Genomic DNA, 130,704 nt, shown 5'->3' on the forward strand with positions numbered 1-130,704 from the left:
ACACGGGCTGTCTGACCAAGAAAGATCAAACCTAGATAAAACAGATCGTGAAGAACACTCCGTCATAACTGACGAATAGGAGGGATCCAGGGAAGGATAAAACGGGTCAACATCAGTCACTCATTCAGTTAGAAATCAAGAGCTTCAACGCACAGTCAACATCCCTCGTCAAATGTGACAACTCGCGATTTATTGAAAGCGATGTTCGCCGAGATATGCGGGAAAGTCTTGGAAGGAAATTCGATATGAGTGCATCGAGAGCATCTTTGCAGATGACGACGATTCGCTACTGTTGAGTTATGGCGAAGACGATGAGGGAACGGCAGAGATTGACGCATTCGAGGATGTCGACAGTTGTGCGTGGCCTCCGTTGCGCTTCTTGACCGAGTGGTGAACGTAGTGGCATCATCTAAATCCGTCGTCGATAGTATAGGGACATCCCGCGGTCCTAGGGCTTCAATAGTCTTGTCACATCGACGGTCTAGAGATAGAGGCGGTCGTTGGACAGAGGCTGTCGTGAGACATCGGTCGTTTTGGATAATTAGGACGCCGAAGGGATCAGAGAACAACAGCGCAGAGTAGTTGGGGTAAAAAAAAAAAAATTAAAAATTAAAAAAAAAAAAAAAATACCAAGAAAGGGCTTTTCAGCAATGGAAACTAAGGAACCCAAAGGATCTGTCTTCTCACTATCGACCCACACCGGTCGATTGCCCAAGCGCCTCGGCTTCCACATCGATAGCGACAAATGGAGAGAACCAGTCAGTCATGAACATTCGTGCGTTTTGACCCTCTGAAACCCGGCGGCTAATTGTCGGGGTCGCCGCGGAGGGAGAACCGGTACGCCGTCAACCCGCTAGCAGACTGGATCTCCTCCCTTCCTGCTGGAACCCCACCACATCCAGGGACCACAGAGGCTTCATTGTCTAAAGCCACCCGGAGAGTTCGAGCCTCGCCATGGCATCATCGTCTTAGAGGAACCAGCAGGCTTCTCTGCCTTGCCCCGCGTGGGTTTAGTCCAACAATTCCAACGTTCAGTACGTATTCTCCACTCCCCCAAGGCCATCCAACTTCATGGCCGATGGGTCAAGTTCATCCTTCTGGTTGAGCTAGCGCCGCTAAATATCGCTCTTGGTTCGGTGATGATTACACCCCCTCGAGTCTTTTATTAATAGCACGGCTGGGAACCCAGTCAAGGTCGTTGGGATTGGAACAGTCGGTCTCCCCATAAAGATTTCGCCGACCCAGACCGGTCCGCGTTCACACGGCATCCTCCACCTGAAGAAGGTGCTGCATGCCCTTAGCATTGTCTGCAACATCATCGGATGGCCCATTAGGCCCCACGGGCGCCTCAGGCTCCATCACCATGTTGAGATCCGTGGTTTAACGGATCAATGACTATTCCGATCCATTGGTGGCCGGGATGTGGATGTCATCTTAAGAGCTTCCGCTGGTTAGCGCTAGTCTTTTTCTCTTCTAATCAACTCAACATGCTCATTTCAACACACCAACCCTCTCCGACGGCCCGCTCCGTAGCCTATTTCAAGCCTCAGTCTCGAGACGTCAGGTTCTTCGAAGTCCGGCTCAGCTGGCCCCCAGTCGGGCCCAAGATTGGCCCTTCGCCTTTTGACTCGTCCCAGAAATACTGGCTTCACGTCTTCTGGCCTGATAGCGAGAGGGAGCGACTTGCCGCTCTGGAAGCCTCGCGTCAGATTATAGGCGCAGGCGCTGGGCCCATGACATCTGCCGAGCAGGCTGGCTGAAGAAGCAATACGGAAACGAGTTCAAGTTCCTCCCGGACCACGGGTTGAGCCTCCACAAAGAGCAAGATCGAGAAGAGGGTCGTACCATGGTGCGAGCAATGATGTCCAAGATGGCAATGAAACTCGTGTAACCTAATCCCGGAAGGACCTAGTCTGGCTCTGCATGCTGCCGATGTTTCATCAGAGGGGGGAATGAGACGACGGGAACGCAGGGGTCGGGATGAAGCCATGGGAATTGCGCTTCTTTTTAGGCTAGCACAAAACCTACCCCAGTGTGAGGATCGTAGAAAATCAAAGGCCAATTGATACTTGCGATTATCAAGGGCAAGCTAGATGAAACCGCCGCAATTTATGGCCGCGAAATTGACGTCGCCGTCATCAAGGCAGGATATATCCTCAGTGGCGCCGTTGAAGACTACCCTAATATTTTATTCGAAAAAACCACGGCATAGAGATTTACGGACAAAAAGGTCAGCTTTGTCGGTAATGACTGAAGCGGGGCTCTGAATCCTTTAACTTTGGTATATAGTATTAATAGCTTAGAGCTAAGATAAAATAGTATTCAAGAAGTAAAATGTTAGGCAAGGTAATCTAATAACCCATCAAGTTGTCCAGGTTCCAAGCTTTAATTACCAACCCAGTTATGGCCCAAGTCGAGCACACCTATATATATCCTCCAACCAGTTTTCACTTGACGAGACTCGGGCAACAGCACTTCTTCTGGCAAATGTCGGCCTCGCACTCAAAAGTCAAGTGGGAATACATGAACCAGTTGCCCTGTTCATGAATATTCTCGCCCTGAGCCGTACACGAGCCAGTACCCGCGGTGCTGACGTGCGGCGCGATGTAGATCTTCTTGCCGCAGAGCGAAGCCGGCTTCGGGCTGTCGAACTGGTCGATGATCTCGCTGACGGGCACCCAGCATCCAGCCTTGGTGCACCAGTCGTTCATGTTCCACTGGCCGGGTCCGCTGACCTCCGTGATGGGTTCGTCGTCAAGGTAGAGGTGGACGCCTTCGGTGATGCCCGTCTTGGGCGTGACAACGACGTGGAGACACTGTTCGTCGCTGTTCGGGCAGTCTTCGACGGTGTAGGTAATACCATTGACGACACCTGAATCGTCCCAGTTGGAGCCGCACTGGAGATTGTCCGTGCTGGTCGCGTCAGTGACCTTCAGGGGGCCGTCGCCGCGCTTGACGCAGCAGGCCGGCGACGTGTCGGTGCAAGTGTCGCCGTCTCGGGGGAAGTGGTCCTCTGGGTAGTCGTACTGCCGAGGAGCGCACTTCTTGATGGGCGGGCATGTGCAAGTGGTGGCCTCCAGAGGAGAGCATGTGTCAAAGGAGACAGAGGCGACTGCAAGGTTGCCGTGCGCCAGCATGAGCCATGCCACGCCAGAGAAATTACTGAGCTTCATCTCAGGGTAAAGAGTGAATGAAAAGAACACAAAGACAACGATCGTCAACCAAATGAAGGTTCGGCAGGCTTGAAGGCACTGTAGAAGAGCGAGAGTGCAACAGCCAATGGACGCATGGATGATTTAACTACTCACGCATCCAGGGGCCGAAGAATCCAACGATCCATCCCAGCTGAACTGCCATCGCCCGGTTCCCCGGCATTCTTTGTTCGTTATTCGTCGACAGTGCGGGTGGAAATAGGTGGCTAGACCTCTTTTCCCGCTTTCCAGCCACAACTCAATTAGTTCGATATGTACCTGCATTGGTGAGGAGCAAGCTTTGTCAGTCGGCATCTTCCGTGAGGGTCATTGGATCGTTTATGCGCCACTTTCGGGCCAACCATCTCCGACACTCCAGCCTTAACTGGACGGGGACAGTGCCATTGTCTCCTGACTACAGTTGTGGGGCTAATCAAGGCCAGTCAAGGAAAGGGAGTGACGTGCACAGGCTCTCTGGACCAGCTGGTCGACCCCATCGTCAACTCAACTCCTTGAAATTCATGGTAGGGTGCTCCATACTCCGTCCCAAGACGGGAGTCCCTTAATTAACCATCTCCGCCACTCGTACGATTAGGAAGTTTGTGCGTTGGGATGGCCGATTTGAACCACTCACTTACCACTTCATGAGTTAGAAAGAAAAACTCGTATAAAGAGCGGACTTGTCAAGCACCAAAGCATAAGAATAGCAGAGAACTGAAGGATACGGAGGGACCTCGTTCCGCGGCTGGGGTACTACAGTGCGTATTGAGGATCCATGGTCAGAAAGAAGGCGAGAACGCCAGCATCTGTAATACCAGTTGTCAGGAGATGACCAAGAATCTAGAACCTTGCCAAAGCCCCGAATGCTCCAGGGAGGCGGCTGGATGCGGATGTGGGCCGTGCCGTCGTGCACCGTGGCCAATGAAACTAGAGCCCGGATCCTCGGCATGCCCCCTTTTGCACCCCACACACTGTAGAGAGGTACGATGCCTGGCCATGGGCTCGTGACTGATCCGTAGTAAGTTGCTGTGGGATTGGTGTGCCCCTGTTCGCTTGGGCCTGTCCCATGGCGACTAACCTTATGAATCGCGCCGGTGCGATAAGAAAAGAACCAGTCGGACCCCTTTCTCTACCTGCCGCAGCGCGCTTCCTCGTTAATCTGAATGTGAGTATGCATTGGCTTCTAGGGTTACCCCTGTCACTGCTGTTCTTGTTGGGCATGGAACCCGCTACTGGACAAAGCCACGGATATAACCAACCCAGGGCGAGTTCCCGCCAGCCAAGAAGATGACAGCATGCGAGCGGTGCCAGCTCTGGGGGCGAGTTGTGGCAAGGGCGTCGAGATGTAACTTCCCTCTTCCCGCTATGCAAGATGGCCTCACCAGGCCCGCACTTTCTCCAAACCCACATGCCGTTGTGACCCTGTAGCTTTTTGCGAATCCCTGATTCGTTAGCCGGAGATGCTCGTTTTCGCCACCGGGGTCCCTGCGATGACGACGCTAAAGGTCCCCGCGGCAGCCGGCTAAGATCGAGTGACGTAGTCGTCTCGAGGTTAATCTTGCAATGCCCAGATGGACGGCGCAGTTGTATGCTTGGGAAATACCTCGTGGTTCAGACAAGGCTGTTGACGTTTGACAGCAGGTCAACAGTCAACGGCTAGATAGAGCTGTCCGAGGTTTCGCCAACCTGACCGTCCCCTTGGTTAGCCCTGCAGCTCGCTACCCTCCAGTCTTTTCAATGAGCGCAGGAGCCGTTCTACTTGTTGGGGACCATAACCGAGGGGAGTTGTGTGCAACCACAATCCGCCCACATGTCAATACTCACCTTGATATGGTGCCACTACTAGATGGAGGGGAAGGAGCAAACGCTTTCCGAACGGCTTTGTCAAAAGATAAGCCATCGTCAAGAGCTATAAGCCCCGCGCTCACAGGGTCCTCACGGGGGAAGAGGCCTAGGACCTCGATGCGTAAGTCTGCAACCGAACGCCTGCATTTTGCCACACGTCAATCTCGAAATAATGTCCCCAAGCCCAAGATGCCCTTTTCCTTCTTGGGCATCTTTTTCATCCAGATAAAATAGTACCATGACAGTGATCGGGTCATCGTTGTGTGGTCGATTCGTTAAGTCGTTCGTCGTCTCTTGGGGTATCGTACAGAAGCATGTTTCTTCTACGCTGCGTCTAGTGGTGCAAAGGTGGTTGCTGATCCTGTCCCAAGTCTGAGATACGGTGCGCCTCGTTTGCGATGTAGTTCTGGATCAGAGAGCAGTCGCAGTCGGTGTGTTGTAGGAGCCGCATCTTGAGCTTGTAGACCTCGAGCTTCAGGTCTGCCACGCAGCTCGACAGGTCGCGGTTGATGCGCTCCATGTCCTCCTCGTCGGATATGAGCTTCTTGGCGTCCTCTCTCTTCTTGACGCGGAACTTGTTTGACGCGATGCGGTTTCTCTCTTTGACACCGTGGATGTAGTCATCAGTTTCCTCCTCGGGCGGGGGGGTTATCAGGGCAGACTCGGTTTTCTGGGACTTGCGGCTGGTTTTTGACGTCTCGCCTATCTCCTCTGGTGCTGCCTTTGTTTCCTGCTTCTTGGAAGAGCGTCGTCCAGATGACTGGGCGGCCGGTCGTTCGGTGGTGTTGCGCTTTCGTTTCCGCCGTTCGGGGTGCGATGACGTAGAGCTACGCCGGTCCTCGGAGGAGCCGAGGGACACTGGCGAGTCGCCAGGGACGGGCTGGGAGATCGGTGACGGGTCCGGGTAGTGTTGGGCCGGGATAAAACCGTACTTAACGGCCGCGTAGTTCATGGCGTAGTTGGGCACGAAGTCTTGCAATTGCGGCTCGTCCTGGTTGTAGGGAATCTCAGCGCCGGGGACCTGGGGCGGGTTGGGGAAAGCAGTTTTGTCCGCGGCCCACCACTGGTCCCAAGATGGAAGATCGGATACGCCGCCGTAGGTATCCATTATCTCCTTGTTCATCAGGCTGGGGTTCGGAACGGGAACGGGACCCTCGGCCATCGTGTAGGCGGGGTAGGTGTCTGGAGAAAGGAGACGAGGTCAGCGCGTGGTGGTCAAAGGGGAAGAGTAGAATGGAAGGGGAGCCATACCCACTAGAACCGAAGAGACGGTCAGGTATTAAGAGGCGGGATTCCCGTAGTGTGGTCGTGGTTTGATGGCGGTTTGGTGGATGGGTTGGAAGAGTGACAAAGTCGGGTGGTTTGGTAGAGATGAGTTCAAGGGGACAAGTTGTCAGAAGTGCCACCAGTTACTTGAGCCGCAGCCATGGGAAGAATATTGACAATATATGTATCGATGGGGAATTTGGAATGGGCTTTTTGCGGCCATGGGCAAGTTATAGTCGAAGACTGGCAATCAAGATTCAAAAGAAAAGCTGGGGGAGCTTAGGCCCGGTGATCAAGGGGGAGGGGTGGGCTTATGTGGGCTTTCAGAGAGTGTGCGTGATTGGCCATTTGGTGAGGAGAGCAGATCATCAGTCAGAACCAAGCCAAGGCCAGACAAGGAGCTCGAAGACCGCGAGCGATGCCCGACGTTATTGGTCAAGCCTGCTGTGACGGGTGCTGTCTACTACGTACGTAGTTGACGTGGTTGATGCTCTGGGCGGCCAACATGCAGTGAAAGGCGGCGATTGAGACAAACAGAAAGCCAAACCAGGGACCAAACCATCAAGCTCCGCAACGATCACACAAGAACATTACGTCACACAGAGACAAGGCCGAAAGTACCCCCGACTTTCCCACCAAGAAGGATCGACAACAGCGGTGGGGGGTGGAGCTTGGAATGGATGTGATTGGTCGGGGCAGCAGCGGGCAACATTGTTGTCCAGGGGGTGTGAGTGAGAGTTGATAGGCTATTACGACGGAATCAAGTCCGAGGGCGCTGATTCATGGAGTTTTTCCGGACTCTGTGATTGGACGCCCTGTGGGCAAGCATTTCAGGCTGGCAGGCCGACGATCACGTCACAGAACCAGTGTCGCAGGGTAGGCATGATCTTCACGGCCTCGTATGCTTTAAGTAACTCTGCGGGATGGAATACCCCGCACAAGGGACAACCTCAAACAACAATCAATCAACACACTGCTGCTGCTCATTATCGATTACCTGACCCTTGATCCTTTTAGCACGCTCAATGCGACACTAATTCTTACTGCAGATTGCTTGCCGGCCGAAATCGAATCAAGTTGGTCAGCAAATAACTCTCATTTGCGAAACTACCCAGCGAGTTGTTCTTTGCATCATTATTTCTGACATACATATCTAGTACAAGAATCATGGATAACAGGAGGAGTTGCCCGGCAACTCTAGAGTCTCTAGCTTGTTATCCATCTTCAACTAGTGCAGAACTTCCCGAACAAATCGCCTCGAGGGAGAACTTTGACGAAGGCAGACGAACCCCCGAGAATGAACAATTTCAAATTTCATGGGACTTTTTGGCACCGCTAAACACGGATTCGAGTCTTGACCTCAGTCTTCCCTTCCTCCCTGGCCCACCTACTTTTTCTCACGGCACTGATCATGACAACCACACATTTTTCGACTCTCGGGAGTCGAGCATCGATTCCATTTTCACCATATATAGCGGGCTAGAGTCCGGAGCAGATACGAACCTACGCCAGGGTAGGATGGCTGACCCAAACGCAGAGTATACGTGACTAACAGCTTCCATAGCACGACGGGTTATTGGTGGCAAGAGAATTGGTAGCAGAGGTCAAAAATGCTCTCAGGCACCATCCAAGTACGTTTTGGGTATGTTAATGTCTCTCAGCGAATCACGTTGCTTCTGACAACCAAGTTGAGAGGGGTCAGGAAGTAGCAGCCGAGGCGAATATCACGAACAAGAACGACAAAGCATACACCGGATGTCATTTCATCCAAAGTTTAAGGTGATTATAAACCCCTTTTACTTTCGTATTGCTACGTAGTGCCTCGGGCTTTATGGTGCTGGTTGAAGGCATACCACATTGCCCGGGCCCGAGGTATCCATTATCCGCATATCCGTTCAGTACTTATTGACTGATACGCATCATAAACAATACAGGACCATCTGACATATGAAGTGCTTTGCTCTACGCCACAGCAGTCATCTTCAGACTCGAATGCCGCACTGAAACCTCGTCCTTGCCTGTCGTTCAACCCCGGTCAACAATCGCCAAGCCTTTCCCAACCTGTGACGGACAGGCTCGGTACCTACTCTACCACTAAGACCTTGTCCACAACGGCAATCCACGGCAGGCTACTACAAGAGTTGTTACGACGGTCCCCGACTGAACAAGAGCAAGATGCGCTTGCTAGGCTACTGGGGACAAAAGGCTGTGAAACCCATACAAAGGACGACCCCTCCCTTCAACGGAACCGTACAACATTTGGGGAAATGATCGTGTGTGAGCGTTCGTCTCGCCTTTCCGGGGACGGCTACTTCGCATACCGAGATGTGTCCAGCACTGGGCCCCCTAGCCCTGTTGGGGGGGGGGACCAACAACAATATCGATGAGATGTTACATTCAACCAACGATCTTGACGAGTATCACGTTTTGTGTCGAGAAATAACCGGGCTCCCAGTGACATCATACAGTCTTTCATTTCGTCGCCACCTGTCCCCGGAGAGTCTTGATCGCTAGCCTTTGGTTCATTTAGCAAGTCCAATGTTATCTGGTCTCCTACTCCTCAACAACTCAGTATTAAAATTCTGTATAAAACTCCAATGAGCAAGTATTGAACCTAAACTAGAACCTTGCATGTGAAGGGAGCTAAGCTGCAGTTGTATCCCTACCGTGACAGACAGACAGATTTTCTTATGCAACTGTCGGGGGCAACTTTGGGACGAACTGCGTTGCCGAGGCGAAGAGCGAGAACCGCATGCAGAGATTCCCACGGAACGGTAAAACTCTTCCTAGTATAAGCCGGTCAAGGCTTGGTCGTATACAGCGCAGGGGTCGCCACCATTTCTCACCCTCCCAAACGCTACTGAAGCCACCTTCTTTGTGTCATGTTCTAGGCTTCTTCAAAACTCCCTGACTAGACCAAAGCAGCCCAACAGAGAGACACACAGCAATTCTACACGATTGAGGCATCGTACCAAAAGCCACGTTTCATGATGCTCACTTCGGATATAAGCCTCACAGCCGCATCGCGACTGGCACCAACAGTTTGCTCATGCCTCAACCAACCTTGTTCAATATGAGTGCGAAGCCCCTGCTTGTTTCATCTTCAAAGTCTAAGTCTTGACGATATTGCTCGGTAGTCGAAGTAGATCGAGTACAATCTCTTACAGCAGGGGGAGCATCAGGATACGAGAAGCACGCGGCACTTTGAGGGCCAACAAGACTTACCAGCATGGCGAAGTTTTTTTCTGGCCAACACCAACGTATCGCTCCATGATGATGACTCTCAGGCACCGACCCGACGAGGTGATACCGTCATCATGGGGCAACACGGAGATCCCCCGCGAATGAAGGGTCGACCATTATTTACATCATCAGACGAGGCCCATTTATGAGGCAGCGCTCAAGGTTGAAGCGAGGATTCCGATCCTCCGTATGCATGTTGGGTGCAAAAACTGCGGTTGATCGCCTCCTCGACAAGACAAAATGTCGCACTGAGAGTGCTAAAAGGATCAAAGGTCAGGCAAACGATAGTGAGCAGCAGCGGTGTGTTGATTGATTGATGTCTAAAGTGTGGGGTTACAAGGGCCAGGCTTGATGGTATCAACAGTAATATCGGCAAGAATCTAGCGTGGCCATTGCTAGCCCGCTCTATCTAGTCTCTCAAGTGTTGGAGCTAAAGAATATATACATGGTGGAAACAACTTCTTGCCTCCGGCTTAAGCCTCTACCGAAGTCTTCTTGTTCCTTCGGAAACCCACCATCTGGGCCATCTCGGTCCAGAAGCCAACTGGGGGCTCGGTGAAGGAGTTCTCGTAGGCCTCGATCTGGGGTCGCTCCCAGACCAGGTCGACCTCGTGGGGCCGGATGTAGCGGGTGCGCTTGAAGATCTTCCATCCGCCAAAGAGAAGGACGGCCAGGATTTGCATCGAGTAGTTCTGGAAGAAGACCTCGACGTCAAACTTGGGTCGGAAGGCGTAGTATCCGTAGGTGAGGAGGATGACAAACTGGATAGCCAGGGCGATATAAGCTCCATAAGGCTGGAAGTAGCCGTAGTAGGGTCGCTCGGTCTTTCGGTCGACGCCCTGGGCAACGCAAGCCTTGTGGTAGTTGATATAGGTGATGGACATGACCATGAAGGTGATCAGACCACCACCGGTGACGATGCTGATGAGCCAGCCCAGAACCTTGGCAGAGCCGTTGGCGACCTGGAGGAACGAGAGGAAGGGGAAACACATGACGACACAGAAACAGTAGACGGGGACACCGGACTTGTTGCAGTATCGGAGGAATCGAGGAGCACGGCCTTCGAGAGCCAGCGAGTAGAGGGCTCGAATGGCACAGTAGGTGTAGGTGTTGCCGGCGGAGAAGATGGAGGTGAGGATCAGAAAGTTGACGAGGTGAGGCAGGCCCTTGATGCCAAGGTTGGTCATAGCAATGACATAGGGAGAGGCAGCCGCACTGCCAGAGCCACCGCTTCCAAAGTAGATCTCGACAAGGGCAGGGTCGTTGTAGGCGCAAACGATGCCCACGGCCAGGGCACCGATAATAAAGAAGATGCAGAAGCGGTAGTAGACGGTCTTGAAGGCCGACTTGATGTAGTAGGTAGGGCGCTGCGCCTCGGCAGAGACCATGGAGATGTACTCGGGTCCGACGATGGTGAAGGAGGCGCTCCAGAGGGCGGCGAGGAAGCCTTCGAACCGGCCCTTGTCGCCTCCGCTGAGGTATGTAGCAAACGACCCGGGATTAGAGAAATGCCTGAAGCCATCTACGTGGTGGTTAGCAATGGTCAACGGATAGGGCCAGAAGTGTGGACAGACAAGAGTCATGCTTTGGATTGCCACCCAGCATTGTGACAAAGGTAAATGCAAAGAGGAGAAAGATGAGGACGAGTTTGCCTCCCGAGAGCCAGAATTCAGCTTCGCCGTAGAAGCGAACCGTGAGGATGTTGAGAAGTCTGTCGTTGATTGTCAGTAACGAGGTGTAACCAGTGAGGTCGCAAACTTACCCGTAGCAGATAATGACAGCAGCGCAAACCCCAGCCGTAGGTCCGGGGTTTGTCACGTTTTCGTTCCAGAAGGAGATGACAAAGGTCAGGGCGGTGATCTCAAAGGGGATAATCAGTGCCTCGTAGAGGAAGAAGTTCCAGCCGGCGAGGAAGCCCAAGGCATCATCGACCCAGTATCCCGCTAGGCGGACGAATCCACCGGCGACGGGCATGTATGTGTTCATCTCGGCGACCGAGTTGTTGACGAGGGCGAGGACGAGCGAGTAGAGGGTGTAGGCGAGCAGGAGACTCCCCGGGCCGCCCTTGGCGAGGCCGCCTCCGATGGAGATGAACAGGGCCGTGCCAATGGAGCCGCCGGCGGCGATGAGCTGGATCTGACGGTTGTTGAGGCGGCGGTGGAGGTGGCCCATGTCGCTGGAGCCTTGCACGTCTCCATGCTGGATGCTGCCGGCGTCGGCAAAATCCGTCTTGGAGTGCTTCTCCTTGTCTGAATGCATGGCTGCGAGGAATGGCCGAGGCAAGAAGAGAGGGAGAGAAAGGCAATGGGAGAAGAGAGGAGGAGGTGGTGGTGTTGTGAGGATAGGAAAAAGCAATGCGAGTCAAAAGGAAAAGAAACACAAAGCCATTAAATAGACCAGGCTCAGAGATAGCAAACTCCAAACTTCTGTACCACGTCGTACCCATTGGCGTTGACCTGAACCCTTGCTTATCTCGAGCCATGATTACACTTTGCCCCCCTCCCCCCAAGAGATAGCATCCCCCGCGCTGCTAGTGATGGATGGGGAAACGCCTGCCGGGGGGCCGATGGGTCTAGATCTTGGACGGATCCCAACTGCGTGCTCTGGCGCGTTGGTATCCGTGACTTTGCTTGGTCTTGGCCGTGGAGTCTGAGAGGCTCTTCCCCATGGAGAACCCCAGTCTCGAAGGAACCGACGCAATCAAGAGTCTGGGGAAGACAGTCTGGGGAAGCCGATTAGCTGCCTCCTCCCTCGAGATGGAGGGTCGTGTCATTTCGCTCGACTCCAAAACCACGAGCCCATCCATCGCCACATTGGTCAGGCAATCATGCCTTGTTCCGGCCTAGCCTCAGCCCTGGCCTGGCGCTATGAGAATCCGGGGAAGTTGGGGAGCCGAGCTGAGGTGTTCCCCCCGAAGCAGCTCTTGGCGAGTTACATGTGTTTAGATCCATGCAAGGGAAAAAGCCTCTCTACCTACCTTGCAGGCCAACGACGCCGTTGGACTTGACTGCAGCTCGCCACAGAAAAGCCCGGCGGGGAAGTCACCAACTGCTCTAGATTCCACGCGTTTTAGAGTCTCTCCGAGCAAGCCCCGACGTCGAGGAACCATATCTGATATCAAAGTCCTTATCTACGGCCCACCTTCTCCTTGGTTCCTCTGATTCAAGACCGTGCTGATCCCACTCAATAGCACCATGTCCTCGGGTTCATATACCGATCCCTGCCCCCCTAGTGAGACGTAGCCTGTTGGTCCTTGCCTCCGCACCATCTCTCCTCCTCCTCACGGAATCTCCGCAGCCCAGCCGCATCCCTCCGCCTTCTCCAATCAGCCCCCCATGGTTCTAGCTCAGCTGCATGGGCCTCCCTGTTAGGCCGTTCTACGGGCGAACGCCACCCAGGAGCGTCAGCCGCCCGTTGACTGGCTGCTCGGGTTCCGAAGCCGAAGTATAAATAAGCTTCCCCGACCCCGTGGCGAGGCTACAGTACTCTCCCGTACAACCGACAATTCAGGAAGAGGCGAGAAGACGCAGGCCTTTTACCGCGTTACCCGAGCTGGATAAAAGATCCCCGCGGAGCCTTTCACTGGCTGCGGCAACGTATCATGTTAGCCTAGCCCCGAAGCTAATCGGCCAAGGCTGCCAACAGTCATGCATCTTTACAGTAGCCTACGAGAAGCTCCCTATTGGCCAACCTCTACTAGCTTTCCAGAGTATCAGTTTCCAGTCCGCCTACACAGTTGCAGGGAGCTGAACTAAACTATCCTCTGCCCCCGAAGCTATCAAAAGGGGCTGAGCAGGGGTCAAGGTGATAGATGATGCGGTGACGATAATGACCCTGGGAGGGCGATCAACAATAGCCGAGATGTACAATATCCTGGCTGTTATTGGCAGCGTCCCCGGTGGTTCGTGGGGTTCTGCTCACCTTTGCCGTTGCCGCAGTCGGCTGATCAGGGTCAACGACGCTCTGGGTCGACTGTCGAAAGATGCCAAGAATCTAGCATGAGCGGAGACTCAAAGATACGAAAGTCAGTACACAAGATCCAACCAGTTCCTGGGGATATCCTCTGATAATCTGCGAGGTGTTGGGGGCCGAATCGCGTGGCAAGCAACACCAAACGCCGTCAGATGGGAGCCGGCACCGTTCAGGGGTCCGTAGGTGCTAACGGTCTCGGATGAGCTCTTGGAAGGCCTTCCAAATCCATTTCAGGAATCTGGAAGGGCGCGAGGTTCTTGAATCTAGTTTCCTTCGGATATCAGCTTCTCTGTCTCGTCGTCCAGACTCTGTCTTTGACTCTCCTCCTAATTTCAACTTGTGTGGCATTCGTGACTCACGCTCTAGCTTGCCGAACTCAACTTGGACAATTTCCCGGAAATCAGCCTGCATCTGGCTTCTGTTTCTCTATCCCCGGACTTGTATCTGTTGCCCCCGCCGACTTGTTTCATCCTCCGGACTCGAGTCGCTTTGGAATCCGTGTGGGGCCTATACTAGGCTTCTCCCTGCGCTGTGAAGGGAGATTGAGATCCGTTCAAGAATACTAGATCACGTACTAGTGAGATCTGAAGCCAGAGTCCAAAAACGGGACAAAGGGGTTGATCGCCACCACTGGAGTGGGTTGAGCCAGAGTTATATCGGCTATCGCCTGTGTGGACGACGGTCAGCTCAAGTGCTCACAACGATAAAGAGAGAACTCGCCAATGCTGGGGGCAACTCAATACCCTAACGCAACTTCCCAGCTTGAAAGATGGTCATGTCATTCTTATCGCAGGCCATTCGGCAGAATGTCGAAAGATCATGATTGAGCAACGGCTTCTGGGCCAGTCAGCAAAGGTAACCCGAAAATCATTAACAGGAAACAATCGACACAGACTCATCAAGACCAAAGCACTATCCATGCCAGAGGTATGTTGTTGTTGTTGGTTTCGCTGATAAGAACCTAGGCCACGTGATCGGTATTGACGCCGGTTCTCCGCATTGCATCCCATGTCGTGGCGCAAGCTTCACTACCCAAATCAGCAGGTGTTGACATCCCCTGCTTAGATCGTGACCCTTGGACGGTGAATAACATTCTGGTATCGGCAAAGATGACATGTACAGCGCTGACCTCACCTCGCGTCCAGCGAGGCGGCAATCGTGTACTGCACCCTGGCCGACTACACACAAGACGACGCGACTGAAGCCCATGCAGCTAACTTGAAACAGGAAAGGGGCGCCTTTTAGACTGCCAGGAGAATCACCTCGCTAGCATTGACTGGCATGACACTCCCGGGCTGGACACCAACATCGGCTTTGGTCACCGCCAAAGCGTCATTGGTTCCTTCTCCCACAATGAGCTTGCTGTCCCTTTCCTCTAGAGAGATCAGTCATGTTTCTGAGTCGGGGTTGTGCTGGGCGGTAATGTTGGTGTGATGGCGTTGGACACCATCTCGGCGGTCCTTAAGCCTGGTCATCCGTGGTCTCTCAAGACATGTCAAGTCGGGCAACGCTCCGGTTCAGCATAACAAGAACGGCTTCTAGGGACACGCGTAGACGGTGATGGATTCCGGATCCCGACTCACAGCCAAAGTCCTCGTCCAAGCTGTCGGACACTCTGAAAAGGCTCGGTGTTGGCCCAGGACGGCTCCCAGACGACCAGAACCGAAGGGATATCCAGATTGGGTTCCCCGGGGGGGCAAGATACCTCGAGGACAGAGACATTGTACGTAATGATGTTAGATATGTCTCAAACAGTTTACTGGGCGCAACTTAATAGCTGATAGCGATCCAGACGAAATTCACAGTGACGACTACTTGGGCCAGGTGGATGCGAACCAACTGGCGCACAGTCGACACTCTCTTAGATCTCAGACTATACGTCAGAGGCCGCCTTGACAAGCCTGTCATTACCCATCATAGGGTTCCTATTAGCGAGACGGGGAAGTTGGACCGCATCCCGGTGCGGCTCACGGCGCCAGCAACAACTGGGTCTCGATTGGCAAGCATCGACTGATCCACCTTGCCAGGGCTTTCAAATACCGAGTCACCGGCAGGCAAACAAGTCTCGGAGCTTGTCATAATATTGGAGCAGGCCGCCATCAATCTCCACATTGTTGTACTGTTACGCTCAGTGCTGGCTTCAGGAATCCTACCTGACTAGGTATACAGACTCTTCCAAGGTTGATCTAGGGAGCGGCGTCTTATCTCTTCAGTGCGCAAGGAGCTCCGCTCCGTACCTCGCCCCACATGACCCCAGTCATCCTAGGGGTACGAGCGGGGTACGAAAAGTTTGTTCAATATAACTAGCAATTACAGCCAGAACGCCAGAACACCATACAAATTATTTTAAAGTCATCAGAATTCCCCGTTAATTCTAGACGAGATACATGTTATCACCGCCTATGATGACAGTAGCTTTACCAAAGAAGATCACAGCCGCCGTATACACCCAAATGACCCCACCCTGGTTGATGAGACAATATTGCAGGAGTGGAAGTCTAAGTTACATGTATCTGAGAGGAGCACAGCTCCTCACTTAGTATCCACATCCCAGCCATCAGCAGATCGGACCATCTTAGTCATACGGTCTCAACACGGGTAGCTATCGTTCCGGCCGAAACAGACCGCGGCACCAAATTCGGACCTTTCCACGTTGAAACTCGCAATCTTTGCATCAACACACTGCCCCCAACACCACTACAGCTATTCCAGATTTTTCTTCCTATTTCACTCGTTGAGAAATGGGTTTATTTCACTAAGATCTGGGTCGCGTGGCTCAAGGAGAATAAGGTCATTGATAGCTGGAAACACCCGATGAGTCCATCTTCAAAGCTACGAAATTGGGAGGGACCCTCGGTCGCAGAAGTATATGTATGGCTTGGAATACTGATTTATATGTGTATACACAAGGAAAGAACGATTAGAAGCCACTGGAGTACCCCAAAGCCCGGTGTTCAACGCCCTCAGCACTCAATCATCAAGTTCATGTCACAGTGGAAGTTTCAGCTTATCCACCGGCACCTTCGTCCCTTTAACCACACCAAGATCGATGAGGCTGCCCCTTTGCCGAAGGTATTCCAAGCTGCTGAAGAGTGGTCTGATCATATACAGGCTGTGTCTGCAGAGATCTTCCTTCCGGGCTCTCATTTGGCTGTGGATGAGTGTATGATCCGCTATACCGGCAGATCGAAGGAGACAACGGTTGTCAACGGCAAGCCGGCCCCCCTAGGGTTCAAGATCTGGGTTATCGCTCAACAAGGCTTCTTTATCCGCTGGCTATGGCACATCAAGGATGCAAAATACGGTACCGTTGGCGTTGAACTTCCTCCATCGAAGTCATCCACACGAGGTCGGGGAGGGCGAAGAGACGGCCGAGGCAGGGGCGCAGCCAAGGCCGCAGGGAAGAAGCTTGCCAACGAGGCTACCACAGAAGACAAGCCTATCGCCTTGAACTCGACCCAGAGCGTCGTTGTTGCCTTAGCAAATCTACTGCCAAAAGCGACATATCACGTCTTTGTGGATAACCTCTTCTCGTCGTCCGATCTCTTCCGCAGCCTCCGCAAGCATGGCCACGGAGCTACAGGCACCGCTCGCCCTGACTGCGGCATCCACAAGGAGCTGCAGCAGGATAAGAAGGCTGATGGGGGGTCAAGACCAGCTACGAATTCAACCAGGTCAAGATAATCCCGACCCCTGATAATCAGGTACCAGCTTAAGACACTTCTTATATATGAAATCCTTACTAATTTATCTATGTGCCGTACTTCTAGGTTAACCAAATAACTTGGAAAGACAACCGGCTTGTATTATTCTTGACTACTGTATTCACCGGCGCCGACGATGAGCGAGTCGAGCGGAAGAGGAAGAGGACGTCCTCACGGAAGCTAGAGGCCAAGCCAATACGCCGGTTTTTTGGTGACGAAGCCGTCAAGGTCATAAAAATCCCGGCAGTTGCTGCTGCTTATAACGACGAGATGAATCATGTTGATCGGGGTGACCAGTTAAGGTCATATTATGCGTATGATCATCCCCTCCGCCGCGGCCCTTGGCTGGCACTCTGTTGGACCTTCCTTCTTGATGTGGCCCTTATCAATAGCTATATTGCTCAACTACACGGGCCGCAGCCAAATTGGAAGAGATATACGACTCAAAGGGAGTGGCGAGAGTGCATTTACAGCGCCTTATTCAACACATATCATGAAGAAAGTCAGTCAAGGAAGAGGTATCGCGCAGGGAACGAATCCGACCCTGAAATACAGCAAAAAGAGCACCTTCTTGTCCGCCGGAAGATGAGGTCGGATTGCTTTGCTTGTCAGGGCTTTCGGCAAGGCCAAGTGAGGTCAAAAGGCCAAAAAGGGAGGCCATTTGGGGAGGGTGACGGCAATGCGAGAAGGGGGCAGACTGATTACTGGTGTAGCGTGTGCAAGATTCCTCTTTGTAACAACGGGAATTGCTGGTACTTCTATCATAATAGAAATTAGGTAGGCAATAAAGTGCCTCTTATTTGAGGCATTTTAATTGGACCGACCCCGCTGTCAGTACGAGAATTGAGGCTTGTGGGCACTGAGGAGATATTGTGAGAAAGCAGTTTGCCACGGCTGCCGGCGGGATTTAGTACCATCTTTTCAACTGTATCCAGGTCCATGACTGTACCAAGGGCAGATCGTAGTTTAATAAACTACTTTAAAATGGGCCCGTGCACACACTGTTGTCGTTTGGACGATGCACGTAATTTATCAAACTATACAACATCCGTCCGGGCCTACCCCTTATGCCACCGTCTGTCTTCAGTGAAAACAGACTCTTCCCACCCCGGACGTCGCGTCCCTATTGGTGGCTGGATCGCGACTTAGTGAAAGCAGAGTTCAGTGAAAACAAAAGCATTCATTGGACCGCGAGGTTGATGGCATTTAATAGAAATATTGAAAGTTTTTTTTGCCATTGAACTTATTACTAGTCTGTAGAAATCTCTATACTATACCGCCTACTTTCACACTTCCCCTTTTGCCTCCTTGGCCCTGCGCTCCTCGCGCTCACTGAATCGATCCCCAAACAAGTCAAAATGGGGTCTCACGACGATGGTATATTTCACAAGCTCTTCCATGCAATCAACGAGGCGGTCCCGGTTTGAGCTGGCAAGCATACGGCTGCCCTCAGGCTCAGATGTAAACTGCGTGTATGCCTTTGGTACCGAGCTTTGGTTGGGAATGGCAAACATGCGCATCCACCGTCCGAGTATCCGAAGCGAGTTGACAGCGTTGAAAGACTGTGATCCTCCGCTGACTTGGGCAATGGCCAGGGTTCTTCCTTGAGTAGGACGCACCGAGCCGGAGGATAATGGGATCCAGTCAATCTGCTGCTTGAAGATGCCCGACTGTGATGTCGATTAGGTTCATATTTCTGTCACATTTCATCACAGTTGAGGGGGGTTTACCAAGTTACCATGCTGCTCAGGGCTGACCCATACATGCCCGTCGCTCCACTTGCTCAATTCCCGCAGTTCTTGTACTTTAGGATGGCAGTGCTGGACGTCGTCCTTCTGGGGCAGACCAGCAGGGTCGAAGACTCGGACATCACAGCCGAGGCGGAAAAGAATGCGCGCTGCTTCGTAGGCAAGCAGACGGGAGTATGATCTGGGGATGGTGAGTAAGACTGGTAATATCCAAGCTAAAATGGATGGCAAAAGATCAAATGATGACATCCGTCTTTGTCCATAGTACTCACCGACTTCTGAGACTACCGTAGAGAACCAGAATGCGGAGGCGATCGAGCCCTCTGTCCAAGATCTCCGACTGCACCATCTTGATCGCTGTGCTCAGCTCCAGTTCCGAGATCCAGTCATCGGTGGAAGGACTGCCGTTGAAAAGAAAAGGGCGATATTGCTCTCGGATTCCGACGTCATCTTCGTCGGAGTCAATGGCGAGGGACTGATAGCTGTAGGCGGGATCGGCAGCAAGCTTAATTGCTGCCCTCCCAGCGTGGGAGTTGTTCAAATCTCCGTGTCCGTTCATCGCGAGGCCGAGGTTCTGGGTCTGCTTTGCTGAGATGCTACCAGAGAAATATCGATGAAGAAGAAGCCCGTGGAAAGGCGTGCTTGCGTGGAGGTTGCTTGTGAAAGTGCGAACTCGGAGGCTCATTTTTGATGCCGGCTTTCCAGGCCAGACGCACAGTGGGAGCCCACACAACGAATAGCGCTCTTTATGTACTGTCACCTCCACTACGGGGAGTACTCTGGGCAGTGCAGACAGAGATTTTTAGGCCTTATAAACCAAGCCAAGCGTGGCTAGGAGCCGTGCATGGACCCACCCACCGCCGGCTATGGCGAGTGAATCCTTGCAGGGTCTGATATTCCCACGCGAGAGAGCCGCCAGGATGGGCCTCATTTCAATGAAGATTGCGTCTCCATGGCTTCTTGCGGCATCTCTCTGTGAAGTCCATCCCGGAATTGTTGATCCTTCACCAACGCACTATCTCCCTTCATTTCTCCAGCGTGAGATCTTATGGGATCCAAGTGCGATGGCTGTGTTCTGGAGCAGCTATTCATATTAGATTTAGTGGACTACAAAGTCTTTGGCATGGATGTTCATGCTGCCTATCTAGCAAGTCACAATGTCGCCAAGAGTTCAAGCTACCGCGATTCATTGCTCCTTGGCCACCAAGACTTGTTCATCCCAGATAATAACTACTTGCTATCCCAAACAGTCGCGTCGTACTCATCCATCCACTCCACGAACTCGCCACCGGCTTTGGCCCAGCCGGCAATGCCTTCGAATAGAATCACGCTCTCCATATCGCTGTCGCCTCGCTCGTCGAGATGGTCCTTGAACCATCCAGCTGCTCGCGAGCCCCGGCCGCGAGAGGATGCTGGAGAGGTTAGTATATCCCTTTATTACATGCTGCGAATTTTGGAGGCAGTGAATCAAGACCTACAGCAGTACCGGATGATTTTTTGGACTCCCGCCGATTTAAACAGGCTGTACTGCGTCGGTATCATCGGGTAGAGGCTCTGTGCCGGCAGATTGATGGATCCGCGAATGGCACCGCCCTGGATGACAGAATGGGTGAGTTGATGCTCGATTAATTGTTGTCTCGGAAAACATGGAAGGTAGGTAATACCTCGTGGTCTGTCCGACGGAGATCGATGAGGACGTAATTCTTGCCAGTGATATTCTTGCTGTCCTTCATCATCTCCAATGCTGCCTGGCGTGTCATGGCCGCGAGGGTCTTGTTGAGTGGAGGAGGGTAGGCAGCATGCCAGGGCGTGGCGGCATTAGTAGAGGCCATCTTGGATGAGTAGATGCAGTTGACCGGTTGGAATGCGAGATTTAGGCGAGGACGAGCGCCCAACTTTAGGAGAGATTTTGTGATGTTCATCACATCTTGGAGGGGGGAGGGAGGGTATTTCTGAATATGAAGCCCTCTGAGGGCCGAAGGCAATGGGCAACCTCACTCAGACATGGTCGGGACTGTCATACCCAGACTATGATTGGCCATGGCCAAAATTAGATAGCGTTCTTGGGACCCTGTCATGCCCGAGAGGTTATTGGTTGATCAGCTTTGCAGGGACTCAGTCATGCGCCAGCTGTGACTGTGCAACCCACCAAGCAAATTCCATCACCGGGGGCTGTGTCAGGCCGAGGCTGCGATTGGCTCGACGGGATTTTCGACCAGCAGCGTCCATTGCGATTCCTAGATTGCTGCAAGTTTTGGGGCGCAAGAGGGACTGCGGTGATTCACGTATAAGATCGTGTTCGTCTCGACGGTAGCGATTCATTCAGGCACAGCATTCATCTGCGTTGCTGGACTCCGAGCCACCCACAACCACCGCGCACCACGCACCACGCACCACGCACAACGCACCGCATCGCTTCAAACCTACCACGCAAGACGACCGCCCGCCTTCAACATGACACTGGAGAAGAAAGGGTTGAGCAGCCACGAGCCGAAGCCTACCCCGCCTCGCGCAGGCCCAGACAATGGAAGCACTGGACAGTCTGACCAAGATCCCGAGGCCGCGCCTGCGAACACGAGCCTCGATGAGCAGCCGAAGCAACAGCTGTCTGCCTTCAAAGGACTCGGTCTTCTGGATCGCTACCTAGCTCTGTGGATTTTCCTGGCAATGGCTATTGGCATCATCTTGGGCAACTTTGTTCCCGAGACGGGGCCAGCCTTGCAGAAGGGCAAATTTGTGGGTGTTTCAGTGCCGATTGGTATGTTTTCCTCAGAGACTTGAACTTCTGGTACCTGAAGCTGACAGATGCACAAGCTGTTGGCTTGCTTGTCATGATGTATCCCATCCTTTGCAAAGTACGGTACGAATCGCTGCACGAGCTCTTTTCGCACAGGGAGATGTGGAAGCAGATCTGCTTCAGCCTTTTCGTCAACTGGATCCTTGCTCCTTTCCTCATGGTGAATCCCGTCACCCGGTACGCCTCCTTTCGCGGACGGCATACTGACGTTTCTCTTAGCTTGCCCTGGCCTGGGCTTTTCTCCCTGACGAGCCAGAGCTTCGCACCGGTCTCATTCTCGTGGGCCTTGGGAGATGTATTGCGATGGTTCGTCCATCTGTCGCCTTCAGACATTTACAAACAATACTAACACCTTGCCTTTAGGTCCTCATTTGGAACAGTCTCGCCGGCGGCAGCGACGAATACTGCGCCATCCTCGTCGCTATCAACTCGATACTCCAGATGGTCCTCTTCGCCCCCTTGGCCATCTTCTTCATCCGCGTCATCAGTCACGAATCGGGTACGATCGATATATCCTACAGTATCGTTGCAACGAGTGTGGCTGTTTTCCTTGGCATCCCGCTTGGGGCAGCTATTATTACGCGATTTGTTCTTCGTAAAGTTGCTGGACCCGACTGGTATCAACATACATTTCTCAAATTCCTTGCGCCTTGGTCCCTTATCGGCCTACTCTACACCATCCTCGTTCTATTCGCATCCCAGGGCAGACAAGTTGTTCATCAGATTGTGTCAGTCATCCGGGTAGCTGCGCCACTGATTGTGTATTTCGTGCTCATCTTCTTCGCTACTTTATGGATCAGCAGACTGCTCGGCTTCCGGTTCTCAATGGTCGTGACCCAGAGCTTCACGGCTGCGAGCAACAACTTCGAGTTAGCTATAGCAGTGGCAGTAGCGACTTTTGGCCCCAACAGCGATCAAGCCCTGGCATCTACCGTTGGTCCGCTTATCGAGGTGCCTGTCTTGGTAGGCTTGGTGTATGCTGTCCGCTGGATGGCCAACAGATGGGGTTGGAAGTAAAGTAGTGAGCCGAACGGACTGGTCTGCGATGGTAACAATAGATAGGTGTATTTATACACGCACAGTCTTCACGACGCGTATTCTACGAGAAACGACTAGTAAAATTATTCTTTCAGTTTTTTTTCAAGGTGTCCAAATCTCCATACTCTCGTTGTCGTATGCTCAGGCGAGTTGATCCATGAGCTGAAAGACCTTGGTGTTCTAGACAGAGTAGCTTCTGTCGGGACAGTGGAACTGTCGGCAGCTGTGCTCTTGAGCCTATCTGCGATATGTCCTTGACCTATCTCATGAGTGCGTAAGGACCTCTGCTAGGTATCGCGCCCCAGTTTTATCCCATTAACAGTTAGCGCCTATTATAGTGGGCCACAGGGAGCGTGGCTGTTAAGGTCATATCAGAACAATACTTACTCTTTGGGTGAAAGCCAGGCTTTGAAAAGGTATCGCCTTTATCAAGGCCTCTGATTGGTTCAACATCCTTGGTGTGACCCTAGCGGAGGTCCTTACGCACTCATGAGATAGACCAGGGAGAGTTCAGACGAGAAATCAGGAGTGCCGAGTTAGAGCCAAGTTGCAGGTGACCATGCGTCGGGCTATTCTTTGTAACAGCTGGGGCGAGAGGCGAGTCCTTGTACTCGGCAAAGCTCTCGCAGCTACGGTTCATGATCGCCACACACCACGAGGAGAATTGTCGACGCTTGACAGAGACTGACAATGATGCCGGGCCCATCATTCTCCCCCTGGCTTGTCAGCAATAATATGGAAGATGGAGCGAATGGTGACAATCTTGAAACCAACATCCACGTGGGCGACGAATGGACATGTATACAGCTTGCAGACTCCTATACAAAACCCACAAACCGCTCCCTGCCCCTTGGCACAAGCTTCATGGGCACAAACCTCGGCTGATCATGCAACTTGAACGTAAGCCTCATGCTTGCCGTCTTCAACGTCTCCTCCGCCCTTCTCACCGCCTTCCCATACAGCACCTTCTTCTCTTTGGATCCCATCCTCCTGACCTCGCCATCGCTTGCCCAAGAACTGACATCCAGCTCAACTGTGTATCGCTGAGAGGAGAATAAGGCGATTCCACGGCTGTCGAAGAAAATCTCTTGAAATACTTTTCTTTATCTTCTTTATAACTTTTGAAAGGTCTGGTAACCGCTTGGCGGTGATTCAGGCCGTTGGCGGATGTCTGGTGTTGCGAACCCCGCATCAGACGTCATTGTCGTCATGGAAGGCGAACCTGATGTTACAGGCGGGGGATATCATCGCCCCCAGCGCAAAAGGACCAGAACGGCGAGGGCGTTGGAATCCGAGCAGAAAAAAGGCGATATGGAGTGGCAGGAAGAGGAGAGCAGTGAGGGAGCTCCGAGCCAGACCCGAGCCAAGAAACGGGCCACGCCTAAGGCAGCTGGCAGCATGATCGAGCTTACCCAGAGCCTGAAACGACTTCTGGAACAAGATTTTAATAAGCGAATGGAATCGATGAAGGCGGAGCTCCAGCTCGAGTTCACCAAGCTCAGTGACCGCATGGCCGAGGAGGTGACTAAGGCCACGGCCCAGATGGCGCAAGAACTATCGCAAGTCCGAGAGCAGCTTACCCAGGTTTGCGGCGAGCTGGAGCAGACCCGACTACAGCTGGAGACACTAAACAAGGCTGAGGTACCGCGATCACCGGGTCGGACATACGCAGACGCTGCCAGAATGACACCCGTCAGCACATCCAACCAATCTTCATCTACGGCCCGATCGGTAACTCCAGAGCCAGTGTTCTGCACAGTGGACACGTCCAGAGTGCCCGAGGATCACATTGGCGACGCTACACCGGCAATGATTCGCAAGACTGTTGAGCAGGAAATGCGAACGTCGAGCGACCAACCTCACTGGCGATGTGTCGCAGTGACCAGAGATGGACGGAACGCCAGCCGCCTCAGGGTCATCAGTAGGAACGAAGAAGAAATGCAAAAGATCAAGACCATCCTCGAAGCCAGGAAGGCCCCAGGTGCAAGAGTGCTTCGAGACCAACTGTACCCAGTCAAAGTTGACAACATGAACCGTACGGCCGTTTTCGACCAGGACTTTAAGGTCCTTCCCGGAGTGCTGGAAACGTTAAGCCAGGAGAACGAAATCCAGGTAGCCAAGGTGGCCTGGCTGAGTCGAAAGGTCAACCCCAAGGCATATGGGTCCATGGTGGTGTATCTCACCAAAAACAACGATGCTAGGAGGCTACTACAGGAAGGCTACTTTCTCGTAGCAGGTGAATCGGCATGTACGAGTGTATTCAAGCTGATAACCGGACCGGAACAATGCTATAACTGCCAACAACTCGGTCACAAGGCATTCTCGTGCAGCAAGAATCGAGTATGTGCCAGGTGCGCCGGCGAAGGCCACCATCACAGTGAGTGCCAGACGCAGATACCCAAGTGTGCTCTCTGCAGCGGGCCGCATGAATCGTTCAGCAGGAACTGCCTGAAACTTCACCCTAGGCTGCATGAGTAAGACGTTTCGCACGATTCAACTGAATGTGAGAAAACAGGGTGCGGTACACGAGAGCCTTATGAACGATAAGCAACTTCAGGACTATGCAGTAATAGCGATTCAAGAGCCACAGGCACACCAAAGGAACGGCAAGCTACTAACAGTCCCCATGGGGCATCCGAGGTGGGTTAGGATGGTCCCTACTGTGTGGAAGGAGGGCAGATGGCCGATTCGGAGCATGTTGTGGGTAAACAAGGATGTAGAGGCAGAGCAGGTACCGACAGGGTCAGCGGACATGACGGCAGCTGTCTTGCAACTCCCTGAGCGGCTGATCCTGGTCGTATCAGTTTACGTACCGGGAGGAGACGCCCAGGCCTTACAAGACGTCTGCAACGCCTTGCGCCGGGTTATCTCTGACACAAGAGGACATTCTGACAGGCTGGTGGATGTGATTGCTGTTGGGGACTTCAACCGGCACGACCAGCTATGGGGAGGAGACGATGTATCTCTAGTGAGACAAGGCGAAGCGGATCAGATCATTGACCTCATGAGCGAGCTTGATCTCACGAGCCTGCTCCCGAGGGGAACGAAGACGTGGAGCGGCGGCGACTTTGAAACAACTGTCGACTTGGTTCTTGCCTCCGAGGATCTGGCAACCTCAACGGTCAAGTGTGCGATACACGGCACAGAGCATGGGTCCGACCATCGTGCTATTGAAGCAGAGTTTGACATTTCAGTACCAGCATCGCCAACTGAGAAGCGGCTCCTACTCAAAAATGCACCATGGAAGGAAATCAACGATCGAATCGCCGCGGCGCTGGAGACCACCCCGACGGAGGGCACCGTACAGCAGAAGACAGATAGGCTCATGTCAGCGGTGCTAGAGGCAGTTCGCGCCCTGACACCCAAAGCTAAACCATCACCATATGCAAAGCGCTGGTGGACCTCAGACCTCACGCAACTCCGGCGGATATACACGTACTGGAGGAACCGTGCCAGAGCATCAAGGCGAGCAGGATGGACATGTGAGGAGCTCGAGAATACAGCCAGGGGAGCAGCAAAGCAGTACCACGATGCTATCAGACAGCAGAAAAAGACGCATTGGAACGAGTTTCTAGCTGACAACGACAACATTTGGAAGGCAGCAAAGTATCTTAAGTCTGGAGACGATACAGCATTTGGCAAAGTGCCCCAGCTTACAAGAGCTGACGGCACGCGCACGGCCAACAACACCGAACAGGCTGATGAAATGCTAGCCACTTTCTTCCCTCCTTTGCCGGAGCACATCGACGAGGAAGGGGAGAGACCTCAGCGCGGAGCTCCCGTCACCATGCCAGACGTTACCATAGGGGAGGTGGAGCGGCAGCTCTCCGCGGCAAAGTCGTGGAAAGCACCTGGCGAAGACGGACTACCGGCCATGGTCTGGAAACAGGTCTGGCCAGTTGTTAAGCACCGAGTCTTAGCACTGTTTCGTGCATCACTAGAAGAAGGAGTCCTGCCGGATCAATGGAGACACGCAAAAATTATTCCTCTCAAGAAACCAAATAAAGAGGACTATGCGATCGCGAAGGCATGGAGGCCCATCTCGCTCCTATCTACGCTAGGCAAAATACTAGAGGCGGTCGTCGCGGAACGGATCTCGCACGCTGTCGAGACACACGGACTGCTGCCGACAAATCACTTTGGAGCCCGCAAACAGCGGTCTGCCGAGCAGGCCCTGATGTTGCTGCAGGAGCAAATCTACGCTGCCTGGCGAGGCCGACGGGTCCTTAGCCTGGTGAGTTTCGACGTCAAAGGAGCGTACAACGGAGTTTGCAAAGAGAGACTCGTCCAACGACTGAGAGCAAGGGGCATCCCAGAGGATCTGCTTCGCTGGATCGAAGCCTTTTGCTCGAATCGCACGGCGACTATTCAGGTCAACGGACAGGCATCCGAGATGCGAAGTTTGCCACAAGCTGGGCTGCCGCAAGGCTCCCCTCTGTCTCCGATTCTGTTTCTTTTCTTCAACGCAGACCTCGTACAGCAGCGCATTGACTGCTATGGGGGAGCGGTAGCCTTCGTGGATGATTTCACGGCGTGGGTGACGGGCCCAACGGCGGAAAGCAACCGTGGTGGGATCAAAGAGATTATCAAGAAAGCGCTGGACTGGGAAAGGAGAAGCGGTGCGACCTTCGAGGCAGAAAAGACGGCAATTATCCACTTCACCCGGAAAGCGTACAAGTCCGACTCAGAACCTTTCACGATCAGGGGACAGCTTGTTCGTCCCAAGACCCAGGTCAAGGTCCTCGGAATGATCATGGACTCTGGCCTCAAATACAAAGAACACATCGCACTGGCAGCGGCCAAGGGCTTAAAAGCAGCCATGGAACTACAGAGGCTCAGAGGCCTTACTCCAGCAACAGCAAGACAACTGTTTACAACTATGGTGGCCCCAGTGGTGGATTACGCCTCAAACGTTTGGATGCACGCATGCAAGTACAGAAGGGCGAGCCCTATCAACAGAGTCCAGAGGATTGGAGCGCAAGCGATCGTGGGGACGTTCCTCACGGTGGCAACGAGCGTGGCAGAAGCAGAGGCACACATCGCTAGTACACACGAGCGTTTCTGGAGACGGGCAGTCAAGATGTGGACTGACCTCCACACCCTGCCAGCAACCAATCCACTTCGGAACGCTACATCTCGCATCCGAAAGTTCAGAAGATACAACCGCTCGCCATTTTACGAGGTAGCAGTGGCACTTAATGAGATTCCGGTGGAGGAACTGGAAACGATCAATCCGTTCACACTAGCACCCTGGGCAGAACGGGTGCAAACCATAGTGGTTGACGGGGACAATTCGGAGACGACACAAGCAGATCTAGGCTGGGCAGTACGCGTCGCAGTGAGCAGCTCAGCACGGAACGGGATAGTTGGAGTCGGCGGGGTCATCGAGATCCCTGCATCGGTGCGAGGAGGACCGAAGCTTGAGCGTTTCTCCTTCACACTTGGTATGAGAACGGAACAGAACCCGTTTTCCGGAGAACTGGCGGCGACGGCATACGCATTGAGACACTTACCCGACCTCAAATACCGAAGTGTGGCAGTATTAGCGAGCAACAGAGCCGCCGTGCTCACGATCCGAAATCCTCGCCAGCAATCCGGTCAAGAGTATGTTAGGTGCATATATGACTCCATCGATACGTTGAAGGTCAAGGGCAATGTGGTGGCTGTCATATGGATGCCCACCAGTGCTGAACACAAGCTCCTGAAGATTGCCAAAGAAGAGGCGCGGGGCGCAACCCGAGACGGTGCTATCCCAGCCCTGAAGTTTCCCAGAATGCGATCAACGACCCTTAACATGGCTCGATTGAGTCAGCGTACTAGCAGACACCTACCAGACAATGTCGGGAAGTTTTCGAAGAAGGTCGATGCTGCACTCCCAGGCAAGCACACTCGACTACTATACGATAGCCTATCACGGAGAGAAGCCAGCGTGCTAGCGCAGCTCAGGACCGGTATGACCAGATTGAATGGATATCTCTTCCGGATCAAAGTAGCAGCGTCGCAGCTATGCGCATGTGGACAAGCGACAGAGACTGTCGAGCACTTTCTCTTCCGATGCAAAACATGGACAGCGCACCGAACCGAAATGCTGCAGTGCACCGAGACACAAAGAGGAAATCTCTCGTTCTACCTGGGAGGGAAGTCACCGACAGATAACGCGAAATGGGCGCCAAATATGCAAGCAGTCCACGCAACTATACGATTTGCAATAGCCACAGGTCGACTCGACACACAATATTGATGCCAAATTGCAAATTTTCACCTACTTATTCTCACTAACCCACTCACACCCTACATCAAACACCCCGTGTCATGAAAGCGGACATCGCTTCAGCCGCCGTAGATAGGACACTGAACACTTGAAGAATAGCCTTCAAGCTAGTTCGCTGGCAACGCTACTAAACCACGGGGAAAACGCAGAGCGTAACGGAGCAGAAAGGAAAGCACAATCAAGGAACTGACGCAATATGGGCTTCGGGAGACGGGTTACAATCCGGACGATGCAAGATATGGTATAGTATGGGCTTAAGGAACTGCGGTCACAATTTGGGCAGTGTGTGGCACAGCATGGGCTGGGGGAGACAAGGACAAAAATTAGGCAATGTACGTATGCATTAGTGATGAGTGCCCTTTCGGCCAAAACAAGCCGCCGGGCGTAATAAATTGTATTGTATTGTATTGTATTGTGTATCGCTGAAAGATGGTCGCGAGGACAGCCGCCACCTCAGTCCGAGCGATATGGCGACCGAGACACGAGCGCGTGCCTTCCGAGAATGGAATAAAAGACCCCCTAACAGGACGAAACAGATTCGTAGCGTTAGATGTACCCGTATAAGCGCCAAGATCATTGTCGCCCTCGTCTCCCGAGTCATCGGGATTTCTCGTATCTGCTTTCGCGTCGCACCTGAGCCACCGCTCGGGTATAAAGTCGTCGAGGTCGTTGCACTTGTTCGTGCGCTTGCTGGGCTTTGTCGGCCAGTGATTGGGGTTACGTTGGACGCCGATAACGTTCAGGCTGATGTAGGTGCCCTTGGGGAGGGTGTATTCCTGGCTGCCTGAGGTGATCACTTGATCTTGGGTCTGGGTTACGGATTTCGGAATGTTGATTACCGGGGGCATGATGCGGAGGAGCTCGTTAAAGGTCGCGCCGACCATGCCGCTGAAGAGCTTGTTGATAGCTTCTTCGTAGTTCCATTCGTCGGGATCTCCGGTGCCGAAATTCTCATCGATGTCTTTGTGTAAGCTGACTTGGGAGGCGGGGTTCATGGCTAGGTGGAGGGCGGAGAAGTGGATTGAGTTAGTGGTTGTTTCGTGTCCGGCGAGAATGAAGATGAAGGTATTTCCCATAACTTCGGCGTTGCTTAGGAGTGATCGAGGCTGTGCTTTCTCGGTAGACGATGGACTGGGGTCTAGGGCCTGGCCTTGGACGGAGGCCATGGCTAGTGCCCTCAGGATATCCATTCCGTCGCCATGTTCCCCGCGCCGTATTTCTTCTAGCTTGTCAACGAAGAGCTCTGACATATACTTCTTCCAGTTAGTATAGCTTTCGTGTGCTAGATTGGCGGGTTTCCATGGCAACCGCTCTTATCTCCTGAGTGCGCGTAGCCCTCCCAAGATGTCACGAGACCCACCCGACCGCGGTAACCCCAGAAGTACTTGAGGGGAACGAAAAGTTTAATCTCGGAAGGAATTCCTGCCAATTCCCCGCCAAAACACCATCAATTCATTTCAATACCATCAATGAACTCCCCTCCAATTCTAGAAGAGATACAGGTCATCAACCCCTATGATGACAACAGCTTTATCAAGGAAGAGCACAGTCACTGCTTGTGGCAGGGGGACCCCACCCGGGCCGTTGATCTTCCAGCCGAAAATGACCGAGGCACCAACCTCAAGCCTTTCCATGTAGAAACACGCAACTTTCGCATCAGCCCACTGCCTCCAACGCCTCTGCAACTATTCCAGCTTTTCCTACCCATATCACTCGTTGAAAAATGGGTATCTTACACCAATTCATGGATCATGTGGCTCCCAAAAAAAACGGCGTCGTTGACAGCTGGAAGAACCCGATGGGGACGACCTCAAAACTGCACAAATGGGAAGGAACAACGGTCTCAGAGGTATTGACGACGATAGGTGTGCTAATCTATATGGGTGTACATAAGGAAAAGACGATACGAAGCTATTGGAACCCCCTAAGCCCGGTGATCAACGCCCTGCGCACTCATTTATCAAGTTCATGCCATACAACAAGTTTCAGCTCCTCCACAGACACCTTCGTCCCTTTGACCACACCAAATATGACGAAACCGCACCTATTCCGAAGGTATTCCAATGCGTTGAAGAGTGGTCTGACCACATACAGGCCGTATCTATGCAGATATTCCGGCCCGGGTCTCACCTTGCCGTCGATGAGTGCATAATCCGCTATACGGGCAAAAGCGATGACATAACGGTCATCAAAGGCAAGCCTAGCCCCGTAGGCTTCAAGGTATGGGTCATCGCCCAATGCGGCTTCTTTATTCGGTGGATTTGGCACGTTAAGAAGAAACCACACGGTGCCGCTGGCGTTGAAATTTCAACGCAGGAGTCATCATCGCAAGGCCGGTCAAGCAAGCGAAGAAAAGTCACAGTCGAAGCCCCTGATACAGAAGACGAGACTTTCTTACCAAATTCGACTCAGGCTATCGTTGTTGCCTTTGCAAATATGCTGCCAAAAGCGACATATCACGTCTTTGTGGATAACCTCTTCTCGTCATCTCCTCTCTTCCGCAACCTCCGCAACCACGGCCTCGGCGCCACAGGCACGGCTCGCACGAATAGCGGCATCCATAAGGAAATCATACAAGATAAGAACAATGACGGCAAAGTCAGGAAAATGTACGAATTTAATACGGTCAAGGCGATACCAACCCCTGACAACCAGGTGCTGACTTCAGACACTTTTCACTGAGAAATCCTTACTAATTCGTCTTCGTGCTGTGACCCTAGGTCAACCAAATCGCTTGGAAAGACAATAAGCTTGTATTATTTTTGACCACCGTGTTCACTGGTGCCGACGATGAGCGTGTCATACGGCAGAGGAAGAAGCTGTCATCACGGAAGTCAGAAGCCAAGCCAATCCGCCGCTTTTTCGGTGACGAAGCTGTCAAGATGATCAACATCCCGACAGTGGCTGCTGAGTATAACGACCAAATGAATCACGTTGACCGTGGTGACCAATTGAGGTCATATTATAAGTACGATCATCCCTTACGCCGTGGACCGTGGCAGGCACTTGCATGGACTTTCCTCCTTGACGTGGCCCTCGTTAATAGCTATATTGCTCAACTTCACGGACCACAGCCAAATTGGAAGAGATATACCAATCAGAGAGAATGGCGAGAGTGCATTTATAACGAATTATTCAACGCCTATGGTCATGACAGTCAGGCGAGGCAGCGATACCGACCAGGAGACGAGCGTTATCTACAAAACCCCGAATTACAGAGGGAACACATCAACCGTGAGATCAACCATGTCGACCGTCATGTCAAATCAGACTGCCTAGCCTGTCAGGGGTGTCGGCAGGGGCAGCTGAGGGCAAAAAGTGAGGCTTGGAGCCCTCTTACGGAGACTACTGGTAATAAGAAGAGGCCCAATGGACGGAGTCAGACCTCTTATGGCTGTTGTATTTGCAAGGTTGCGATTTGTAATGACCAATATTGTTGGGACTTCTATCACCACCTAATTTAGCAGAGGAATTAAGTATCCTGTATTTGGCGCCTTCTGATTGGACCAGACCCCTCATCGTGACATCTTGGGAGGGCTACGCGCACTCAGGAGATAACCTGTCAGTATGAAATAGCTAGAACGGGGAACAAAACGAACTTAATATCTATCCAGGAACAAGGAGAACCCAAGAAACGTTCTCCAAGAGAGTGCTTAGAGCCCTCTCAAAAGACATAGTATGCCCCTCGGAAGGCTCCAAGCTGGTGTACACTGTCTGTTGATGTCATTGTTTTCAGTAGCCTCATCTCCAGGCCAAAGTAATCGTAATCCGAAACCGACACGACTGATGACATGCAGTGCAAGGCGCATCGCATCCAGCTGCATATCACCAAGTTCAACGACACCCTCTACATCAGCTTTTGCCATCCATTTTCGCAACATACCCTTCGCCTGATACACCGCCTCCTTGAACACCATTGAGCTATTTTTCTTGTTGAAACTTGGGGACAGGACCTTGCGATGGATGCGCCATTCTGGACCCTCAGTAGTGATCACGTTTGGGCCACAGATGTTGAGGATGGCATATTGGGCGAGCGGCTTGGGAAATTGCTCAGGCCTCGTGCATATATAGCTGATCACTCTTGGGTCGGAAGTGTAGAGGATGATCGCACCGGGTGATACAACCAAGAAATTGTCGCCGAGCTTCATACCATCGTAACGAAGTTCACAAGCCGAATCGGGAGGCAAGTAGCTGTTCCAGTTAGCATGTGTCGAAGCCCCGGATGATTTTAAACCAACTTAAACCAGTCATCTGTCCAGTATTTTGGCAGTCTTCGAAGTAGGGGGACCAATAATCGGTGGCTTAAAAGCCATGCTCGATTGTAAAGAGCCCAAGTTGCTGACAGTCAATGGCGAGCTGAAGTAACCTGGGGTCTCAACTGACGGGCGACTATATACGGAAGACCGGATTGTTTAGCGGCCGCGATGTTCGCACGGAGATCGACGATATTCTTATATATGAAGTAGGCTAGAAAGATAATCAGCGGGAAAATAAAAAGCAGAGATCATGATGTCAGAGTAAGTTGTCACATCCAAGAGGCCATACTCCGAAGAAAAATCAACGACACGAAGCCGCAATGCTAGCCTTCAAATAAGAAAATACAAAATACGTATTTTGAGACAATATGGACACCATGGATATTTTGGACCCAGAGGACGGGGAAGCCAAGGACACGTAATATTGACGTCCTTCTCGCCACACTACCCAATGAGCTTCCACTAGCGAGAAAGCTTTCTTTGAACTTTAATGGCCTCACATAGAATCACATGTAAGGCAGGTGACACCTGCTATCAACGTCGTCCTCCAGCTAAACCAGACCCCGCCCGATGGCGACCAACTCAACTCAACATTGTAGTCACAGCCTGTTTGAGCCCAACTCTTGCCATGAAAGCAAGCCGGACGGCTGCCTGTCCCCAAAGACACCCAAGATTCACCCAATCTTCGAGCCTCCAGGCACGAGGATCCCAGAGCACAGTCCCGCCCAGAGCTGCCCAACTCGCATATAAGTGTATAGCATCGCACACCAAGATACCGATCAGGATGGCTCTCCACATCCGCATGTCATTCGTAGTGCGCAAGATAATGGCTTCATTGAACGCAAACAGGATATATGTTGCAGCAAGCTGGTCGTAGATAATCTGGTTATTCGGTGCGTATTTGGCGACCGGAGCCATGCCGTTGAGGAAGATCGCGGGGCGAAAGTGAAGCAACAGGGCGCCAACGGCGGCTCCTGCAGGTTCGAAGTAGAGGAGCACCGCGCGGTAGACGAAGGGCAAGTTGATAACTGGCTCGCTCATCATTGCCAAGTGTCAAAGAGCAGTTTGTAGAACACTGAAAAACAGATCCTGTGTGAAACGGTCCCAAGAGAACCACCTCAAGCGCCGTGAGGGTCGTGTTGGTGATGGCTGCTTTGATATCAACCGGCATTGACGGATCTGCGAGAAGGAAAAGGTATTAATAGTAGCCGAGCGCTCGTGGTCTAGAATCGACCCAGGTTCCCCGCTGGCAGATCCGTAATCCACCTCAGCCAACAGACATGAACAGGTGCTTGTGGCGGTTTGTGGCTTTTTCAGACCCTTGAACGCTCTTGCACTGGGAGTTGTGCGTGCGATCTCCTGACGTTGCATCATTTAACGCACACAATCTCATAGAAGCATGCGATCCGGTGCACCTCTGTCGCATGCACCTCTGTCACATGCACCTCATTTCTTACTCCATGACATCATCCCTTCAACTGTGATAAGCCTCCCGCCAGGTCACTACAGGGGTGTCTGACCAATTAAAGTGTGAGCATAAAAGATACATCTATTCTAACGTAAATTAGCCCTTGGTCTTTGTTCCAGCAATTCTTCTTGTTACAAAGTGCGACTTCGCGTTGATAATGATTGATGACGCGTCGCGAGGTTTCTCTGATGTACTAGTGATGGGACAGAGTTATGTGGGGCGAGTTACATCCGGGAGGCTTATCACAATTGAAGGGATAGTCAAACTATTTTAGTTTGACTGCACCCGGCCCTGACGAACAATTCTCGACACCTTTAATTGTTGACCCTTAGTCCTCATCATGTCGAAGCCGTGCATTCCGGCATCCTCTTATCCTATTCTCGATGAAGAGATCATCTCTGACGTTTATAAACTTCCCGTCCTCTCCTTCGACGGCAAGTCTAGTCCATTTGGCGAACTAGTCGCTGCAAGAGATGGCATTCTCAATGTTGTCGTGATATTCAGTAAGTCCTTTCCGAGAGACCGAAAATGTTTAAGACGGGCGATTTAAAGTCAATAATTCAGTTCGCCACTTCTTCTGCTCCTGCGATCAAGATTATATCCGTTCCATAGCGTTACATCTTACACCGACCGTCCTCTCCACTCTCCCTATTGGTCCGTCTAGACTCATTATCGTCGGGTGCGGCGACCCGTCCCGCATCCCCCCTTATGCAGCGGAAACATCCTGCGAACTGCCAATCTTCACGGACCCCACTGGCCGCCTGTACGAAATGCTCCGGATGAAAAGAACCTTAATTGCCTCTCGGAGACCGTCATACACGAAACAGTCCTTATTCGGTCTTATCATCAGAAGCGCGAAACAAATGGTTTGGAGTGGGTACGAGGCTTTCAAAGGTGGAGACTTTTGGCAGAATGGTGGTGAGCTGATTTTTAGAGAGGGACGGGGTGTATGGGTGCACAGGATGGAAACAACGGCAGACCATTTGACGGCGGAGGAATTGGTGAAAGTTCTGTCGGGGACCGAAGATTGTCCCGTCGCGAAGTTCTTCAAGGGCCTCTAGAAACTTTACGGAAGAAATGACTGCCGCCCAAGCCAGACTAGGAGAGCTGAGCGACAGGACTGTTAAGGATGTCGCGCTGATTGAATGACGAAACGCATTCTGAAGAGTCGAGGTGGCTTCGTTAGGGGACAAAACGCGAGGAAGGGCCAGTCGCAGGCGGCAGGGACAACAGAGACACAGAATCATATGCGTAAGGGACTAATTTAAGATATCTAGGCACCTCATTTACCTATATATATAACCTATTTAGGTCTATATTATTCACCCATCAATCATTCATCAATCGTTCATCAACCATTCATCAACCTGTCACATCGTATCACCAAGGCCGCTCTGACACACGGGCTGTATGACCAACAAGGGTCAAAACTTGGATGAAACAGATAGTCAGGAACACTTCGTCATAGCTGACGAATACGACCCGATCCAAGGAAGGATAAAACAGACCAACTTCAGTCACTCATTCAGTTAGAAAATCAAGAGCTTCGGCGCAGTCAAAATCCGTCGTCAAATGTGACATATACACTACTTTTGACGGTACTCTCACACCGGCCACACGGGCACAGGACATCTACATGGCATCGCCCCTCACTCTCACTCTCCATTGCACTTATTTCTCGAAGCGCTTGGAGACGGTGCCCCAGTTGATGACGTCCCAGATGGCGCTAAAGTACTCGGCCTTGCGGTTCTGGTACTGGAGGTAGTAGGCGTGCTCCCAGGCGTCGATGCCGAGGAGGGGCTCGAGGTTGCCGGTGACGGGGTCCTGGTTGGCGCGGGTGACAACGCTAAGGGTGCCGGAAGTCTTGTCCTTGACGAGCCAGGCCCAGCCGGAGCCCTGGATGCCGGCGAGGGCGGCGTTGGTCTGCTTCTGGAGAGCGTCCAAGGAGCCGAAGTCCTCGTTGATGGCGGTCAGGAGCTTGCCCTCGGGCTCGCCGCCGCCACCGTTGCCGTTGGGGGCGAGGTTCTCCCAAAAGAGCGAGTGGTTGACGTGGCCGCCGCCGTGGAAGTTGATCAAGGGTGCCTGGGTGACGACTGCCTTTGCGTCGCCCTTGGCGCTGGCCTCAGCGAAGGCCTCGAGGGCGGCGTTGAAGCCGTTGACGTACGTCTGGTGGTGCTTAGAGTGGTGGAGCTCCATGATCTGGCCGGAGATGTAGGGCTCGAGGGCGCTGTAGTCATCTGGACGACTCCGGTCAGTGACCCTGGGTTTAAGATGAACCAAGGAGAGGGGGAGAGCTTACAGGGGAGGTCGGGGAGAGCGGCCTTGCCGCGGACGAAGCTGATCGAGGCCATGTCGGCGAGGGGCTTCACAGCGCGGGCGCGGAGGCTGCCGCGCAGGACATGTGTGGTGCACAGGAGGGTGGGCGACATAGTAATGGTGATGAAGGTGTATTTGGTCGACTTCCAAACTATTGACGTGGGGTTTATTTTCCAGTCCGGCTCTACCTATATCAACGAATGAAATCAAAGAAAAGGGATTAACTGCCAGTTGGATTGTACTTCAATCGATATCCAAAGCGAGATAGAAGGGAAACCATACCGATGGAGGCGGGAGGGCTACGAAGTGCTTTTTAGAAAGGTGGCGGTGCTTCATCGGCGGTGATGTCAAAATAGATGGAAGATTCGGAATTGGGGAGGGGTCAGAAGATAGTGGATTTGCCGAGCTTGATGAACTCAGTGTTTCGTCATACGCCTCGGGAACTTGGGGCAAGTTGGGTGTCTCATCGGGTTTTGTGTTAATGCGAGAGGGATCCATGTAGCCCGTGATCACGCTTAGTGCGCGTTGAGGAAGAGATCTTTGTTAACGTTATACCGTTAAGCATAGGCAATGCCTCCCCTACGTAGGGGATGCAAACGACGGGTTTTGACCCCGGCGCTACCCGCTTGGCTGGTCAGATTCCGATTGAAATGCTCCGAGAACACTATTGGGGATTGAGCACTGGATTTCATGGAGCGTACTACCATGGCCTAGTCGAGCGCACTCCAGGATACACATTGTGTTGAGACCGTATGACTAAGATGGTCCGATCTGCTGATGGCTGGGATGTGGATACTATGTAAGGAGCTGTGCTTCTCTCAGACACATATAACTTAGACCTTTCAAGAACAACACATCATCTTCCACTCCCGCAATATTGCTTTATCACATTGGAGTCAAAAGGTTCCTCGGCAGACGATATTATCACGTCGTATGACTAAGGCTGCTCCTACCCTCGGGCTGCGTGTCTCTCAGAATTAATGAAAGTCAGGCAACCTAGTCTGGAGAGCCTAGTCAGGAGAACCTCGTTACAGCTGACGAATACGAAACTACCCACAGAAGGATATAACAGACCAACTTCAGCCATTCATTTAGGAGGAATCAAGGGCTTCAATTCTCAGTCAAAATCCCCCGTTAAATTTGACAGGTATCAACGTCGTGTTATTGGACTGTGCAGGGGTGCTGGGTATACTTGATAAAAGATTGTTCTTAACGCCAATGATAAAACATCAGATAGAGAGCATTCTGTAGACACCGTTGGAATGTGCCAGGGCCCAAGCTAACCGAGAAACCCCCTTGAATGACAAAGCAAAAAGCAAAGGCCTATCACGAGATTATTGTGGTCGTGATATCAGTGACGTCAGAGGCTGTCATTTTTGTCTGGCGTTTGGGGGGGCAGCTATGGATAAGGATGGCGACGGGGGGAGACAAGGTGACGGCACGGAATTATAATGGCAAACGTTAATTACACGCCTGTGCTCACGCATATGCTCAATTTTCTGCCCAAACATTGATTTCGGCAAAATGATGCAATAGGGATACAAAGTTTATCCTCCAACAATAGCTTTTATCAAATTCCATTGTTCGAGACCCGAGCGGCGACGGCTCTAAAAGACATCCCCCCTTGGCTGCAATGATCACAGGCGAACACACCAAGCAGCTCCCATTGAATCAATCAAACAACTGTAATTTCAAACATCATGGCTCGATATAAGTCTGGTCAGTCAGTTCGATACAAGCCGGTTGGCGGTAAGTGACGGTTCTTGCACTGTTTGGTTCAGAACTCAGATGAATCTTCCAAGGCCCTGACTCGCAAAACTCCGAAACTGTTGGTGTTATCACTGACGTCTTGACGGAGCCTGGCATTCAGGCCGATCGAAATGTCCGGGCCAGCCCTGATTCTCCCCGATACGAGGTAATGGAAGTCGCCCACAACCAATGGTGTGGACGAGCGACACTGACGTGTAAGTTTAGATTCAGAATTCGAACACGGGCAAGGTCACTATGGTCTACGAGGCAAACATTCTCGGTCCATCCTAGTGAAGACATTAAGAAGTGGATATGAACTGGGTAGATACCGGCATGCCTTGATGATAGGAACGTAAGAATGTAGTTCTAGCCTTCAATGAGCCCTAGGTAGGGGTGCCCTGGATATTCCCAACGGCAGTGTCACACCAAGAATGATTGTGAATCAACCATGACTCCGTAACTACTTTCCAGTATGGTTTTAGGGTGACTGAAGTAGCTATATTGATGGAAGTATTTCCTTAAAACTAGCAATTCGGTTTTCGCTGTGATGCAGCTATACGCATTCATTCGAGTGTTGATCTTAAATCTCATTGTCTTCTCTAAGCCTGCCTTCTCCCTCTCCGCAACCGTGCTCTTCACGTCGGCAAATGAACGGTAGGAGCCTATATATAAACTGTCCAGTGGGGTAAAAATAAAAATCCAAACGGGGGAAACCAGATTTGCAAGCTAAATAAGGTAATGCATTCCATAAGCGAGTCGGCTAGTTTCTAACCCGACGCGTTTCTTCCACGACGAGCCATGGATTCGCTTCTTGCCGAAGCTAGGGTTATTTTCGCCCTCCAAGCTACTAAGAACAACAAAAAGCTAAGCATTCGAGCTACAGCAAAGACCTACAACGTTCCTCGTACAACCCTGGCCGACCCATGCGCTAGCCGACCTGCACGACGCGATATCTTACCCAACTCGCTTAAGCTCGTAGAATTGGAAAAGGACGCTATTATACAGTACATACTTAAGGTGTGTGCGATCTTATCCGCCTAGATTGCGTGGTGCAGAAGATATGGGCAACCAACTATTGTGCGCACACATCGCGTCGGGCATTGGCAGGAACTGGGCCTCCCGACTTCGTCAGGTCCCAGTCAGAGCTCCGTACGCATTTTCCTCGCAAATAAAATTACTAGCGAGCTAAATTCGAGAATCCAAAGGTTATTGGCGAGTCGTTTGTACTTGTACGGGATATCAAGACCGAGTACGGTATCCTCGATGAGGATACCGTACGACTTCGACAAGACTGGGTTCATGTTGGGCATTATCTTCGCATGAACGGTGCTTACTACCTCTGACAGCCGTGGAAAGGCCAAATTGGCCAAGGCTGGCAACCGAGAGTGGGCAACTGCTTCCCAAGGAGTCAATGCTTAAGGCTGGACTGTTCCACCGTTCATCATACTAGCAGTGCAGTACCATTTGGCCAACTGTACAAAGAGTGATCTTCTAGCAGATTGGGACATTACAGCAACCGAAATGACCGGAATGCCAACGAAATAGGCCTAGATTGGATCAAGTACTTCGACAAGCATATAGCGTGTCGTACGAAGGGCATATATCGGCTATTTATCCTCGACGGCCACAAGACCCACCACTCTACCATATTCGAACTCTACTATAAGAACATATCATTCGTATACTTTGCATGCCTCCGAATTCCTCCTATTTCCTCCAGCCACTAGAGATTGGGTGCTTTGGGCCGATGAAAAAGGCGTATGGTCGCCAGATCGAGGACCTGATGCGGGCGCATATCACGCGCGTGAGCAGGATCGGGTTTCTATGCGCATTCTCCAAGGCCTTTTTTGCTTCTATGCCAAAGAAACATATACAGAGAGGCTTTGTAAGTGCTGGCATCGTTCCGTACAATCCAGAAAGGGTTCTTCCCAAGCTAGATGTACAGTTACGGACTCAAACACCCACCGGAAGTGTGAGGCCAACGGTGGAAAGCGCCGTAGCCATCTAGGTCAGACACAGAATCTCCTTTTCCTTTACATGGACGCTTGCAACGAGGCTTTCCCACCAAGCGTACCTCTTGCCGATAGACCTGAACAGGGCCGTGGGCGCAGATGGGATCCTCACATCAGTGCCGATCCAGGCCCAGATGCGCTTCAGAGCTTGATACAGTGGAGGAACGCTCTGATAAGAGTTTATTAGCACCGTAATTCTATAACGTAATTGCAGTAGACCAGAGTAGCGCCAGAACCAGCCTGCCCGACTGGTAGGACTCAAAGAAGCAAATGGCAATTCTCCACTTACACTCCGCACTGGTATTCGAACCACCTGCTCAAACCAGTCCCGTGATACGTTCTTGTGGTCGGGGAGCGTTGCGAGCATGCCCAAGAAAAAGACTGGGAGTAGAGGTGCTTGTGCCGTGAAGTGTGAGCCCGATGTCGGCATGATGCGGATGCACTTCGCGAGGTCCGTTAAATTAGCAAGAACGCTGGGGTGGTTTCGAGGCAGCCTAAACATTCAATGAGCACTCTGAGTCCTCATGACGATTACCGCAGCGAGGAAGGAAGGTCTCCAGCCAAATCAAATCCTTCCTCTACCCGCCCCGACTCTGCTTCTTCATCCATACCTTAATAGTCGGCATTGCAAGTAAATGATCGCAGCAATTCTCCACGCCTCGGCCGTTACATCCGTCATTTCCCGGTTCGAGTCGATGATTGTGTCGTCCGACTTCGATCTGACCCATTCTATCGTTGGAGGGCGTGTTTGGGCGTCCTCCCACGATATGCCTTCGCGACTCCATTGCCGCATCTCTTGGAGTTGACGGTGAAGATACCGTGCCGTGATGGGAACAATGGTGCTGTTAGGTTCTTGCTGCAGGCGGGCCGCGCAGTACGTCACTTGGCTCATGGTATGCAGCAGCCTCTTGGAAAAGCCACATCCGCCGTGGATCTCAAACATGTCCTTCTCGGTGCCATAGAGAAGCCAGCCAAATCTACTGGCCTCTTCCTCGGGTTTCAGCGTGGCTGGCGAAGGGAGCGCCATCATTGGCTGGGCGAGAATGACCGCTCGGCCGACGATGATGGACTGGGAGATGCGGAGATCGCTATATTGGACGTTGTGGTCTTTCCAGAATCGGCATCCGGGATCTGTTTTGTGGAGGAAGTACTCGCCTTGTTTGAACCCTTCCAACCAGCGAGGAGAGGAGGGTTTCTTGAGCCGCCGCTCGGTCAGGACAATCTAAATGAGAGTCAGATCTTGTTACGACAAGGTGTCGACGGAGCGCGCTCATTCGACAACGGTTTGCGGTTACACGTACATCTTGCATGGAGAGGATAACAGCCATGGTAATGACTTCATCCCCTCCCCCGATTCGTCTGCTCTCTGGAGCAACAAGAAGCTTGCTGAAATACTCGTCTGCCGTCACATACCGTTCATTGATTCGTTGCCGAATAAGCTCATCCGGCAGGTAATCATAGATATATACCCCAGCCAAGCTCTGGATGGCGTATAGGATGCCTTCGTTCTTATGCATCGGTGCCAAGTCCCTTAACCACAGGTTCGTGTGGTTGAGAATGCTCCTTCCTGGACACCAATTCTTCGTATCTGTGATCAATTCATGAGAACTCGCTCGGCAAACCCAACAAGTTATTGTATGTCCCTTTACAGGGACATAGATTACGGACGTACAGAATTCAAATAACCGCCTATCGATGCGATCCATCTTGGCTTGGAAGCCAAATTGTGGTGGCAGCATTCTCGGCTGATCGGTCGTCATGGCTTGCAATGCAGACTCTTGAGGTGGTGTTGGAGGGTTTGTCGCCATCGTTTGCGGGAGCATTTTTGTCCAGGCCATATCGGTCTTCAGTGATAAAACAGACATGCTAGTCGTCGCGTATGGCGCAGGCATGGGCCCGATGAGGGTCACAACACTGGAACGCCGACTGACAGTAGAAAGCTGCGTCGAGTCCGTAGTGACATCCTCCATACCATCGTTGGATGATGGTGGCACAGCAAGGGTGGATGGCCGTCTCGACGGCTGTCGAGATGGCCAGTTGAACTTCACATAGCCATTGATCTGGCCATTTTTAGGTCGGAGAAAGCGCGGAATGGTTGACACCGACACTCTATGCTCACGGTCCGTGAAGGGGCTGATGAGAACCGTTCTGTCTACCGGTTCATGGCTCTCGGGACCTTGAGGATCGGTGGCGAGCTTTGTAGAAGCAGCTGGCGCCGCGGGCAGCAGATGAGGTAGGCGAGTTGGTTGAGGAGCTTGATGAGAACGTGGCTGAAGGTGAGACTGAGTCGGCGACGGGACTGGGGAAGGATACTTTGCCGCAGGCTGGGGTACTGCATGAAATGTCAGCTCAACGACTTCAATAGTCTACTACTATAGCGCGACCGGTTTACTAGGCGGCTTTGGTTTCTTTCGACCGGAAATGGAACAATGACGAGGCAGGGACCATGAACGAAGATCAGTTCAGAGCTGGATTCGCCCAGGGGTGAGATTGAGCGCGGTGAGGGGGTGCATCATGTTGTCTTTCATCTCAATTAGGGAAGGGAATCAATCAATCCACGGACGCCCGTCGTGGACGCTAAGTACGTTTTCAGGTAGCTGAGCGATGATGTAAGGTTGGCACGGCTCGTTTGAAGGGACGTGCCATCCTAGTCGTCAATCCACGAAAGTCGTCCGTGGATTGATTCCCTTCCCTGATCTCAATGGCCAAGGATTCACGTTCATGAGCCGAGCTCCATATCGACATCCATCACAAGGATATTATAGGAACGACAAGGAGTCCGGACGAGAGGGGAGAGCCCGTCAATAAAGGCGCGAATGTGGAACGAGGGGAGGAAAGGCTGGAAAGAGGCGGTGAATGCGCGGGAGCAGGCTCGTTTCCTTACTTGAGAAAGTCGGTCCCCAACAACACTCGAATTCCGTAGCAAGATTGAAGGGCACCTGCGATGGAGATGTCAAGCCCACAGACAATTCTATTGGATTATCAAACAACGGGACACCAGTGGTCAAGTGCCTATTTATGTTGTTGGAATCCCTTAGATGGGCAGCGGCTATATTCACTGGGATTGTGGCGTTATCATGCTGCTGGTACTTGACGCGCTTCAGCGGACGATCAGACTCTGACCGGTACTCCATCTGAGCGGCTCGCTACGATGAAGTCAACAGACCGCAGGGTGCGCCGGAAGACGACTCTAGCTCGCCTGCAGCGCTTAGCAGAAACCTGCGTATTGCAGTGAATGGAAGGGGAAATGGGGGACCAGGGAGTGGCACCTTGGGGTTGGCCGTATCAGAGCACAAGGGGAAGCCGGCGGCAGCGGGCGGTCGCAACAACGAGACGAGTGCGACGGAGAGGGGCCGGGACGCTAGGGCCAGCGTGCTATCGTTGCGGCGCGTTACTCGAGAGCCTATTGCGATGCTAACAGAGTGGTTCGCTTTAAGACTAAAACCACGCTTATGGAAAGTGCATTTGGAAGCGACAACCACGAGAATTGAGGAGACAATAAAAGAGAAGGGGAAAGTGCGCAAGAGGAAGCAGAAAGGCAATCAAGGGGAAGCGTGGAGTAGTACCTATTTTATTGTAAAAAGCATGCCGACCAGGCCGTTCCATCACCCTTGGTCCGTTCCCAAAACGTACTCCGTACGAAAGGAGGTCCCTGTTCGAAAAAGCAACTACGCCGCCACCATCTAGGATAAATACGTTAAGCACGAACGCACTCCATACTCTTATTAATATTGGTAATACCAGACATTAGCGAGGCATAGAGGTCTAGCAAGAGATTTTCTGCCCTGTTTTCGACGGCTCTACGCAAACTATAGGATAAGGGGCTCTGTAGCAGGATGAAGCAAGATACCGACAGGTGAACATGGCGTTTGTACTTGGGGCAAAATTTTTGAAACGTTTCTCAGCTCTAGGAGAAGGGTTGCGTCTCCCACGGGAGGGGAGGGTGTTTCTCCAATGGCTACCCGTTGGAATAGAGCGGGTCAACTTGAGCAAGCTAAAGGTCGCTTCCAGATGCAGTGTGGCCTAAGTGCCGCGCCTCACGCGCCTTGAAGCGCGCCCTTAGCTTAGCGCCGTGATGAACCAAGATTACGGTTACACGGAGCGGGGTAGCATCAGACGACGCCACGTGTTGCGCATCCCCTACGCGGTACCTATTCTCCTTGCAAGTGCGAGTGCGTGTACCAATCATATGCCACCTTGCAAGCCTAGCTGGCTTCCACTGTAAAGTCCCCTGCAGCCACGGTGTGGATCATTCCGAGAGTTAATGTCGATCTCAAAATAATGTGGGCACGGGCCGCACGGTCCGCGCGAGCGAAAGCACGGTGGATCAAGCGAGCGGCACCGAGGTTGCAGAGCCTTCTTTTCTCCTCTCCCCTTCCTCATTCTTCGTCCACGAGTGCATAGCACAACACTCATTGAATTTCACGCAATGTGGCGGTGGATATGAGGCGAAAGTGAGGGAAAGGAGCGAGACACGTAGTCATGGAAGACTTAATCTTACATCTCTATGAGGTGCAATAATGACAAAGGTTATTGAGAAAAGGAGGCGGCCAGAGACCATAGATGACTTGTGGACATTCGTGGTCATTAAACATCCCGCCATTTGAGACTGGCCCTCCTCGCCATGGACCGTTGCAGAGCCTAACCCTTGAGCTGGTCCGTGCTGCGGCAAGTGCCGCTCGATCCGGGGCTGCATATCTGCACCCCACTTCTTCCGTGGGGCCAGATGAGGTCCCTGAGCCAATAGTGGTGCCTCTGCAGGCCCATTCTTCATTTGGTGGATAAGTGTCGCATATCACCACTAGGTCCGTGCGACTGGATATGAAACGCGGCCCGTACGGGTCGTGTATCCGGTTTCACATCTAGCTTGTCGCATCAAGAATTCCAATCCTAACGATATGAGCTTAAATAGCTGTGCCTAAACACATGGCTGTTCAATTTCCTTTGTTCTTCAGATAATTCTCATAAATTGACTGGTACCATCAATGATCCCTGTAGAGCCAATTGTCTGACAATAGGTGTAGATTGATGGATTGGTGTAGATTGGTGGATTGGTTGGATTGATGCATAGACCTGGGGAGAGTACATGCCCGACCGAGCAAGAGAATCCCGACCCCTTTCTCTTTTCCCTTTCTTTCCCCTAACTGACAAAAAAAAGCAGGCAAGCTCATTATCGCGTTTCCCGGGTCGCCGAAAAGAAGAAAGACCCTTGGACGTAGACGTATGTCGCTTTGCACTCTCGAACTCGAATCCGCGGTGCCGTCGAACCCTTGACGCCAGCGCACTGCGAAAAATGCCCGCCAGCGCCTCCTCCATCTCGACCGCGCCCACCGCGCCGCCGTCTCACTCGCTCAGCACCCGTCCGCACGCCCCGCGCCGCGAGTCGCTGCCACAGAGACCCCAGCTGTGTCTGGTTGCGAAGGATCAGATGCCCCCTCATAAGGAGATCGCCCAGCACGGTGCGGAACAGCGGCGTCGAGTCATAGGGTGGGATCCGGCGCCTGCCGAAGAGACACTCGTCCAGCGAGGGGAAGGCATCCTAGGGCTCTCAGTCGAGGAGGAACCGTAGATCCGGGAGGCCGTCGGAGTACATCCAAAGCTCCTCGGGCAAAGCTCACATCGCGCGTCGGTGGGCTTCGCAGCGCCGAACGAGGGATAAAAGCAGAGCGGAGAGGAGGAGCGACGTAATCTTCCGGTTGGGAGGAGCCGGTAACTGTGATTCGAGCAAAGCGAGAGACGGTGGATCAAACCGCGAAGAGAGAGCAATAGCCAGCGGCGAGAGATTTTGGGATCGACCCATGGTTAGTCCATATCTACTGCAGCTTGTAGTGTACTGTATGGATGTCATCAGGAGCCCTCATGAGATGAACTCGCTGCAAGCTGCAAGGTCCATGCACTTCCAGCTGGCTCTGGTTGGTCCGTGACCCCAGCTTCGACGTTAGAGATGTCCAATGTGAAACGGGGCTAAAAAATTGATGGCGAGAAAAGACAGATGGCTGGCCGACTATCCATAAGCTACGAGACACTCTTTACACTCTTTTGTGAGGGATCATAGTCAATTGAAGATCAATTGGTAGTATGGGTCCGGTCTAGATCCAAGACGTAGCGCAGAGAGAAACAAAAAGAGAGACAAGATCAATCTGCCCTTGGCTCAGGGGAAATATCCAGTACCACGTGCTAGCGCACGTGGTACCCTTAACGCGTGTCAAGGTCAGATCACCTGAGTTCGTGACAAGAGTGTACAGGAGACGCAAGCCGCAAACGGTTTGCCCAAATGAGCCTTGAGGAACGAAGTTTGATATGAGTGGTCGTAGAGAAGAATTTGCTAATTTTTTTTGAAACTTATCAAGCAGTTTCGCGATTGCCGCCAATGTTGTAGTGCATCTGTCATGTGACTGGTGATGCTGGGGGTCTGAAACCTGCTCGTGACAACGCGCCTGAAAAAAGTAACAAGGTTATAAAGACCCGGTGGGAGGGAAATCGTGAACGTTTCACAATGTCGCGTCAACGAAGGAAATTGATCCCACTCATCTACACAACTCCAAATCATCAACATAGACTAAACTGCACGCGGTAAATTGCTCGTCTTTATCGACTATTATCCTTCGAAACATGGCCACCTGTTCAGTTCGCATCGAGTTCCACTGCGAAGGGCCTCCGGAAGAGCTTAAGTACATCCATCATATTCCTCGTTATCTTGTCAATGCCGATGCCCATCCAGTACAACAAGACGTGAAGTACATGAAACTTCTCATGAATGCTGTACATCCCATCATGAGAGAATATGAAGTGGATTGTCGTGCTGCTTCTGATCCTTCTTGCGGACATTGTGGCTGCCCTGCGGAGGCTTCGCTTCTCAGTTCGAGGCCACAAACGAGTCAGGATACGAGCAACTTTACGGACCTCTCATCAGGTTCCTGGTCTGCATGGGAAAGCAAGAGCCACATCATGGGTTCGAGATCAGAGCTTCACCTTGATAATCCCAAGAATCCAACCAACTGGCGTCGAGATCGACGAATGGGGATCTCCACAACCTGGCTGTTGGAGATGCATCTGGCGCACGAGGCGAGAGCCACAGCCTCAAGGAATTTCTGCGGAGCTTGACGGATAGCGATGGTATGGGTGTCCTTGCAAAGGAGTCAGCCGTCAACTTCCTGGCTGTGGAGATTGGAAGGAAGATCAACGATTTCCTGCTCAAGCCAGACACTGCGATCGATACAGGCCTCAGGCTTTCCGAAATGGGCCTGGGTTCTCTCACGGCAATCGATTTACGAAGATGGTTCCGCCAGGCGTCCGGGCTTCAGGTCAGTGTGTTGGAAATGATGGGTGCTGCATCATTGAGGCAGCTCGGAGAAACGGTAGCTGCGAGGCTGGCGAGAAGGTGGCAGTAGGATTGTCATGAGTCATGGATCCAAAATGTCATTATCGGAATGGAATATGCCGATTTCAAAAGTATATTTGTCGTTTTTGGAATGCTTTCATATTTCCATTGTTGGTCAAGATTCTGGCGTGTGCGGAGTGTGCCGACATGAAATGAGTGTCCAGACCTAAACGGATTGCAGCTCCTGGGCCTAGAACCCGCCACAAACCGACTAGCTTGCCACTGTATGCCTCATCATGAATGACACGGACGTGAGTGTGAGGAGGAGTAGCAACAGTTTCGACACAAAAGGTAACAAGAGGAACATGGTCTCGAGTATGGCAAGGTTATTTTGTCACTTATGTTGCACCCAACGGATAAAGTGGCCGGTGGGTTGTAACTTGGCTGGTGAAGGGGAAAAGAATTACCGCACAGTAACTGATAATCAAGATGGTGTCTGGTACTGTGAAGGGGCACTGTACCCTGCCCCAACGCCGGATCTAGCTCGCTCCAGCTCACGGACGGCTTGCCCTAAATTATCACGAGAAATTGCCCAATAAAAACTAGCTCCGCTGTCTTGGATCACGCACACTCTCCATCCCCGTCCCGATCCTCCGGGTCACCTTTTCCCCGGCAACCAGCCCGTCGGGTCGACTCTGTCTTATTCAGCCAGGACCGACCCAGTCTGTCGGTGTCTCGCTGAAACCCCTCTTCCCCTCTTCACAGAAACACACACCCGCAGCACCACCACCACTCGACCCTACAATTCCCTCTCCTCTCCCCAGCACAAATTCCTGCCTATGGGCCCCCTCTCCACTCTTGAAACCCCTTTTAGGCCTCCACGTGTCGGTCCGCCCGACTCCTCAAGTTTTCACGGCATCGACCCACAACTCGGCTCTGACTCTGACGATCCCAATGTCGAGCAATACTGGGCCAAGAGATAGTCTTTCCGACTATGAATTCAGCTTTGAGGCGTACCTCGATTATACGACTGGAATTGAAGTCGACGTGAGTCTCATAAGGAAGCCTAGCCTTTCCACTGTATGCTCACATTCGTTAGTCAAATCCTTGGAGTCGTCCCACGCTGTCAGCTTACAGCCCTTGACCGCCGACATAGTCTCATTTTCAGCGTTAATTTATCGCAGAGATACCGCATCCGTGGCAGAGAGCATCTACGAGTTCCACAAGGAGAACGGGCGGACATACCACGCTTATCGCGCCGGCTGTACGTTCTGCTCTGATATCTCAAGCGAGTCAAGCCCAAGGGAAGCTAACCTTGCAGCCTACTACTATCCCAATGACATTATCGAGGTTGAACGGCTGAATACTCAACATGAGACTCTCAAAATCCTCTTAGATGGCAGGAGTTGCCTTGCTCCCTTTTCTGAGGAAAACCCTCCACACAAGGTCCTTGATATCGCCACAGGCTCTGGCTGCTGGGCTATCGACATGGGGGATGAGTTCCCTGAAGCTCGAATCATTGGTACGGACTTGTCTCCTATCCAGAGCGAGTTAGTTCCTCCTAATGTTGAGTTCATAATTGACGACGCGTGCGTAACTGCCAACTGCCACCCAGCCCTTGCCCCCTTCGCCTTTGACACATAAACTAACAACTCTAGAACCGATGAGTGGCCTCAAGGTAGGGACTGGTGTAACTTTGACCTGATACACACCAGGGTAACTATGGGCTGCTGGTCTGACATGACTAAACAAATCATTCAGCCGGCCTTTGAACGGCTGAGGCCTGGTGGATGGATAGAATGTCAAGAACTGGAGGGCCTTATGGAGTGCGACGACGGCTCGGTCAGAGAAGACAACGCTTTCAAAAAGTGGTGCGATGATATTGTCGACGCTAGCATAGCCGTTGATCGACCCTTGCCCGGTGCCGCAAATATAAAGCAAGCGCTCACGGAGACCGGATTCGTCGACATCCATGAAAAGATATATAAGATCCCTATCAACGGCTGGCCCAAGAACCGCAAGCTTAAGAGGTTTGGAGAGCTATGGCATGCGAACGTGGTGGAAGGACTACAGGCGCTTAGCTATGGCTTATTGCATCGCGTTAAAGGCATGACCAAGGAAGAGATCGAGGTGAGTTTCGACTATTTAGTCCAGCGCTCAACTAAAAGGTACTAGGTCAACCTTGTCGACGTGAGGAAAGCTTTGGCAGATCAGAGAATGCATGGTTATCAGAAGTTCTATGTTGTATGGGGCCGCAAGCCAGAGGATGTTGACATGTCCTAGAGTGCATTTTGCCTCGATTATTTCCTATTAACCTTCACGCACTGGAGTATGTATGTTGGTATTCAGGCTTTAGACAACTGCTGTTCTTCCTACATTGTCCCGCAAATAGCATCGGGTTGCACCCTTTAATATCACATAGTCCTTCTTATGCGCCTTAGATCTAGAATAGATCGAAGCAGTTCGTTGCCCGTGTTAACGCTGTCGTAAGCCTAGATGTCCTGGCCACCAGCGGTACACGGCCTCCATCCAACGTCTAACAGATCGACTAGTCTAGGGGGGCATGTTGCCTTTGCGCTGCCTGTACTGTTGCAGCAGTTCCTTGCCATAATCATTGCCGTTGGGAGTCCTGACCAGGGTGTGTATCTGGAATGGTAGGGGCTCTTTGTTATTTAGGAAGACGCCTGAATGATAGTCGAACTCGACCATAACGACAGGAGAGTGCACCTTATAGTAAAAAGCGTCTCTATCTCTAAACCCGCCGATCCAGCAAAACCATGTCTCATCCCAGTGCGCAGAAATATCTTGCATCCGGACCGCCAATCCCTTCTCCGGCAGATAGTTGAGGTTCAGGGCGATTATCTTGTGAATTACGCTCTGTTGAGATCCGAAGAGAGTTGTCACCTTCACGCCTTCATACGTAACCACTCGGTTATCCTGAAAAGCGCCGCCTAAGTGTCTCTGGTCGGCTCGGTGATGCCGCCAGGTTGGAAATTCCGGGCCGTTGAGTTTCGAGTAGATTTGCACGGCCTTTTCAATAGTCGGGTCCAGTGACTGCGTTAGACGGAGTGCCGTCTGTTCCTGATCAATGAAGAGCTCGACGCCTTTGTTAGGTCCCGCGTCGATGAAATTTGGCTCTGCTCCCATGAACACGGGTGATATCACCATCTGCTTTCCAACAACGAAGCAGTTCATGCAGAGATGATGACCGAAGAGTTGCCAGCCCCATGGCTCGTTAGCCAAAGGTGTGCCAAAGATGACAAAGTTATACGAGTTCCCATTAAGAACCTTTGTGCCATCTACAACCCCGCCCAAACACTAGTTGACCTTCATGCATCCATGGGCCCTTTCGTATCCAGCCGGAGACAAACTTGCTCGCATGAGATCGTACAGCGCAGCAACCAAGTCTTTAGATGCCTCCTCGAGCCGAACTCCGTGCCGAAAGGCGTAAATCTCGGGATTAATCCTACATCCCTATTGTCTCTCCCATTTTCGCTGAAAGTAGACTTTTACCCGTCTTGATTGGTCTAGTACCCCTGTATTCCCTTTTGACTTGACAGAGGACGTTCGATATTACAGTAGATTACCCTGCCTCGCGAGGCCGACATAACTGGTACAGTAGGGCTTATAACCCTGATTGGGAAAGTTCACAAACCTATATCAAGTGACAATGTCCAAACTACTTTAGCACCTTTGTCTCGGAGCTAGCTTCGCTAACTTCATGATCCTCAACGTTCGTGAAGATAGCCTCCGTCTCGACCTGCTTATGTACACCACCCCACTGAGAGCCGTTTGGACAGGCTCCTTCGCCTGAATCGTCATTGAGGCGGACGTGCCCTGTACGGTTAGCCGTGATCAGAGTGGCCATCCTGACGTTTGTTTGTCCGTCGTGAGTCTTGTGTCCGTATCGGGCCCCACTCGTGCCCTGGTGGTCCCTTGAACCCTTAACGATGTGTCCCAGGAGCTAGGCCACGTTCATCTCGATATACAGCTTGAGGAGGCAGGTAAGTTGATGGAATTGGACGTAGCTGCGTGCAAGTCAGCTCTGTCACGGCAGGACTCGAGCAAGGCTGCTTACACAACACGACTCGGGAGGAACGTGGCTCACATCAAGACGCAGTCTAGTGTCACAGAGACGATAACCATAATAACGTTAAAGTAGAAGAGTCGATAGTACTTTATCAAGCCGCAGGCGATCAATCTCGAGCGAACAAGGTAGATGAAGTAGAGGTTAAGCCCAAGATCAACGATCAAGAAAACGGCCTTTTCGATTCGGTCCCAGATGATGTTGATGTCTTTATAGGGGCAATCTGTAGCCGGGCCGGCACCCAGATGCAGAAGCCGTTCAGGTTAATGAGGCTCACGATCAAGGCGAATCCCCATTTGATTTTGTTAATTCTCGACTTGTTAACTAATAAAAGCGATATCTGGTTGATGACAATCTGCAAGATGAACTGAATCTGCATGCTCCAGAAGACAACTGCGAGAGAGAGTGTCATGTTAGATGGCCTTCCATCGCATGTGAAGCCCGCTGTCGATCGACTTACTGATGAAGAAAAAGACCCAGAAGCTGAATGAGGCAAACTCGTGTCAGCGTAAAATCCAGGAAGCGAGTCCCGGTCACTTTGGGCTGCGTCAGGAAAGGAAAACTAACCTTTGTTCGACGATGCCTTTGAGCCAGATATAGGTGACGATACCCATGCGGTTACATCCAATCCATTCAAACCAGCACATGATAATATACGCGCTGAATTGTCTTCCCCTCTTGTATGCAATATGGGTCTGTCCCGCGGCTTTGAAGGCAGTGAAAACAGCTGAACCCAAGCTGAAGCCAAAGATGATACTAGCGATGTTCATCTCGGTCGTCCCGGGGACCTCGTCCTTATACCACGGAGGAATAAGCAAGCCAGTCATATTATCGGTGCAGTGTTGAGCGAGGATTGAAAGAAGATGCGATCGTTCGCTTGCCTGGGCTGTCGAGACTGAGATGCTGCCTGAGACAAAGATGAAGCGAAATTCCAAGGAACAAGCTTGTGTATACGTGACGGCCCTGATAGGGACTCCCCCCTGACCAGCAAGCCGTCCCGGCGTCCTCTCGGACTTGGCCCTGTTGGTGATCAAGGCGAAGGAATAGTGTAGCACTAACTAGCAAGCAAATTGGCGGGGAGCGAGCCGTTCCGTGAATATCTTATAATCTAAGTCGCGCCCGCTATTTTAATGCTGTGGACCAGTCTAGATAGCTAGCTGTAACAGTAAGTGCCTCTAAACTTGTAATATATTTGGCAATGCGAGTCGTTAATAAGGCAATCGGCTGACGTCTGGGATCCTCGATTGTTACGGCGGATTCTAGACCGTGGTGGAATAGATGAGGATCTCCCGACTCTGCTAGTCAGGGTATATATAATGAACTTGTGCCGGATTCCGGCTTGTACGTAAGGTCAAAACGATGTATAGGAAGAAGGTTGATATCTCTCTAGCTATTCTATATTATACGTCCCTTAAGGGCCTGTATAAACAACCACGGATGCCTTGGGCTGCTGGCAGCCCAAGGCACGGCGCAACTGCATTACTCACAGGAGCGCGGAGGCTGGTAAGAGATCACATATTTAGCATGTGCTTTATGTGGCGGTATGGCTAAGATAGCCGGATCTACAGGTGGCTAATATGTGGATATGACGTAGTGAGCCGTGCTCCTCCTCACAGACACATATAACTTAGACCTTTAATTATCACCAACACACGCTGTTCGCTTCAACACAGCCCTCCCCGTCGCGGCCAATTTCCAAGATACCCAGCGTCATCACTTCTGGTCTCGAAATTCCCTGACCTCGAACATAAAGCTGGTGTTGACTGGCCCTGGAACGCCGTCTTTTCAAGGGGCTATGAGGTTCAAACTGAACTTTCTCACCGAGCCCTTGCACCTGGTTCCTACCACCACCACGATGTCTACCCATTCACCAACACCGCAATGGAGACACTAGCTTTGGATAAGAAGATACGGCGAACCTAGGAACCCATCGAGAGTGCTCTGTCACAAGGCAACGGCATTGATTGAATGTATATCTATGCACTGCAGGTGTATGATCATTTCATGATTCAGTAATCCGAGATGAGAGTGACGGATTGAAATTCAATATGCTGTAGACATGGAGAAACTTCAGTACAGTCTCAGGAAGATGGCGACCCAAAAACCTCCATGCGAATGTGTTTCTCGTCAACACCCAGATTCCGAAGTGCCTTGCTCTGAGCATTTATAAACGGCGACGGCCCGCAGATATAGTAATCCGCTCCAGGCAGAATCGCCTTGTCCTTGACCTCCGTGAGGTCCACGCGCCCCTCGTGATCATAGTCAAGCCCCGGTGTATCGCCTTCTTCAACTCGCTCATAATAAACAAGACGGGTGACTTGGGGGTTGTCCCTCACAATCTCGATGAGGGTGTCTTTCATAGCATGGACACGTGCGTTGCGTGCAGCATGGATGAATACCACTCTCCTCGACTTGCCCTCCTCAGTTATCTTCTTCAGCATTGCCATCATGGGCGTCAATCCAACTCCTCCGCTGATAAGCACCACGGGCGTCATAGCGTTGATATCCAAGACGAAATCACCAAAGGGCATGCTGATGTCCACCTCAGACCCCTCCGGCAGCGACTCGTGAAGGACATTAGACACTCGACCGGCCGGTTTGGTATCCGATGCAAACTCTTTTTTGACCGAGATTTGGAAATATTTTCCATTCGGCACGTCAGACAGACTATATTGGCGGGGCTGGAATGTCCCGAGCTCAGGCACAAAGCATCGAATGCTGACAAACTGGCCAGGCTTGTAGGATGGTAAAGTTCCCTGGTCGGCTGGCGTGAGATGGAAGGAGATGATCTCCTCACTCTCCTGCACTTTGTCAGAGATGAAGAATTTGCGCCATCCTTTCCAGCCGCCGGGTGTCGCCATAGCCTCGCGATACAGGCCTTCCTCAAACGTAATGAAGTACTCGGCGAGCTGCCAGTATGCAGCGTCCCAAGCGTCCATGTCCTGTGAATTGACTCCGTCCCCGAGGACTTGCTTGATCGCCGAGAGTAGCCCTTCGCCCACAATCGGATACTGGTCCGCAGTGACTCCCAGGCTCGCATGTTTATGTCCAATGCGAGAAATGGCTGTCTTCATGGCCTCGGGGTTCTCGATGTTGACGGCGTATGCCCACACGGCGTGCGCAAGGGCGGCTGGCTGCTCGCCTGTGTCCTGATGGGCCGTGTTAAAGATGTTCCTGAGCTCCGGGTGTTTGTCGAGCAGTTGGCGATAGAAGAGCGTCATAATTTCGACTCCATGTTCTTCCAGTGCGGGGATGGTCGATTTGACGATTTTGATCTGCTTCGGAGTCAGTGCGGTCGAGGCATATGTTCTTCGATGCAACTGAAACAGCGCCTCGCGTCCGGCACGCCAGATGATTGCCCGAGCCAGCATATTGAATGATTTCGAACTGATTGCAATGGCGATTGATTCTTTCCTTCCCAGGTCATCTGAGGCTGCCGTGGGGAAAAGATTTGTCTAGAGGTGGCACGGCGTCCGGAGAGGTACAATCGACTGTCACATGATGGAAGCATAATTTTGTGCGTTACACATGTATGACTTCACTGCGTTCAACCCCGACATGGCTTGTGTCGGTGGCCCACTTTATTGTTTTCATTGTCGAGCACAGCGGGTGGATTATTAGTTTTGTAAAAATGACCATTGGTTCCTCGTCGTCCGTTGCCTGGGCGTTTTGAGGGATGCGTGTGATTTGGTGCTTTCTTATACATGGGACCGACGGTAGGGGGGTAAAAAGTTAAACAGAGGACAGGTTGTCAGCTTTCCTTCACAATAGAGATTTTGAACACAATGGCCACTACGTGGTGGCCTGCTTAATGTACGATCAGATGGTGGTCGAGATGCATCTTTCATGGCCGAGGAGTACCGGCAACAACGGCGGATCATGAGCTCATCAGCTAGGCTCATTAGTCAATACCACCTCTATTAGGAAAGATAAGTACGGTGAAGAAGGCTATTTCTTCTGCTACCCAGGCCTCTCCTGTCGCACTCGTCGCTCATTCCGCCTCAAATTTAGTCTAGTAGAGATCGATCCAGCATGGGCAAGAGGACAGACATTTCCCGGTTCTTATCGGGGCTATAAGCGACGTCTTTACCGTCTACACTGCAAAGGACTTCCCAGTGTTCAGACCGTATGACTAAGGTGGTCCGATCTGCTGATGGCTGGGATGTGGATACTATGTAAGGAGCTGTGCTCCTCTCAGATACATGTAACTTAGACTTTTCAACAAGATATCACCTCCCACTCCCGCAATATTGCTTCATCACCCAGGTATGCAAGCCAGCCCGAGGCCCACCAAGCGCCTGAAGGAGCAAGGGTGTATTATCTCAATCAAGAAGGGCAACGGCAGGACGAAGAATGCAAGAGGTGGTCACGACGACTCGAGTGATGGCGAGCCAGATGATGACGACATACTCTGCCGAGGTAAGAGGAGGAGGCGCCGAAATTAAGTTAATATCAGGCAGATGGGAGAATTCTTTCCACCATTTGGAATGGTTGAAGGATACATACATATTGGATATATGCAAGCATATTCACAAGCAACTTGTCAAATCGAGTTGACAGGTAAAATCGAGTGAGAAGAGGTTTCCAGGAGATACATTGGGCCCTTGCTCACATGGTGCTTTGTCGTCAACTCCGAGCAACGACGGCAAAAGTGATCGACGGCGAACGTGATCCTCAATCGAAGGGAAACGTTGCACGACGTGACCAGCACGAAGAAGTAATATGAGATGCCTTACTTAAAGAACATTAAGCGGGGTAGGTGGACTAGGCAGGGTGCCGCTCCGAAGACCTCGTGGAAACGAAATAGGAACTCTTGTCTCCCGTTCAGTTTATAGCCTAGTCTAGGTAGGCTCGGTGCATCCACTGGCGGACCTTGCCTACTCGGATAAAGTCGATGCGCATGTCCCGAATCTGGCGGTACCGAGCATGGTAGGCAGCCTGCATCGATGGGTTGTTAAACATCATGTAGGTTGCGTGGGGCTGCGTGAGCGTATCCCAGTCGATTTTATCGAGGAACCATGCGTAGCCATATGTATCCATGGTCCGCTGGAATCCAAGACCCTCGTGGCGCCTTAGTCCGTCTGGCTGGCGCGGGTCGGGCTGAAGCCGTACATCCTGCCAGCAGCCGCCGACCTTCTGGATCAGCCCGCCGGAATAGGAGAACTGGAGGCAGCGGAGGAACATGAGCATGATTCGCGTATGTTCCCAGGTGACGAAGTGAAGGTCCTGGAAGCTATGTACCATCTCGAACCCGAAACAAAATTTGTTGATATTCCACCGCACCCACCTAAGAAGAGTATCAGTCGTGAAACTATAGTACGGGGAACTATCGTCGGTAGGTACGACAAGGCCAGCAGCGCGGCGTAGAGAGCGCTTTCCAGTCTCGATGGTCAAGCTTCCAGTGTCTCGAAGCATACTGAACGGATAAAAGACCTGCTTTTGAGTCTCTTGGTCGCCAGCGGACCCATTGCTGACCTGGAGGCCGTAAGATTCCAGGCAACATCGCCGATACAGCAGCGTTTCCGCTCTTTTCTCCGTTCCGTCATCTATGACTCCAGCTGCCAGTTGACTCCAAGGGACAACTTGGGATGCCTGTTGAGAGCAGGTCTCTTTCCCAACATCAAAGTACAGGTCTGTTGTGGTGTGGCTTTCGTCAACAGCGCTAACCCAGTACCTTTGAAATCGCGACACCATTTTATCCCAGGTAACGTCCTTGGTGAGGACCTTCAAGTTCTTCGCCTAAAGAAAACTGGTAATATCCTGGAACTGCCGGAATCCTGGTTCTTGAACTGTGGCGACGATATTGGCCCACACATCTGCCAGCGCCTCCGGTGGTAGAAAGTACACCAATTGCTGTTCCCGTGCCACCGCATGCACACGTTGAGAGAGTGTCTCTACTCCACGAGCGGTAGAGTTATAACGACTGTGGTCATAGCTCGATGGATAATGCTGGACGTGGGCCGTGCTGTAGCATTGGTATATCGCAGGGAGGAGAATGCCATCCATCCACAGCCGAAAGACTTCATCCTTGAGCTTACTACACGTCTGCTCTTCTCGATACAGGTTCGGGAACAAAAGGTATAAGGATATGTCTTCAAACCCAACAACGCGGCCGAATGTATAGTGAGGAATCTGGTGCACGGGCCGGTGGACTTGATGCTGCTTCCCATTCCTATCGAGGTATGTGACCGGAACTGATCGAAGGTGAAGGTCAGACTGAAGATCGGATACGGTCATCCGAGTTGGAGACCAGCGAATACCCCGCTTAGCGACAGCAAGGTTACTCGGGAAGGCTAAGACGCTATCCACGTCGAAGTAACCCCAGCATCGCTCGAAACCCTCTCATCTTCATCTAAGCAAATGTGAGGTATCTCGGCTCTCGAGTCAATACCACAAAAGACTTGTCTTCTAGTTTCGGGGCTCATTCTCCCGGCTAGGTCATCTTTCTGGTGTGCGATGGTCTCATTGCTAAGAACGTCAGGGCCTAATTCGGGTGTGAACTCTAGGTACACGGCAAGACTGATATGTTCGTTGGGATCTTCCATGTGGCTACACCGTGCTGCTCTATGGCAGTCGTTGCAGCATCCTTGGAATTTCATAAGTTGTTCTGCCAGCTCTTGTGCGAGGTGCCCAACTGGATCCGGCTCGCTGTTCTCCATTTGCGACGAAATCCCCGAGGTCGTATCGAAAGTAACGGCCTGGCCCGCGCCCGGGCTCTCGTGATTCGGGCTAGATGCCGCATCTATAGCCTCTGCGAAAGTCCCAACATCGGTCATAACATGCTCTTATATGTCTAGTAATGGTTGAGGATCAACTGGGGGTAGGAACTGAGAGATGTCCGTCTTGTCTGGTTCCGGTGTATCGGTGGGATTGGCCGGGTTATAGGAGTCGCTGAATACGTTCACCCATCCGGCGCCTCCTCTTGATGGTAGAGGAAGCAGAGGGAAAACTAGGCTGTGAGAGTTGGCGTGTACCGTATCGCGTTGCACGGGGGCCGCATTCTGCCGTCTCGCCCGTCTCCGCTCTACATCCGCCGCAGCCTTGGCTTCAGATGTGGAATACCTTCGAGGCCTACCATGCTTCCGCTTTGATGGGATAGTGTTATCTCTGGCGTTATCCATGTTGTGACTGTGGAATAATTAAGGGAAGGAGATTCCATCTCCTGAGTGCGCAAACACCTCCAAGGCGTACCTCGCCCCACATGATCACGGGCACCTCGGAAGTACGTGAGAGGTACGAAAAGTTTAATCCGATAAGAAATTAATGCTATTTCCCACCTTAAACACCATCAAATTATTTTGATTTCATCAATGACTTCCCCTCCGATTCTAGAAGAGATACAGGTCATCAACCCCTATGATGACAGGAGCTTTATCAGGGAGGAGCACAGTCGCCGCCTGTGGCCAAATGACCCTACGCGCGCCGTTGATTTTCCGGCTGAAAATGATCGAGGCACCAACTTCGAGCCTTTCCACGTAGAAACACGCCCTTTTCACATTAACACACTGCCTCCAACGCCTCTACAACTATTCCAGCTTTTTCTGCCCATATCACTCGTTGAGAAATGGGTATCTTACACAAATTCCTGGATCACGTGGCTCAAAGAAAACGGCGTTATTGACAGCTGGAATACCCCGATGGAGCGAACTTCAAAACTACACAAATGGGAAGGAACAACGGTCTCAGAGGTGTTAACGACGATTGGTGCGCTAATTTATATGGGCGTGCATAAAGAAAAGACGATACGAAGCTATTGGAAGCCCCCCAAGCCCGGTGATCAACGTCCTGCGCACGCATTTATCAAGTTCATCTCATACAACAAGTTTCAGCTTATCCACAGGCACCTTCGTCCCTTTGACCACACCAAATATGACGAAACTGCACCTATTCCGAAGGTATTCCAATGCGTTGAAGAGTGGTCTGACCATATGCAAGCCGTATCCATGCAGATATTCCGGCCCGGGTCTCACCTTGCCGTCGATGAGTGTATGATCCGTTATACTGGCAAAAGCGACGACATAACGGTTATCAAAAGCAAGCCTGACCCCGTGGGCTTCAAGATATGGGTTATCGCCCAATGTGGCTTCTTTTTTCGGTGGATTTGGCACGTCAAGGAGAAACCACATGGTGCCGTTGGCGATGAAATTTCAACGCAGAAGTCATCATCGCGAGGTCGGCCAAGCAAGCGAAGAAAAGTCACAGCCAAAGCCCCTAGTACAGAAGACAAGTCTTTCACACCGAATTCGACTCAGGCTGTCGTCGTTGCCCTTATAAATATGCTGCCAAAAGCGACATATCACGTATTTGTGGATAACCTTTTCTCATCGTCTCCCCTCTTCCGTAACCTCCGTAGCCACGGCTTCGGCGCCACAGGCACGGCTCGTACAAATAGCGGCATCAACCAGGAACTAGTGGATGATAAGAATAATGACGGAAAGGTCAAAAAAATGTACGAATTCAATACCATCAAGGCGATCCCAACCCCTGACAACCAGGTACTAGCTTCAGACACTTTTGGCCGAGAAATCCCTACTAATTCGTCTTCGTTCTGTGTCTATAGGTCAACCAAATCGCTTGGAAAGACAACAAGCTTGTGTTATTTTTAGCTACCGTGTTTACCGGCGCCGACGATGAGCGTGTCGTCCGGCAGAGGAAGAAGCCGTCATCACGGAAGTCAGAAGCCAAGCCAATACGGCGTTTTTTTGGTAACGAAGCTACCAAAGAGATCAACATACCGACAGTGGCTGCTGCTTATAACGACCAGATGAATCATATTGACCGTGGTGACCAACTGAGGTCTTGTTATAAGTATGATCATCCCCTACGCCGTGGTGCGTGGCAGGCACTTGCATGGACTTTCCTCCTTGACGTGGCCCTCGTTAACAGCTACATTGCTCAACTTCACGGACCGCAGCCAAATTGGAAGAGATATACGAATCAAAGGGAGTGGCGAGAGTGCATTTATAACGAATTATTTAATACCTACGGCCATAACAGTCAAGCAAGGAGGCATTACCGGGCCGGAGACGAGCGTGATCTACAACAACCCGAATTACAGAGGGAACACATCGATCGCAAGATCAATCATGTCAACCGCAAGGTAAAGTCAGACTGCCTAGCCTGTCAGGGCTGTCGGCAGGGGCAGCAAAGAGTAAGAGCCCCGGAATGGAGCCCTCTTACGGAGGTCAGCGGCAATGAGGAAAAGAAGAAGATGAAGAGGCCGGATGTGCGGAGTCAGACCTCTCACGGATGCCGTATTTGTGATGTTGCGATTTGTAATACGAAGCATTGTTGGGACTCCTACCACCACCTAATTTAGCAGAGGAATTATGTACCTTTTTTTTTTTGGCGCCTTTTGATTGGATCGAACCCCTCGTCGTGACCTGGTTGGAGGTGTTTGCGCACTCAGGAGATGAGTTCTCAATCAATCCCCGCCGATGCCCTCAATACCTATGACGACTAGAGCTTTATAGGAACATCTGCTTGCGTTGCTTGTAAGGGCCAACAGATTGGAAAGCCTTGGTCAAGGACCTCAAGGAAGCCTTTAGGTGGTGGTTAGCAGCAATACAAGAAGGCATCAATCAGGAGAGAGTGTAAGCAGCGTGATGTCGCGATTTGTAACTCAAAATATTTTTGGGACTTCTATCACAGGCTAATTTAGGTGGAGAATAATGTAGCTTTCATGCTCTCATATTTGATTGGTTAGACACCCCTGTAGTGACCTAACTGGAGCCTCCTGACAGTCAGATTGGCTCAAGAGATACGCTCAATCGGAGGGCATCATCTTAGCTGACTGGCCTCCTTACTCTCCTGACCTTAATCTTATCGAAAACCTCTGGTCAATTCTCAAAGAGCGGATTTGCGAGCGATATCCTGAACTTGGGGAAATTCCGAAGAATACAGCCTCTTTGGATCGCCTGATTGAAGCTGAGAGAGAGGTTTGGGCCGATATCAAAGATGAGGTGTTTGAAAATGTGATAAATTCGATGCCGAAGAGAATGCAGGCTGTTATTGATAACGACGGATGGTATACGAAATATTGATATATACCATGAGGAACTACATTCTTTGAGCTTCAAATTGATATAGCTTATGGCCTCATACGATTTAAATTGACTGCGCAATAACTCGTCAAAGTCAGAGGGCGTGATGAGGCCAGTTGGGGTGGACCGGGTTAGTGTCGGAACTTTTGCACACCTACTGTAATACTGCCAGTTACCATTTGTATATAGCTCTCAGTTCGCAACAGTCCCTCTTTAGAGGACGATTGCCACTCATTCAGTGACATAGGAGATGAAGTTATGTCCCATAGAATAAGCAAGTCGTGCCGCCCAGGCCTCAATCCAGTCCATCATCGCCCCAAAAATCAGATGGGAGAATTGGGTGTTTCACGAGGATGCGACGATGGCTGACTGTGCGACGGGCACGGACGAGGTTTGCGTAATTGATGGAAATGTGTGCGGGCGTGGAAGATCTTGCTATGTGCACGGACGCAAAACATGTAAATTGACAAAAGCTGGAGAGGACATTGAAGCGTGCACGGGCCCATCTGGTCGTATTTTTGCCAAATTAAACGTAACCCTTGGTAAAGTAACCTCGAAACCGACCACCACACTTATGAGTTGACGAGCAATAAACCCGCTTTAAATTGCCCTCCACCTAGGGTTCTCCCTATCACTCTTATTGCTGCTGTCAAAACCTCCCATTCTAGCACTACATTTTCCATTGCTTATCTGACACTGCTAGCCCGAAGCCCGTTTCTCTGTTTGAGGCCCACCGTTCCGCCTTACCACACCAAATCGCCCTTACACCCCAACTTGCCGCCTCATCTTCGATCAAATATTTTGAACGAATCTGGCTAGCCAGATACCTATCATGCAGCGTAATAAGTTCGTCTCTCATCTTGATCGGTTTCTCCAGGACCGTAGCACTGAGTTCATGGTTGTAGCCACACTTTCCTCGCTGGCCTTTGTGGACAGGCTGAGCGCTACGAGGATATGGTCCCCCACCTGAAGGCAGTGGTCAATATAGGTGGTGAGCTCAGTGTCAATGAGCGGAACCTCCTCGCCATTGCTTATAAGAACGTGGTCGACACCCGCCGTGCCAGCTGGCGCATTATATACTCGATCGAGCAAAAGCAGTCAAGGGGTAATGAGAAATATATTGCTACTATCCGTGGATACCGCATTAAGATCGAGAATGAGCTCGAGACGGTTTGCCAGGACGTCTTGGATCTGCTAGACAGGAGCTTGATCCCCAATACCGGTAGTGACGAGTCGAAGGCGTTCTATTACAAGATGTCAGCCTACTTTACTGGCCTCCCGTTCCCAAAGGCACCTGGGCTGACTCGTCATCTTTTTAGGAAGGGCGACTATAGCCGTTACCTGGCCGAGTTCGCGTCGGGTGAAAAGCGCAATTTTGCAATTACCTCTGCCTATAAGGCCTACAAGGTGGGTTCCATATCTATTGGTTCAGAATTCAATCAGCCAAATAAGTAATACTGATCGGAGATTATGGTTTGCTTCTTAGATTGCTGTCGATATTGCTCAGACCGAGCTCACGGCCACTCACCCGTTGCGGCTGGGCTTGGCTCTCAACTTCTCAGTCTTTTACTACGAAATTCTGAACTCATGGGATGGTGCCCGGTATCTTGCGAAGCATGCTTTGGATAATGGCATTGCCGAGCTCGACGCCCTGACCGAGGAGTCTAATAGTGGCAGCATCCTGATTATGCACCTCCTCTGTGCTAACTTGACTTTTTGGATGTCTTCAGACAGTGGAAAGCTGGAGCCCCCCTCAAGCTGAAGAACTTTCCCTCAGCAACACCAAGGACATTCATCATGAACACTCTTCAAAATCAGCAAAGTCAAAGCCATTCAGACCTTTTTTTTTCTTTCTCATTTTCCAGAGTCTCTAGCTGCCAAATAATCCCTGATACTTTTCACCCTTTCATTTCGACTTTGTTGACGTGCCTTTTAAGCCCAGAACTCTCAACATCTACTCCCGAGATTTCACAATCTAGTTTCCCATATAACCGGCCATGCCAATTCTAATATACGTATTCAATTGACGATGGCTTCAATATGCGGTTACTGGGGGTAGCCGACTAGTGGGGTGGCCACCTTTGCAACTAATACGCCCTAGGCAGCTACAACCTATGACCGATTCCCGGTCCCCGCACCTTACGTACTCCATTACGGGCCGCCTTCTAACCAAAAAGCTGTTTAGGCTAAGGATAGGGTCTATTAGTACAGTAGATACCTGAGAGAGCGCGGTACCTGGTTGTGCCATAAGCAGGAGCATAGAATCATAAGACTATTCGAAGCTATGGGTTACGATGGGAGTTATCTCAATCTGCTGGAACAGTCTGGATAGGGGCAGGATCTGCTCGGCTCCATCGCATCGAAACACAGGATGATACCTCCTGCCAGGTTATACTTTTGCCGCTCGCGAAACTCGTCCGAGTATCGGCCAAGAAGCTCAGGTCGTCGCCGCGCCTTCGTCTAAAACGCGCGGAGCTTCTTCTAGTCAGACAGCTGGGTGTTGAGCACCAGGTTGACAGTTCTAGGGAATGATTACCAAATGAGATATTCTTGCTTGGTACTCCTCGGGGACGGTTTGGCAATTGACGGGACATCGAAGTCCAAATGCACGGCAACTGGGTCAATATCTAATCATGCAACACTCTTCTGAGTCTGAAACGTAACGCATCAACCCCAAGCTGGCTCGAACCTAGTGACGTCCAGGGTTCTTAGGAGAAGAAAGCCTTCTCGGCGGTATCGCGAAAAGAAGGACCTTATCCGTCACAAAGCCTGTCAGAAGACCAATGATAAAAGGTCGACACCATGATGACAGTACTGTTTCCCTCAACATCATTGTATTACTTGGGCTTCGCGATATTCTCTAATAACCATTTTGCATTATTATGCGACGATAATTGCCTTGAATTTTCATGTGATATAGTTAGAGGTTTGGCATTGAGCGCGCGGTTGTAGCTCGTCGTCGAAACCTCCTCTTGTAGGGGAGCTCGCCATTGGCAGTGGGCAATATTGTCGGGTCCGCGATCTCGAACATACCCGGTGCTTTTTTTTTTACTTGGCCTCCTATTCCGCGAGTAGGAGAAGCTGGCTATATCTTCGAGACTGATTACCGCCCATGTTTCGATAAAATATGCCCAAACCCGTCCGTGCACACGTCTGTGTCCTAAGCATTCTCGTTGCTTTTTGTACGCTGGAGGGTCTTGATGGCCTTTCGTCAGAATACAGGTGTTCGCCCGTGCACGTTTATAGGGCTCTTCCCCTGGCTAGCACTGCGCCGTCGTCAGTCGCCCCAGGCAACCCAAGCGATCCTAAAAAGACGAGTCCTCCGCCCACGCGTAGCCAATGTCCATAGCTACTGCCGCATAAGTATTGGCTATGTTTGGAGACTGGCCTATTTCTGGGACGATTCATAGGAAGCCATGAGAAGAAAGTGGGATTAAGAGGATGCTGAAGTGTGAACGCTACTCTGTTGAAATATTAAACGCAGTAGGAGGAAGCGAAATCAAGAATGAATAAGCTTCTGAAACAAAAATAAATCAACTATACCTAGGTGAGGGCCAAGCAGGTCTAGCTCAAATGTGCTGGAGGCGCCACGGCCCTAAACTAGCAAGGTGGCGGTCATAATAATCTTAGACTCTAGTTTCCTACTTATTATCGCCCCTCGGGATATGAGGTTAACTTTAAGTTGAGCATTTAGCTCGAAGCTCCGCGGCATGACGTCGCAGTGAACCACGTCAGCAACGTGGGGTGCCCCGGCACTTTGGTCGTCTGCGTTTCCCCAACATTGTCGGATCTCGGGGGGACATGCTCCTCCCTCACGTACATCTCCAGGCCCCCCTTTTCGAGATACTTTAGCATCAGGTAGCTTAATTTCGGGCCTCAATCTAGCTTGGGGATATACAGGCTGCCGCCAGTTCGCTGGCAGGCCTCGATGGAAGGACCTTGCCTTCCTGGTCGAGGACGGCCGCACGGCTCATGTTGTCAACTTTGACTGGGTACAGTTGATCTCGGATGACTCTCGCACCTGGAACTTTCTTGGCCTCAATGATCGCCTTGATCATCTTTAGTTCGTCCTCGTTCCTACCGATGACCCTCAGGCGGTTGGTATTTCGCCCATCTCTAGTCACTGCAACACATCGCCAACTAGGTTGGTCGCTAGACGTTCGCATTTCCTGTTCAATGGTCCTGCGAAGCACTGCAGGTGTAGTGTCTCCGATATGATCGTCGGGCACCCTAGATGTGTGCACTGTACAGAACGCCGGTTCCGGAGTTGCCGATCGAACCGTAGATGGAGCTTGTGTGGTGATGCTAACAGGCATGCTATGCAGCGATCAGTCAAGATGACAGTGGGATCCCTTAATGGTTGTCGTCTTCATGCCGAAGTTGTGGTAATCAGCGCGTGGAATGCGCTTCTAACTGCGTTTGTGAGACCTCACTATGCACTTTATTCGGTGAGAATTGTACAGGGAAACAACGAACCCCCGCTCAGACTCCTACGGCCCGTTCCCGCCCACTCAATCTTGACGAGCTCGACGCACGCCGCCTGCGTGCTGTATTCATCACCGCCTCGCGAGATCGACCACGATTCATCGAGATCTGCAGAGTCAAACAACTCGCGTCCCTTACTCGAGGCAGTTCGCCCCCACTTTGGTAAGCGTTAGGTGTGGATTCCCGGGTCGAGGCAAGTACCGACTACTCAAGTTCAAATGAAGTGTGGGGTACGGCACCCTCAAAAGTAGATAGATGGTTGGTTGCCTTGCCAGGATTTCTCACTCGAGGGAAGTTATGGATTCTTTAGCTCAGCGTGCCTCGACTTACGCATGCGCTGACGAAGAAACTCTACCCTCAAATCTCGGCTGATTGGAGGTGGAAAGTTCCGCGCCCTGGTGAGCAGATTGGCAGTGCCCTCCTGGGCCAGTTACCCGCCCACGGAGGATTGGCGCTGTTGTGTGCAACGACACGAAGAAGCCCCTTTCACCATTAGGAGATGTGGAATGACAGTATCGGCCAACGCTAATTCACCGTCGGCATCTGCATCGCATCGTCTTAAAAAGGTATCTCGTGGGCGCGACCTACACTTCGTCATAATGACGAACTCGGACATTTATCAACTCCCTTGCGCGCCTATCCCGGCCTCACCTCCCTTCATCTCTCACTACAAGCCCCTGAATATCTCAACCCATGGCGAGCCCAGAAAAGCAGCAAAATGGGTCCCCGAGCCAGGCTCCGGAGAAGCAGGAACCCGCCACTGCCGAGAACGATGCGGAGGAACTTCCGAAGCCAAAGCCCACCACATTGAAACGCCGCATGGACAAGGTCGGGCTAAATGCCGCCACCTTGGTCCTGATGTTCAAGTCAGAAACCAATCCGCATTCTTTTGCTTCTTCCGGGACTTTCTATACTAATGTATTCTTGCTCTGCGCAGAGGCTCCATCCCTCCTATCATTGGCATATCGATGTACCAATCGACACGAATATCCTCTTACTTCACGACGATGGGATATTTAATCCCGGTAATCTCCGTCCTCGCCGTCGCGATCCTGCCGCGCGACAGATTTATCCAGAACCTCATTTTGGACCTCCTTGCCATCTGCGTTGGCTCGGCCATGTCTCTCCTCGTCCTCTGGTCCTCCGTCCAAGCACGTATTCATACCTCCCCTCCCACATCCCAGGCTACCACAGGAGCCCCACCACCGTATAATTCGTCTCAGTCAGCCGTCTGCGCAGTATGGCTCTTCGCCAATATCTGGTTCGCAAACCTTGTGCGGGCGAAGCTGCCTAGCTTCAGCCTGCCTGTGATCATCTATAGTATCTTGATCAACAATAGCACGACCTCCGGGCCCAAGCTTGCCACGACTAAAGCAGCGGAGGCCTTTGTCAAAGAGCAGCTTCTAGCGATGCTATTTGGGATGGCACTAGCGACAGGCGTGTCGCTCTTCATCTTTCCTATTAGTAGTCGCATGGTAGTGATCGGGGAGTTGAGAGGCCTCATTTGCCTGCTCAGAAAGGTAGTTGGTCTACAAAAGGAATATCTGGCGACCTTAGCAAGAGACGGCATTTTTGATATCGAAACGAGGAATACCGAAGAGCGAGAAGCCTCGCAGGACAAGAAGAAGCTGAAGTCGAAGAAGTTGGAGAAGGTGAAGGATGAGGGTATGGCCAAGGAGGCGAAAGCAGCCAAGCGTCTAACAGAGACAATCCACACAATAAGAGTCTTGACGGGCAAGGTCCATGACAATATGGCATTTGCGAAGAGAGATATGGCTTGGGGAAAGCTTGACGCGAAAGATCTCGGCGAGACGTTCACACTAATTCGAAACGTCACGATTTCAATGCGAGTTTGCTATCCCCCAATTCTTGGCAGAAACGCGGCTGACTTCCAGTAGAGTGGCGATAAATTCACTTGTAGATATCTTCCACCGAGTCGCCGAACGTCGAAGGCGGAATGTCGTTGAGGACACACTGGCTGAGATCGCGGCGGAAGAAAATTGGGAGAAACAAGTGTGGAATGATGTCATGAAACAATTGCACACGCCATTCCAGACCCTTGTGGAAGCAATCGACCAAGGACTCGAACATACTGGCATCTGCTTGGAGATTCTCCCGAAACCAAAGGTAACCAGGAAGTCAACGAGCAGCGGATCGGACGATGTCGAGGCCCACGGAGACGCGGTGAACCCAGGCGACCAATGTTTTGGTAGCCTTGTGGATAAGAAAGTCCAGGAATTCTATTCGCAGAATGGAGATATCCCTCGGGCCTGGGTCGGGGATGGGGCCAGCGACGCCGTACCAAGGAACCAGACGCAACTTTACGTGACTTTATATATACAACAGCTGATGTATGCGGCCGGGGAAGCCCTCCAGGACCTCGTCGCCTTCGCGGACGAGAAAGTCGAGGATGGTACAATGAAGCATAAACGCTTACTCTTCCCCACCGAACGGCGGCTATGGAAGTGGTTGACGAGTGTCTTCAAAGAACAGGACTCGAGCGTAAAGCAGAACCAGGATATCCTAGAGACGAACAACGTTAATTACGGAGATAGCTTTAACCCTAAGAAGGATCTAGAGCATCTTCCTGCCACCAATATCTGGCAGCATTTTGGGAACGGGCTTCGTAGGATCCCGTTAGTCTTGGGATCTAAGGAGTCTGTCTTTGGCTTTCGAGTCGCCGCTGCTACGATGACAGTCGGTATCCTGGCATTCTTGGAGCAAACCCAACACTTCTTTCAAGATCAGAGGCTAGATTGGGCAATGATTACTATCGCTCTGGGAATGACGATTAGTAAGTCCCTGCGGCCCTTGGAGTTTGACTTGGACAATTACTCACTCTCAACAGCTTCTGGCCAGTCGATTTTCGGTTTTTTCTGTCGAGTCGGGGGCACGTGTCTAGGCATGATCTTCTCGCTCGTTATCTGGTATATCGTCGACCAGAAGACCTCAGGTGTTATTGTTTTCCTATGGTTTTTTATCTTCATTGAGTATTACTTTTTCAAATTTCCCCGGTTTCTTACAGCCGTTATGATTGCCATTATTACTCAGATTATTATTATCGGTTACGAGTTGCAGGTAAGACAGCTTGGCGAAGCGGTAGCAACTGAGTCAGGACAGCCATACCATCCGTAAGCCCTACCTGTCCTTTGCCTATTATCTAGGTCGTCACAGACTAATATAATGTGTGTAGAACCTATCTCCTGGCTCCGTATCGGCTCGCTGTTGTCGCGTCAGGCAGTCTGATTGCGTTCTTCTGGACAATTTTCCCTTCTCCTCTAACCGATCGGACTTGGCTTCGAGAGGATTTGTCCGCGACCATATACCTTCTCGCTCAATATTTCAGCGTCATACTTTCGACTATGCAATCGCAGCTTGAAGGGACAGCAGGCGATATCGAGTCAGAAACATCGCCTGCTTACCACCTTTTAAAAGCTCGGCGTAAGATTTTCGGCAAGGTTATGCGTCTCATGTCCTCTATTGAGTCTCACGTCGTGTGGCAGCGGTGGGAGCCCAACCTAGGCGGCCGCTTTCCCGTTGAGACATACCAAGAGATCATCAAGCGTAGTGGGCGTATCATGAGCTATCTAACGCTTATGAGCTATGCCTTAACACATCCGCCGCGAACGCATAAGACGGAGGACCCCGACGATGGGCAAGCTGGTTCATCAGATGCCGCCGCAGATGCGCAAGATAATAGTTGGTGGCAGGCGCTCACAGAGGTCCTCTCGGGAGTAGAACCGACGAACCATACTTTCCTGTCGACATTGACCTTATTGTCAAACTCGATGCTTGCAGGCCAGAGCTTGCCACCCTTCCTGCTTCTTCCTCAACCTTACGAGATGATGCCGAGACTGATTCGGCTGCCTAAAGACGACAGGGCCACCGAATCAGATCAAGAGGACAATCCATCACTTCCCCATCGGGACTTCTCACGTGGACGCGGAAACTCGGGACTGACTACCATCGATTTGCGCCAGGAGGCCCCAGATCACGTCGCGGAGAAACGCACCAGACGCGACCCACAACCGCAGAGCAAACAAGCAGGCGTGGCCTTCCCCGGGGACACCAAATCCCTGGACGCACCCTTGGAGCTGCGTGGCTACGCGGAATTCGTCGCGATGCAGGTGTGCAGCACGCTGGTATGCGACGACCTTGAGGGGTTGGTGCGGGCGGTGAGCGGGCTTGTAGGCGTCGTGGACTTCAGCTTCCGCGTGGGCATGGGCGGTAGGGATAGCAGGGCCAGCGAGATGGTTGAAAAGCCGCTGGCCCAGCGGAGGACGACTCGGCTTGTTGCCGCGATTAGTAAGGAGAAGGCGATTTGAGGCGAGGAGCCTTTCTACTCATATTGAAATTGCCAGACCGCCCGAATCCGACCCCTTTGAGAGTGACTAGTGGCAAGTGAAAGGATTGTAAACTATCTTAGTCAAGACTGTTATACATACCATTAAAGGAAGCGTCTCGAGGACATCAAGAATGACGGATTTTCGTCCTTGTTACCCAGGACATAAATAGGGTCCCAGGTGCCAAATATGGCCGCCATGCAGGCTCGTAATCAACGGGCGACGCCCTCTATAGTGGCTATGATGAACACTTTGAGCCAGAAGCCGGTGGTGCTCAGGTTAGCACAGGGGCATTACCGTCGCTCGGCCTATGACGGAAGACCCTACTGTCTGTATAGACCGACCCTCTTTGACCGAAAAAGCGTACCCTGGCCCCTGTCCCCTGTCGCTCCCCGACGCTGCTATTCGTCGCCATGCCGTCTTAACCAATCACATGAAGCCTCTATCCCTACAGGGACCTGCTTTTTCACTGCAAAATGGTAGGTGCCCCTCTTTTTCTTTCCTTTCCCCCCCTCCCCCGATCCGATCCCGATCGACGGCGCCGCTGCTGCCCCTTACTTACCGGACCCTGAACATGCATGCGTGGAGCAAATCCCCATAGGCCGGCCCGCCCGGAGATCCCCACCCCCGGGAAATGACAAACGCGTATGTACGGATAGAAGAAGAAGGGGAGTTCTAGGGGTTATCCACCCAGCTTAAGCCTCTCTCTCTAACTACTATTCTCTCCACTATCTAGATAGATACGATACGATACGATACGCTCCGGCTCTCACTCGCTCCAACTAAGGGATTTCCCGGTGATCCGCCGGATCCGGTGATTCGCCGGATTTACACCAACCTACACACTTGACTTCAACCGACCAGAACTCAACAGAAACCTCATCAAATATCTTCAAGTTTGAAATCCAGTAGAAGGACTATCCTTTCTTACATATCAATCCATTTCATAGTCTTCAAGCCACTTTGGTCGCTTACTGTTCCGGTGCGGCCGCCCTGACCCCCGAAATACCACCAGCATCTCCCGATCATTCTCGACAACAAGGGAAGGCCTTTTGGAGCTGCTCTTACAGCTCTCAGTGTTTCCTGACTTCTCCGATCTCTTGTGGCCTGGTCGATTTGGTGATTGTGATACCACAGGAAGCTCTGATGGCGGTGGAAGAGCGACGATTATCTCAGCCCGCACCCTCGGACTCTCATCGGAAGTCCCAGAAGCTACCCGTCGTGCCCCCTGCTTCCCTTTCACCTTATCCTTATTCTTATGTCTAGTCTTCTCTCGAAGTTGGCGGTTTGCTTCTTGAACCTGTTGTCTGGCTTCCTTTTCCTGCCGCTTTCTCTCCCTTTCCTCCTCTCGTTGCCTCCTCCTCGCCAAAACCTGAGCCTTTTGCTCCTCTGTTTTCTGTTGTCGCTGAGACTTCTCGATCTGCTTCTGTAAAGCCTGCTCCTTCTTTTGAGTTTCAAGTGCGGCCTTTTTCAAGCGCGCTTGGGCGATTTTCTGCGGGCTAAATACCTGGGCTGAATTAGGATCCGTACGGTCAAAGAGATAATCTTTCAGAGCTTTACCGCGCTGTCTGCGCCGCTTCTCGTGACCAATTGTCTCCCGGAGTCCTTGATTCTCATTTCTAAGAAGTTCAACCTCCGCTTGGAGGCTTTCGAGAGTCATCTTGAGCTTTCTCGTGTGAACATCAGCTTCGTCAGATGATTTTCCAACTACATGGTCAACTAGCCGTCGTAAATCTCGAGCTGTAGGTTGTTGTAACGCTGCTGACTGTGCAGAGTCACTGCCTGTGCCCGGTTCGTCGTCCGTTTTCTTAGCGATCTGCGATAGGACCACATCTGGGTCAAAAGGGTGGAGCCCAGTTCGTTTCCAGCCACTAGCAACGTTCTCGGAAGAGAAGGAAGCTTCAAATGCATTCCAAAACAAGGTCCAAAACTCGCGTTTCGACAGGCTTACGAGCCCTTGTGTTTTTGACATCCATCCGATGAGCTGATTGGTGTAAGCCGTCGACAGAGGGCTAAATAACGACACATCCAGCGGCTGAAGCCGATGTGTGGAATGGGGGGGAAACACCGCAACGATGATTCGGTGTTGCTCACACCACTCGAGAAAGTCCATATTAATATGGCTAGTGAGTTGGGGGAGAAGTGCGCTAGGCTGTTTTGAGCCGTCAGTCATTTTGCTTGTACGTAGATAAAAGGTCAAGGGCGGATTTCGCCTTTGGCCATCATCATCTTCTTCAGAGGTCATGACGAGAGAGGGGAGCTTTTGGGCTTTCTTTCTTGAGATGATCTTCATTGCTATTAATTGCCCTTACTATTTTCTATGATATTTATTTCACCTAGAAGTGCGGAAGATCTCTTCTAGGAATCCTACGGAAGGAGACCAAGAGTCAACATCAGACTTCGGCTGTGGTTGGTGTGTTCTGTTCTTCCAAGAAACTAGAGTGGCCGTCGGTGATGAGAAGGCGATAATCGCGACCGTTTCGAGCTTTGGCCTTGGTGAAGTGATCGAAAATACCGATGAGCCACTCTTTGCCAAGCTCATGATTTGTCCAGCCCGTTTCAGATGTTGTAAAGAAAGCAGAGTGATGCTCTGGGTCAAATTCTGTGAGCCAAGAGTCCTGAACTTGTCCTGGCTTGCCTTGGTAAATGAGGAAAGGAGGTAAGGAGGTCATGTCCTGACAGCTGCACGCCAAGAACGTGATCCAGGATCGGTTACCATCCTGAGATGCACCCAGCAACTTTCCTTGTTTTTTAAGATTAAGAGTGAAAACCCTCTTGGTTCGATTGATGACACCCAAGAGAAAGCCTTTTTCGTCAACATTGTACGTATTTTGAGGGAGGATGTCGTATTCTTCGATTTCCTTGCGGATCTTCCATCTTTAGCCACGAACAGGAGACTTGGGTCGTTGACTTACAAGCTCAAAATAGGCCTTATACCTAGAGGTATTGTCTGCCCTTTTGCGAGCAACATCAAAACCATCAAACCAGCTACAACCTAGCTCTTGCCGGTAGCGTTGGACGAAGCTGTATGGCCAGTTGTTGTCGAATTGCGCAGTGATGCTGGGTGTGATTGATAAAATCAAGGTTATTATTGTTATTGTCATGGTGAGAGCTCCCTAGGGGTTTATATCCCATGCGATTCCATTTAGGACTTTTAACTTTTAATCTAGGACTTTGTGATATGACCTTGAAGTGAGGGGGAAGCTCCCAATTATTCCAACAATACTTCGCAATATTCAACAAGAAGCCTTCAACAAGTCAACTGACCCCAAACTCAAAGCCAGAAAGCCATTGGATGTTATTTTGGACAACGATACCAGATGGCTATCACAGTTATATATGATACGACGAGCTCTACTGCTTCGCGACCATATCGAGCGACTCGTTGCCCACCATCGAATCGACTTCGAACAGAACAAGACCAAGAGGGGCGGCCCTAAGAAGTCACTTACATTGCCCTTTATTTGCCAGCCAGAGAACCAGCTATCCGATAAGGACTGGGAGGTGGTCGAATTATTTGCGCAAATCCTTGGTTACTACGAAGCCACGATCAAAATGCTTGAAGGCGACGGCCAGATCCGCAAACGGAAGCGTGGGTGGACTGGGTCATATGGCAATATTTGGGACGTTATTCAAGGCTTCGAATTCCTTCTCGAGCAGCTTGAACGCTTCAAGGATATCGCGAAGGACTTCCTTGATCCTGAACACTTTAGGATCAACATCAATTTGGGCTGGCAGAAGTTGAATGAGTACTACGAGATATTGAGCCAGACGCCCATCTACTACACTGGCCTAGCGCTCCATCCGGCATACCGATGGAAATGGTTTGAACGCAACTGGACTGACCGCCCTGAGAGGATTGACGAGGCAAAAAGCATGGTTCATGATGTCTGGCGTTTTGAGTATCGGGAGGCCGTATTGCCTGGAGAGGAGCTATCAGCCGTTGAGCCAGTTCCCAAGCAGCGGAAGTCTTCGGACAATCCGTTCCAAGAATACCTTAAACGAAACCGCTACACAGCACCAGAAGCAGGCCACGATGGCCTCACGCCAGGCGAAGACGAATGCCTCCACTGGATTACGCAATCCTTATCCTGAATTTGGTGTTCAAGGAGTCGATAGAAGCGCTGTAACTGCTCCTCCGTAGTCTCATTCGCTCGTACGGCGTCTGTAGATCGCGATGGCTTCATTTTGATGTCTTTATGGCGCGTAATGAAGCGGTTGACCCAGTTATGACCGGCGTGTTCGTCTCGTCCATCGTGCTTGAGAATGAGGTCCGCAAACTTGTTGGAAATCCGAGGATCCCCCTTTCTTTTAGGATTCAGACTAGCAGTCTGAAAGTCCTAGATTTAGAGTTCAAAGTCCTAGATGGAATCATTCAGAGATATAAACCTGAGAAGAACTCTCTAAATAATAACAATCAAGCTCAATAATCATCTTTTACCCAGCACAGCTGCGCAATACAAACAACAAAACTTGCGTATATTTGCTTTGCTTTGGCCCCGGCCAGCAGCTTCTTCATTGAGGATCCAACTGACTAGGTTCTTCTCTTGGTCCGGATTTAACTTTTGAGCCGGAATTTGAGCATCGCGAGCGTTGGTGCCGCCTTTTTTGCGGTTGCGAAGACTGCCGCGTGAGATGGCGTGCGCACAAGTAACTTGCACGAGTGGGCCGTGTTCGAGGTCTTTGAGAGCGCAAGAAATTCGATATTCAGGTTCTTTATCCATTTCTGATTATCGTGATATATTTTTGAGCTTCATACGATGTAAAATGAAAATTCTGTGGCCGAGTGTGTTATTCGCATTGCCAAGGATGAAGTCTATGATGATGTGGCTTAAAGGGGGGTCCTGGCCAAAGGTGGGGGGTCTCTACGTTATAAGCGCCAAAAAAATTTCCCGCACAAAATTAATCGTCGGAGACTCACTGACGCAAGGCATAGTTGTCAGGTACGGCTCTCGTTCAAGATGAGAAAACTATTCCAGCAGGTGTTTGTTAGACTCGCCGCGGTCATCAACGTCTGGAAGCAGGTCTGATTGCATCATCTGCCAGCGATGGTCGAGCTCCTCCCTGTCAACCTTGTTAGTTACCTTTCCACCATGCAATGCTTGGAGGCTCCATGCAAATGAGCTGTAGAGGCAAGATTGGTACTTACGTCGTCTGCTTCAGCATCCTGACTCCCTTCTCCCTACAAAAGAACAGGAACCGCCGCATAGTTCGATCCCGCTTGAAAGATGCCATTACATCGCCACGAGGTGCTCCATCCGACTTGTCCATCGTAATGTTGACCTTGCGCATGATGATGTGAATGCGAAGCGCCTCAATGTTCCACATCACTTCCTCAATCTCGTCGAGGTTAACATGGAAGTCAATGTGATCCTTAAACAAACCCCACGAGGCAGGGCTAGCGTTCTGAAGGACTTGGTGTTGGAAGCAGCCCGCTTGCTCAATCCAGGTCCAATACTGGGTGACTGCCGTCGAGCTCGTGAAGAATCGGTTTTTGACCTGGTAGAGGCGCCAGTCGTATTTGGTGATTTCACCACCACTATGTGAGTCCGTATCAGACCATGCGTCGATGTGGAACTCGTCGTGAACCGGACCGGAAGCGGGAGATAAGAACTTGGGTCGCTTATGAAGATCAGTGTTAAATGGGCTGTCGGGCCCCCTGGGAACATGAGCAGCCAAGGGAGATTGTTCGATAAAGGACGTTTCGCGAGGCGTGCTAGCAACAGAATGCACGCTCTTGCGCTTGTTCAGACGCTTGGGCGTGTCGCTTGGACTGCCCTGGCTCTGACGCGCCTTCAACCCAGAGGGACGGCCGATGTTCTTGAAGCCATGCTTGTATCGAAGGGCAGTCAGCTTCGGGTCGTGATAGAAGTCATGGATCGTTCGAGGCAAGTTGAAGCTGGCGCCCTCGGCCAGGATTAGCTCGTGCAGGCGCTGCCGCATCCACTCAATTGGCTGGATATCCAACTTGAACTTTTCCAGCTCCGACATCGTCTCAGACAAACGGAAGAGCGCATCGTAGGACGTGATGCCGCCCTTGCCTGACTGGACGTACTTCTTGCTGAGGAGCTGATACGGGCTAACCGGGCCCTGTTCGTGAAACTCAAGGATTTTGACGCCCCGATTGACCAGCTGACCGATCTGATACTTGGACGAGCCACCCTTTTCTTGCTTCGGACCGGCATCGATTGCAGCCTGGTGTTTCTCGCGCCATCGAGCGAGCTGCGGCTCAATCAGTGTTCTCACATTTGGCCAGTTAGGCTCCCAATAGGGGTGATTTTCGTTGATCTTGACCAGGGGTACACCCTCAACGCACTCAGGGTAAGTGTAGACTTCTCCATTGTGCCGGAGCACCAGATTATCTCGGGTGATCTCCTCCAGAGGCTCCTCAGAAGGAGATTCCGTCGGCTGAGGCGATGGTTCGATGGGCATGGAAGCCGGTGTTGGTCGCTCCACTCGCTCGGCTGATGGGGGTCTACTGCGAACGTTGGCCGGCGTGAATCCAGGGGTAACTCGATACTCTCGCGGTATCGGCATCCGCTCGGGATCCCGCGCTGGTTGAGTGCTATTGGGAGCCGACGTGTCTTCCATGGGCGTGTCGAACTCGGTAGTAGGTTGAAGGATGCCAGGCCGTGTAGGTTGCGGGACATGCGAAGGAAGGGCGGAACGTGGGACTTCAGGCCGAGGTTGAGGTTGAGACTGAGATGGTGCTACCATAGCCTCTACCATACGCTCTGGAGCAAGATCGGGCCTGGGTAGGGGAGCAGGGCGGCTGACTGGTACAGGAGGAGGCTCGTAGGCACGCCTGTAAGCCGGTTCGGGAACTCGCCCAGGACCTCGTTCAGGAGCCGGCGGAACAGGCTGATGGACAGGCTGGGGTGAAGGATGACGCGAAGACACGCAGACTGGTTCCTCAGTTCGAGGTGCCTGTTCGGGTGGTGGTTCGGGTGCAGGCTCAGGTCTCGGTTGGATCTCCAGGCGCAGAGGCTCCGGCTCCGGCTCAGGTCTGGTGTGCGACCCCTTGGCCTCCCTCTGCTGTCGCGACCTTTCCCTCGAAGCCAGTATGTCAATCGAATCTCCAGACGCGCCGTGGCAACGCTGACGGTTCCACTCACAGTTGCCACATCTCTGAAAGAGGTCACCACCGACAATAATACAATCATCGAAAGCTCCCTGATTCTTATTGCACGACCAGCATCGCTTGGACTGAATCTCTCCGGTGGCCTGGATCATGCAGGATAGCCACTTGACGCCCTTCGCTTCGGTTCGCTCATAAATGCTAGCAAGATGCGAGTCGTTGAAACGGCGACCGCGACGGATCTTGACAGGTCTCCGAATTTCGAGTTCCTGGATTCCTTCCACCCATTGATTCCACGGCTCGATGCGTTCCACCGGTCCGATCACATTGCCATCAGCATCGACAACGTTCACCATAACATCAGATGCGGGTTTGTTAGCGGCGTTCTCGTCGTCGTGATGCTCAACACCTTCCATGCTCTCTCCATGGGTAGCCGATTGATCGGTTCTCACTTGGATGGAATCATCGGCGACCTCTCTCCGAGGAACATTTCCACTGACGTTTAAGAATTCCGGTAATTCCTGAGGAAGGCCAAGGGTTTCCATGTCGGGGTCTTCGGACTCCTCGACGTCGGGGTCCTCGCCCCTCTTCTCCTTGAAAAACCGACGCATCGTCTTCCAGATCTTCTGCTGAGTTTCGATCCTCGCCTGTCGCGACTCGTGGTAGTCTTGTTCAATGCGCTTCAGTCGATCTGTCTTCACTTCACACTCCTCAGTCACGCGGGCTAGCTCGGCCTCGACCTTAGCTAGTTCTCGAGCTAGCCGCGCTTGCGACTCGCTCAGCTGGCTTCGTTGTCCGGTGAGCTCACGAAGTTTGATTCGGAGTTCAGTCGTAGACCGTTGAAACTCTTGCTCGACCATGTTGTTTTCTGCTTCTCGTTGGCGACGAAGGTTGGTCCAGAAATTGCGTTCTGTCTTGTCCCAAACGGACTTGTGTTCCTCCACTGGGAGCGCCTCCCCGGCCGCGGCATCATCCACGGTAGCCATTTTGGGCCGCGTTGAGACTGAAAGTCGCCCTTGAAAAATCGTCGAAGATGACTGAGATTCAAAGAAAGATTAAATGTCGTATACGTTGGTGGATGTTGGCGTCAGTGATGGTTTCAGTCAATGTCGAATGCGGGACGCACGTGACCGCCTCCAGCTGGAGAAGAGTGCGGCTTGAGTGGGCAAGTTGCTGGTGGCCGAGCAAGTCCCACAACTTAGACCAGAAAAAGAGAAGAAAGGCTGGGTCGAGTCGGAGGAATTGGAAGATCGCTGTGGCTCCAGCTACAGTCCGATAGTCCGAGGGGCGAAATAGAGTCGTGGGGCGCGTGCTCTAAGGCGGGCGGGAATCGGACGAGCTACCCAAAGGACAAGCTGAGGTGTTAGACTGGAAATTGGAAATGAGTAACCGAAAGGCGCGTAGGACGAAAGCCCGACAATGGAATCGTAGTTGGTAATCCGATTGATGTGGACCGGCCGATAGGCACCTGCAATCCCCTCACGCGCAAAGCGCAATTTTGCGAAAGTGGTCAAATCCCGTCACTTGTCGCTCGTTAGTCGTCCCGGTTAACACCCAACCTTTTTTTTTCTCCCGGCGTCGTCGATGGCGTGTCTTGGGAAAAACCGGCCTCAATCCAACCGAGAGTCACTTCGAAATCCCTTCCACCTCCGTCGCGCCGCCCCCCTGGTTGGAGCGCACCTCGTTTTCCTAACTTGTTCGAAGGGAGCAAAAACGAAAAGAGGGAGGAAGAGGAAGGACGTGTGAACGAGAAAAGTAGTGAAACCAACAAGGCGACAGAAAAGGAGATTCCTAGGCTGGAGAGACTGAGTGAAGAGCGCGTAACGCGTTGTGTGAAACGTTGCACGACCGTGGCGCGTGATATTCCTGGTGATAAATGAAAGGAAAGAAATTTCAACAGATGACCAGTCCCTACGGGCCCACCAACGCCTTTCGGAACGAGGCCTACGGGTGTGATCTGGAAGGCATTGGGCGCTATGTGCCCCGAGCGCTGGGAGTTTGAGCTACTGCGTATCCACTGTCGTGTCGCAACCCAGGGATCTTAATCTAAATGTCAGACAATTGGCTCCGCAGGGATCATTGATGGCACCAGTCAATTGATGAGAATTATCTAAAGAACAAAAGAAATTGAACAGCTATGTGTTCGGGCAGAGCTATTTAAGCTCATGTCGTTAGGATTGGAATCCTTGATGCGATAAGTTGGATGTGAAACCGGATACACAACCCCAAAGTACGGGCCGCGTTTCATATCCAGTCGCACGAACCTAGTGGTGATATGCGACACTAAACGAATTACCAGCACGACTGCCTACAGTATGCTAGCCAGCCACTAAAGCGTTTCTATCGGCACGCTATCGACTCGCCAGCAGCAGCAGTCCACCTGTTGTTGTGTCACGCAGGGATGCTGAGTGCACTTGACAACTGGTAGTTCTTGTTGTCGTGATTGTAATTATTCTTAGTTAAGTTTTCATGATCTCAATGAGAGGCCCTTTGGTGCCTTATCTCATGAGTGCCCACAAGCCTGCACCGCGTACCTCGCCCCACACTACCCCTGACATCACGAGGGTACGAGCGGGGTACGGAAAGTTAGTTAAATGAAGCAATTCCCGCCAAAACACCATACAAATCATTTTAAAGCCAACAATGAATTCCTAATCAATTCTAGAAGAGAGTCAGGCACTCAATGCCTATGATGGCAAGAGCTTTATCAAGGAGGATCACAGTCATCAGCTGCACCCAAATGACCCTACCCGGATAGCTGTTTTTCCGGCGGAAACTGACCGCGGCACCAACTTCGAGCGAGCGACATCGAATAGGAATTCTTTGGGAAGATCGTCCTGAGTCGCCCAATCCGTCAACCAGTTGCCGTGTCCGTGGAATGTGTATACATCTACGAGGAACAGTCTCGCTTTGGATGATGCGAGCGTGTTTTCGTAGATGAAGCGAATGACGGGACCGACTGGAAACCACTTTTGGCTGTCGGACGCTTCGGAAGACGTCTTGTCCACCATTGCATCCATGACGGCGTCTTGAAAGCCGCCATCCTGCAGCTTGTCCCCAAGTACAAAAGCTTTCGCCAGCAGCATATATTCAGCATTTCCCCTAATCCCTGGCTCGTCGATCCGCACAGGAATTGTGCGGTAGTACAACCACTGCATGTAGACGTTGAACACGTCTGGGCTGTCGCTCTCGAGCCGGACCAGTCCTTCTTCTGATTCTCTCCAGCCGCCCAGCACAGCCTTTTTGAAGAAATCGGAGGATGCGCAGATCACCTTCTCATGTACGCTGAATGTCACTGGAGTTGAAGATCCCACAACGACTTGGATGGATCGACCACCGAGGCTAAAAGTATTAGAAGTGCTCACTTCATCCTGCCGTTTGAAACTTACTCGACTGCTTCATCTTTGTTAATTCTCATGCTTCTTCTTGCCTCTGAGTTGTGCGCTAAAGCGGCATGTAGAAAGAATGGTTTGTAATGATCGACACTACATGTATAACAGCTCGATCAAGCCATGGGGAATTGATGTGAAGAAAAGAGGCTGTAATTAATAAAACGCTATTACGAATGATTTTAGTCAAGCCACCGAGTCGTCTTTAGTACGCTTTATGACTTCATGGTGAAGCTCGAGTGTCATGATCGGTCACCGATGATGAATTAATGCTCTAAGTGGCTGAGGGGCGGGGCCTACTGAACCGTGGGCCAGTCATTCGCGAGGGGTCAGGTTTCTTTGGCACATCAAGTGGGCCGAAACCATTTACAGTACAACGAGACCCCCTCAACTTGACAATTTTGATGGCACGAATAATCTCGAGTCGTCATGGCAAAGACGCGGAAGAAGAAGAATTCGAGGCACAGAGCAAAAACATTACGCGAACCAACCTTCGCAGCTGATCCACAGGACAAGAGCAGGCTCTTTCAACACCTCCCTCAAGAACTTCGCGATAAGATATGCTCACATGTCTTCTTTTCTACCGGACTTGCTTACAGTCGGAGAGCAGTCGACCGAGTTGATCGCATCAGGATCAAACCCGCTCAAAACGCTCTCGCCATGCTTCAAACTTGTCGCCGGGCAAAAGAGGAGATTGGGGATACTTGGATCGGCCAGGTTTTTTTCAGCTTCGAAGATCCCAAGACGATGCTCGACATTTTGACCGCTTTGCCTCCTGGAACCCTCTCCAAGATGCGTCATTTGCGCGTCCTGGGCGATCCTCTTAGGCTCTCCTACGAAGATGATGATGTCTACTATCGTCTAGCTTCCACGCTCAGACTTCTCCTAGGCCTTCGCCTCGATACACTCACAGTACTTGGCACTCCCCCGTACCAAGTTAGCTACGATACTTTAAATGGTCTCATAAGCGAAAGTTGTGGGTGGAAGGAACTTCGTTACATCAGCAATAGCTCAGAAGTGTTGGGGTTTCCCAGACTTGAGCTGCTTCATTCTGACGATGAAGTTGAGAAGCACTGGTACTGGCGAAAGCCTCAACCAGCACACTGGCAAAGGGTCCTGGAGGCCAGGGACGGCGCCCTTTCGAGGCCTTCAGTCGCCATTTACCGTTCGACCGTGTCGGGCTGTCTCGGTTCAGTCATGAATGCGAACACACGCGAGCGATTTGAACAGAAAATGCCCGAACACCCAGCAACACGAGAAGCCTTTGGCATAATAGAGGATGCGGGACTGGTGGCGGATGGCGAAATAGACAAAGAGATTATGTTTATCATCAAGAGGGGGACCGGAGTTGATTACGAACAAAATAGTGACTCGCCATTCATCGAAAGCGATATCCGCCGAGATATGCCGGGAAAGTCTTGGAAAGAAATTCGATACGAGTGCATCGACAGCATCTTTTCAGATGACGACGATTCGCTGTTGTTGAGTTATGACGAAGACGATGAGGGAACGGCAGAGATTGACGCATACGACGATGTCGTCGAGTATGTGTGGCCTCCGTTGCGCTTCTTGACCGAGTGGTGAACGTGGTGGCATCATCTAAATCCATCGTCGATGGTATAAGGACATCCCGCGGTCCTAGGGCTTCAATAGTCTTGTCACATCGGCGATCTTGAGACATCGACGGTCTAGAGATAGAGGCGGTCGTGGGACAGAGGTCGGTTTGGATAATTGGGAGGTCGGAAGGGTCCTGAACAACGGCGCAGAGGAGTTGGGGGCAAAAAAAAAAAGGAAAAAAAACCAAGGGCTTTTCGGCAATGGAAATTAAGGCACCCAAAGGATCTGTCTTCTCCTCACTACCAACCCATACTGGTCGATTGCCCATGCGCCTCGGCTTCCACATCGATAGCGACAAATGGAAAATTTTCCCGAACTGTGAGGACAAGCCAGTAATGAACATTCGTGCGTTTTGACTCTCTGAAATCTGGCGGCTAATTGTGGGAGTCGCCTGGGGGGGGAGACCCGGTACGCCGTCAACCCGCTAGCAGACTGGATCTCCTTCTGTTAGATTGGCGCCTGTGTGCGGATAGAAGGGAGTTTGCTCCTCGTTATAACAATGTGTGGCTTGTGGCGGTGAAAACATCAAGAAGGGACAAACGCCCCCGCACGATGACGAAGGGAGCAAGAACAAGATCATCAAAACTTCAATCAATAAGATCATCAATTTGTAACCCACAATCTACTGAATTCACCCCTACCCCATCGCGTATCCAACATCTTCCTTCCTGCTGGAACCCCGCCACATCCAGGGACCAGAGGCTTCATTGTCTACCGCTACCTGGAGAGCTCGAGCATCGCCATGCAGCATCGTCTCAGAGGAAGGAGCAGGCTTCCCTGCCATGCCCCACGTGGGGATTCTGGTGGGATGATCTCCGTTATCTCCCCTCCGGGGAAAGAGAAAACTACGTCGATCCATTGCCGTTTTTGGTTTTGACGGAAACCCTTTTCCAAGACCCCATTGACGGCTTGTTTGACCGGCTGCAGCCACAACAGCCCCATCGTAAGGGTCGAGTCTTACGCGCAGGGCGGAGATGAGAACAAGCCAGATAGGTGCCTAATTTCAGGCAGCTGATCAAGTCGTGGCGGTGACACATGGCAAGACGCAATTGCCTTGAAAGAAGATGCATGAGAAATTGTGGTTGGGCAAGGAGGGGAGAAACTGTCGACTCCGCAGCAAATGCGACCGGGCTGGGAATAATGGCCACGATATCTTGCCCTAATTGTGAGGTGGTACGGAAAGTTGCAGTAGTGAGGCGGTGTCAAGCTCCGGAGACCTTCACGTACTGTTGGAGGAAACTTGTCAAGATCAAGTTGTTGGAATGAGGCCAAAATTAGGCGGGGATCACGATGAACGTGAACGACCTCAACTAGCACCAGGCAGCCTGCTGCCTATGAGATCAACAGATTGAACACAAATATAAGAGACCAACCTTCGTCGCTCCTTAGATATAGGGTAAACAATACAATCTCCACACTGATCTTTTATTTCAATGTCTGCATTCGTGTATCAGTGCTAGGTTGACAGGTGGCTGAAAAGTGTGCCGCTTGCCCCGCACACCCTGTCAACATCGAGTCATAGTAGGGCAGACCGGCCTGCTGGGCGCAGATCGCTTAGAGCTGACTAGATGATCTGCGTTATCTATTCGCCCCTCAGAGGAAAAACCATGCTGCTGCATTGCAGGTGTTGGTTGCGACCGAGCTTGCTGTCTCGTCTCGGGTGCGGTATTTTCTCAACCAACGTGGCCGGAAATGCATTGATCCATTGTTGCCCGATCCTCAAACCTGCAGCAACACCAAAAGAGTTATGCGCTTTGCCGTCCCAACTGCACATTGCTTTGGTCGACCTGAGATAACTTACAAGAAGGTTGCAGAGGCACGTAATCAACCCTGGTACGGTAGAAGGAGGCCGGAGCGGTAGTCAGTGACCAAACGATCCTCTTTATGTTGTTCAAGATGTGCATCCCGATGAGACATTGCGCCCGAAAGGGGAGGCCATTCAGTCGTTATCGCCAAGGACAGAGCCCCGCCCTGGGCAACTGTGTCACCGAAACCCCCCCCGGAGTGGTAAATACCCCGCAATAGAGTCGTGGCTGGGAGCCCATTACATTAAGGCTCTGCATCACCACACCACATGCTTGTTTGTGTCCACGCCTAATCAGAAATCTCAGCAACAGGCTGATATAGCAGCTTGCGTGGAAGACTTTGACGCGCATCAAGTGCGCAAGCGGCCGAAATACGTCTCACAAACAGTCACGAACCAACACTACACGTAGCGGAGAACAACATGTCCGTCGTCTCTTCTCATACGGCAAATCCTGCTTCAGAATGGAACGACTCCGGAATAAGCATGGTTTACAAAGCAGAGTGGAAAGACTGTATGAATACCTTGCCCTCCACGCCCAAAGCCTTTTGCGGATAACAATCAGTTCTTGATTTCATGGAGTTCCAAGCTAAGGAATATCCTTACCCAACGTACCTTTACCGAGCCCATGTTCACGGCCACCCTTTCCCTCGATGGATAGATGAATGTGTCGGGGAGTATTGCGAGAGCTTTGCTTCTGACTTTCATAGCTGGGTGGAATGGGATGCTAGATCAGAGATCTATGTTGCCATGTGCGACCCCGTGGAATGTTTCACGATCGAGGGCCTATTTTCAGAGCTCGGCCAGCACTTGAATAAGACCCAAATATGCCTCCAACGGCAGCAGAGTGGTGAGGAACCACTTTACACTCGCCTCGTTTCTCTTAGTGGGCACTTCAACTGGACGACACAGAAGATTTGCAAACTCGGCGAGAAGACCGGCGCCGATCAGGTTCCTGGCTTAGCTCTCTTCGAAAGCTCTGTGATCAAAACGAGCGGGGTGCATATTTGGCGAGTGAAAGATATGCTCGCGTTCTTCGACGACAGCAGACTCAAAGATTCCTTGACTATTTCCTCGCAACTTCGCCGTTGGGCGATGAACGCCGATGAATATGTTTGCTGGGAATTTATTCCCCGCGACGCTTTAGTCGCCTTTGTTTCTGTGTCCGACCTAACTCAGCAGCTTGATAATAACGGAAAAGCTTTTCTGAGGAAGGAGTTTGTGAGTGCAGATAATCTCGCCAATATGAGACTACGCGGCTGCGAACGAATCTCACTTGAAGAGTATACGGAACGTGCATCAAGATTTTTACTACGAATCTTCTCCAATATTTCGTCTTGGGACGATATGAAACGACTGGATATAAATACGATTGCAAATTGGGTTTTGAGTCCTTTTGAATGGGGCTACGAGCTCATCGGCTTTTCCGAAGATTTGGAAGATTTGGAGGGATATATAGTGTCGTTCATCCAGACAGAGTTCAGAAAAAGGAGTTCCCCGAGTAATGGAGACGGGCTGATGTTGGTGAAGGCCGGAGGTTAGTGGTGCCAGTTGTATAGTCGCGTGTGTTGTGTTTGATGAGGTGTGTCCGGTGGAAGCATTGCATAGTTGCATGATGAATGGCTCTAGGGCCGAAGCCCAGGGTGTGAAGAGGATGCTGTGATTGTCTGCATGGTGCTGGGTGAGAGACGGCGTAGTCAATGATCATATCAACAGTAGTCGAATTGATTTCTCTGCCCAACTCTTCTAATCTAGATTGTCGCTTGCCTCCTAGTCCGAACAATTTTGCCCCGCGTCGTTGCATAACATGGGGTAGCCGACGAAGTTCACTCGCAACCCTTCAGCTTGCCACCTCAGCTCAACAAAGCGACGTGCAGTTCGGACAGCAGAGTGCATAACTGTCTTGGTGTTGTTACCGGTTTGGGCATCAGGCAACAATGGGTCAAGGCATTTCTGGCAACACCAGCTAAGGAAACACCGCTTCTTGCCGGTTTTATCCGCCTTAGCTGCTGCCGGTAGATAACCAACTCCCAGGTCTTCGTATTATGTGAGGCGAGGTAGGAAGCTCGGGCCACAACCAATACCCCCAATGCGGCTGCAAATTTTTCCCGAGGGCAAATAGATAACGCAGATCCTCGAGCCGACTCTAAGCGATCTGCACGGGGCGAGCGGCCTACCTACTATGACTTGATGCTGCTAGTGTGTACGCCTGCAACCTTTTGTCTCACCTCTTAGCCGACAAGCTAACAAACGCTTCCCCACCCTTGGGGTCGCCTATCCCCACACCCGCCCGCCGACCAAGCGCAACCGACCCCCGCCACGACTTGACTTGATTAGCTGCCTGCAATTAGGCACCTGTCTACGGGTGTGTGCTCATGTGCGCCCTGCTTGTAAGATTCAACCCCTGCGACGGGGGCTGTTGGGGTCTTCGACAAGGGTTTCCATCAAAACCAAAAATGGCAATGGATCGAATAGCGCGCCTCACAGCCCTCTACCCCGCAGTCGCCCACGCAGTTCTCTTCCGGCACAACGCAATTTGTCGTTTGTCGGCGGCGTATCGTAGGACGATTGGCAGTTTGTTGAGTGTCGCTTAGCCTGGCCAGTGATTAAATCACCAGTATCCCTTCAATTGTCGAGGACCTCCCGGCCGTACCGTGCCCCACACCACCCCTGTCATAAAGAAGGTACATGAGGGGAACCACACGTTGCGTCATTGATCACCACTTATATGAGCGGTGTAATGTAGCGATTTGTAGCTCGAAAGATTGCTGGTACTTCTATCATCGGATTAAATACGTGGGGGATTAGGTACCTTTGATCCGATGTATTTTAATTGGCTGCTCTCCCCTGCCGTGACCTGGCGGGAGGTCCTCGACAATTGAAGGGATATATATTTCGTCGCCAGCCGCCCGTCCTGTCATACCACTACCACCTCTTACAACACCAAGTACCCTCATTGAGCAAGTGTTTGCGCCTGAAGAGCTTCTGAGAGTGATAAGCCCCATCAAACTCTTTCAAAACTTGCCCATAATTAAGATTGCAAATACGACAATAGGGCGAAGTGTCCTAAGTGCCAATACAACCACATAACGAAGGCGGCCCCATTCGCATGTAGGCAAACTGTTATCAAAACTCGAACGGTTCCCGATGGAAAAGGCGGTACAAAGACGGAATCATACACAGCCACATGCGATGGACAAGTTCCTGGATCTCAATAGGTTCCACTTAAATGCGTCGAAGCATCCGGCTCGATTTCCACTTTGGCCAGTCGTATGTGCCCAGCCTACGCGCTAAAATACATTTGGTGGCCTTGTTAACACCAGTAGATTATTCGTACTTACCTATGAAGAGACGAGCAAAGTGGAGCCTTGTTAGGATTCTGGGTTAAGTGAAAGGTGCTATTAATTATGAAATTTCAAGGATGCTGCAACGACTGCCATCGAGCAGCACAACGTAACCACATGGAAGATCCCAACGAACAGATCAGCCTCGCCGTGTACCTGGAGTTAATACCCGAATTAAGTCCTGACGTCTTTAGCAACGAGACTATCGCACACCAGAAAGACGACCTAGCCGGAAAAATGAGCCTTGAATCCAGAAGACAGGCCTTTTGTGGTCTTGGCTCTAGAGCTAAAATATCCCGCATTTGCTTAGATGAATATGAGAGGGTTTCGAACAATGCCGGGGTTACCTTCGATGTGGATAACGTCGTGGCCTTCCCGAGTAAACTTGCTGTCGCTAAGCGAGGTATTCGCTAGTTTCCTACTCAGATAACCGTATTTGATCTTCAGTCTGATCTTCACCTCCAATCAATCCCAGTCACATATCTCGATGCGAATGGAAAGCAACATCAAGTCCACCGGCCCGTGCACCAAATTCCTCACTATACGTTCGGCCGCGTTGTTGGGTTTGAAGATATATCCTTATATCTTCTGTTCCCCAACTTATATCGAGAAGAGCAGAAGTGTAGTAAGCTCAGGGATGAAGACTTTCGGCTATGGATGGATGGCATTCTCCTCCCTGCGATATACCAATGCTACAGCACGGCCCATGTCCAGCATTATCCATCGAGCTATGACCATAGTCGTTGTAATTCTACCGCTCGTGGAGTAGAGCCACTTTCTCAACGTGTGCATCCGATGGCACGGGAACATCAATTGGTGTACTGTCTACGACCAGAGGCACTGGCGGATGTTTGGGCTTACGGACCGACGACGAGCCGCGTTGGTATTGGTGATGAATAGCAGCTCTGGGGTCTGCAACGGAGGACCTGGTGGGACTTGCATGGTATAAACTAGTTAGTCACATGATCCTGATAACTGCGAAAATTTCGTTCCCAGAGGTCGATAACGTCTTAGTCCCTCCCATCTTCTGCAACGCTGGGAGAGCCTTGTCCACCCATGATCATCTCCTCCTCCGTCTTTGCTTGGTATGCACTTCCTCAATGTGACGCTTAAGGTTATCAGGGCGGGTGAACTCTCTCTTGCACTCCGAGATGGAGCATTTGAACGCGTCTAGGGTGGGCAGGAACTGCCGATGGTAGACCCTGACGTGCCGGAGCATGGGCTTCTTGTCCCCAAATATCTGTCCACATCCTGCTATACAAAGCGTCCGGGGCTTATGTATTGTGCGGATGTGAATGCTGCGGAACTCATTAACCAACTAACCAATACTTCGACTGTCGGTAATCGAGAGATGGGCGCTTACCTCAGCTTTTTGCTTGTCAGAAAGGTCCGAGAGCACGCCAGCCAGGAACAACAATACTCCCCATTGGGCCCCCTGGCATGTCTTATACGTTTTTGCGGAGTGACTGCGTGGGTCGGCAAATGCTGTCCCAGAGCTTGAGTAGACTCTATGTCACGCCTAGATTGTTCAAGCGCGTTGACAACATCTCCGGGACTCTTCGCGTTGACTTCAGCAGGGACATTTTCGCAACCCTTCGTAAGCATCCTCCAGTCATCGTTTTCCTGACTGCTAGCATGCGAGCTACGAGAAGACTATGCCTTCAAGCAACTAGAATGGTTGGCAGTGACAGTGTCGGTGGAAGTCGTTGCGTGTAGGAGAGCCGGGTTGACTGTATGGTCTAGGGAGAGGGAGTTGGCAGTGATAAGGTCCCCATGTTGTGGCATCCCAGGTGTCTCGGTTACAATCCCTCCAGCGTTATTCAGGAGAGTTGGGTTCAAGGCATGCGGCCTAAAAGCCGTTTCCGGTACTGGCTCCATGATTGAGTGTGTTTCTGGGACTCATCAGCTAATGTATTTGTTTCAAAGCAGAAAAAAGCGATGCTTTCTCCACCTTTGATGGTTGTCGTGTGTACCTGACTGTAAGCTCAGTGCTTGAGCGCAAGCGACGAACTTCAAAAGCGCAAGACGCGCCCTTTGGACTTCTTGGTTAAAAGTAATCCGGACTAGCAGTGCGGGGGCATGTGAAGATAGTTATACTTCCAGGGTCAGGGTGTCATTGGCGCGAGGGGAAGGGTATGTAAACCACGACTCGAATGACGCAACTGTGTTCTGGCGGCGCGGCTTAGCTTCCCGAATTAGCTTTTTAGTGAGCATCTGTTGTCAAGAGTCTTCCTCAATGATTGCTGTATCTTGTCAACTTCTTGTGGTAAATACGCTCGACGTTTACTACTCCCGTGGATATGGAGGTTCATACTGGCCGGGTATCTGAAGCTGATGTTAGCAAGTCGGGGCTTTCTGGTGGGCTTCAATAGCTCCTGGTTAATCGGACGAGGAATACCGATGCGGTGGCAAAAGTCTTTTTCGGACCTTAGTTCCCCTGCCATATTACTCACGATTGTGTCATAGAGCATCACCGATGATGATGCCGGCCTAGTACGAAGTATTAAATTGCCTTAGGAACCCTGGTAGCAATCTGCTTAACTATCTTCACTCCAGGCATTTCATCACCATAGCTCGGCTAATGCTACATCAAGCTACCAGGCAGAAGTTCTCCCACGACAGCATCATCACGCATCATCAAGAATGGCGGTAGTCCAGACTTCGGAGTTCCAATTCTATGCTGGTCTCGATCCCTTCGAGCGTAGACTTCTCTACGAGCCAATCGTTCTCGAGTATGCAATGATTCAAAGTTGCAACCTGACCCGAGAAGAACCTGAGAGCCACGCTACGGTCGACTTTGACAACCTGCAGTCCGACTCCGAAGCCTTTCGCGTGCTTGTAAATAAGCTCGCCCAGGTCTGTGACAATGAACGAGGTGGGAATTCAGTCACCGCCATGACGATTCTCGAAGGGACGAGTGGACCCGAATTCGTGTTTGCAGCGAACAGGAAGGACGAAGAGGAGACTAGGGCTACCACGAGATTCGTAACGAACTTACTACAGTTGGCTGGGCAGAACCCCCAAAATCTTAGCTCCGATGCCCTCGAGAAGAGAGTACTCTGGATGATATTAGCTTTCAACATGTCCCGAATAACCGAATACAAGGACGGACTCGATAAGGCTTTAGGCCTTTGTCTGGAAGACCACGAACGGCGACAGTCCGAAGATGGTATGACATAGTATATAGCAACGCCCACTACATGACACTGACTCCAACGATGAACAGAGACCTTGAAGAGTGAACTCCAAAAGCTCAGAGAGAAATGCAACTTCTCGGTCAACAACATACGCGAGCAGGAGGAAATAAAGTGCAAGTCTCCCCCCTTCTGTCGACATACTTTATACATACCGAGACTAATTTTACCCCAGCACTGAGAGACTGTGAAAGGCTGATCAACCTGATCCATAATGCCCAGCTGGCGATGACAGGGATCAAGAAGGCCGTCAGGACGAAAGCCAGGGGCAGCGAGTTCCTCAAGTCTGAGCCGTGGTGCGAGCTAAAACATTATCTCGGCCGTTGGCATTCCTACCGTCAAGCTGCGAGCTTCATTGTTTGTGCAGCAACAGCCTGGCCGCTACTATTCCAGGACTTTACGATCACCTCACTACCATCTAGTACTCGCATATCCAAGCCCATTGTACAGTCGGACCTGACAGCTGTCGCCATTGTTCAACACATGGAGGCTTTCGAGAAAGTAAAGATGCCAGAGCTTATGCAGGATGCCGAGGATCTCCGCAGGATGGGTCTGGATAAGGCTATCCGAATTCAACTCTTGAAGAGAACTTTCAGGCCAATCGTACACGCAGAAGTTCTCATTCATCACTACCTCACCAAGAACGGAATTACAAGGCCAGATAGATTTTGGCGGCAATGGCAATACATCGGCGCCAGCAAGCCAACCTGTCGCTTATGCCACTATTACTTCGGCTCGCACTCACAGAGCCAGATTCAAGTTCGGCCTTCACATCTGAATCTGTACCCAAATTGGCGTTTACCGGAAATCTCTAACGAGGGCGATGCGGAAGCTCGAGAAGCTCACAGGAAGCTCTTGCAGAACATCGCTGAAAAGGTGCGCAATGACGCGAAGCGGACTTTGCAGCAGAGGACCACCAAAAGCAAGCAACATGACTCAAATACCTACTCTGCTACACCGAGATACCTTGTGAAGACGTCAGGGTCAACGAATTCTGATGGTCCCGCCTATTGCGAGGTTGATGCAGTCGGTGGGGGAGTCAGCCTGTGGTCGCCTTGAGGTGGAGTCTCTTGTACGGCTCAGGGACGCAAGTTGTCCACCATGCTTCGAAAGCTTGCCTCAGTTTTTGTCTCGCGTCGCTGACTCTGGGAGGTTTAGAGCTGCTGAGTCCCGTAGTCAATGGCAATATCAATTATGGTACGGAGTAGAGTTGATTTTCTGCCCCACTTTGCGGAGGGCAATGATCGCAAGACGGGTGAATAGGTTACTGTCGCACTGAGCGTGCTGAAAGGATCAAGGATCAGGTAAAGAATAATGGGCAGCAGCAGTGCGTTAATTGATTGTTGTCTGAGGTTATCTCTTGTGCGGGGTATTCCATCCCGCAGAGTTACTTAAAGCATACGGCTAGATTACTAACGCAGTTGTTTCATGAGGCCGCGAAGATCATGCCTACCCTGCGACAGTTACCCTAAACAACGGATAAAAAAAAAAAAAAAACACGACGCCAGTTGCTGGGTTAACCAGCACAGATAGCCTGCCATTTAGCGCTGACCAACCAAACCACTTCGGATTAATGCTAATGCGGTGTCGCTCTATTTCTTTTTAGATCTGCCATTCTCGCAATGTCAACATCGCGACATCATTCGGGTCTCAATGCTCAGCATCACCAAATCGCCCAACATGACCAGCGCAGCCGTGAATCCAACGATGCGATCGCACGGATGGAACATTGAGCTCCTCACAGCGCCCGGCGACGTTCCTTTCGCTGGCGTCTTCCAACCGGCAAAGGATGTTTTTATGACGTTTCGCGACATCGTCAATGAGATGCGTCTGAGTTTCGAGTTCCAGGATGAGAGCTCGGATGTGTGGAATGAAGTTGCTTTCGGTCTTTTGGATATGCTGAATGTGTCCGAGGATGAATGTCCCGCTCCCAAGTTCGTGCATGGCAATGGGCTGGATCAACTAGTTCCCGCCCTTCCTGAGCTAGAACCTGATGCTCCTGAAGACCGTGCGATCCTCCAGTACCGCGTTTTCAAGCACCACGATTGCGGCTTGTCAGCTGATCAGCCATCCAAGTGCCACTTTGAGGGTATGTTCAGAGAGTATTGTCTTCTCATGGCGACTCTTGCTAACCCTTTCCAGCTAGATGCGCGCAGCGCATTTCCAAGCCTGTCCGCCGGCTAGAGCCACGCTACCTGCCTCCTAAGAAGGCCTCAACTGACCCACGCTACGCGGCCTACCCCCTCCGCAAAACAGTACGCGGAAGGAAACCTGGATCTCCCTCGAAGCGATCAGCATCTGGTTCTGTGTCACCACGTAAGGATCCGGACATAGACCAGGCTGATGAGGACTTCGCCAACATGGTTGCACCCCCGGAATGCAATATCTCCGACGAAAGAGCCAAAATGACCATGGCCAACTTTCGCAACTCTTGCCTCACGTCAGCCAAGCAGTGTGCCGTTACTGGCATGGGACGCTCGTGGTGCGACAGCCCAACCATCGGTCCCGCGCTGCAGGCGTGTCACATCGTGTCTCAGCTGCAGTATCATACATACCCCGACCCAGAAGCTGATGCAGACGAAATGCAGGACGGCGGCGAGAGGGTGAGCCCTCGCCGTTTAGAGCAGGCCTGGGAACGCACCTGGGCATCAGAGAATGGGGTCCTCCTCTTCAGTCATCTCCACGACATGTTCGACCAGCGGCTCTTCTCGATACACCCGGAAACTCTCCAGGTTCGCGCTTTCATGCCATACGATATCCTCCTCGCATACCATGGCCGCAAAGCCAAAGTGCAGCGTCGGGTGGACAGAGCTGCGCTACGCCATCACTATGACATGTGCTGCATTGAGAATATGGCCGCCAAGATGCCTTTCGTGGAGCAGCTGCCCCGGACGGGGAGTGTTGCATCGACATCGGGTATTAATACTCCGCTCGAAATTCGACCCACGCTGGCCGGGATCGCAAGCCCGAGGATACTGGAGTCGCCTTCCGAGCAAAACCAGGGCCAAGATGGACAACGTCCTGATGGTGACCCCTCCAAACGGGCGCGGCAATCAGAAAGACAGCACATCCCCGAGTTGACAAGCGATTGCACGGATTCGTCTAGATCTCCAAGCGACAAACCTATGGGCGACTCGACTGCCTCTCCCGACCTCCCATGGTCACGCAAACGCAAACGAGAACATGAGCCGCGGATTGCAGCCAACCACGAGAGTTATCTTACACCTTATAACAGCGAGGGATTTTTGGCAGATGTGAGCTGGGAGTTGACAAGACTTGCAAGGCGGCGCAAATGGGGGCGGGGATATTCTTTCGCGTGAGGGCCAGAGGGGCCACGGACAGCACTGAAATAGGCGAACATAGTTGACTTCCCATGCTCGGAATCCTCCGTCACCATGTAGTAGGCGAGACGCAGGACAAGATCGGCGCCGGTTGTTTAGTGAGCCATGTAGATCCCCCCAAGGTTGCCTCAACTCTTTGCATTGCTCTTCCAAGACCTCGACCCATAATACCCCTCGCCACCTATGGCGACAGTTACAGTAACCAAAGCCATCTCCACACGCACGTGTCAGTGCATCTGATTGTTTCATCACACCGATCGAAGAGGCGGTCGGCCGCTACCACGATCAAGTCTAACCGCTCCTCATCCGCTGCGGAGCTAAAGAGTGATTTTTGAGGGGTTTTGTCTTCTGGGAATAAGGTGCTAACATCCATTGGAGAACAATGCTTGTCCAGAACTGAGTTTGGCCATCAAGTCGAGGGCCCTTGCAAAGCTGTTGGTACTAACGCACTAGTTCGCACATGACAATGATGACACGCAGCCAAGGTCAAGAACGGAGCATGCCCCGCAGCAGAGGTTAGATTTAGTGGCTTTAGTGCTGAGCTCTCTAGCGGTGATAGGGGCATAGATATAGAGGGTTTAGTGCTCTCAATGAAAATTAAAAGTACTACTAAGTACTCTATGCGCTGACTCATCAGCTCGTTACCTCTAGTCGGGTCAGAACTTTTGGGCCCTTCCTCAGTACCTAGTGGTGTGGTAGCACTGTGGTTGTTGGTCAAGGATCAGTACGGGGAACTTAAGATAGGCAATTGGTATCTCGTCGGCCAATGAACAGGGTACAGTCCTGAAATAACCAATGATGTCCTAAACCAGACTGTTGGATCCCGAGCCAGCGCCCCATAAAAGAGAGTGCTGCGCCCGTCTTGCCGACCCCTTTTTTTTTAACTTATTCATATTAGCAAGGTGCGTACACAAGCTGCCGGCTCAATCTTTAATTGAGTTTCCGTCGATCGCATTTTACCAGGTTTCGACATCTCGTTATGGCACGGACAAGACTTAATCTGTGTTCCGGTGCGGCGCAAACAAAGACATTAATGGAGGATTTAAATCCGAATTTCGAGACAATGCGGACTTCGCCAAGGTCTTCGCCGCGGTCCGATTTCGACCCCTCCATTGGCGAGACCATTGTCTGCGCGCCCTTTCCTGTGAGCGAACTGCCGGGCGTCTAGTCAACAGTGTGTTAATACAGGCAATCTTACCCAGGATGACACAACAGAACAATCCCGGCGTCGAGGCCCCACGAGATCAGTATCTTTCGAAGAAGTCTTCCAAGAGGCTGATCACAAATGGGAAGTTGTCTACCACGTCGAGAGTGGAGGCTCGCCGAGTCCTGCACGGCTACATGACAAGGCTTACTCAAGAGCCAGAAGATGAAAGAAACTACAGCTGTCTGGAGGAAGGCTAACCCTCCAAAGAGGCAGCACAAGCTATAATTGGGTCATTTTCGTCTGTGGGTTTCTAGTCATGCAGATAGCACGGGGTTACAGGTCCGGTGTCTTCTTCCCCTCTTGCTCCTTTAGCTTGTACCTATCTGGAAGTTCCCATTGAGGTAAAACGTCAAAGACTGCAACATCTCCTTCAACATCATACAATTTATGTTCGTCCGGCGGGTAAGGTCTTTCAATCTGGTACCCGATGTGGCGCGCCATTCTGTCAATGTAGCTGTTGGCCTCGGGGAAGTAGTATGGCAACTGTCTCCTCCAGTAGCCCTCCGGCCAGTCCTCGTCGAGGTAAAACTTTTTCACATCCTCGACATGCAAGGTGCCCGGCCCATTCTTGCCATGTCGGCCCAGCATGCCAAACATATTAGCGTACTGGGCAAGAGAGCAGATGGCTCCGCTGTTACCGAACCTGAAGTTGGGATTCGTGGCTTTGGAGTCATTGTGGCGCCGGTGATGGTGCTCCGCAGTGTCCTCGAGAGTCAAGGTCTCACCGTCCTTCGAGGCCGAGAGCAGTTGTTGGAGCAATGTCTTATTCAGGTTGACATTATCTCCTACCCCTCGGTCATTGCGAGTCGGAGCTGCGAGGCAGTTGATCTTGAACTGGACAGCATCGTCGGCGAACATATCGAGGTTGATGCGGGGGCCAGGATGCTCTTTGCGGGTAGGGCCAAGCACAATCTGAATCTAAAAGACCTGTTAGAGCACTGGCTTCAGAGGGGTTTGGGAAGTGACTTACGTTGTCATCCCCAAAGTTCCATACCACGCGTGCAGCTTGGGCTATCTCATCGTAGCTAATGTTGCGGCCAGAACGGTTGATGAATCCTCTGTTAGCCAGTGTATTGACCCCAGGGCATGAAGATCGCCGATAATAACCATGCCCGGAACCATTGACATGCTTCTCGTAGTAGTGGTTCTTCTCATCCCATTCAAACGGCTCCTTGTACGGAACGGGATCGTGGGGGTCAGGAATGAAGAGATCATTGTGGCCGATGGCCTTTTGTCCCTGTGCCCCGAAAGTCGGGTGATTGGAGGGAGGGAAAGCGAAGGCGAAGGGACTAAAGGTTGCGAAAAGCATAAGAAGCTTGATAGTAGAACTCATGGTGATGATGACGTGTGGCATGGTCTGATAATGCCCCAACTTGTAAATCAGACAGAGCATAAGCGGATTGATATGTCCACGCACGTCTTGGGTATTTGAAGGAAATACAGTTAGTGGAAACAATCCTCCGAAGTTCCGATATATCGATTTGAGGCTGAGGGTCGCATGTCACTTGGCTCGGCAATATGTCTCATTCGCCGATATCACATGTTCGTGGTTGCAGGCTTAAATACATTAAAGGGAAAAAAAACGCACGGAGCGATTTTTGGAATGGAATCCGCTGTTAAACCTTCGAAGCATAGGGTCTCGTGGCATCACAAACCAGGCCAGAGTCCTGGAGGACGGACCATTACGGGATTATGATCTGTCTTGTGCCAAATGCTCGCTGAACCATAGTAAGGATTACAGCCCGTCCGTTCGTCGTCAACGCCCCAAAACCCATGGCTAGACGGCTTGCTTTTGCGAGAACTCTGATTTCCGAATACGAGGCTCGGGGCAGCAACCTAGCATCCCTTACGACGCGATGACGATCTCTAGTGGGAAGTGAGCGTCACGGACAGAGACAGCAAGCCTTCGGCATGCACATTTACGAGCAACTTAAGTAAATCTTACGACGCAGAGCCTGGCCGGCTGATAGGGAGTGTCTCGTTACATCCTCAATGTAAATATGCAGGACCGAGCCCACATGTGAGAGGGCGGATTGAGGGAGCAAATTTCTATTAGTAGGTTGAAGAATAGGCGTAATAGACGCTGCTCGAGTGGTCGTCCATTAAACATTCCAACCCTAAACAGTTCCGCATGTGAAACAGTCTCTATGACGCAAACCTTACAGCTCGTAAATGCGAGTGTCAGCCGGTAACATTTGGTATCACAGGACCAGGCCAACGAGCTGGAACCCCATGTAAGCAAACTCCAAGGATACGAAACGCTCAATGTCAGGGAGCAAATAGGATAGATAGATTTGTATCGTTTTGTCGAAGCTATGTAGGACATGATGGAGGACCAAGAGCGGGACTTCAACGGTGCCTGCGCAGCGGACGAGGTACCCACCACCCGCGAGTATATGGGGTCTAGCTCGGAGTATCTAGGCGAACTTCTGGCAGCGATATCATCGAAGGGCCTTGGGCTGATCAACAAGCAATACCGCTTAGCTTGCAAAGCGATGCCGACTGGTAAGAATCCGTTCCCGAAACCTCTCGAGGACTGCAACGACGATTGCTCGGTCTCGGTCGAGCTCGGTATACCTTGTTGCCACAAGGTCTACTTGAAGTTAGGCTCTGCCACACCTTTCACTAGGCGGGAGGTCCATCCGTGGTGGCGACTACGGGAGCCATCCTCTCAAGATCCATACCGACGGATTCTCGACCCCAAGATTGCAACTGCTCTTCGTGGTAGGCCCCAAAACACCACACAGGCTGATCCAGCAAGGCTAGCGATCGGGGCAAGTAGCCGGCAGAGTAGTCAACCAGCCAGCCAGCACCCGTCGAGGCGTAGGCGAGGTTGACCACCGCGTGGTCTAAACAAGTTGACTTCGGCTAGAATGGAACTCTGTTGAAATGAGAAGATGCTAATTGCTTAATTCATCCTGAAAGTGCAGTAGGGGAACCACTGCTTATGTACAGGCACGATCTCTTGCAGAATGTTCCTCCTTCTTCCACACCTTGCCACCGCCTTGGTCGCCTCACACTTGTGATCTCCAACAAACTCGAGGCGAGCCAACAGGCCAGTAGCCAGGCCAGTGCCTCAAATCAGCACCCGACACGCTGCCAGTCGGCTATCCTTGGAGCGGGCAGAACCACAGGAGTACGTGCCAGCGGACGGAAGACGCAACCCAGCATTCGGAGACGAAGGAGTCGGTGGGAGCTTGTCGCAGGGTAGGCATGATCTTCACGGCCTCAGGAAACAATCGCGTTAGTAATCTAGCCGTATGCTTTAAGTAACTCTGCAGGATGGAGTACCCCGCACAAGAGACAACCTCAGACAACAATCAATCAACACACTGCTGCTGCTCATTATCGTTTACCTGACCCTTGATCCTTTTAGCACGCTCAGTGCGACAGAGCTGCATGATAGCGACGAGGAGATTCTTTCTTCCATAGTAGTGGGAGGAAAGAAGTAGATAGCTGCTCTTGAGAGCAGAATGGAATTGGCTTGTGTCTATATCGAAAATAGTACTTTGTATGGACGCCTGAATGCAACCTGTTCTAGAGGGCTGGCCTTAACCTGGTTGCTTGCTTCTCTACTGAAATGAGGACATCTGGGCTTGTTAAGCGAGTTGGCTTCGCCGCCTTCACAGGGAGGTATTTATGGGTCTGGAAAATCTGGTCCAATCAGATGTTAGAAAAACACATGCATCCCTAAGGCCCATGCGTCCCTATCAATTCATCATGCATCCCTATCGATTGCCATTATAAATATCTCTTTTAATTAATAATTAACTAACGTATATGTCACCCGTGCGTCGCATCCAACCATGCGTCGCACTTATACTGTATACCTAAAACGCTAAATCTTAAATTTTCTAAAATAGCCTATATAGGCCTAGGATTTTTAGGAAATTAATTTTAAATCTTTAACTCAAAGAGTTATAAACTAGTATTTTTTTTAGATTTTTAAAATATTTATTAAGTAATATATATATAAAAATAGTAAAAAAAACAGTGTGAATTCTATTGCGCTAGCGCTATAAGTATATAAAATCTAAAGAAAACTCTTAAAAATAAGTTATCTTATAAATGATTTAATCTAAAAATCTGAGCTATTTTAGGCTTAGTTTGAATTTCTAAGAATTATTTTAAAATCGCGATTTAAGGTGAAAATCTAAGTGCAACGCATGGTTGGATGCGACGCACGGGTGACATATACGTTAAGTTTTAAAGTTTTTAATCTCAATCTTTATTTATTTAACATTTTTTTTTTTTTTTTTAAAAAAAAATATTTAACTTTATATTAATTTAATTAAAGCCATCATTTAGGCACGAAGATGTGACGGTCGAGGTTCCCAACGTAGTAAACCGTAACCGAATTGGTTTATGTTGGCAGTTGTAACGGGGCGTAACGTACTGAGCGTAGGGTGGCGGATCACGTCTGATAATATCAAGAAGTATTCTTGAGTAATCAAGTTGTATTGAAAGCTGAGGTAGCTAGAGTGTCTGTCTAAGGAATGTTGTGGGGGCTTTTATAGGTATGGTCTGGGGAGTATCTCACGATGGACATCGTGAGATATCGCCACATTCTCACTCGCACAGAGTGAGAGAGTGAGCGGGACGACGGGTTCCGGAGTGAGCGGTAATACGTTGATCCGTGCCGTGCGGCGTCATGCATTCGGTCGTGGCATAGGTCGTGACAGAAGAAACATCGACAGATAGAAGCAAACGTGCGTATTTGTCTTGCCAGCATTCTGGTTAGACCCAGGGTATTGGGAGAAGTTGGCTGGCCCCAGGTTGAAGGCGCAGCTAATTCGTCTTTTAGAGACAGAACTACACACTCTGGACCACAACCGATTATCAGGGACAGATTTCACCAACGAACAAGTCCGATACGGGAGATGATGAGGAGAATAATAATGGCGAAGAGGATGACAGTGAAAATGACGACCTCTGATACTGGGCAGCAGATGTTGCGGCAGAGCTATACTCCCCCTGCTTCTCAAGCAGTCGCTGTATCGCTGTGCGACGAAGAGGCACTGTCGGCTACTGGAGAATTTAGGGACACTGCCATCTGGATTTCTGCCCGCATGATCATATTTTCCCCGGACGTATGAGATAAGCGATCGGTGTGGGGTGACGAGGGTAAATGAAGACCCGGGGAATTTTCAGAGAGCTGGTTGAACACACCTGGGAAGATTGCAATATCGATTGTCATTAGCACCACACTTGCAAATAAACGATATAAGGAAGTAGTATTAAAGTTAGCACTTTATTAGTTGACAACTAATTCAATTTCATTCCAAGCCTAATCAACAAACGAAAGGAAAAATGTTTCCCAAGTAAAGGTGTGAATTTTAGATCAAAATAGACACAGCAGTATTGGCCGGATCCATGACCATGTAAGGAACGCTTCCCTCATCCATACTCTTGCTAGTGACAAGAAACTCAACTTCTAGCTTCTTGAGCTCGATATAGAACCGCTCGCTGATCGCTCTGATTTCTTGGTCTTCCCTGTCATCCCCACGATGCGTGCGCCATTGAGATTGAGCGAAAGTAATAAGACTGCGATCACTAGGGACCTTAAAACTAAGGAGCCAGGGTACCTGGACTGAGAGCAGCCATTGCCTTTGTCGACCGATGGGCAGCGCATCGACGAGGCTTTTCTCAGTATACTTCCTGAGCTCCTCGAGGCTTCCAGGTATTGGGCTGCAAAGGCAGGGTGGTTTGGCGAGAACGAAGGCTTGGTAGAAGTTTTGAAGGTAGTTGACTGCGGTGTGAAATGGAGCTGCAATATGAATGCTCATGGTGACAGCGTCGCACAGTTCGTCCAGAGTTTGGATGGTCGGGAAAGAATCGATCCAACCGTTTGTCTGCACCTCCTTGCACCAGTCCTGGACATATTGATCTTCTTGCACCATCTTGTCTGCCGTATCCTTGTCGTAGTACATCAGAAGCGTGCTCATGACGTACTCTCGAATGCAGTGCCACATAGAGACCATGTTCTTGGCATAGGCATAATTCTTGTACTTCTTGTCGGACAGGCCCTGTGCTGTGTTGGGAAGGCCCCGTTGTTCCAAGTCATTGGGGACGTAGCTCCTGACATAGTCAAAGTTCTCAAACTCATACCGAATGAACTGATACAAATAGTCAGGCTTCAGGCCAACCAGGTCCTTGATGACTTGAGGCACAAGGGTAGATCTAGCAGCAGCGTTAAGCGAGAGCGTCTTGTACCAGTGTGGCTCAAGAAGTTTGAACACAATGTGGTCCATGGGAATTGTGCGGTGGGTGGCCACTATCAGTACCTCCTCAATCATGTGCGCGCGAGTCAGATGGACACCGACTTCATGACGAATCCAGTCAGAGACTTGAGCACACGTCTTGGCATATCGCCACGCCCAGTCGCTTTCTTCATGGTTGGATGGGTCCGTGGGAAGTCTCCTTTGGTTGAAGATGGTGACGGAGTTTGCCATGGTGCTCTTGTAGTCGCAAACAATGGCAACTGGGTGTAGTTGGCCGTCCGGATGGAGCTGAAAAAGTGTAACGGCCGCACATGCCCAGCTGTTGTCCGAGACAGGTTCTTTGTGATGCAGTTCTTCGTTAGGCTGAGCGCCAACCGCTTCCCGGAAATAGCGGCAGTCTTGAATAAAGAGCGAGCTTGGGTCGGTCTCAGGAATAGTTTGCGCCCAGTAGTCATATCCGCCCCGCTTTGCGGCCTCGATGAACTCATCCAACAGGTCCTTAGGGATCTTCTCAATCGTCGTAGGGTTGGTTCCCGTAAATGATTGATCGGCAAAGCGGCGATCGCTGTACCAGTCCGGTAAGAGACCGAGATTGGCTCCCTGTTCGATGTCTGTGCCAGACTTGCGGTGGAGCTTGTTGTACGTTTCATAGGCTTTGATGCTAGAGCCTTGATTCGCCGCATCTCTAATGTTTCCATTGACCAGGTCAAGAATCCATGCAGCAGTCTTTCCAACGATACTATCGGGAACCACCTGCTTGATCAAAATTTCCGTCTCTGCGAGACCCAGAGCATTGAAAATCTTCAACAAGGAGACCTGATCTTCTTTTGGGATGTGTTCAAGGTGGGGCGGATACTGAGCAACAGACCCATCAGGGTTCTTTGGGTAGGAAGAGTATTGGAAAATCTCCTTCTTGGCTGGAAGATCTGTGTACCGAGGCAAAGTGGGCTCAATCTGCATGACATCGAAATAGGATTCGTAGCTGGACCATATTAGCGCGCGTAATCAATTATACTAGTTCGAGCTGCAAGTCTCACCTTCGCTCGATTCGACTGTAGGCATGAGTCAATGCGGCTTGAGTTCCAGAGTATGTCCCTTCTGTGATGTTTCCTCCACCTAGCGCTGGAGGCTGTTCAAGGTGCCTCGGGTTTGGTTTGGCATACAACTTCAACTTCACAAGCTCTCTATTGAAGACACCAGGGTCAATGTCGGCAAAGGGCACATCCTTGATGTTGATTTGGAGTTCTTTCTCGCGTGCATCAAGAGACGGATGTTTCAGAATTTCATCTGGCTTGGGAACCGGTGGAGTATTGGGCGGCCGTACCGGTAGATCAGCATTGAGAATAGCCATGTTTGTGGTTGACAGAGCTCGTATTGGGATTCTCACGTCTGCAAGAGTAGACTTGAATGGGAGATGAGTTACTGAGTTGATAAGGAGGAGAGGAAAGAAACCGGCCAAGGGTATTTATAATTCATTTCTTCCTTCTTCATGCTCACTACCTCGTTGTATTACCCCGTCAGAGTCATTGGTGCACCGGCAAATTTGGCCAGCGTTGCAAACGTCAGCGGGTATACGCAAATGAAGAAGAAAACTTGCCAGCAACCTCAGCCTCAAATCCAGCCTCAGCCAGTCACCACGCCGAAAAGATTCTTGCATAAAATAACATTGGATCCAAGAAAGGCAGTTTCCAGGTCAATGTACATTTAGAAGAGTCTAGGCGGGTGCCAAAGATAGCAATGATCCCCTCTCTGGCCTTCGGGCCGCATTTCTTCGAGATTTCACATGTCGAGACAAAAAGTGCAGAAATAGGGTTCGTGTCGGTTTGATTACGAGCTTCGGTGCTGAAGGAATGCGGAATGTAAGCAGCCACGATTCCTCTCAGCCAGTCAACGACCAAATAGTATATGCCAATGTTTGTCACACCGTAAGCTTACAGGAGCGGAGAAGTGACTCCATGATATAGAAAAATGCGAGGAGATGATTATCACGAAACGACGTAGATAGTGTTCGATGCACATAACCTATTAACCAACGTAGGTGGAAACGATCGACTGTGAGAGACGGAGGGCGAGTTCCACAACAGCAGCGCAGTTACTGCCCTGCTTCCGCAATTCCGATCATATGGTAAAATCACAGAACTATTTAATCCTCGGAGACACCAATCCAGCTCACCCATTTACGAATTTATTGGCCGTCTATAGTCACCTCATCCTATCACAACCCATTGCCTTGTCCTCCAATAAGCTTATCTCCCCTCTACGTTAGCGGAACACCCTCGTCTCAGACCTCTTTTCGGTTTGCATGTGCCATGACCACATTTGACGTAAGTGCCATTCAGTACTTGTAAAAGGAGGCAGTGTCTTTCAGCCTCCAGCAGGCATCCACTTCTTAATTTTTATGTGATATTGTCTCAAACTTCTCCACAAATGCATCGGGCCCGTTACTATGTACCGTCACCGGCCTAAATGCCACCGTCAACAAGAAGCACCTCTCCTGTCACGAATTGACTCCCATTGCTATAGAGAAATGCGGTAGGGCCGGCTAGATCTTCTGTTGTACCCCATCTACCTGCCGGACATCGAGAAACCCGTCCGGCATATTGTCGGGGATGTGATCGAAGGTCCGTATTTCTGTTGAGAGAATTAGCTGGTCCTCCCTGTGACGTAGCATTTACGAGGCGTCACTCACATGTCTGTCTTACCATATTGCTGCCACCATGCCCTAGTAGTGTCACACACAAGTCTATTACACCCGGTAGGCCATGCCCAAAGGGCTCTGAAGCTAAAAATACATACATAACTCTAGTTCTTGCCTTGATCTCGCCAAGCCCTTGTGAATCTCGCCTTGTCCATTTGGTCTAGTCATCGCTCGTCTTCTTGGTCCTCGTGGAGGTTAGTAGCAGTCAACTTGAAGCCCAATTCCTCCAAGTGTTCGGTTTCCTATTTTCGGCGGCCGAAGCAGTGCCTGCTTTTGATTGTACGAGGGGTTTATTCCCCGAGTTGTGTTGAACCTCCCGCTAGGTCACGGCAGGGGGTTGCGGCCAATTAAAATGCGCCATGTCAAAGATACCTGTTGTCCCCCCTAATTTAGCCTATGATAGAAGTACCAGCGATCCCTCGAGTTACAAATCGCTACATCACACTGCTCACATCCTCAAATTGATTGACGGATAACGGGTCATGGGGTAGCTCCTTGACGAGAAGCTCTCGTCGCGGCACTTCGAAGGGTTAAAAATCGAAGCCTCGGTCTTCGGCAGGCGGAAAAGCCGGTCTCCGGGTGCTATCACCCTCATGCTCTTGAAGGCTATTATCTTCATTGATAAAGCTGTTATTATCATACGCGTTGAGAGCCTCCGCCAATATCTCTATAGGTACCGATTGGGAAGTCTTTGATCAATCTGAAAGAATTTTTATGGGGATGTGGGCGGAATCAATTAATAACGCGTCATAAGATTCCCCTCATGTATCTCTGAGAAGATGGGGGGATGTGTACGGTTGCATATTACCACATGGGTGACAAAACCCTTTTGGGAAGCCTCAACCATGTTAAAATACTTAGTAATTTTGTGGACCCTTGCAAGACTACAGTACTGCACACTATCCGGAAGGTATCTCTCCATTTCGATGGCATCTCCACTAGGGAATATGTCGTGATAATTCCTGGTGACGCGTCACAATTTTTTCACTCACTCACTCACTCACACATACACACCAGCATCAATACCCAGCTCATCGCCACCTCGTAGCAGTCATGGGCCATCCCCATCCATTCCCAAAGTAAGCTCGGGTCTATCCATCATGAGATTGTGTGACTGACCTTGTCTTGTACGTAGATATGCCTGATCACGTCCTATCGCAGACGTGTCCCGATGTTCCGAAGACCGTGGCCCCTAAATCGTACCAACGGAGCCACGATTTCATCCGCGATAGCTACCCAGGGTCCAATCTTTGTCCATATTGCGGCAGACGTTGGCCCACGAGCATCCCCATCCTCGATAGTTCGCCAGTCCCGTTTCGAGACGTTGAGACAGCCTCCACCTCCTCCGCTATACAGTCTATCGACCTAACAGCCTCTGATCGTTCCACGCCCTCACAGACGATCTTCACCGGCTCTGGAGACGGCCCTGGCCGTATCCTCGCAGCATCGCGGCCCTCAGCCGTGTATCGAGATGCCAAACTTACCCAGAGTCGGATCGCGAGGGGCATGAGGGCGAGCTCGTCGCAACTCAGTGAGGCTGTGGCTAAACAGAGCCAAAACAAGAGCAGACGGAAGATCTCGATGCGTCTCACTGTCTTCCTTGCGAAGCCTGACCCATGGGAAATACTAGACGAAGACGAGGAGCCCCAGTGGTCTTTGGCTAGAGAGCTGCTGAAGGTCGCTTTGCGCCCCTTCGTCGACGAGGAACCATCTTTACCTGTCCACTTCTGGTTCAATAGCATCTTCTTCCCTTAGTTCAAGGATAAGCCTACCCTCTCTTCTGTTCTTCAATTCGATAAGAGACTCGTTTAGAACGCCCATATTAAAGAGGGTATCACGGAGCTGAGCGACCTCGACTGGGAGAGAAGACAGTCGCAGAGCTTTTCGGCGAGGACTGCCCTTTTCGTTTTAGTAAAACAGAGGGCAGATATCTCCTTTTCCTTGTTTTCTATGAGCCATTGCCTCCTCGACCACAAGTCCCGGCCCCTCGTCATATCAAGACGCCGAGGTCAGCCGTAAAGCCGTTCAAAAAGGAGAAGGGAATCAAGAAAGAGTTAGTCAAGACCGAGGTGAAGGTACAGCCAGCCTTATTAATCGGGAGCGAGTTCAACTCGCCCTCCTTGAGCCCCTCTCTGAGCCCAGTTCTACCTCCTTCGAGAGCTAGCGCAGAAGACCAGATCGAGGTTATTACTAGCGACGTGGACGAGACCCGCGCGGGTTAGAAACGGGCTCGAGACTCTATAAGCTCAGCACTCTCGGTAGAGGCAGAGGATGAGGAGCTCTCGGCTGACCCTGCCTTCACTGCCTTCACTGCCCATGGTCCCGCTGCTGGAACCCGAGGAGTTGATACGAGGAGGCCAAGTAGTCGGCATCCTCGTAAACAGACGAGGAAATAGTAGCTACTCTAGCTCAAGGTGACCCAGGTCCCCCATCAGCTCGTCCACACTATTGATAATATCGCCGGGTAGCTTAGTTCCGGAGAGGCTATTGTTAATAGGCTTAAGGTAGTTCAGCTCGAGGAGCTGAAGCTAAAGCATTGTCAGCTAGCTTTTGAGTGCGATGGAGTACTTCTTTACGTATGAATCTCTCTTGCCCTCTAACTGGACTCTCTGGGATGCTCAGCACCGGACTTGCCCCGCAGTCGAGATGAACCTGGATCTTGTCTCTAAGCCGTAAGTAGACCACGAGGTGTGGCCGCTTATGATCAAGCTCCCCATCTAGCTGACCATCGAACTGAAGATCCCGGAGCTGTTGATCACACCAGTCCGTTGTTATTGGGTCAAGAAGATCGTCTATATCGATAGAATCGACAGCGGTCATCATCTGGGCAAGCCCATCTCGAGACGCAGGCCCTAGATGGACTGCCCAGTTCTCCACTTCGCTTGTATTATACAGATCCATCGGGATCCCGGCGACGAGATGCTCCCTATTCTTCTGTGGCCGGATGCGATGGCCGTTCCACATCTCCGTGAAGTCCGCAACCTCTTGACGGATCATGGGTCCATAGAGAGCATACACCGCGATCTGGTGAGCAAGACGGTTTGGTTGGAAGAGGCCGCTATCAATCAGCTCGTGTGAGAACGCGATCCAGCGCTGACTGACACCTTTGAGTAGCTTTTCCCACCAAGACTCGATCCGTTGGTTAGATATGCTTGGGCCCCAGATATGACAGGAGCTCAGTCTCGCTCCCTGCCTGTGGACTCGTTGGTCGTTATCCTCGGTGGTATACCGAAGCTCTGTCTGATCAAGGTCGGCGAGAATCGCCTGGGCTCCGGCCCAAAGAGGAGTCTCGATACCATGATCCGAGCGGGTGAAAAGGGGGCGGACCCCTGAGTACGACACAGTCCGTAGAAACTGTTTGAGTGAACTCAGCGCAGTCATGTTCCCCCTGCCGACATATATCCAGATGATGGCTCTCGAGTACGTGTCGATATAGGCGTAGATAGAGAAGCCGAAGTTCTTGAGCTTCTCGTACCCATCGAGAGACCACATAAAGTTAGGCCCAGGAACCTGGAAGTTCTTCCGGTGCTTCCAATCAGCAAGGCGTCTTTGCTCGGCCCGCTTCTTCTACTCTGGGTTCGTTTGGTACTCGCGATATAATGTATTCTGGCCGACAAGGACGCCGGCACGGATGCGGACGTAATGGTATAGATACCCCCTGCCAAATCCTCTGATGCTTGAAGACTGACGGTCGTCTTGGAAGAGGAACTCTCTTGCTTTTTGAATAGCCTCCTGTCGTTCAGCCAGGTCTCGGAAGCGCCGCTTCATGCCATGCTTCAGACGATACTCCTGTACAGTTCGCTCGGAGATCTCGATGCCGCGTCGCTTGAGATCACGGACGATGGAAGTGTCGCTATATCCGTATCGGTAGAAGTAGCCTTTGATCAGCTCGACGAAGGTGTTGGTATCAATCTTTGAGTGAAGGGGGGAGTACTCCTGGGCACCCCATTCCGCTAACCTCCTTTTCAGGGTTCTGACGTCGAGTACGTGCCCATCGTCGCGGAGATGGGCACATATAGTGTCAATGGATAGTCCTTCTTGCCGCTGCTCGAGGATCAAGTCCTTGACGCGCTCCAAGTCCTTACGGGGCCTCGGCATTGTGCGAGACGCGGACCAGGGGGTCGAGGTCGTGGTAGAGGTCGGAGTTCATACCTCCTTCCAAGGCTTCCAGCTGCAATATCCTGCCCCCTCTGAACCGGCATTATCGGAGCTTCGGCGCCGATGGAATGGCATCAGCACCGATGGAATGGCATCAGCACCGATGGAATGGCATCAGCACCGCTTGGTATGGCATCAGCTCTGCTACATTCAAAACAGTGCGCTATCGTATCAATACTGTAGCCCTATATACAAACGCCTAAAGCCTATGTGCGAAATAGCTCCAGTCATTTTCGTACATGGTTTTGTCACCCATGTGGTAATGTGCGACCGTACTTTTGGGCTGCAGCTAAACGCCCGTGCATGGTGTTGGATACGCGATGGGGTAGGGGTGAATTCAGTAGATTGTGGGCCAGAAATGGATGATGTTATTGATTGAAGTCTTGATGATCTTGTTCTTGCTCCCTTCGTCATCGTGCGGGGGCGTTTTTCCGTTCTTGATGTTTTTGCCGCCACAAGCCACACATTGTTATAACGAGGAGCAAACTTCCTTCTATCCGCACACAGGCGCCAATCTAACACATGGAAACGCGCCCCGTTTTGAGCTTCCAAAGGGTAGAAATCTATAAGCTGTGATTGGAGAAAAAGTTAAAACGGGGGCCGTTTTGAGCATGAATACTTGAGTAGGTACGCCCACGAGTCGCAAGTTCACTCGCCATCACTATCGTGATCAAACACTCAGTCTTCTTATTAACCCCTCCACTATCTAACCAATCGCTAGGACCCTTCAGATGTACTGATCTCTACCGGCACTTTACGGGCGACTTTTGCGGGGAGGAAAGCTAAGTGTGGGTAGGTCGAGAGACGGACTTGCACACGGACACACACATGCAAAGGCCCGGAAAGAGCAAGAGAGGGGAGAAGGCTGGGCAGACTGACAATTGTGACAAGTGATAGACCATGGCTCCCGGTTGGACGCTAAATGAAGGGGGAACTGAGCTCAACATTGATGGCGCATGAGCTAAGGGGCAACTGCCAGTTCCACCTTGCAACCTTGAGCAGTGGCCTTGCTTTTTGCCGGAATAACCCTTGGGTTGTCCCTCCACCCTGGGGAAAGCACGGACCCTAAAGAACCGGGCCTGGAATGCCACGCCTGATCTACGGACGGGATAAAGAACTAGGCCAACCAACTCACCCCGTTTCATCACACCCTGGTCGCCCATGGCCTTATCAAAAAGTTGCCATGTGGACCCTAAGCGTCATAGTGTAGTAATTACTGCCATCCCGTCTCCGAAATGATCCCAGGGATGCAGCGGACCGTGCTTAATGCATCTGATTCGAGAGCCGCATCTCGCACCGTTTTTGGGCTTGTTGCACTTTCTGATGGCTGCCTCCGTTGTACGGGATTCACCACTGGCCTGTGCCCCGTCCAAACTCCAGGCTACAGAGCCGATCGATTGGTACCTTTTTGATGCGCACCTGGGAGATCCTCGTTATGCTAGGGTTTGACAGGCACAATCAGGCCGCTAGCGCTCTGGACAGCCGAATGACACCCAATAACAGCTGGTCAGTAGGGATTCGCCTCGCTGAGGTTAACTGAAGTAATCAGGACATGCCACCTCGGTCGAAGCGTATTTCCTGTCCGGCGCGCCAACGAGGGTCGATCAATAATCAAACATGCGGTGTACTTCCCGTCTCTCTTACTTTGCTTGGATGCGCCTCGCCTGTTTCTGTGCCGCGTGCTTGCTTTCCCTAACCCTTTCCCCTCCCTCCACCCGCCTCTGGGTGCGCTTTAGGCCGTGGTTTCTTGACGTCTTCGTTTCACAACCCTTGCAAAGGCCGCTTGTGTAACAGGTGCATCAGAGCCAGATCGATTGCGCTTAAGCAGCATGCCGTGGTTCAAACAAGTGCTTGTGCTCGGACAACCTGCCCCTCAAATCTGTGTACTGATCTGCGAGGTGTGCATCACTCAACTAACAAGGGCACCCCTTATTCCTGGACCGAGAGTCTGAGGCAACCAAATATTCGATCATAGCTGCGTGTTTTTAGCAGAAGCGATGGTAGCGAATGCAAGCTGTCCAAATAGGAATGCCCCTCTCCATGTGACTCTCTCACTTAAGGGGTTCTCTTGATCAACCTGAACAAACCACACATACATCAATGCCGTGTGTGTGTACCATCCCAGACTAGCTGTGCCACAGAAGCACTCGGTGAGCCCTGTCTCTGTCCGGCACTCGAGGGGCAGTATATAATACCGCCCTCGATTCCTGAATGCAAGCTGATCCCTTCAAACCAAACCACCGCTCGCACGGATGTCAGCTACCACCTTGTCTCAATCTGTACCTAGACTCTCTTCATTGCCCTCCCAACATGGGTAGCCTCACCAAGCAGTCAGGTCGATTGTTCAATCTAAAGCTGGTCCGCAAGTACTTGGTCAAGGGCAATAATACGCACCCACGTGGCGAGAGGGGCTCACAGAGCAGCCCCGGTCAACATTCCGAACCCAAGGGTGAGACATCAGATGGATCAAGTTGCTGTTCAACTGAATTTCATTACGGCCGAACCGAATCAGAATCTTCTCATGAGGACTATTACCAACACCACCAAGCCCACGATGAGATCTTGGATACTTTCTTAAGGCCTAGCCCCGGAGAAAGCAATAAAGACATCAAGGCCCTCCTCCAGAAAAATCAATACCCAGCCTTGCTATCCCCTTCTGAGATTCAATCACTAGAACCACCATCACCACCCCCAGGCAAACCGCTGCCTAAAATCCCTACACAAGTTCGACCCCAACGAGCACCGCAACAGGTGCCCCGAGTGCTTGATGATCCTCGGGTCCCCGCGCGGAACCTCCAGAACACTCAATCCCAGGCCCGAGAGGCCGGGACGGCCCACTCGGCCTTCCCAAAGTCCATCGCTGTGCCTCCGAGGACTACCTCCCTCACAACTTCGTCGCGGTTCCCTCGGGAGACACACTCTCCCCAGCGACCACATCGCTCCTATGCCACCGCTGCTACACATGCTCCTCAACATATCGCCAAGTTCTATGACAAGACATCTAAGAAGAATGAGGAGCTTATTGAGGAATCTATTTATGAACCCCTCGGACGATTTGCCAGGAACTCTCTTATTCAGAACTCCATTACAGACTCTCAAAGTCGGCAATTTATCTCTTCCTCCGATAATGTCATTACGCATATCGGATCCAAGGTTGCCCAGCCTTTGGCTACAAGCCCTGGAGGATCGGCTCCTTTCTTAACGCCAGTGGGGTATAACGGGGACGAGGATACTCCCATACCCTCTCAGCTATCCTTACCAAAGGACCTTCGACCTAAAGCATCCTTTAAGGCTTCCCGTACGGCCGATACTCTTGCCTGTCGACCTACTACAGCATCTCAAGAGCCCCCCCTTGCGCTCACCATTCATGGCCGTGGACCGACAAGAGCGTCTCTCGAGTCCGGTACTGGGATCAATTCCTTTGGAAATCCGATAGTAACTCCTGAGAGCAGCCCCAAAACGTCACATTATCAAAGACCAGTCAATATTGGCTTAAAGACGAGTCGATCCACCAGCCACCTTTTTGTGCCTGACTCGGAACGTCGCCCTATGTTAACTAAGAAGTCAGCACCTAATCATCGAATGGGAGCCAAACCTAAGCCTCTTCAACTTTCTTTATTTCCTCAGCTTCCTCAACCGCCTGGACCTACTTAGTTTCCTTTCTTCAATGCCCCTGTGCGCTCTTACTTTGATTATGAGGGTGGGGAAAATAATAGTCGCGTTGGCTTTCACCAGCCGTCTCCTCTTCTCCTTTAGAACCTTCAGTTGCTGTCAGCGCTCGCAATAGTCCAGACTGCAGATCAGGGCAGGGAATACGGACGCCCGGTGTGGACGCTAAGTACGCTAGGTTGTTGGCATGGTGTTACAAAACCAGGGTGTCCATGATTGTTGCTGCGCCAGCCATTTTGTTTTGGATATTTCTGATCAATTTACTGGTGCGATCCGGATCAACAAGGCTTGTTTCAAGGGACGCATCATCCTAGTCGTCAATCCACGAACGCCCGTCGTGGATTGATTATTGATCTTGGATTGCAGTCTGGACTAATAGTCCAAATGGTCTGGACTATTGCGAGCGCTGGTTGCTGTTGATATATGCTACAACTAACTGAGATGCGTTGTTCTCTTTGCCTCTGGACCGCATAGTCGCCTTCACAGCATTAAAGATGAATTGATCTTGCCTTCTTAGGATAATATACGTCATCCTACTGGGCCCTAGATAGACTGCTGACGGTGCCCTTGTTGAACCAATTGAACCCACTTAGCATATCCTCGATCGATTCGTACGAGCTCATGTTGTCGTCGAATGATGCTGTCTGGCGGGGTTGGTGTTTGAGGAGTTGATGAAGGCTCTCATGGCAACGCGGAGTCCTTCGAAGTTGTCGTAACGATGAGGCTTTGCTAGTGAGTCCCGCCACATGTTGGTTAGACCAGCCGCCTTAACAATTCCGCCAATGAATGTACCCGCACGCCCAAGCGGCAGTCCCCTAGGACCGACCCGCTAAATCCAGTCGGGCACTTCGTACCTGCCAGCATGGAATTTTCGAGGTGGTGGCCTCCGGCTCTCTCGACCTTCTCCCAAAGGTGCTGGAGTCTGTCAATAATCATCACTTCTGGATAGGCCTAGAGACTGTTTTGGCCATAGTTAAGCCTGCCAGCAATCGTCAGTATGCCTCGGAAGCGGATCGGGCTCACATCGGCCATTTGATTCATCGTTGGCAGGAGAATAAAGCAGAATGGAAAGCATTTGGCAAGTCTGAACAACATGAAGACGTAAAGTTCAGCGAGCTGTATTCCGCATAGTTAACTGGTGCGGCTAAACGGATATATAGTATTCATTATGCGGGATTTGTATTAAGCCTATCGCAATCGGGACTAAGGTAAAAGAACAGCATATGAGTAAAATACTGCAGTTCTTAAAATCAGTAGGATTGGCTGCTGGCTGCCTTCATACTGTTCGAGAATTTGACCACTTCCTAGCGCAATCGGGCGGCCAGTTTGCTGCAGGAGGCATGGTCTACTTAAAAGAATGGACCCCATTAGATACTTGGGTGCTTCTTAATAACTAGGGAAGCAAGTTGACTACATTTGCAGTCCGAATCTTTGGAACCATGGCCAATTCAGCTTCCTCAGAGAGATCATTTTCAGCGGGTAACTTCCTCCACAACAAGGTACGCAACAGGCTCACTCCAGCCGATGCTGACACGCTGGTGTTCATCTACATGAATGAATGGGTGCTAGAGAGGCTAATGAAGTCTCATACTTAACCTCTTGATCATCACAATGAGCTTAGTTCTATAGTGGTCAGCCAGGAAGATTTGGCAGAAGACGGTGGGATTACTCCCGAAGATACGTATATGGAAATGGATTGCGCATCAAGTCTGGAAGTCGACGCTGTTATTGACGAGTTTACTCATCAATCCGTCTCCGACGGAGAAGAGGCAGTTGTGGACACGTTTCAGGTCCAAGCTGGGCCACAGAGCGAAGAAACGGGGGAAAATTGACCGAGTCTGGCTTGGTTATTTGTTCTATATGACCCTTGGGCAGCTTCATATACGAGTAGTTATATTGCAAAAAAATTAATAAAACAAGAAAGAAAAAGGAAAACATGCTTTTTATTAGCAGTAAAATATTGGCTCATCCTAATGATTTGCAGCCTAACTCGCATGTGCCTTACGTACGTGCCCGTCATTCCCCTGCCAAAGAGCAGCAGCCAACAAATGTGATCATATCTAGGGCGGACCCTATGTCATTGCATGCGAGCGACAGTTACCACCTCCAAGCCCTTGATGAGACGTTGTTGGATTGCAAAAATTCATCCGGGTATCTCACAAAGCTGGGCTGGTAATGTCCCTCCTCATTCGCTTTCCTTAGCGGTGCTTCTCCGTCTAGTCAAGTCCCTTGAATCTGTGCCTTTTAACCCGTCAATCTGTTTTTGTTAGACGTTCGGGTGATTCACATACCAATCCAACACTCGTCCTCTCTTCGGCATACCCCCCTGCCGAATTGGGAGCCAAGCTGCGTCGACGGCCCCTTAACAATATGCCAGACCAAGGACCGGAGATCCGAAGCCAAGCCATTTTTTCCGAGGAACTTCTTGGGACTCGTGCGTTTCAGTCATATTTAGGATGCTGAGCTATGGGTTCTTTTCCATGAGTTTTCACTCAACTTCTCTCACCCTCCCCCCACACATTAATTCCTGGGCCATTTCTGCAATGAAAGAGCTACCTTGTCGGTTGCTCCACAGCCTTCTCCATATTTTGGTTACATATTGCCGGCCATTTCGCTTGCAGCGACCTATATGAGAGTCGGCACAATTGTTTCCATTACTTCCAGTCATCCCGGCCTTCGATTGCGCGCTTCCCCGCCTACAGACAACCAGTATCACTAGCACAGAACTACAGCCCAGCTGTATATTCCAGCCGCTTCCAGACACTTAAAACCTTTCCTTAGCTCGTCCTCCCGCTGCTTTTGTCATTAGTTGAATCTTTTGAACTGACTCATACTCTTCGACTCCTCTTCATGTCATGAACCACAGAGACCTCGGTTAGGCGAATGACAAGAGAAATCGAGTTGGAAGCGGAATCGTGACTCCGACAATCTTCCGCCTTACAACTTCCCTACACGAAGTTTGTTAAGCAACGAAGACATTAATCTATATATAGAGGAGAAGGTTAAACATTTAATTATTCGCCGTAAGAGAAATGCTATCCGCAGCGACATGCATTGGGCCCAACAGCACAACGAGCACATCAAAACGATCCAGGAACCAAACCAAATCGCATTGAACAAGCACCGCGTCGCGAAGAGGAAGGCTTAGTCTAGATTTTGGGTCTAGCGAGTAGGACCTGGGTCGCATCTGCCATCATCTCTCCAGTTTGCGGGAACCTTACCTCAGAGGTATGCATGCTTAAAATACAACTTCTACACCACTCAGGATGCAATTACACCCCTATCTAGATATACCTCGTCCATTAGCCCCATCGATATGTACAAACGTTAGCAGAGAAACCGCAGCGGGAGGCATCATGTTGGCCGCAGCAGCTTGCACGACGCGAGCAAGGAAGAAAGTGGGAATTAAACGGGGTGTAAATGACAAAGATGATGGGGCGTCCCGTAGTGGAGGACCTGTCGGGAGACTAGGGAGTGGCGCATTACTTTCAAGCTTGTGTACTTTGTTTCCGGGGGTTGGGGGATGGGGGTTCAAGCAGCTTGTCAGTAATATAGAATGTTGCCTTGCCATTTCCTACTTGCCTGTATTGAGGTCATTAACATGAAGAGTTCCTCTCGATCTCGCTTTCCTGTTTCCCTGCCTTCGTCGCCGTGCCGATCCGCGGCCGGTATTGAGGGCAGCTAGTGTGCTTGAGGCAGTGAACTAACGCAAGCAGGCTGGCATAATATATCAACAGGTGACAGGCGCCGCATTAGACCAGCGTGTGACGAGGGCGACTTGGAGCGCCACACTAATATCGCTCGGACCCCTCCTTCGCATGCCTGCAGTTTCTAGAGAGCGAAATTTCATAGCATACGGTGCAAGCAGCGACAGGACAATTCTCAATGTGCTTGTAAGCTAAGTGGGCAGGATCGAATACAAAAGACTACATATAATGGGGTTTATTCTATAATAACGGCGGTTCTTTCTTCCCATTATGTCCTCCACTTTCGCCTGTATTAGTAGTCCCTTTTTGTCATTTTGAATTTGTTGGTCCTCAACAGTTGGCTGTCCCGAATTATAATCGAAGCATTGCGCCATTAAGGCGGGGAATGGATCCAAGTTTGGTCGCCGCGCTAGCATGGGTGTCGCATAACATTCGTGTGACCGGATGTAACTATCCGGTTTCACATCTGGCCTGTCGCATAATCCTAACGACATGAGCTTAAATAGCTGTGCCCGAACACATGGCTGTTCGATTTCTTTTGTTCTTTAGATAATTCTCATCAATTGACTGGTGCCATCAATGATCCCTGTGGAGCCAGTTGTCTGACAATGGGACTGGTCGCATGCCGAGGGGTATATAGAACTACTAGTGTACATTTGGTGAATCCGAATGTTAACGTAACCTCTGCCGCCACCTTGTTGCTGGCGTCGCCTAGCCTACCTATCATGCAAGGTGGCGTTTTGGGGCTTGCAATGGAGCCAACGACTTTTATCTCACAATCCTTTTGAAAATCCTACAAGATCATGCCCTCCATTCTTTGATACATTACCTGAACAGCAAGACCTAGCCATAGGATAGGTGGGCTCGTTCACGCCACTGACGGCCGCGTGAAGCAAGATATACTTGAAGTGTAGTAACCATAACCCTCAAAATCAGGACCGCGCTTCATTAGGATAAGCCTGCAGGGATGTAGTAGATCTTTGCCACCAACACCTCGCTCTTAAATTTAGCATGCAGTCATCTGGGGTACGCACACCCGCAAACGCACATGAACCATCCGTTAGTTTAAGTAAATCACACAGAGTATAGCCCTCTTGGGCTTCCAACGACAAAGAATAGCGTCGGTCACCCCAACCCTGTCAAGTGTCGGTGTGGCTGCTGGCTAACAAGGGGTGTTATGTTCTGGGAGACGCCACGAAGCGCCTGGCGGCTGGGGAGACTGGGGATTCATGAGCAGCCTGGCCAACAGGTACAACATGATCATGAGCAATCGCTCCTGCGTCGGGTCGTTCGCGGAACTATCCGTCACCTGTCACAACCAGTTCTTGCTCACGGACGCCACAGTCAGTCAGTTGGAAGTCATTCTGGACGACCCCTGCCATATCTTCAAACCGGTCGCTTATCCAGATTCGATGCTTTAGGTCTCTTGCTGATACTACTTGAATTGGGTGATAACATCGAGGGGCTATTGATTCAAGGGATGAAGGAGTTCCGTGAGAGCGCATGTTTCCATATCACCTGAAAGGCCTCCAACGTAGTTTACATGCTGGGCGATTGCGATGGCAAGTCCAAGTGCTACATCTGCGCGCCGGAAGGCGGGAATGCGGATAGGTAATTAGTCCTATTGGGCCCCAAAAGCAGGGTCTCCGCGGAAAGCTAATTTCGTTCAAATATGGGAAAGCCGTTTTTTGCTTTTTTGGTTTCCCCTTCCCCTAACTGACCGGAAGAAAAAAAGGGGTTAATACAAGGACAGTAACTAACGTAATAAAAGAAAATAAACATAAAACAGAAAACCACCAATACATATCTGCTACGCACTGCACATCGTGATAGCTTCGTACCGCGCCTTTCCCTAGCATGTCTCGACTTGGCGCGTGTAGCGATAGCTCGTGCCACTTCGTTCTGGTATTGCCTCCAACAACAGGTCGCTATAAAACAAAGGCTGCGGGACCTCTGTGAGCCCCATACCGACGGGCCGGGCCGGCACGGCACTTTAGGAGACCACCCCACCAACTCCGCGGCGATGGCAGCGTGACTTGCCGGTGGGAATTTAAGATTCCTCGGGAATCTCGGTAATTACCGCGGATTATTTGTACGCAGTACGCCCGTTATCCTTCGATTGCCTGTCCATCACATTCGTACCCCTGTCTGGGTGGATCTTTAGGCGAGACCCTCTTAGCCTTTCGGACATCGTTTCCGTTAACTCGAACATTTCTCGTACATAGCGCAGAGTCTCAAATTTGCACATTCGGTCGGGGTGTTTGGAAAGTTTGTCTGTGAAACGGAGTAGTTCGAGGGCATCTTCGCGCATCTGTAGGACAGTCATCGTGTAAGTTGTACGAAATAACCAAACAAGCAGTGCTGAGTGAAGAGAGGTTGGGGTAAACTTGCTTTGCTCAAGTTCTGGTCTGTAAGTTGCTCGTTGATGGATGGATGATCTCGCAGCTTATCGTGATAAGCGTTTGCCGAGCGAGCATTGGGGTTGGTACGGATAAACGGCATTACAGGCCGTCTGCACACTCGCAGCAATGAAAACAATTCAAAGTAGATAGCGGAATCCAGCATCTGTAGAGGATGGGAATGGAGATGCAAGTGGAGGAAAGGCGGTACAGATGAATACAACACGTTCCCATTTCTTCGCTTCTCAGCAGGTTTCTCTTCCCTCCCGCCAGAAGGAGTGAAGGGTAAAAGAAAAGCCTCTTGCGTCATTAAATTGTAATATATTGGTTGCGAAAAGTGATTGATCACTCGTACTTCGCGGGGGACTCAGAAAAGAGTCACAAGACATTAAATTAGAAGACCTTGGAAAGCTAGACAAGGGAAGGCAATGGACCTGCTCTACCGAGCTCAGATATGATTGGCTTACCTTTGTCGGGGCTACATGCAGCTTTTCCTTTTTAGAAACTGGCTGCAGGCAATACAGTTGTGGAGCCGCCACTGGTTTCTCTTCGTCGTTCCAATTCTCGAGCCTACCGGAGAAAGAAATGTGTGGCTCGTGAGGGAGAGGAATTGGTCTGAACTCCATTATGTATGGCCATGTCAAAACTTATAACGTACATGAGCAGCGAGTGGGTTACTTGGGGGGCCTCAAACCAGCCACCCCCTGGCCTTTTGTTCCTCATCTAGTGGGGTGTCTTGGTTAGCAAAAAGCGGCCTGATTCGCAAAAATGGGATGTTTTCAAGCACACTACCAGTAGAATATCGTGGGCTTGGTTGTAGCTTCATTTTACAATTGGCTCGTGTATAGGATTGGATTTGTACGTTTGCAGACACCCGAATCGTCTATCATGACGTGCATACACACGGCTAGCTGAATATTTGTGAATTATGTCGGCCGCCCTGTTCTGTGACTTAATGTTGTTGATAGAAATAGAGGTAAGACCCCTGCAAGAAGTAACTAAGCTAAAAAGAACCACGCGGGTTACATATGCAAAGGAGTGAAGGGCTCTGCTATCATACTATATCAAGTATACGGGCCGATTTCCACCTGCGCTGCCTAACAATTAATCGCAATATTTGTCCTCCCCCTACCAAAAGGTTCAATGCATATTATACACTACTAAATCTTTCCCAATTTGTAAGTTATTATAGTAAGGCTAGATATGCGTACGTTGCCGGCAGCGTGGAGTTCTGTCCCTGGAGCAAAGATCCCTTCACTTCCAGTCGGTGCGCCTGAGCCGCAAGACCATGTCTCTGCGCCGGCCTAGGATGGCGTGTGATCTCGTCCATGCGATTAAGAATATCCCAGGTATCCAGAGTGTAATAATCCCACGATGGAGGCTTTCAAACCGAACACAATCTAGCCAAGTCGCTTACCCTGGTCTATGTATGTATGTATGTATGTATGTATGTATATTTTTCGTCCGGGGGCCGTGAGGCCCGTAAAGTCCCCTATTGGGACACAGGACGTGCTGAGCTAGAGTCTCTAGTGCTAAAGTCTACGTAAAGCTTACGCAAATTACAGAACAGGCCACTATCCAGCATATCATCGGCTCAAAGGCGCGTCCTGTCGAGCCTGTTACCCGTCAGCGGGATGACCAGGTGCGGCTATCATAGCATTACCCTGGTCTCAGGTCATGACTTTTGGGCTTCAGGGTAGCCTTTAAGCAGACCTATCGAAACCTCGATGGTTTCATGCCAATGGCGATAATGTTTACTCATCTGCCCAACCAAGATAGCGACATTCGGTCATTCCGTTATCTTAGAATTAGCAAGAAGACATGCTTCCTCTGTGGATAGGTCGCGCGGAATTACAACTTTCAAATACAGAATAACCACGGCAAGGTATATTTTTATTAGATGTGATCGTCTTCTATCATTGCCGGGCGCCCTGCTAGGTTGTTTTTTCAACATGCTATTCAACAAAAATTGCGACGCGCTTTGCAGAGAGTAGCTCGAGGAGAGCTGCTCTATGCGGATGCCGCAAAGGAGTCGACAGTAGTTAAACGAGCTGGCCCATCAGACTATTACAAGCACGCCATTTAGCCGTTATATCCCAAACCGGCGACCCAAATCAAGTCATGTAGAGTGGCTTGGATACCTTGGGCCAAAGAATGAACTTTCCCGAATATGGTCTAAATCAAATTTGGGCTTTATGATCGGCAGTTTACCCCAAGTGCTGTCGCGGTACCGAAGAAGGCAAAGAGCGTACCCACCCATTGCTTTGCTACGAGAACCTTGAGATGTAAAAGAATGAAGCTGCTAATAATCGAATCGAACTAAAGCGCGGCTCAAAAGTACGCTCTGACTGCGGTGCAGTGGTTGAATTCTTATCCTCTTGCTCCAAATGTGATGGACCATTTACTAGTGCACAAGACTTGAGACTTTCCTCTGCGATGAGAGTATCAGCTTACCAGTGGACACAAGTATTATACCGGTCCCTAGTCCACCTCCCGGTAGCTCGGGCAGGCATGAACCCGGAATAGGGGAGGATAGAAAAGTAAGACTAAGCGCGCTCAACAAGACGCACCGAGAGAAGGGTCGCTGGTTGCCATCGCTGTTTCTGTCCCGGATCCTAGACATCAGCTGCCTCCGAGATTCCGGTGAGAATAGGAGATCGCCTCAGCTGTCCCAGATAGCTCCATATGCTGGAAGCCCCTTGGACTCGATCTCATGGACGACATTCTTGGTGATTTTCTCATTGGCGATAATAATCACAGCCTCAGCGCCGAAGTACAGTGCCAGGTTTAAACCCATGCGGACGAGGTCAGGCCGTCCATAGATTTTGGTGTCGTAGATGATGGCATCCGGGATCTTCTCTCGCACAAGGTCAATTATCTCCCTCCCAAAAGTTGCCTCTGGCCGTGGCGCCGACCAGATGAGTTGTGTGGGACAGCTCGGATGGTTGATGTGTCCAAGCAACGGCCCGATCCCTGACCCTGTGGCGATAAACACGAGGCGGTTGAAGAGCGTTGCGATGCGCATCAGTCCAAACGTCGGAATACCACGCACCCAAAGCTTCGCAGGTGGTTTCTGAATACAGGCACGGGTCCAATCGCCTGCGTTAGAAACGATGACAGAAAACCCCTTGGAACTACCGGAAGCCTCCGGGGCAGCAATCGTTGCGAACGAGTGCCATTCCAGGAGGGGTCTCTGAGAGACCCGCGTGAAGCTTCCGTTTACCGGGACGGTGTAGTTGAAGTGCAGCCGTACCGCATGATCAGAGAGAACCTCGGCGTCAACGGGGACCTTGCGGAGAGACAGCCACGAAGAGGCAATGCTACATGTTGCAGCTACCAAGAGCCAGAATTGGGGACTCCTGACCGTCGTAAGGCCGAGGGTCTGACTATGGGGCCGGGCATCGTTGATGCCTAGCATTGCATGCACCCAGAGCAGGGGTAACGAAGCCCATCCCGCAAATCGATGGAACCGTTCAAACATGTCGTGGTGTCGCTTTCGGAACGAGGGCCAGGCGAGACCGACCAATAAACAGAATAGCCCACAGAGAAGCCATGATACTGCCTGCCTCGCAATAAACTCAATCCTCTGCCCGTCGTGGCGAGTTCTCTTGCAGATTGTGTCCTTGATGGTCGAGATGATGAGCCATGCGCCCGCGCAAGAACCTGCTCCCGAGTGAACACCGCCCAGGTGATATATCTTGGCGCAACGAGCGCGAATCCAGAGCGGAGCTCGCTTGGGGACTGAACAGGCGATGGTGAATAGGACGTTGATGACCATGTCCTGGCGCGCGAGAACGGCCGCTGTGAGGTTGGTAGCAGCTATCGTCCCTAACCACTGTGATCCGGGCCTGAGGACGAGGACAAGTATCAAAGCCGCCAAGTTTATGGCACCCACCAGAGTGAACAGAGTCCGATAAACAATGAAAACTCGGTGCCTGAGGCCTCTGAACGACTGCGCCAATTTTTTGTTCGGCAGGTCTTGGGTGAGATTCCGCCTCTCAGCGGGGATGGGCAATGTCGAAATGGGCGTTTGCGAATGCATCTTGATCCGGGCATCTACGTCGCCTCTTTTGCCCTTTCCTGCCAGTTCGATTGGTCCATTCTTCACCCTATTTGTGGCCATTGTCTGAAGCTCCTGACTATTAGCCTTTCCGTTTGCTGTTGCCGGCCGATCTTCAAAGAGGTGTATCTGAGCAGGGACAGCAAAGTACGACAGACGGTTCTGCGGATGGACGGCAATGATGGTGACTTTGGAGCTTCGTGAGGATGCGAAATCGTGGATTTCTCCGTTAATCAACAATGCCGCAGCCCGAGACACATCGGGAGCCGACGCAGCCAATGCGGATACGCCGTCGACCTCGAGACGAAGCCCCTTTCTCCGTGCCAGACCAGGATAAATCGTCGAAGTTCAAACTCACCTTGGCTTTGACTTGATCATCAACCCGCCTGAGAGTCTCGAGGGAACCATCAGGACGCCAACGCCCAATGTCTCCCGTTTTGTGCAGGTGAGGCCTAAAAGGCATTTTGAGTACCGGCCAGCAAGGATGATCATCGGTCAACATACCCACCGCCTACAAATGGATCCAGCTTAAACTCCTCCGCCGTGTCGCTCTCGAGATCAGCGTAGCTTCGAGACACGCTGGGCGCTCTCGCCCACAGCAGTCCTGAAACACCCTCCGAGAACGGTGTCTCTTCCCGGTCTAAGACATAGGCCCTACTCCTCGGGGTAGGCTGGCCAATGAACATTTCCTCTCCAATAGCGTGCTCGCGCATGGTATTGACGATAGTTGTCAGTCGTTGCAGCCGCCCCTGGTCAGCAGCTATGTCCGGTCAGCGGGGTTTGGCGGACCACTCCTGGATACGTCAAGCACAGTAGACAGAAATTGGCCAGTATATGTTGGATACACGGTACGTATCTCAAACGCATGACGGGGTGAGTTCAGTGGATTACGGAGATGAAACTGTGGATCTCATTGATTGAATTTTCATGGCCTTGATGATGTTTTCTCTTGCTTGCCTGTCCCATCAATATCATTATAAAAGATGCTATCACCATTTTAAGCACACGCAGGCGTCAATCTAACCAGGTATGTCCTATTCCAGATGCAATTAACAACATCGTCAAATCGCAGAACAGGGCGATAGACAAGATATCTGGTCTTCCATGTACACAAGTCCATGCATCTAATGGATAGCCTGAGGGTGCGGGGAGGATAAGAGGCGCACCTTCCCTATTCAACCAAGCACGGAGAGGACAGAAGATGGCGGACAACGATCATCGGTGGCTGGCACTCGTATGACCACTGTCGCCCCCACACCCCAAGCTTGACAGAATGAAGGCCTTTGATCCCTTCCATCAAGTCATTTCAGAGCATCACCGTGCGTTACAAGGATACCCTAGCTCGGCATTCGGGAAATCCTGCCCTGGTGTGAGCCATTAACGAACGCAGCTGCGCCAGCTCCTGAATGTCTCTTATGGAGATCTAATTGATAAATTTCTGGCCATTAATATGAATGATTCGAGCATCTTGGATACTGCCATATCCAGCTTCGTTCCTCAACGCTCTTTTGGGCAAGCCGCAAGCGGCTTGCGCCCCCTTTTCTTGAAACGGAAAGGGAATGCGCTGGCATGGAACAGGAGGGTAGCCCTGCCTCCCAATACTCAGTCGTAATAACCTGAAGAACTTGCCTCTTCCAGTCCTTACCTAGTTGGCAGGTTAGACCAGAATCACGGGGAGGGAAATGCGGATTGCATGTCACTGGAGGGGTTTAGCTGGTGCCAGGCCATACATACCCCTGCAATGCCTGGCGAAAACTGTTGGGATTTGCGGCTTATTGGGCAGACACGGCGAGCTTATTATGCGTCATTGTTGTTTATTGCTTTTCCTCTTTCCCCGGTGGTCGGACAGCGGCAGGCAAGGCCGCCTGTTCTATTGTGGCTATTGCTGATTACTCATTCTAATTTCGCCCTTATTTCTAAAAGTATTAGCGTTGTTGCCTCAATTATGCAGCCCTACTCCATACAACTCTGTGATTGGACAACATGCCATACGCCACTTTCCGCATTTTGACACCCACGAAACGGGATGGTGTTTTGAGTTTCAATAGCAGTGTTTTCCCGACCGCTTTTCCGTCGGCTTCAGGTGTGGCGAAAGGCTGAGCAACCGTGTCGTTCAGGGTGGGCCGTACACCCATTACGGGACGCCAGGCAATTGCCGAGCCAAGGCGCCTTTCGTCAGACAATTGGTTCCACAGGGACCATTGACGGCACCAGTCAATTATCTAAAAAACAAAAGAAATTAAATAGCCATGTGTTTAGGCATAGTAATTTAAGCTCATGTCGCTGGGATTGGAGTCCTCGATACGAGAAGCCGGATGTGAAAGCGGATACACGACCCCAAGGTACAGGCCGGGTTTCACATCCAGTAGCATGTCTCACTGAGGCACAATAGAACCTGGTGGTGATATGCGATAACCTTCCCAGGGGAAGAGTACGATGTCCGAACGGTAGGTTAATCGATTCCACAGACTTGATACGAAGCATCATGGACGGTTCAGGTCATGACAGTGGCGGATATCTGAGAAGTACTCGACATCACAGGAAGTTGCAGACAGCGTGTTGCACATATTGGCTTCCCGCCCTCCTCCAAAACAGGCGATGAGTTGCATCTGGCCTGATATTGTGCCCTTGCTGGCCGGCAGGAACTACGAGTTGTTGGCCAGATTGAGACTAGTCGCATCATTCACGCAGCAATTGGCTTGCTTTGTGACATGTTACTAGTGTGTACACCACATGGGTGCATGCCAAGTGTGCAGTGGTGTTCCAGGAGATAAGGATTCGCAGACTCATCTATCCTGACCAAGGATTGGGCTAGGATATCCAAGGCTGCGGTTGCGGCACAGGAATGTGGCTTGATACTCCCCATCGCCAAGTGTGGCGGAACAAGCCTGCCAATGCCACGGGTGGCTTTTATATTCGAGTGGGATAGTATGCCGAGAGTGAAGGGTGAGGCGCCTTGTTGGATACCTTACAGGACAAGATGTAATAAAGGTTAACCGATTGTAAAATCCAAAAGCAACATCGTGCATTGAGTGGCTGACCCACGTCGCCAACAAGGCTTCTGCAGGGTCCAGGGTATCACCCGGTGGTGTAACCGAAGATCACTGTGTGCCAGTTCATGCAATAGGACTGCGAGAAGTGACGTATCCGATGTTGGCGCGGTGATCAAACCTGCATACGTCCCTACTTCATTTGCTCTTTAGTTCTGTTCTCAACCGTCGAGAGTCAATAAATCCCAGGTGGCAGGTCGGAGGCTGCTGCTGCTAATAACAGCTTCAGTTTCGAAAGTGGAGGAGGAAAGGGAGGTATCGACAAAGGGAAAGAGTCTCCCTCTGCAATAGAGTCGAACCTCTTATCGTTCTTATCTGCTCGTCGTCTTGCAGTGCTCAACATACACCCATGCCAAGAATTTCCCCGCTTCTCTAAATCATTGTGGAGATAAGGAGACACATTTTAAGTACCCACCCCCATTGAGCTGCCCCATGAGCCGCCGTTGTGACACCCTAACTAGACGGCGCTTGCCACGTTCGAATACACAGCCTTGGTCGCACGGGCCTTTCTCCCGAGAGTTTAGTACTCCCAGTCACCCACAAGAAAAGACACTGTGAAAGGCAGTCGAGACGCAAACTCCCAATAGCACGGACCTGGAGGTGGGATGATTAGGCAAGAAAAAGAAATTATTATTCAGAACGGGATGCTCCGTACCAATAAACCAATTGCACTCCCGTCACTAGTAATTATGCAATGCCATCATGTGCCCCCTCCCCCCACCTTTAGTCATGTCCTTATCATCCGTCTTCCAGCCCTGTTTTAATCCCGCCTTTATCCTTGATCGCTCCGTCCAGGCTGATCCGGCTGCCGAGATGTGGTCTCTCGCTGAGTCTCCCGCATTAACGCTTGTACAAATCGCTGAGACTCGTGGACGAGGTAGTTCTGGATGAGGGCGCAGTTGCACCCCGAATGCTGTAGAAGTTCCATCTTAAGCGTATGAATCTCAAGAGTTAGGTCTGCCACGCATGTAGAAAGGTCGCGATGGATGCGCTTCAGATCCTGCTCGCTAGACTCGAGCCTCAGCAGCTCGGCCCTCTGTTTGGCTCGGAATTTGTTGGTTGCGAGTCGGTTCTGTTCCCGGGCCGTTTTCATGTCGTCATCGCGCTGTTGGAATGCGTAAGCGTTGTTGCCCCTGGCACTTCTATTGCCGCGAATACTTGCATGCTGTGTCTTCTCCTTTGCCAGTGGGTCCGTGTCTGTGTCGCGAGACGAATTCCGTCGATCGGACTTACGAGATGGAAAGCCGTTAGTATCGTGATTCCGCTTTTGATGCAGTTTCTTTGGTGAACAGGGTCAGTACCAGCAATCCTAGACAGGAAGTGATTTCTCAAAACCCACGGGCTCAGAAAGCATAGAAGAAGGTGAAATCTCCGTGACGGGAATGTCGCTACTCCATAGATTCGGAGACGCGGCCATACGGTTGTTGTCGCTCCAAACATCAGTCAATCTGGTATCGCTGCGATACGCAAAGCTATTAGGAGGTGAGGGTACGGTCGGCGCGTAGACGCTGTTTGCCGTGCTAGTCTCATCTTGGGATGAATCAAATGGTCCTAGCTGGCCTATTGAGCACCATTGCTCCCATGGGAGAGGTTGAGAGATATAGGATGTCGCAAAGGTCCAGTCGTTTCCCATAGGATTTAGCGCGCCTGGGGCTCTATCGTCCATGAGATGGTAGGGAGCAGGGGGTATGTTTCTGTTCAAGAAGCTAGACTTTTGGCCACGATAGTGGAACAATAGTTAAAGAGGGTTGTTAACCATCTGGAGGGGTATTGTATGGACCGCTAGCCTATTGCTTTACGCTAGTGACCACGGGTTTGAGCTGATGGTGGACCTATAGTAGAAGCCTGTGATGATTGGAGATGGAAGAAGATACTGTGCCGACTCTCAGAAGCCATTGCAGACGAAATGTCCTGCACTATATAACTTGAATAGACGCAAAGCGTCGAGCATGTTGAGATCCATTGTTTAACGGATCAATGGCTATTCCGATCCATTGGTGGCGAGGATGTGGATGTCTTCTTGTCAATAGTTTCCGGCGGTTAACACCAGTCTTTCTTCTTCTTTAATACAACACAATATGCTCATTTCAACAGAGCAACCAATGGCTAAGCTCCTTGGAATTGCGGAGGCGCATCAAGGACCTCCGAGGGAAGGCTGAGACACAATTGAAGATATTAGGGCACGTGGACTAGAAGAGCCCTTGTCTCAGCCCGTTGAAGCGAAAAGGTGTGTTGGTGATTATTAAGTGTCTAAGTTGTGTGGGGCTGTGAGGAGCACGGCTTACTATATGATGTTTATACCCTAGATCTCTCTATCGGGGTTGATGACTCTATCACAGGACACTCGTTACACTCTTTGCACGCGAAAGGAGAGGTTGGCACTGCCGTGAGCGTTGCATCGCAAGATGGACGCGACCCTCGAGGAGATCTTTGTCGAGACTGGGGATTCAGTGGCTGCGACGCGTCGCTCGCCGACAGCCGTGAAACCGACCGCGAAAGCCCAGAAAAATGTGCAGGCAGCCGCAAGCAAGGCCGAAACGCCAAAGTATGATGCTGTAGAGCAAATAGAAGCAGGTGATAACAACCGTGGCAATGCAGTCGGAGGATCGCAGGCCATGGAGAGCGCGGGGAGCGGCAACGAGTCGCTGATCCAGACGATGCTCCGTACGATGCTCCGGGAAACATCAAGTCATCTCATGAGCGAGCAAAAGCAGATGCTGGAGAGGCTCTGGGATGCGTTGCTTGAGAACCAGCAAAAGGCGACGAAGGTGATGAGTGAGCAGCTGGAGATGATCTGACACCTCCAGCAGGAAATTCATACGGTCAGGGCCGAGGCAGCCAAAGACCGGAAAAAGATAGAAGAGTTTAAGCGCATGCACGAACAGATGTCTGACCAGCTCAGGGCAATGCGAGAAGAGACAGCTAAACAGCTTAGATAGATGTGAGAACAGGAAGCGGAAGATCCGAAACAACTGCGCAAGTAGATAACTGAGCAGATAAACGAGCAGCTTGGGCAGGCACGACCGCAACCAGCAGAAGAAATGGGACAGCTACGAGAGCAACTAGAGGTGGTGACCAAAAGCGTCACGGCCAACAGTGCCCAAGCAAGTCCTTAACCATCATATGCAGATATGGCGCGCACGCCCCCGACAAGCCAACCAAGCAACGTTCAAAGCCTATCATCTATGCGAACAACACCGTCCGCGTTCAGCTATACGTAGTGCTATACCATCGACATGTCGAGGGTGAACAAGGAGGACAGAGCCAAGGCCTAGGCCGGGGGGGTTCGACAAGCCATTAAAGAGGAAATGCGGTCCAAAGAGCGCCAACATGGCGATACGCCGCGGTGGTGAGAGACATACGCAACGCGGACCGCATCAAAGTAATCTACAGGGACGAAGCCGAAATGCAACTTATCAAGCAAATCGCACAGAAAACCGCAATCAAGGGCGCGAGAGTGCTGAGGGACCAACTTTTCCCAGTCAAGGTAGACGGCGCAAATCGTACGGCAGTGCTGGACTCGAATGGCGATATACTCCCCGGATCAATGGAGGCTCTGTGTAAGGAAAACGAAGTGATAATAGCCAAGATCCATTGGCTTAGCAACAAGGAGAACGGCAAGACGTATGGGTCAATGGTGATCCACGTAACGAAAGGAGCAGATGCGAAGCGACTCCTAAAGGAGAGGTGGTTTCACCTGGCGGGAGAGTCAGCCAGCACCAACATCTTTGAACCGCGTCAAGGACCAGTTCAGTGCTATAAGTGCTGGAACATCGGCCACAAAGCATTCGCTTGCAAGAGGGAGCAGGCATGCGGAAGGTTCGCGCAGCAAGGACACCAGCACAGGCAATGCTAGGTAGCAGAACCGTCATGTGCTACCTGTGGAAGGCCTCACGAAGCCTTCAGTCGAAACTGCCGGGCACGAGAGGCACAGGGCGATGCATACTAAATTACAAACATTCCAACTCAACGTACGGAAGAGAGATATGGTCCAACTAAGTATGATAAACGACCCGGACCTTTAGCAATACGCAGTGCTGGCCGTTGCCGAACCATACGCACGAACCATGAAAGGTGCGGTGGTAACGATACCAAACAGCCATAGCAGCTAGACCAAGATAATACTAACGCAGATGCATAATGCGCAGTGGCCGATCCGTAGCATGATATGGATCCGACGAGACAGAGAGGCGGAACAGATCCTGATACTATCAGCAGACCTAACGGGGGCGGTACTGCGACTCCCCGATAGGGATATGCTGGTGATCTCAGTATACATGGACGGGAAAAACGAGGAGATGCTGCATACCCAAGTGACGACGTTCCGCAACGCAACAGGGAGAAAAATAGACGTGATCCTCATAGGCGACTTCAATCGTCACGACTAGCTCTGGGGAGGAGATGACGCGATAGGCAGAAGACAAGACGAGGCGGAGCCGATCATCAGTCTCATAGAGGATCACAGCTTGCTCGGCCTCCCCCCCCGGGGGACGAAGACGTGGGAGAACTCAGAACACGCAAGCACGATAGATTTGGTGCTGGCATCGGCCGAGTTGGCTGAGGAGAGGGTAGTATACGGGATCCATCTGACGGAACATAGCTCAGATCACAGA

At 51.2% G+C, this 130,704-nt stretch overlaps 30 protein-coding genes and 1 pseudogene across 31 annotated transcripts, besides 1 other annotated feature; 14 read left to right on the forward strand and 17 right to left on the reverse strand.

The window, feature by feature from the left end:
* Nucleotides 1-2,447: 2,447 nt before the first annotated feature.
* Nucleotides 2,448-3,278, reverse strand: NCS54_01477100 (Hypothetical protein; the record flags this gene model as incomplete). Its single annotated transcript, XM_053159900.1, has 1 exon — nucleotides 2,448-3,278. The coding sequence occupies exon 1, from the start codon at nucleotides 3,171-3,173 to the stop codon at nucleotides 2,448-2,450; it is 726 nt and encodes a 241-aa protein (XP_053015875.1). The 5' UTR covers nucleotides 3,174-3,278.
* Nucleotides 3,279-5,370: 2,092 nt separating this feature from the next.
* On the reverse strand, nucleotides 5,371-6,464 carry NCS54_01477200 (Hypothetical protein; the record flags this gene model as incomplete). Its single annotated transcript, XM_053159901.1, has 3 exons — nucleotides 5,371-6,218; nucleotides 6,288-6,290; nucleotides 6,443-6,464. 3 exons carry the CDS (start codon nucleotides 6,462-6,464, stop codon nucleotides 5,371-5,373), a joined length of 873 nt encoding a protein of 290 aa, XP_053015876.1.
* Nucleotides 6,465-6,720: 256 nt separating this feature from the next.
* Nucleotides 6,721-8,689, forward strand: NCS54_01477300 (Hypothetical protein; the record flags this gene model as incomplete). The annotated part of the gene is made up of 6 exons (XM_053159902.1): nucleotides 6,721-6,769; nucleotides 7,352-7,382; nucleotides 7,460-7,815; nucleotides 7,867-7,944; nucleotides 7,996-8,081; nucleotides 8,237-8,689. The coding sequence occupies 6 exons, from the start codon at nucleotides 6,721-6,723 to the stop codon at nucleotides 8,687-8,689; spliced, it is 1,053 nt and encodes a 350-aa protein (XP_053015877.1).
* Nucleotides 8,690-10,018: 1,329 nt separating this feature from the next.
* NCS54_01477400 (AA-permease domain-containing protein) lies at nucleotides 10,019-11,804 on the reverse strand (the record flags this gene model as incomplete). The annotated part of the gene is made up of 3 exons (XM_053159903.1): nucleotides 10,019-11,067; nucleotides 11,120-11,256; nucleotides 11,308-11,804. The coding sequence occupies 3 exons, from the start codon at nucleotides 11,802-11,804 to the stop codon at nucleotides 10,019-10,021; spliced, it is 1,683 nt and encodes a 560-aa protein (XP_053015878.1).
* Nucleotides 11,805-16,403: 4,599 nt separating this feature from the next.
* On the forward strand, nucleotides 16,404-17,201 carry NCS54_01477500 (Hypothetical protein; the record flags this gene model as incomplete). Its single annotated transcript, XM_053159904.1, has 1 exon — nucleotides 16,404-17,201. The coding sequence occupies exon 1, from the start codon at nucleotides 16,413-16,415 to the stop codon at nucleotides 17,199-17,201; it is 789 nt and encodes a 262-aa protein (XP_053015879.1). The 5' UTR covers nucleotides 16,404-16,412.
* A 1,306-nt stretch (nucleotides 17,202-18,507) lies between these two features.
* NCS54_01477600 (FMN-red domain-containing protein) lies at nucleotides 18,508-19,654 on the reverse strand (the record flags this gene model as incomplete). Its single annotated transcript, XM_053159905.1, has 3 exons — nucleotides 18,508-18,891; nucleotides 18,952-19,150; nucleotides 19,242-19,654. The coding sequence occupies 3 exons, from the start codon at nucleotides 19,652-19,654 to the stop codon at nucleotides 18,508-18,510; spliced, it is 996 nt and encodes a 331-aa protein (XP_053015880.1).
* A 545-nt stretch (nucleotides 19,655-20,199) lies between these two features.
* NCS54_01477700 (Rhodanese domain-containing protein) lies at nucleotides 20,200-20,939 on the reverse strand (the record flags this gene model as incomplete). The annotated part of the gene is made up of 3 exons (XM_053159906.1): nucleotides 20,634-20,939; nucleotides 20,448-20,562; nucleotides 20,200-20,381 (listed from the first exon to the last, which is right to left on the reverse strand). Exons 1-3 carry the CDS (start codon nucleotides 20,889-20,891, stop codon nucleotides 20,200-20,202), a joined length of 555 nt encoding a protein of 184 aa, XP_053015881.1. The 5' UTR covers nucleotides 20,892-20,939.
* Nucleotides 20,940-21,423: 484 nt separating this feature from the next.
* On the forward strand, nucleotides 21,424-22,783 carry NCS54_01477800 (Hypothetical protein; the record flags this gene model as incomplete). The annotated part of the gene is made up of 4 exons (XM_053159907.1): nucleotides 21,424-21,727; nucleotides 21,784-21,926; nucleotides 21,986-22,072; nucleotides 22,130-22,783. 4 exons carry the CDS (start codon nucleotides 21,424-21,426, stop codon nucleotides 22,781-22,783), a joined length of 1,188 nt encoding a protein of 395 aa, XP_053015882.1.
* Nucleotides 22,784-24,115: 1,332 nt separating this feature from the next.
* Nucleotides 24,116-24,686, forward strand: NCS54_01477900 (Hypothetical protein; the record flags this gene model as incomplete). The annotated part of the gene is made up of 2 exons (XM_053159908.1): nucleotides 24,116-24,535; nucleotides 24,684-24,686. 2 exons carry the CDS (start codon nucleotides 24,116-24,118, stop codon nucleotides 24,684-24,686), a joined length of 423 nt encoding a protein of 140 aa, XP_053015883.1.
* Nucleotides 24,687-29,398: 4,712 nt separating this feature from the next.
* NCS54_01478000 (Cytochrome p450 protein) lies at nucleotides 29,399-30,241 on the reverse strand (the record flags this gene model as incomplete). The annotated part of the gene is made up of 1 exon (XM_053159909.1): nucleotides 29,399-30,241. The coding sequence occupies one exon, from the start codon at nucleotides 30,239-30,241 to the stop codon at nucleotides 29,399-29,401; it is 843 nt and encodes a 280-aa protein (XP_053015884.1).
* Nucleotides 30,242-31,043: 802 nt separating this feature from the next.
* NCS54_01478100 (DDE-Tnp-1-7 domain-containing protein) lies at nucleotides 31,044-31,757 on the forward strand (the record flags this gene model as incomplete). Its single annotated transcript, XM_053159910.1, has 1 exon — nucleotides 31,044-31,757. The coding sequence occupies one exon, from the start codon at nucleotides 31,044-31,046 to the stop codon at nucleotides 31,755-31,757; it is 714 nt and encodes a 237-aa protein (XP_053015885.1).
* An 833-nt stretch (nucleotides 31,758-32,590) lies between these two features.
* Nucleotides 32,591-34,372, reverse strand: NCS54_01478200 (Hypothetical protein; the record flags this gene model as incomplete). The annotated part of the gene is made up of 5 exons (XM_053159911.1): nucleotides 32,591-32,612; nucleotides 32,675-32,681; nucleotides 32,959-33,266; nucleotides 33,314-33,326; nucleotides 34,108-34,372. 5 exons carry the CDS (start codon nucleotides 34,370-34,372, stop codon nucleotides 32,591-32,593), a joined length of 615 nt encoding a protein of 204 aa, XP_053015886.1.
* Nucleotides 34,373-36,470: 2,098 nt separating this feature from the next.
* On the reverse strand, nucleotides 36,471-37,228 carry NCS54_01478300 (Superoxide dismutase; the record flags this gene model as incomplete). Its single annotated transcript, XM_053159912.1, has 2 exons — nucleotides 36,471-37,036; nucleotides 37,099-37,228. The coding sequence occupies 2 exons, from the start codon at nucleotides 37,226-37,228 to the stop codon at nucleotides 36,471-36,473; spliced, it is 696 nt and encodes a 231-aa protein (XP_053015887.1).
* A 1,587-nt stretch (nucleotides 37,229-38,815) lies between these two features.
* On the forward strand, nucleotides 38,816-39,155 carry NCS54_01478400 (Hva1-TUDOR domain-containing protein; the record flags this gene model as incomplete). Its single annotated transcript, XM_053159913.1, has 3 exons — nucleotides 38,816-38,864; nucleotides 38,918-39,030; nucleotides 39,090-39,155. 3 exons carry the CDS (start codon nucleotides 38,816-38,818, stop codon nucleotides 39,153-39,155), a joined length of 228 nt encoding a protein of 75 aa, XP_053015888.1.
* Nucleotides 39,156-40,868: 1,713 nt separating this feature from the next.
* NCS54_01478500 (Hypothetical protein) lies at nucleotides 40,869-43,214 on the reverse strand (the record flags this gene model as incomplete). The annotated part of the gene is made up of 6 exons (XM_053159914.1): nucleotides 40,869-41,045; nucleotides 41,166-41,370; nucleotides 41,488-42,098; nucleotides 42,178-42,464; nucleotides 42,549-42,985; nucleotides 43,033-43,214. The coding sequence occupies 6 exons, from the start codon at nucleotides 43,212-43,214 to the stop codon at nucleotides 40,869-40,871; spliced, it is 1,899 nt and encodes a 632-aa protein (XP_053015889.1).
* A 5,937-nt stretch (nucleotides 43,215-49,151) lies between these two features.
* Nucleotides 49,152-50,480, forward strand: NCS54_01478600 (Hypothetical protein; the record flags this gene model as incomplete). The annotated part of the gene is made up of 6 exons (XM_053159915.1): nucleotides 49,152-49,244; nucleotides 49,297-49,322; nucleotides 49,382-49,461; nucleotides 49,519-49,786; nucleotides 49,856-50,327; nucleotides 50,373-50,480. The coding sequence occupies 6 exons, from the start codon at nucleotides 49,152-49,154 to the stop codon at nucleotides 50,478-50,480; spliced, it is 1,047 nt and encodes a 348-aa protein (XP_053015890.1).
* Nucleotides 50,481-50,750: 270 nt separating this feature from the next.
* Nucleotides 50,751-53,111, reverse strand: NCS54_01478700 (Hypothetical protein; the record flags this gene model as incomplete). The annotated part of the gene is made up of 4 exons (XM_053159916.1): nucleotides 50,751-51,485; nucleotides 52,562-52,677; nucleotides 52,745-52,767; nucleotides 52,852-53,111. 4 exons carry the CDS (start codon nucleotides 53,109-53,111, stop codon nucleotides 50,751-50,753), a joined length of 1,134 nt encoding a protein of 377 aa, XP_053015891.1.
* Nucleotides 53,112-54,365: 1,254 nt separating this feature from the next.
* Nucleotides 54,366-55,715, reverse strand: NCS54_01478800 (Nitric oxide dioxygenase; the record flags this gene model as incomplete). The annotated part of the gene is made up of 1 exon (XM_053159917.1): nucleotides 54,366-55,715. Exon 1 carries the CDS (start codon nucleotides 55,653-55,655, stop codon nucleotides 54,366-54,368), a length of 1,290 nt encoding a protein of 429 aa, XP_053015892.1. The 5' UTR covers nucleotides 55,656-55,715.
* A 1,405-nt stretch (nucleotides 55,716-57,120) lies between these two features.
* On the reverse strand, nucleotides 57,121-58,521 carry NCS54_01478900 (Hypothetical protein; the record flags this gene model as incomplete). The annotated part of the gene is made up of 2 exons (XM_053159918.1): nucleotides 57,121-58,023; nucleotides 58,075-58,521. The coding sequence occupies 2 exons, from the start codon at nucleotides 58,519-58,521 to the stop codon at nucleotides 57,121-57,123; spliced, it is 1,350 nt and encodes a 449-aa protein (XP_053015893.1).
* Nucleotides 58,522-63,159: 4,638 nt separating this feature from the next.
* Nucleotides 63,160-64,089, forward strand: NCS54_01479000 (14-3-3 domain-containing protein; the record flags this gene model as incomplete). The annotated part of the gene is made up of 3 exons (XM_053159919.1): nucleotides 63,160-63,173; nucleotides 63,233-63,734; nucleotides 63,814-64,089. The coding sequence occupies 3 exons, from the start codon at nucleotides 63,160-63,162 to the stop codon at nucleotides 64,087-64,089; spliced, it is 792 nt and encodes a 263-aa protein (XP_053015894.1).
* Nucleotides 64,090-67,505: 3,416 nt separating this feature from the next.
* On the forward strand, nucleotides 67,506-71,137 carry NCS54_01479100 (ArAE-2-N domain-containing protein; the record flags this gene model as incomplete). The annotated part of the gene is made up of 5 exons (XM_053159920.1): nucleotides 67,506-67,678; nucleotides 67,750-68,658; nucleotides 68,711-69,606; nucleotides 69,661-69,943; nucleotides 70,006-71,137. The coding sequence occupies 5 exons, from the start codon at nucleotides 67,506-67,508 to the stop codon at nucleotides 71,135-71,137; spliced, it is 3,393 nt and encodes a 1,130-aa protein (XP_053015895.1).
* A 3,357-nt stretch (nucleotides 71,138-74,494) lies between these two features.
* NCS54_01479200 (Hat family dimerization protein) lies at nucleotides 74,495-75,250 on the forward strand (the record flags this gene model as incomplete). Its single annotated transcript, XM_053159921.1, has 1 exon — nucleotides 74,495-75,250. One exon carries the CDS (start codon nucleotides 74,495-74,497, stop codon nucleotides 75,248-75,250), a length of 756 nt encoding a protein of 251 aa, XP_053015896.1.
* Nucleotides 75,251-76,125: 875 nt separating this feature from the next.
* On the reverse strand, nucleotides 76,126-79,219 carry NCS54_01479300 (Hypothetical protein; the record flags this gene model as incomplete). The annotated part of the gene is made up of 2 exons (XM_053159922.1): nucleotides 76,126-76,219; nucleotides 76,305-79,219. The coding sequence occupies 2 exons, from the start codon at nucleotides 79,217-79,219 to the stop codon at nucleotides 76,126-76,128; spliced, it is 3,009 nt and encodes a 1,002-aa protein (XP_053015897.1).
* Nucleotides 79,220-80,959: 1,740 nt separating this feature from the next.
* On the reverse strand, nucleotides 80,960-81,651 carry NCS54_01479400 (Hypothetical protein; the record flags this gene model as incomplete). Its single annotated transcript, XM_053159923.1, has 2 exons — nucleotides 80,960-81,575; nucleotides 81,623-81,651. The coding sequence occupies 2 exons, from the start codon at nucleotides 81,649-81,651 to the stop codon at nucleotides 80,960-80,962; spliced, it is 645 nt and encodes a 214-aa protein (XP_053015898.1).
* A 391-nt stretch (nucleotides 81,652-82,042) lies between these two features.
* On the forward strand, nucleotides 82,043-83,206 carry NCS54_01479500 (Hypothetical protein; the record flags this gene model as incomplete). Its single annotated transcript, XM_053159924.1, has 1 exon — nucleotides 82,043-83,206. Exon 1 carries the CDS (start codon nucleotides 82,052-82,054, stop codon nucleotides 83,204-83,206), a length of 1,155 nt encoding a protein of 384 aa, XP_053015899.1. The 5' UTR covers nucleotides 82,043-82,051.
* A 7,824-nt stretch (nucleotides 83,207-91,030) lies between these two features.
* Nucleotides 91,031-92,640, forward strand: NCS54_01479600 (Hypothetical protein; the record flags this gene model as incomplete). The annotated part of the gene is made up of 3 exons (XM_053159925.1): nucleotides 91,031-91,556; nucleotides 91,614-91,697; nucleotides 91,757-92,640. The coding sequence occupies 3 exons, from the start codon at nucleotides 91,031-91,033 to the stop codon at nucleotides 92,638-92,640; spliced, it is 1,494 nt and encodes a 497-aa protein (XP_053015900.1).
* Nucleotides 92,641-93,261: 621 nt separating this feature from the next.
* On the forward strand, nucleotides 93,262-94,901 carry NCS54_01479700 (HNHc domain-containing protein; the record flags this gene model as incomplete). Its single annotated transcript, XM_053159926.1, has 2 exons — nucleotides 93,262-93,670; nucleotides 93,724-94,901. The coding sequence occupies 2 exons, from the start codon at nucleotides 93,262-93,264 to the stop codon at nucleotides 94,899-94,901; spliced, it is 1,587 nt and encodes a 528-aa protein (XP_053015901.1).
* Nucleotides 94,902-96,402: 1,501 nt separating this feature from the next.
* NCS54_01479800 (HEME-HALOPEROXIDASE domain-containing protein) lies at nucleotides 96,403-97,462 on the reverse strand (the record flags this gene model as incomplete). The annotated part of the gene is made up of 2 exons (XM_053159927.1): nucleotides 96,403-97,047; nucleotides 97,100-97,462. 2 exons carry the CDS (start codon nucleotides 97,460-97,462, stop codon nucleotides 96,403-96,405), a joined length of 1,008 nt encoding a protein of 335 aa, XP_053015902.1.
* A 4,003-nt stretch (nucleotides 97,463-101,465) lies between these two features.
* On the reverse strand, nucleotides 101,466-103,701 carry NCS54_01479900 (Manganese lipoxygenase; the record flags this gene model as incomplete). Its single annotated transcript, XM_053159928.1, has 2 exons — nucleotides 101,466-103,332; nucleotides 103,388-103,701. The coding sequence occupies 2 exons, from the start codon at nucleotides 103,699-103,701 to the stop codon at nucleotides 101,466-101,468; spliced, it is 2,181 nt and encodes a 726-aa protein (XP_053015903.1).
* A 7,815-nt stretch (nucleotides 103,702-111,516) lies between these two features.
* On the forward strand, nucleotides 111,517-112,702 carry NCS54_01480000 (Hypothetical protein; the record flags this gene model as incomplete). Its single annotated transcript, XM_053159929.1, has 2 exons — nucleotides 111,517-112,609; nucleotides 112,659-112,702. The coding sequence occupies 2 exons, from the start codon at nucleotides 111,517-111,519 to the stop codon at nucleotides 112,700-112,702; spliced, it is 1,137 nt and encodes a 378-aa protein (XP_053015904.1).
* Nucleotides 112,703-121,643: 8,941 nt separating this feature from the next.
* NCS54_01480100 lies at nucleotides 121,644-123,799 on the reverse strand (annotated as a pseudogene). The gene is made up of 3 exons: nucleotides 123,546-123,799; nucleotides 123,400-123,493; nucleotides 121,644-123,353 (listed from the first exon to the last, which is right to left on the reverse strand).
* Nucleotides 121,644-123,799: a sequence feature.
* Nucleotides 123,800-130,704: the final 6,905 nt, after the last annotated feature.

Source organism: Fusarium falciforme, chromosome 13 (assembly GCF_026873545.1).
Source record: "Fusarium falciforme chromosome 13, complete sequence".
NCBI lineage: Eukaryota > Fungi > Ascomycota > Sordariomycetes > Hypocreales > Nectriaceae > Fusarium > Fusarium falciforme.